Here is a 144,179-nt window from a genome sequence, read left to right on the forward strand (position 1 = left end):
CGCTGCCCTTGTGAGAATCAGGGTTTGCGCTCTGAACCACAGTCCTGGCTCTTGACCGTGAGAGGTACAGCAGAGGCTCCCCAGAACAGTTTTCTCAGGACCAAGTTTCTTCTCAGGGTGAGGGAAATGGCTCTCTGCTTACTCAGTTAACTTCCTGGATGCTCTGAATGCGTGGGCAAGTCTGTTTACTAAACCCAAGTAGGAGTTTATTGTATGATTAAGCTGTTCTACCGGAGCTGAGAAAACACAATTGGTCAAATCGTCCTTAAAACTGACCTGCTGTTTCAAACCCTCCCCTTTTATTAATTTTCTTTCCATTTTAATTTTTTTTTTTTTTTACATTTTATTCTTGTTTGTCTTTCCCTCCTGTTTATTCCATTGTAGCCTTTCCTTTTCTGCTTAGTTCCCCAATCACTTATCGGCTTCGTTTTTTTTTTATTTTTTATTTTTTTCTTATTTTTATTTTTTCTTTCCCACTGGGTCTTCAGATGTCTTATTCTTTCTTGAGTGATGCTGTTTAGTTAGCACCAGCGTCTGACGGATAGGTGGGAGGCAGCTGTCCTTGCCATTTCATTTAAATTTGCCAGGAGTGGGTGGGTAACCTTCATTCCTCTTGCACTGCGCTCGGAATTCTGTTAAGCGTTAGAGCCAGATCAGAGATTTCCAAGTCTTCAAAGCACAGCTGGGAAAGGAAATGATATGAGAGGCTGGGGACACAGAAGTAAAGGAATAAAAACCAACTTTGTTGGCAACGTCAATAAATCCGGTAACTGAAGGTTAGAGAGAGAGAGAGAGAGAGAGAGAGAGAGAGAGAGAGAGAGAGAGAGAGATTGTAAGGGTTGGGTCTAGTCCGGAAGAAACACTAGGCTCCTTCCCATCCCCGAGTCTGGCTCTGGCTCTGGCTCGGAAAGCGCGCCACTGGCATCCTGCCACCAGAGTGCCCCTAGACAGCCACACGCCCACTGGTGCACGTGAACAAAGCTTTTGCCCAGAGAGTCACCGCCTGCGGCTTCTCAGCGCAATCTAGCTTCTACCCGGAGTATAGGGCGAACACAGGGTTAAGCTAGTTCCCTCCTCGGTGGGAGGGAAAAGGAGGGGGAGGGGATAGAAGGCTTTCTGTCTTGCCGGTACCTTGCTGTTAGTTGTACAGTTGAAAGCGGTCGCCATCACTTGTGAGTTTGGCGTCATCCATTGTCACCACCGAGGAATGCGCTTTGGGAGATAACACCAAGCGCAGGGCTTCGCAAACGCGCAGAGCTCTCTGCCTGTTTCCAGGTGCGCTCCTATCTGGTCCTCGGTCCCGGGTTCCCAGCAGCTGGGGGGAGCAACCAGGAACCAGTTACCGCGTCTGAACCTCAGGACCAGAGCGGCAGTTCTCAACGATGGGCAGGTGGGACCTCGGCGGCGACCCCTAAAACAATACCATGCTCGGGGAGTCCCTCTGCTGCCGCATCAGCTTCTTCCCTTTCCACCTCCCTGACCCTGTCGGATTCGGATGAGCTAAAGAGACAAGGCCGCCAGGTAAAGGGATTGCAAGGCCAGGTGAACTTTCTAGCTTTTCTTAGTGGGCACCGCGTTATTTGGGCTCCCCCCTCCCTTTCGAAACAAGTGGTGGGTGGTCGCCTGATGTATGTTCTAGGTTTTATCTTTTTATCCCCAAAGAAGATAGGCTTCTTTTTTTCCCCCTCTACCCCGATTTGGGGGACTTCTGTATTCAAATCTAATCCAAATCCTCTAGGGAGTTTTGTGAGTAAGATGTGTGTAAAAAAAAAAAAAAGAAAAAGAAAAAGAAAAAAAAACCGCTCATTTGCTACCTGCCAGAAACATCCATGCTAAATGGAGTTTTCCAAATCTTCTACGCTTTTAGAACTCCAGCCTTTCATTTCCCTAGAATGCTTCTCCTACGTCCGGTAAGTAGCAACCTCTCCTACCCATCCGTGCCGAATGCCAGAAGTGTTATCACCGGGTGTCTGTACCTCAAAGCTGTCGCCCGCCCTATGCCCGAAATCCGGGATCAATTAGCCACCAAACTGAGGCTACCAGCTCGCTTTCTTTCCACTCGAGTGTGAGTTGTTTTTTTTTTTTTTTTTCCCAAGCCAAGGACCCTTCCTGCCCTGCTGTTATACTTAGGACTGGCAGTGCTAGAGCCGGTGTGGCTGCGCTTTCCTGCCTCACCGGCGGGGGATAGAAAAGTCCGCCGGAGCCCCACTGCTGAGCTATCATCTCTTCCCCTGTACCGCGGTGCTGGAGGTGCAGAGACAGGTCCTTCTACGCCCTCAGGCGCTGAAAGCAGATGTCCAGTGCAGGAAGGGAAAGGACCTGTCCAGTCGCTTTCCAGTCCCGACCAGGCTTGGGGCCTTCTCGAAAGATTTCTCCTCTAAGTTGACCAGCCCGGGGGTCCCGTTGAAGCTTTCAGCGCCGGCGCGGTCACTTCTTTCTCTGTAATCCCCTCCGCGATCGAGACGCCCAGCTAGCTAAGGTCTCCAAACTAAGCAGAGAAAGGAAGCTTTCAGCAAAGAGCCTGTCTGTCTTGGAAGGGCAGTTCCCACACTTGCTGGTTGAATAAATCGTGTGGCCTGCCAGGGGGCTTGCGCAGGGACAGTGGCTGCCGAAGGCTACCACCATCGCCGCTGTCATCTTGGCGCTTCCATCCAGAAGCTCCCAAGATGACTCTCGCTATCTTCTCAGGGTAGAGTCTCCACGGGTGCCCCCTGGACGTTTGTCTCTCCTGGACGTTTGTCAGTAGCACTCTGAGTTTGGAGAGAAGACAGGCTGTGCTTAAGTGTTTTCTAGTCCCAGTGCTTTGTATTTAGAAAGCACTGGGCAGAGAGGCAAGCTCTCTCGAACCCCAGTGGTGTGTGCCAATGTGTGTGAATGCGAGTGTGGCGGTGCGTTTGGGTGGATCCTTGGGTAGCTTGGGAGACAAACCCGCGTTTCTCCAAGTCGTCTCACCAGGATTTAAGCGCCTCAGATCCATGGAGGTAGCAGACACAACAGCGATGCAAGGAAATAAAAACAATTGGGGAAGTGGTGCCAAGTGACTCAGACTTTGAACTGAGGACAAGGAGTGCGGTCGCGCCTGGAGTTCGTCCGGAAATCATCTCCAGCGGGTTACTGGCAACGCCCTTGCCAAAGTCCTCAGCCCAGAGAGCTGAGAAGATCCCCAGGGAGTTGGTCCAGGCGAGCTTTCAACTTGCAAATTGCTTTTCCCAGGGCCCTACCCACAGTGTGCCTCTTTGTAGCCTAACGCTCGGTGCGGGCTTGTTCTCCCTCCTCTGTTAGTATTCCGCCGTCTCCAGACTAGTTAAAACACGACCACAACTTGCTGGAGACAGAGAGACACCAATGAATGGAGGCGCAAACCAGGCCACCACCCCCTCGCCAAAAAGAGAGGAAAAAAAAAATAAAATAAAATGAAAGAATCACGTCTTCGATTTCTTAGATTACTCTTTAACCTTTGCAAAGAGAATCCCAGGTGAGAAAGCTGTACCGCCCGGACGTCTTAACTCTGCAGCCTGTTTTCTTAGTCTTTGAAGCAGACGTTGTCGGCTGTCCATTGTAATTTATGGGGACACCTCATCTACTGAACATCACTCTTTCCAGGAGCAGCCAGGGTGACAGGGGAAATTGGATGTGTTTAAAATATGATGCCAAACTCTAATTCCTCCAATTAAAGTTTATGGACGAAAGCTTGATGAGCGGACCTGTGATGGGCTGGGGGTGCGGCTGGGTCTCCAGTGTTGTCGGCAAGTGAAATAACGCCATTTTGTTGGAAAGACTTGCTATATTTTTATCCTCTAATGTTACGATTTGGTGATTTCTGGGTCTAAGTAACAGTTCCTCCGGTGTGGACTTGGATCGGGCGGACTACAGGGAAGGGGTCTTTCCCCTCTCGGAGCAGCTGTGTGTGGCTAGGGAGGACGCTTGAGGCTTAAAGAGAAGGAGGGACGCGGCGCTGGGTCAAGTTGGCATTCTCGGGTTAGCGGGGTGCGCTTAACTCTCTCCAGGGAGGACAGGGTTAAAAGCCCCATCTGACTTTGGCTCTTGGAAAGCTTAGGGTTGCTGCGGCTCCTCCCAAGCATTCTTTAAACCAGAGAAGTGGGAGGGACTCCACAAGGGTGGGAGGAGAGGAGGGAGGCAGAGAAAGGGGGCTCCTGGAGGGGAGCGCGCCAGAGCACGAGGGAGCGAGGGAGAGGAGGGGCGCGCGCAGCAAAGCCTACCCGGCGACTTCATTACAGTAAACATCTCCCGGGGGTGTCAGGAGGGGTGGGGGTGGGGACCTCGCGCCTACATTAGCTGACCGGGTCCGGTCCGGGGCTGCAGTGTGGCTAGAGCAGCCTCCAGCCCCGCGCCCCACAGACGCTGCACTTGGAGTCAGCCCCGCGGCCGCCCCCGCGCAGCCCGAGCTGCACGCCCTGCTGCGCGTGGTCCGCACACTCTCTGCGACCGAGCGCCCGCCCCGCTCCTCCGCCGACTCGCGCGGTCCACCGACTCCTCAGCAGTCCCGGATTCTCCCGGACGCTCTCCACCGCCCTCCCAGATCGCCCTACTTTTTTTTTTTCGGGGTTCAAGGCGGAGAGGGGGGAGAAGGAAGAGCAGACCGGAGCTGCGGTGGCCCGAGCCTAGAGAAAGTGGCATGCCCGACCTCTGGAGGTGGAGGTTGCGGAGGACGGGGGAAGACGATGCCGCGGCTCCGTAGGGGACGTAGGCGACAGCAAGCGAGGCGAGCGGGGCGCTTGGGCGCCGGCAAGCTGCCGGGAGGCGCACACCGCTCTGTAGCTCCGGCCTTCGCCTCCCGGAGCTCCGACGCAGCGGGAGACAGAGCTGGGTTCCAGCAGTCGCCGCCGCCACCTGGAGGACCCAGCAAAAGTTTGGATCTGGGGGAGGGCGCTGCGCTGAGCGGAATTACCAGCAGGGCTGGAAGGAGACCTGGAAAACCTTAGCAGGTAAACGCGCACCCTTCAAGCTACCTCCGCGTCTGGACTTGCGATCCTTTGAGAGTCTTTAGTAGGGTTAGCTAGGTTTGACTCAGAGTAAGACAGAGGCCAAGTTCAAGGTCCCAGGGATGGTTCTTCAGCGCTGGCCATTCGACAGTCATTTTAGATGAATGTGGGAGTGGGAGTGTGTGGCGGCGCGCGCGGGGTTGGGGGTGGGGGGCTGAGGGGGGTGTCTTGGTGTTTTTTCTTGCCAGATAGGCAGCTGTGCTGGAGTCGACCCTTCCTCCCCCAGGAGTTCAGGAGAACCCTGGGCCCCAGCTGGTGTCTGATTTTGTACAGTTTGGAAATTTAGAATGTGTGTCCAAGGACTTCGAAGTGTGCCTGAATCCAGAGAAATGATTGATAGGTTTCATTCACCCCCACCCGCTCATTCTCTTAGTCCTGTTTCCTGTAAAAAGAAAGGAAGACCACTCTTACTCGCCTGCTTCCCTTAGCTCTCCCTGCTTTTTAGAGTTCTTGGATTTTGGAGAGGAGTATGAATACTGAAAGCAAAGCGGAAAACATATCCGCCCCCCACCCCGTGAGCCTCCCCAACATCCTCAGAGGTTTCCCTACTTTCATTCACCTTCTGGTGTCCTAAAGCGTGAAGTATAAAATTCACATTTTCATTGAAGGGAAATGTGAAACGTGTTAGCCATTGGCGGACTTTCTAAATTTGCTCTGTGTGTGTCTGGTAGGGGGAAAATGGGGGGAGGAGGGTTAGGAAATGGATGTCTGCTCCCCTGCCTGGGGTTAGGGATGTTGCAGAGAGCCTCCTTCCCCCTCTTTTTGGCCTGGTGCTCAGTGATGTGGGGGTAGTGAGAATGGCCTCATGTGTGCAGGGAGGCTACAGCATCGGAGGAAAGAAGCTCGCAATTCTGAGCAGCAGCCCTGCGCGCTTCAGCTAATAAAATAGCTACTGCTCACTCCCAGGACAAAAAAGGACTCAGCACCACCTTCACCCCTTAAGGCCCTATAGAGTTTTGAAGCAGCTCTCGGGGGCCCTGCCTCTCATCTTTATGATGATGATCACTATTAATTCTCCTGGAAACTCCTAGTACCTTCTCTGAGTGAAAATCGTCTCTCTGAGAGCTTATGATTAGTTCTAATAGAGGGAATCTCCTGCAAAGCTAACAGTAAATAATCAAGTAAGAGCTAGGCGCAAATCCCTGTAAATGCTCCTACAGGAGTGCATGGTGCGGGTCAGATTTCCTTGCATGCTGTGTCTGCTGTACAAACCCTCTTCTAAATGGGAGCCATTGCTCCCCATTCAGCTGGGAGTCTAGTTAATCACACAGGGTTCCAGTGAGCTTTAGAGCATGTCCACTAGCTTACAGGATTATTGCTAAATTTATTATGTCTAACTTCCCCCAGCCCAAAGCTCATATGAAGGATGGCTTCCCGATCAGAGCGGGATCCTCTATAGTCCTACCTGGTATGGCTTTATTTCAAGACGTATCCCCCAAACATTCTGAGGTAAATACATTGCAGGGTTGGCACTTCTCCAGCACCGTGTTTGATTGTTGCCGTATGGATATAAAATTTTAGGTCGGGATCTAAAATGTTAGGACTGGATTATGTCTTTTAAGTCACTAAAGATATTTACCAGATACATGTGGCTGGCTGGCCACCATATCAGGGGGGAATTAATGTTTGGGGAATATGCACACCAAGAAAACGTGCTCATTTTTATGCCCTGTGTACTGCCCTCGAATGTGTATAACTTTACTCCCCCTAGAATGGTCTTTCAGAAGCCTGAGAAGAAATCAAAACTGGATAGAATAAAACCCTTTAAGGATCTTTACTAATGACTGTTGACAGTGTAGCACCCCACTGTCATGTCATTTAAAGTTGTGAATATCTGGAGGAGGTTAAAAGATGTGCTTTCAAATATCATTCCATGTGTCTCACAGGAGGAACGTGGAATTGTTTAAAAAATTAAAAATAAATAAAAAAATAGGACCAGCTGTAATATAGCAGAACCTATTATGCGATTATAGACCTTGTACAGAAGGGACACTAGCTTTTTTTTTTTTTTTTTTTTTTTTTTTTTAAGGAGCCCATATCTTAACACACAGTTTTAAACATTTAAGGAAAATAAAATTAGGGTTCAAAAGGTGTTATGCTGGCCTACCCCGGAGTCCTTAGAGCAGTCAGTCATGTTTCTTCCTGTATGCAAGGTTTGAATGGATGTGATTCTTTGAACGGCTGGATCTCATTTGAGCCACCTCTGATGCCCTTTACATTTAAGCCTGCTGGATAGCTTGACTTAGGATTTACACCAACCTTCTGAGAGGGGTGACTGAGTTTCCCAGGGTAAAACTGTGGTTTCAAGTTATGTCCACAATCAGAAGTCTCATTCTGGAGAGGCTCAGCCGGAGCATCTAATTTAGTTTGACTCTTCAGCCCTGTACTTTTACAAGGAAGAGTGGCTCCTCCTGTGATCAGAAGGCCTTAGCTTCAAAATAAGTTGATAAAAGGAAACAGTGAGGGGCGCTCAGAGTTTGTATGCTTTTTTAGAATATCCAAGTAAGGTGAAGGTGAAGAATGCTATTTCTGTTTGGGTCATGCTTTTCTGGATAATCATCTTTTGATATCTTTAATTTTGATTCAAGTTCATCTTTTCCACTGGATTGCTTTAATAACTTTGTGGTTTCTGCCACACTGATTCAAATTCAGTCCATTAGTGACCTCTATCTGTGAGAAGTGAATACTCATTGTTTTTTCTTTCTTCTCATCAGCATCTGCAGACAGATGTGTCTGGGGACCTACCAGCTCCATAGATCTTTCTGAATATTTCATATTTTTTTCCTAATTTGATTTTTCTATTACAGAGTTCAGTATGAATGATGATATTTAATAACAGCAATAAAATGTTATTAGTGAACGGAGTCCTACTAAATGGTTATTCCATAAAGCATTGACAATATGATCAACATAAATAAAATAGCAACTATGTACACTGCCTGAAAGAATTGTACACTCAAGGCGACTGTTGTCTTGAGATAGCTGATGAATGTCTATGAAATTTTATTGCCCTTAAGTGCTTACATAATAAGGGAAACTTGAGATGGCCCAGAACATATATGTGATAACTAGGTTTCTTAGTAGCTGTATGCATGTATCTTTAAATGTAGCTTTTAGCTTCTACTGTGAACGTAGGTGTCAATGAGGAAGTAGGTGGACTGTAAGAAAGGTATTTGTAAACAGATGTTCCTTTTAAGGAGATTCCAGAAACCCCGACTCCTCCTAACCCGATTTTATCTTCTGGGGCTTTCCAAATAGAAACCCGAATTTTAGTTGGTTATTCAAAATGTTAATTGAAGCCAGAGTTTACTGTGTTTCTTCACTTGGGTGGGTATCATTATCTAATATTTTCCACATATTTTGACATGGAGTTTTTAGGACTTTTTCTTTCTTTTCCTTTGGGTAGGCTTTACATAAAAGACATTTTTAAAGACCAGTCATTGTTACTGAATTTAAACAACAGTTATGGCATCCCCATTGGTTTTCTTTCTTACTGTTCCTGCCCTCATTTATTTGCTTTTGTGAAATTGTATTTTATTTTATTTTTCTCTGCAACTACATGTTTAGGGTAGGAGCAGTATTATCAGTCTGTTGTGACTCTTTCTAATAAAAAGCAACCTCCAATTAAGTTTCTGATTATAATCAAGTACACACATGTACACACCTCAAGCTCTGTTTTCAGACAGAGATTCCTTTCAAGAGTCTAAATATGCTCTTTTTTGAAGGGCTATGACACAAATATTATAATAAAAATATCCTGTGTTCTGATGAATACAGAGCCTTATTTCAGTTGAACGAAACAGTAAAACACTGTATTAGCAAAATAATCAGTGGTATTTTGAGTACATGGTCAAAATCTGTTAGAAACTTCATGTTTCTTTCCTATTTTTTTCTACCCTTTGGCGAATTTCACATCTACTGGCCTTTTTGGTTTTCTTTGATTCCTTCTACTGTGGCTCTTTGAAGTGCTTCAAAATTAAACAGTAGCTACATTTTAGGGAAATTCATCATGTTATGTTCAGGATTCCAGGAGAGTTAATGACGCAGAAAAAGTCCTGTAAAACATCTTTCTAAAAGAAGTCCTTCTCTTGCAGGCTTCCTACTTACTGGCCTCCTGTACCATTTGCAGTGAATTGGAACTCCGTTATTTATTTATTTTTCAAATACCACCTCTAACTTAATTTAATGTGGGATGTGTTTCTGCAAAAGTGTGCAGTGCCTTGTATATCCCGAGTCCCTTCAACAAAGCAGTGTCGTTGTTACCAAATTGCAATAAGGAAAGGTAAAGGAAAATCCTCTGGTGTAATTGAGGAAGTCGGAAAGCCTCATTCACGATTCTCAAACACTGGTCAGGTACCCTGCTGATGTTTAATAAGGACATACATTTTTTTTTCTGGCAGCTTAGTGGTTAAAGAGTTCAGCCATTTTTTGGAAGCATTCCCAAAATAAAACTCTGGAGCTGCAAACCATTGCCCTTTCTTGATGCTTCTAAATTTCTTCTGATGTTGATTTTAGAGGACTGTGCAAGAAATTTGGAAGAAGCCTTGTGTTGACCTACGTTTGTAGGTTGTGTTGTTCATTTTAGTTCTTTTAATCTAAGCTTTCACACAAATAAAAGGATTCCCTCATATGAACTTTTCAAGAACCAGAAGAGTTTCGGAGTTAAGCCCACTCAAAAATGGCAGGCCCCAAAGCTGACAGATGCCAATGAACACTGAGACCAAATTTTCTGGGAAGTAGAAGAACACTGGCCTCTATGTAGGTTTGTTAATACACTGCTGACTGGAGTCTACACGGGTCACATGGCCAAGTGGAAAACATTAGATCCGTACTAGTCCAAAAATAGGTTCACATGTTGGTGTCAGTCTTAGCCCCAGATGGTTGTGGCTGTTACTCTTAAGAGAATCTAGTTTCGTGACAACCTTTGGGATAGTTTCCTCTCCTATTCTGTTCCCAAACTTGGACACAGGTGCTTTAGATGAAGGAGTTATGAAGGGGTTTCCATACTCAATTATACGTAGGACAAGGTGAAACTGAGGAGAACAGCTTAGATAGACATTGCCCCTCAGGACTCTATTATAAATTTTGTTTATTTTCTTCTTCCTCAATGGTCCAGCTTCTGATTAAATGACATCATGAAGCTAAGGACTACCTGGCTTTGCAAAAAGTTAACAATGGACATTCATTTTAAAACTTAATTAAGCAGATTAAGAATTCTCCAAATATACATCAAAAATTTCACTCTTTACAGATTTACCAAAAATGATAAGAGTTGGGTATTTTTATTAAAATACAAAAACTTCGTGGCATTCTTTGATATATTTACATTTAAAATAATAACATTTTCATACTTTTCCACTATTTTACAACATGTATGAGTTTTTATTTTCTGAGTAATTTTGTGGTGTAGGCATTTAACCCCTTCACCATGAGAGAGCATGAGAAATAACATTTTTTATAGAAAAAATGCAATGTGCAGTTTTTTTCTGTTCAAAATATTTTTACGTCCATTAAATTTTTTTTAATAACCAACATTTTTATTAAAGTAGTTACAGTTGTGGAAAGGAAGAGGGGAAAGGAAAAGGAGGGGAAGTAGGGGAGGGACTGAGAAGAGGGGAGGGAGGGGGCATCCTAAGAATGTAAAGTAAATAAACTAATATAGAATGTAAGAAATATAATCCTTGAAACCAAAATATACAATGTCCATTTTTATGTCCGTATGTTCTTTCTTATATTTGACCTTGTAGGAATTGCTTAATTTGCCAGAGACTTAATTTCCTCTTTGCAGAGTTCAACAGAGTTGTTGAGAGGTCTAATAAGATTAATGTGAACAGAATTCCTTGATAACAATACAGAGTTATATTCTCATAAACGGGCATTATTCAAGTTGATAACATTTATCACTGCATGACTGTCTTGAGCTAGGATAGGAAGGGGTTCTGGCTTATTAACAGGATACACAAGAGATTCCCTTGCCCTTCAGGAGCCTTGGTTCATGTGTGTGTGTGTGTGTGTGTGTGTGTGTGTGTGTGTGTGTGTGTCTGTGTGTCTGTGTGTCTGTGTGTCTGTGTGTGTGTTTTCACCTAACTTTTCAAGTAGTTTTTGGACCTATGTATCATTTATTTCTTTTCAGTTCATTTAGTGATTGGTTACCTTGTTGGTGAGCTTTTCCATTTTGATGAACTTCTTCTTTTCAAGCATGAAAGGAATTAGGGTGAGATGAGTTCAAGGGATAGACATTCTTTCCGTTGAACTACTGATTAGCTGATGAAGACTGAATTGATCATGAATGGATTCCATTGAGGATATTTATTGGAAGAAACCCCACATTTCCTTCAAGTAAAACTGCTTCTGTTTCTGACCAGGTTTAAACACTTAAGAATGGAAGTTACCTCTTATTAAATCAATAGCATTAAAAAAGTATGATGCGTTAAAAAATTGCCTTGTAAAATAAGACCATAGCTTTAGTTCTTTGGTTAGAAAGGGGAAAAAACTCTTTCATTATCAATGACTAAAAAGATTGGATTTGCCATGATGGAAACAGATATTACAAGACTTTATGTTGTTAGTGTCACTAACACCTGGTGACCCAGTTCTTTATGGCTTATTTCTTCAAATTTTGTTCTGTTGTATTTTCGCAACTGTTGTATCTTGAACAGTTGTTTTCACATTTATTACACTTTGCTAATTTGTTTATATGCAAGCCTTTGTGACAGTTAATTCTTAATGTTTGATATTTCTTGACTCAAAGCTTTACAAACATAAGCATTCATGAGGTGTGTAAAATTATCTTGGCATCGTGATTCTTGGTTAGAATGAAAATTTCAATCAATCATTCTAAGTTTTTTTTTTTTTTCTATTCCTAGTTGTTATTTTTCAAGTTCTGAAAGTTAGTCTTACTTTCTGTTTTATTTATTAATTTGTTATTAATTATTTTGAAGTATTTTTTTAGATTACTGAAATAGGCTCTTCCTTTGTAGCCCTGGCTATCTTACAACTCACTTTGTAGACCAGACTAGTCTTGAATTCAGAGATCTGCCTGCTTCTGCTTTCCAAGTCCTGGGGCTAAAGGCACACAAGTATCACTACTCTCATGTCTTCTTTAGGTTTGGTATTTTTATAGTACCTTGTAAAGTTCATGATCATAGATATATGTATTTAAGATGGAAAATTGCTTCCATAGTTCATCAAAATAGTAAGATTTTTGAAAGGTAGACATTTCCTAATGCTGAAAGTTTAAATAATCAAATGAAAAGAACCTGTATGTATCACATGGGGATGTTACTGAGTACTCCTGTAATGTATAAATACATTTTAAGTCTTGGAGACTGGAATGGAAGTACTGTGTACTCTAAGATTTAACTGAAATCCTTGAGATAATAAAATAATTAGGTCTCAACAATATTTTCCCCATTTTCCTTTCTTTGTTTGAGTTTACGACATAATTACGCTTCTTCCCTGTCATTTCCTCCCGCGGAACCACCCAAACACCACACTTTGCTCTCTTATAATTACATTTATGTGCACATGTATATACACATACATCTGTATTCTCCAACCTAACATGCTCAGTCTGTACAATGCCACTCACATGTATGCTCTCAGGACTGGCCATTTGACATTCCACATCCAGTCCTGTTCCCTGGAGAAGCCTACTTCTCCTGTTCTCAGCACTCCTCAGTTACGTATAGTTCTTTAATTGGAGAACTTCTTTTCCATGTAGGCTTGAAGGAAAGAGTATGTTAAATGGGACACCAGATGCCAACAGCATCTGTCCCTTGTTAAATAGATGATACCTTAGAAGGAGAAGGTATACTATAGATGATGAAGAAAGTTTGTCCATCCATTCAGAAGATGAACGTTAGCCCTTACTATTGCCCAGGCACACATTGCTTGCATAAACAACCAGTATGACCTGAGAGTCCAGATGTAGGTAGTGAAGGAGTCTTGTGCTGAGGCTCAAAGGTGGTGCAGCAAATGAGGGAGATGCAAGGCCTGATTGCATCACTGGTTTGTGCGTGACCGAAGACAGTGCTGTCCAACAGAGTAAGTGAGCCAGGAACATGCAGTGAAGGGACCTCTGCATTGGTATGTTGATAGCCTTAGGTCCTAATGTTGGCTCTTCTACTTGTTAATTTTGTGAAACATGCCAGCTTTTAAAATGCTTCTTATTCTTTGTCTCTTTATGTAGAAATGTGAGGGCTAGGTATGCATGTCTGTGGTAGAGAAACTTCCCGGCATATATAAGGTTCGGCTGTTCATTTATAGCATAGGAAGGACTGGGGAAACAGGAAGGAAAGGGAAGGGCAGAGGAAAGGGAAGACTGAGGAAAAGGTGAAAGCCAGGTTAGATTCACTAGCTATTCATGTGAAAATTAATTTAGTTATGTAAAATGTCTGGGCACAAATAAACACTGACTGTAGATCCTTAAGTCTTCAAAACGACACACTCACCTTCTATAAAAACCTTGGCCATTTCCTTGGGATCCCTAAGATTTTTTTTTTCTCCAGTCCATGACCAGATGAAACATCTTCCAAAAAGTCATTATTTTTCATGCATGCAGTGGAATCTACAGAGTACAAGAAGGAAACAAAAATTTACACAGTGACAAAAGGAGTCTGCAGGTAGTAGAGACTGATGTAAGAAGATGATTCTAGGCAGGGATGGAGAAAGAGAGAGAGAGAGATAGACTGGAGACATCTCCAGCTGGGAAATCAGAGAGTTTCACCGACCAATTTATTGAAAGCATGATTCTTTGATTATCAAGAGTTTTGCCAATTGTGTTCTTCCCTGTAGAAGCATATCCTTGCACCTTTGACTAGTTTTTACAAGAAATCCAGGTTCTCAACTAGGACACTGAGCACAGTGAGCTATGATGATCATGTCTTTGCCAAAGCACAGTGATTTTTATAGAAATGAATCCTTCCTTCCTTCCTTTCTTCCTTCTTTCCTTTCTTTCTTTCTTTCTTTCTTTCTTTCTTTCTTTCTTTCTTTCTTTCTTTCTTTCTTTCTTTCTTTCTTTCTTTCTTTTATTAATTACAGTTTTTCACTTTGCATCCCCCCATAAGACCCTCCCTCCTCCCCTCCCGGTCCTACCCTCCCTCCCCCTTCTTCGCGAATGCCCCTCTCCAAGTCCACTGATAAGGGAGGTCCTCCTCTCCTTCCTTAAACCTCTACATCTAAAGAAACTAATTAAGAGAGAGGACCCTGACTAAAACGCCCAGTCTCCATCCCCAAAGGCAAAGAGGATAGATATCAGAAGAAGAAGAAAACAGAGAACAACCTAGGAACCTGCCACAGAGGGCCTCTGAAAGGCTCTGCCCTGCAGACTATCAAAGCAGACACTGAGACTTATGGCCAACTGTTGGGCAAAGTGCAGGGAATCTTATGTAAGAAGTGGGAAATAGTAAGATCTGGAGAGGACAGGAACCCCACAAGGAGAGCAACAGGACCAGAAAATTTGAACACAGGGGTCTTCCCAGAGACTCATACTTCAACCAAGGACTATGGAGATAACCTAGAACCCCTGCACAGATGTAGTCCATGGCAGTGTAGTGTCCAAGTGGGTTACATAGTAATGGGAAGAGGGACTGCCTCTGATATAATCTGATAGGCCTGTTCTTTGATCACCTCCCACTGAGGGGAGTGCAGCCTTACCAGGCCACAGAAGATGACAATGTAGCCATTCCTGATATCGAAATAAATTTTAAGCACTTGTTTTGCACAGTTCACTTCACCCAGGACTCTTGGTAGAGTCAGGAAAACAATTTATTGTAGAAAATTAGCACTTAAATTATTGTTGTATTTCTTAGTACCTTTTCTGTCCTTGAGCAGTGATTGTACCTTCATTGTCATGGTTCGTTTCTGTTGTCAACTCAGTGCAGCCTAGAGTCACCTGGGAAGAGGAACCTTCAACTGAAGAATCACCTCATTCTCATTGGCCTGTGATCAAGTCTGCGAGAAATTGTGTTGGCTGATAATTTATGTGGGAGAGGCATCCTGCTGTGGGCTGTACCATCTTTTGGCAAGCAGGTCAGAATGGTATAGGAAAGTTAGCTGAACTTGAGCCAGTAAACAGTACTCCCCCAAGGTGTGTGCTTCAACTCCTGTCCTGACTTCCCTCAAGGCTGCAGTGTGACCTGGAAGTGTAAGCTGAAACGAAGCTTTTCCTTCCCTGTGTTGTTTTGGGACATGCTGTTTATCAGAAAATAAAAGGGAAATTAGAGCGTTATGTAACGCTGGAGATGGAATGGTGCCGTTGGGCTATCAGTTCAGTTCAGTACAGAGACGTTTCTTTCAAAAGCGGTTTCAATAAATTTAAAAAGGTGGCTTTGCGAAGCTTCTATAGCAGGCCTCTTAGTGAGTACAGTCCTCAGACGCGCTGTTCAAAATTAATTTTCATTTATCATTACTCTCACATATATATGCTGAAAATACTAGATATAGTTATACATGCACATCAAAATGCAGAAATTATATTACAGAGATTTGCTTATTTTTTAATTATGAGTATCTAAATGCATTGATTTAGAAAAGTTATATTTAACAGGATGGTAAGCAGGCCCAGGCCACCATGTAGGGAAACACAGTAGCTTTTCCTTTTAAGATCACATAATATATAATGTAACATAAATACATGTAATTAATAAAATTGGAACAGGGAGCAGCAGGCACCAGAGCACGCTTTGTAAGCTGTTATGATATTTTTAAGTAGCTTCTGAGCTAACATTCAACCCAACATAAAACAATAAGACCTTGTTTTGCTACTTGAGAAAATGTAAGAGAGATTAAAATTCTTTGGAAAATTATTTTTTTTTAAATATTTTTCTTTTTACCCAAATAGGTAAAGAACAAGTCCAGTAGTGCTGACAGCAATGGAATTTAATACTTCAGCCTAATAATCTTAGGCTCCAAGGAATGCCAGGCAGACAACCCTTGGAGTCAGGAGCTTTTAACTGAGGACTGGGCAAAGACTGAATCCTAACCATGTGCCATGCACCATGCTAAGTTTCTGCATTACATTTGGGATAAATGTTTAAACAAGACTCCATCCTTGAGCACAAAATGGTGATAGCTCAACCCGCAGTGGAATGAAGTGAAGACACTGGATAAAAATGCACATTTTTGGACCCTAGCATTGGAGATTACAACTGAGAAAATTTCAGTAGAACCTGGGATTGTGGGCTCTTAATACCTTCTTGATTATGATCAATGGTTAGATTCTATTTTACATGACCTTGATATTCAGTAGATATGCACACATCTAGTTGAGAGTCAAAGGAATCTCTCTCTCTTCTCTCTCTCTTTCTCTTTCTCTCTCTCTCTCTGTGTATTTGTTGCCACTTTTGAATACTGGTCCATTTACTTTTATTCTTCAGTTATCAAGTTTTGCTTTATTCTTGGAAACACCATTGTTCTGTGGTATGATGCTATGTTCTCACCATCAGTATTCTCCCAAACTCTTGTATTGTTTTTACTGTTCTCAGAATTAATGTGGTAAAACATCAAACAAGCCAAAAGATATAGTGGTATCATATACTTCATTCACCTCACTTGTGTATTGGATTCTCTGTCCTTCTGAAAAAAAAAAAAAATCCTTCCTGTCCAAATATGTCTTGGAAGATCCATAATATCCAGATCTCAAACCAGCTCTCAGTTGTTCTCAAGTACCCATTCCATATACTTCAGTAACTTAAGATAGATAGTGCTTATCTATTCTAAACAACTTTAACCAATTGCTCTTCTTTTAGGAAAATTTTCCAGTAAGTCACCTTGATATTAGCTTTCCTCCGGTCAGCATAAATCATGCCTTTCTCTGGATTTCTCCAAGCACCATTTAAAACTTCATTGTCTGCCAGTTCACATTGTATTACAATGTGTTTGTACACATGTCTGTGCCTCTCACTGTTCTCCATATCTTTGACTCAGTCATTGTTTCTTCCTAGTGTTAATGAAAATGCTGGTATGGCAAGTTCTGCATATTTGCTGTTAAATGTGTTCAGCATAAGCTGATTGTGAAGTACAGGATCTTCATACTGTAGCAGAGAAAGACTGGGTGTCAGAAGTACATTTCATTCCCACATATTGGTTGCCTATATTGAAAAGAAATATAGCCCCAATCTTTTAACTTGTTCTAAACAGGTTTTACAGGCAAACGCCTTGCTGGCTAACCAAACCCTGATCAGCATAAAATTTTCCAACCCACCCATGAGGTAATTCAGATGCCATATAGCATAGATATGTTTAAATAAATAATTTTGTTTCATGGTATGTATTTCGTGGTGCCAAATGAAACTGTTTGTTAAATACATGCTCATATAGATGTGTGTTTTCACATGGAATAAAAAGAATTGATTCACCCAATCATCTTTATGGACCTGTCTTGGCAGAACTAAAGAGAACAAAGAAAAGAACATGTGAGAGTTTGTGCATTTTCTCTCTTTTCATATTTTTTTGTTCTTTGATTTTATTTTATGTGTTTTATCTTGGGCATATTCTTTCTTGACAGTATTCTCTGAAAGGCAAGAGTTTTCCAGAGAGGGCAAAAGAAGACTAGAAATCACAACTTCTTTATCACTCTTTCTTCACAAGGAAGGGTTTGCATGTTGAGTGCAGCAAAAGGCACGTGTATGTTATGATAAGTTCTAAACATGTATGGCACACCTCTACTTAACAGTTAACTACGACAACCATAGCAGGTAAACTTAGGTCTCCTTTTATTGCCCAAAAGACAATTCTAATTGTGCCTTTCTGATTTCATGGTGGGTGATAAATTGGTCGACAGAAATGACCTGCTGGCAAGTGCTGTGTCTGTGGTTGTACCTGTTTTTTTTTTTTTTTTTTTTTTTTTCAGAAAGAAAAAAAAAAAACTGAGGTAGGAGAAAAATGGAAAAATGACTATTTTGATATGTACCTTTTAATGTTCCTTTAGCGTGTCATGTGTATATTGTCCATTCTTTCGAATCCTGAAATAGTTTTTCACAAAGTCAAGGCCTTTCAACCACAGACCAATGCCACTTCAGACTTTTAAAGCTAATCTGTGGGATGCTATGAAGCAGTGACCTTTCTTCCCAGTCTTGAGTTTCACAGAATTAGAGAGGCCACATTCTCATCCAGAGAATCAATAATAATAACAACACCAATAAAGGTTAGTAATAATGTTATCAGTCCTGCAGTTATTCTTTTAGAGTGCTGCTTATTTAATTCATGTATGATATATTGCATTGAGTTCTTTGCAAAGCCTGTGTGAAATGCGTTCTTCGGATTAATATTGTCCAGGTTCTGCTTTACACATGGTGCAACTGATAGCGTTGCTTAGTTTTCTTATCTTAGTTTATAGTTATTAATAGTTTCATTTATGCAATGGACCACATAGTGATGTAATCCTTGCTATTGTTTTGAATGAAGGAAATGATTCTTGGGTCATTCAATATAATTCAGTGAAATGAGAATAGGCAAAGTGGCATTCATTTGTAAATAAACCATGGCAACTTTTAGCAACTTTTTTTTTTTTTTGAGAAAGGGATATGAGATGCTAAAAGCTAGAGATAGAAGACTATCTACTTGTAGAGGAGGATCTCCATTATTTTCCCCTTGCCCTCTTACCAGCATTGCTAATAAATAGTTAAATGGATTGATTTGAGATTCACCTCTTTTCCCTGCGGAGGTGATAATGGGCAATGAAGTGACCAGAGAGCAGATAACAAAATAAAGTGTATGGCCTGAGAGAGCCTGGAATAATGGAGAATTGACTGTGTTATAAATAGGTCAGGTTTGCTCCTTTTCTCAGTCTATGTAATTGCTTGGGTGGTAGACTTTTATTGAGTGAAAAAAATGACCCAGAGATAGGCTGGGAAAGACGTGTTCCATGTTGATGACATGAAAATAAGCAAAGCATAAGCTTTCAAGTCTTCTGTCTGTGGAACCAGAGTTATGACCACGCTCCCTCATTTTGACTTTCCGCCGATGGATTTCACCTCCGCACATATAAAGTTCATATTTTTTTTAATTCCCAGAATTAAAATTAAGACCCTCCAGTTATGTGTTCATTAGATTTGCATTCAACTACTTTTAATAGTGTTGAAAATATGTAGTGTGCCTCTTAATCCTGCCTCTTCCCTCAAGGTTGCAGTTTCTCCTATTTCTGCACACAGTTGTCACCCTACCACGGTAGCTACTGTGAGTGACGAGTACACTGCAGATTATCTCTGACCTGGGTCAGTCTAGAAGAGCTCATTTATGGATTTTTTTCTGACAGAACGTAATAGCCAGATGTGGGAAATTTTAGAGAACATCAATCTTATGACTCCTTAGGAACATCAGCTCATTTTAGATCTCTGTATTTGTTTTAGTGTTTCTTATCTAGAACTCTGCATGAGACAGGACATAAACCTTCACTACCTTGATTTTATAAATGAAAATGATCAAGTCCATTTAAAAGATACCTGTAGTTGCCCAGCGTCAATCCCTCTGGGAACGGCTGCACAGCTTGCTTCTCTGCACCACAAGCAGTGGCAGATCTGTCTGGGGCATGGAGGCTCTCTTCCCACACTCATGGCTGCGTTTACTTGGACTTCTCTGGTTTCAGTGTCTGTGTGTATTAGGTTGAGCTGATCATTCCTGAGATGGTTCTATTCATGCTCATTTCACAGATATTTTGTGAACAAGAGATGTTCCCTATGTAAGACCACTACTTTGAGTCATCAGGTCTTCTTGTCTGTGTTTGTGACGCCAGCCCATCGCACTCTCTAGCTAAATTCGGCCTCAAACTCTTCAATCCTAATGTTTAGCCTCCAAAGTTCTGGGAGTACATGGGGGCTCTACAGTGGCTATTCAACTTTGAATCCCTCTTCTTCATCCACCTTCACCTCTCCCATCAGTATTTTCAAGCATTATGAGGAAATTCGTTCCTTAGTGTTTTTCATGGGGGTTACAATATTAGCAGTGAAGTGATTTCTGTCCTGACCTCCTTTTCATTTCTCCTTTACTGACCGCAAGGGCGGGTACATGAATCTTTCCCATTCTTCCTGATGGTCTCACTCTACACCAGTTGTGGGATGCAGGGTGGTTTCTAGGCCTGGGAACTGAAATTTTTCTTTCCAAAGTATTCCCTGGTCTTTCAAGGACACTTTTCTTCTCCTTTTAAAACTAAATTTAGGATAGGCTTTTACTTATGTTTCTACTAGTCCCAAAGTGGATATAAAGTGTCCTCAGGTCCCCTGCTTTGACTGTCTGAAGATGAGCTCACTCAGAGCAAAAGTCATTTGCAAAGATGAGGAGCTGAACTGAACTCAGGTGTCTGTGCCTCCACCTGTGAAACTTATGCGTTGTAACATGCTGAATCCATCTTTAGGGATACTTACTCCCACTGGGGTTTTAGTTGCTGAACATATTAATATTTACAGAGTTTGTACAAATAACGCTGATGTACGAAGGTTTTAAATGATCTAATAGAAGAAGCTTCCTTTGTTCTCTCTGTGGAATACTTTTCAAAGCAATGTGGCCTCTTTGAAAACAGGAAGGTAGAACATTCCAACTGCATCATGAGCCCTCTGTTTACATTTGCAAAACCTGTACTCTTTCCAGGCCTCTAGGCAAAAGCAAATAGGAATAATCAGAGACATTAGAACTTGATTATGTTGAATTGGATTCTTAAAACCGAAGCTTGATAACAAAATGAGTGGTGTGGCAGTTTATTCTGAAAGAGATGCTTGTGATATTGAAAAATCATAGACTTCCAGCTTGCTACAGTATTAGGAGACAGCTGGACATTTTGGAAACTACAATAGCCCCATGATTTTGATCATATTTTGATCACCTCCATAGTAAACAAGGAACTCTCCATAGGATGGAGGAGGAAGGACAGAGCTTAGATTTACATAGACTGAATTTGAATCCTGTTCAACCTCAGCTTGTTAGCATGCTTCTTTCTCTTTTTATCTGTTTTCTCAATGTTTATTTAGAGGATAAATAATACTCATAGGGCCATTTTGACTTATGTGGTACTAGCATATATCATGACTAGCAGGCATGAAGGTCTTCATCCTCTGCCCCTCCACTTAACAAAGTGAATTTCATAGCTTATAAGGCACAGCTTATAAAACATGTAAGGAAGCTTATATGCTTTCTTCTGCATAGATTAGAAAGTCCTGCAAGGCTGTTACCAGTTCTGCCAAAAGAACCTTCTGTCTGGCCACCATGAATTTCTCTATGATGATATTTATTTCTGATGTCCAGAGGAAGGTAAGATACTCTGAAAATAGTTACTGCTCTCTCTCTCTCAGTGATGACCTTTGCTAATAAAATTCTATTCTCTTTCTGAGAAGAAAGAAAAGTAAGAAATCTTTCCAAGAGCCTCATCTTTTCACAGACAGTGGTTAATAAGGACTGTTAGAAAGGAATTACCCAAATAAAGTGTTCTTCAGCATCGCTGCCTGTAGAGGATCGTTGCTGATCAACAGGAGAAAAGAGAGGGATTGCTACTAAATTTCGTCTTGTCACTATAAATGAGACTATACAGCCTTCCTGATGTATTCTATCGGGACAATGCTGTGAGAGTTTTCACTAGATGCAATTCTCTGGTAAGAGTGTCTGAGAACGAACATGTACTCAGAGAACCCCAGGGAGGGACTGTTAGGAGACAGACAGATGAACAAATGAGGGAAAGCCTTTGTAAAATGAAAGGCAAAAATAACAATAAATAATAAACAGGCAAATCATGTGAATAAATTCTAGACCACATTGTGATACGAGGCACATGTCATTTTACTCAGTGTGAAGGACCGGTGTGATTATAGTTAATGAGTATTTTTGCTTTTCTGCATGACATTAATGAAAACTACACGATATTTTTGTGTCCAAGTTCCTTAGTAATGCAAAAGTAATTTTATAATTTTAGGTTTTTGTTTGTTTTTTTTGCTTGTTGGGAAAAATGGTCTGCATGACTTCGTTGTTTTTTTTTAAATATATTTTAAAATTTTTATGGCCATGTGTGTCTACCTGCACGTATGTTTACCTGCATGTATGTATGGACATCACATATGTATATTTTCTGCAGATGACAAAAGAGTGCATTGGATCCCTAGGAATTAGAGTTATGCGTAAGAATGAGTTCTGGCATAGGTATCAGATCATAAGCTGGATCCTTTTTAATAGTAACAAGTGGTTAACCATTGAGCTGTCTTTGTATCCCAGTGCCCTTCTATTTTATTTATTTATTTATTTGTTTGTTTGTTTTTACCTAAATTTAAAGGTTGAACCCACAATCTGGAAACTTAGTGTCATAACATAGCTGAAAGGAATTATGGAACATATTTTGTGACCCAAAGCAGAGGAATGTTGTATTATTCCTTGTGTGGGAGAACTGGTCTCTTAGAGCAGTTTGGAGATCTAGAAGTGGTTTACCCCGGGAATAGTGTGGCATTTTCCATACAGTTGTGTGAAGATAAGCACTCACCTAAGTGACTTAGAATCAATTTGGTATTCTTATGACAAGTGTGCAAACAACTTGTCCATGATCGTCCTCCCCAGCACCATATTTTAAAAAGTGCCAAATCATTAATGGAATTTGTCTAAATACAGCATATAAATCCCTTAAATAAATTGTTGATCAAACATTCTTGTGTCCAGGAGAGACTTTTAAATAATTAAATGTAGTGACAAGTCTCTAGTTTAACTACAACTCTGACGACAACTTCATATCACAACTCCTAACAGGAAGATGAAGGGAATCCAGTCTTCAAATCCCATTTCTTTTTCTCTTTGAAATTAAGAACTCTGTGCTGGAAAAAAAAGAACTCTGTGTGCTGTATGGGAAAGACTGTGATGAATGGGAGCACTTTATCATAGTTGAAGTAATAGGAGAAGTAGGACTGACCAGAAAGATTTGAAAATGGGGAGGGGGTATGATAGGAGTGTAATTGAGAAGTGTCCAGGTATGTTATATATACAAAAAAAAAAAGCCTTCAATGTGTCCTTTTTGCATAGTAGGCCATATATTTCTCAAAAGGGGCATTACTTATTAACTTTCATTTTTTCTTTCTATCTATCCATCTGTCTGTCTGTCTATCTACCTACGTACGTACGTACTTACTTTATACCCTGATCTCAGCCCAGTCTCCTCCAAGTTCCCCTTCATACCCCATTCCCTTGCTTTCATCTGGTTAAAACTTGTAAGCTCATGTGATAAAATAGAGACTCCATTGTCACTTCTCTGTGTCTTGTTTAACGTGAAGGGACTGACGAGGCAGCAAGCTTTCTCTCTTGACACATGCAAAGATGAGTATACACTGATGGAATTTTAAGCACCACATCAATTCTGGTGTTTTCAGGTCTCAAAGCTTGAGGATATTGTGAGGTTTATTTAAGCCATTCCTGCAAAGTGCTTTATGAAATTCACAGAAGAGTTAAGTGAAATAGGCTGAGAGCAGTATTCTGCACTGGAAAATGATATATTGTTGATGGTATCATACGTGCATGGGGGTTGACTACTATTTTCTAGTTGTTTAATGTTTTATCTGATGAAGACATACATGTGATGAGTGAATGCATCTTTAGAAGGATGTGACCCTCAAAGTCTGTGAAGGTTTATTTCATTTAAGATTGCAAGCAACCCAAAGGGATAACTGATGATTCAATTCAGTTATTACAAAAAAGAAAGTATATCTATATAACCATTTGATGAGAACTTGGAGGGGGAGACTATTTCTAATCTTTTGGTTTGGTAACTTACACTCCTTTGATTAGTTTCTGTTGTGCTTGTAACGTTTTACTTTCTCCTGTACGTGGGTTCACAGACAGGGAAATGCTGACGGTGCCAATAGGCATTTTTGTCAACATGGATGCTATGAATTGAGCCTTACATGTTATGTGGGATGGTCAACAGATCAATATTTTAATGGACAGTACCACATTCTAATTTTTTATGCTGCTTCAAAAAGAGTCTTCGTGTTACGTGAAATTCCTTAACCTTGGGCTTCAGTTCCTTTATCGTCCAAAGTCTAATTCTGATTTTCATAGTCTAGATTCCTAATAGTGTCAGATAAAGTGTTGGGCCAGACTTAGGGTGCTTGGATTTATAACTTCCTTCCTTGTTTCACTTTTGTATTGACAAGATGATCTACATATAAGCCTCATTTTTTATATATATACAGTGTGGGAAGCATTGATTCCAAAAATCTTAATGATTTGCCTGGAAGATTAAATGAAGGAGTCAATAGGAATCCTTTCACAGAGTACCTGGTACAGGTAAGAGAAGAAAAAATACCACTAAATTTTCCAACATGACTTCTTTAAAAAACAGATAGGTGTTTCTGATTTTTCTAGAAATATTTTTTATTAATATATGCTTGTGTTATTTACTCAACAGCCCAGATCATGCTCAATAAAACACGCCAAAGACTGGGGTAGCATGACTCTTCCTGGAATGTCTCCAGGCCTCCTCAAAGTTAAAATTACTCTTTCTAGGCACTGAGGAATTGAGAATGATAGTGTTGATGATTTTTTGAGACAAATAAAGTAAGGAGATCTTTGGTAGGTTAGTTATGTCTAAAATCCTCAGACACCTAAACTGCTAACCCAGTGACACTTGACAGTCACCTGTCTGATGTGTCTCCCACTTTGTTAAGTCTCTGAAAATTTACAAATGTGATTCCTGAATGTAGTTCTGAAGACTGTAGGAGCAATGATCTTTTTTCATGCAGTGACTGACATGTGAATCTCAATGATGGGAATTTTGTGATTAAAGATATCCAGGCAAGGCAGATAAAGTGGATCAGATAGTGCTGTGAAGAACAGCTCCTTTTTACATATTGGCTCCTATCATTTTGATTCAGGTCAGATAGTATGAGTATCAGTATTAGTGATGGTTGTGCAATGTGCTCCTATCATTTGCAATATCCAGAAAGGCCGGAAGGATTCAGTGACTGGTGCAGTTACGGCGTTTGATTGGTCAAGAAGCATGAATGAGGACAAGATACGGCTAAGATGAACCCTCTTAGCATACAAACATTATTTACTAGTGCTTAACTTTAACTTCCTGCTCCGTGTTATCCCCACATTCTCTGGTTCTCTTGGAGCTGATGTCCCTCTTAACATTCAAGACAGTCTGTCCTTGGTGAAAGACTTGGGGACTATAGAAATCCATGTTTTTATCCTCAGATACTGATAGTAATTGCATATTCAGCAACTATTTGTGAAAGGCAGGAGTTGGGTAACGAAAAGCAGGTAGAGAAAGATTGCAGACCTAGGAGCAAGGAGAAAAGATTGAAGCTTACCTCCAACAAGCCATTGTAAATTGTTTTTATTTTTATTCTATACTTAAATTTTTGAGGATAGGGACTTTGTGAGGGCAATGAAAGAAATAGAATTAAGAGGTGATTTTCAGGGTGTAGTAAAATTCAACTCTGCCCAAAGAAACACAATAGATTCTATGTTCGTTGGCTTACAGGGTAGGGCAGATACTTCTCAAATGTGCTTTTGAGGGTTTAAATTGGAAAGAAAATCTTATCAGAAACACAAAGAAAGCCTCCCTTTTCATTCGCAGGGAGAAGAAAGGGAAAACTTCTTATTTTATTCTCTTTCAAGAGCTCAGCTTAGTAGAGGGTTTTAAGACACTCTGCAGGACACCATATATGTTTAAGCAAAAAAAGATTCTTGCTAAAGACAGCGATCATCAAGTATTTATTGAAGTTCCAAATGTCAGAAAGTTCTAAGGCTAGTACAGTGGTCTTCCTGAGAGAGTCAACAAACTCATCTAGTAAAAAAACAAACTAGATGAACATTAATCAGGGAGTTGTGATGGTTATGTTGTTTTTACTAACAATTATCATTAGTGGTGTAGTAGTGCATCTATGAAGCCTGGTCCAGAATCCACAGGGTTTTCATTTGTTTTTGAACAGCACCAATGGGTAACAGTTGACTCTCTGGTCTTATCATGCCAAAGGCTCATTTGTTTTGTTTTGTTTTAATTTGTCCTTTTATTGAAAATAGATTTTTTTTTCTACTCATATTTCCTGATTATACTTTCCCTGACCTCTACTCCTCCTGGTTTCTTCCTATCTTCCCTCCCATCCAGTTTTACCTACTTTCTGTCTCTCGTTAGAAAACAAGCATGCTTCTAATGGTTAATAATAAAATAAAATGAAATAAAAATTTTCCATAAGAACCTTACAATGAATCCAACTGATCAAATAAGAAAGAGGTTGCTTCCTCTTTGTAAGTTGTGTGGTTTCTAGCTGACCCTGTACACAATCCAGTTCACTGACCTGAACAATTAACATTATGAATATTAGTATAGCCTTTAACCTACTCCAAAAAATGTTTCCCTCTCTTTAGTAATTCTTTTCTGAATGTAAACTCAAACGGAAGTGCTCTTGCTCTCAATTGTAATTAACTACATTCGGTGAAGCCTTTTTGAAGCATCATTGGAGGATGAGGGCCACCTGAAGGCCACCCTCTGACTGTAAAGTTTCGTTTTCCTATGGCTGGAAGGGGTGGAGTGTTGCCCTGGGAGTGACCACATGCCTTCACTCCTGGGTCTGTGTCTCTCCCTGCAGAGTGCTGTGATGTATGAAAGTGAGGATATAGCATCATCTAATGATGTCTGTGTGCTGGAGACAGGCGTAACTTCTGTAACACAGTTTTGTTCCTTAGGGTTGTAGTGTGTAGTCAGAAACTGTATTTCACCCTTTGTGTAAAAGCTTTCCTCATACAGAGGGAGAAAGGAATTTCTAAGGTAGTAGAAACACAGTAAGGATGTTTTGTCTGTTATTTTTGTTTGCCACTGCTCGAGACCGAACCTGGGGCCTTGTACATTCTAGTACAACGTGCTGCCAAAGAACTATTAAAACTGATCTGGTGAGGACATAGGAAAACCAGAGAAAGGCAACTAAACATCTTGATAACACTTTTAAGGATGAGAGAAAGAAATAATTTAAATTGAAAAAAAACTAGCAACAACAACAAAACAACCAAAGCACACATGTACACATGATCTGGGCAGACTGCTCAGTGGGAAAAACACAAGCATGACTGGAGTTTCTATCCCAGGAGCCCCTGTAAGGAATCAGACACAGTAGCACATGGTTTGAATCCCAGACAAGGGACTATCTGGCGGCTCACAGACAAGTTAATTTGGTATAAACAGTGCTAAACAACAAGCCACCCAGACTCAAATTAGGTGGGGATTTGGGAGGAGGAGAGTACTGACACCTGAAATGGTCCTCTGTCCTGCACATGGATGCTGTGGCATTCATGTGTCCGTACTCACAAATGTGAGCTCTCACAAACATGAGCACTCACACACATGAGCACTGACACACAGAAAGACACATACCTTTATGATTTCTAACAATAAGATGTTGGTTCACCTTGAATAGAATTAGGGGATCTCCAGCAGATTGTCAAATCTCAGATTCTTTTCTAACATAAAAATCTTTTGTTTATTGTGTGTGTGTGTGTGTATGTGTGCATGTGCGCGCACGCGTGCGTGCGTACAATTATTACATGGTGTACATGTGGACATCAGAGGATCTCTTAGAGGAATTGATTATCTCCTTCCGCTATGGGGACATTGGGAGTCAAACTGAGGTTTGGTGTGAATTGTAATTGTACACTGAGCCATTTTCTCAACCCATAGAACTCATCATGTGCCTCCATTACATGCCTGCAGCCCTTGGGTATTTGTCACACTCTGAAGAATGTCCCGAGGTGGATTAAGAACCCATGGCATCATCTAAAAGTACCTGTTAATGGAAACAGGCATTGCTTTGACAATGCAGTTTTGTACTTACACAACGCTAGATGGAATATGCAGATGATTCTTTTAAAATAAAATTAAAGCATCAATAATAATTATTGCTGCCTGGATAGTTAAAATGAGCTGGCTTCATGTTCCAGAGACAACATATAGATTCTGTCTATAACACTCTCCAGACAGTAAGAATGCCTGCTTACTTTCCCTTGGAATGCCCTTGGGAGACAACCTGTAAAGGACGGTGTGTGTCACAATAATTTCAACAAGAGCCAGTTTTTTTCTTTTTTTAATCTTGGCTTTTCAAAGCTCCCACTTTCTCCCCAAATATCCCCTTTTCACTCTCTGAATTTCATATTCAAATAATGCTGTTAATTTAAATTAAAAATTATCAATAAAATTCTGTTGCTAAAATATGTTTGTTCGCAATGGAATGTAGTTTAGGTTTGGAACATAACATATTTTTGGAGGAAAAGTACATTCATTCTTAACATTAAATATACTCAGAAAGAATACTTAGTTTGCAGAAAATGTAAAGCAGGCAAGGAAACCAGACTCCCTAGTTTCCAGGGCTGTCTCGTACATGAACTCTATCACTTTGCACAAGCTTCTCATCTCCGAATATCGTAAGGTTCTGCTGGAACATGGAACATTAACAGGATGACTATCTCATGCCGTCTTTGATAAGATTGCATCAGTTAACATATACATGAGTTCAGAACATGTTTTGTGCACAGTAACGGTTAGCTTTAACTGTTAGTTATAAATGATGCTTTCTTGGCGCTGTTTCTATACCACTTGTAGCTTGCCTGTTAAATGATGTTCCAAATACTGATGTAAAGCGCACATGCTCCCACTGTGGCAGAAGCTTGAAACAATCACCAATTTCCAGGGTTCTTTCTTAAAGACATTTGTTAATGACATAGATGGTTTGCAAGTTTCAAAATATTATGAAATCAAGAATGATACCTCATGGGTCTCATGCTACCTCAGCAGCACCCTTCTGAGCAATGAAATGTTGACCATAACTTCCTTTAATGTTCCCTTTCCTATCATCATATTATGAATGCGTGCTGTTAGTGGTGATGTCCTGGCACAGGCCTAGATACTATATGCATTAAAATCTGAAAGGATTCTCAGAACTGTTTCCCCCCCCCCACTTGTTCATATTTAAAGTAAAACACTGACCATTCAAATGTTCTGCCCGGGAGCATTTTCGGAAAATAAAGCACAGGATGGACTTACACAGACAGCATCTCTCAGGACATTCTAGGGACAGATTGTTATGATAACGAACCCTCTGGGTATTCCCTGTTGCCCTTGGAATATGTGTTTCTATGTGAAGCATTTGTGTCCATGATTCCAGGAGGTTTGGTTGACATTTATTTTCTGAGCAGAATGAGAGATGGAAATGCTCTTTCTAACCCACAAATAAATCTTATTGAAGTTTTTCCAAAAGATTCCCTTTTCACTGTACTTTGAAAGATTTATTCTTGCTTCTAAACTTAATTTGAAAAAAATAAGTAAGTAAGAAACGAAAAAGATGACTCCGACAGCTGGGAGAGGAAAGAATCGGAATTTTGGGGATGGGCATGTGATTTGCTGATTGGAAGTGAGAGGTAAATCTAGGACCAATATTCCTGGATAAATGTCAATATGTATTATTAAATGAAACAGCAGTAATACAGAGTGTCAGAAACATACTTTTTTTTTCTTATAGAGACAAAGGGAGAATTGAAATATGGTTTCAAAGGAGAAATTTCTCACAGTGTTTCTTCAATCATTTTCTCCATGAAGCTTTAATTACAGTACTTCTTGCTGCCTAGTGCTTTCATTTTAAAATTACATCACACACACACACACACACACACACACACACACACACACACACAAAGTATGACTGCTCTTCTGCAGAATGCCTTCTCAGCATTGAAGTGTTCATTCATTAGGGAGTTCCTTTCTAGATCAACATTTTGTTTTGGGGAATGCATTTGTGTCACTCATATCTGACATAGTATTTCTCTGCAGTGATTGCTATGACAGTGTCGTTACCAGCCCAGATAACAACCTCTGGGAAATTATGTGTTCTGAAATAAACGAGCTCATTATTTGCATAGGATTTTCTAGGTAGGATAATGTGTGCAAAGTGGCTGGTGGATTCCCAGGGATCTAGCATCTTAATCATGAGAACTTGAACTTAAAATGTGTTTATGTAGATAGAAATACACAGAGTGGCCCATGTGCCCATGAACACATGCAAATACATGTGTAAGCACACGTAGAATTTTATGTATGCTTAATGCAAGGAATGGTGGTCCAGAGGACTCAGCCTCTGTTCTCAGGTTGCTCACTGTCTGTGGTGGAAAATGATGGGAGCACAGATCATATTCTGATGGTTGAGGACATAGACACATAGGCGAGGTCTGTTTTCTTAGGGACCTTTGGTGGTCTCCAGGAGGGAGTGGCCTCTGGGTTGATTCTTGATGAAGGAAGAGCAATTAGACAGGCACATAAACACTAGGAAGCTATCCCAGGTGAGGTAGAAATTCACCTTTAAGTTTACCCATGATCAAGTAAAGTAGTCTTTCATTTTCAAGTAATTTTGATGCCGTCTTCTCGCAAGGCAGGGGAATGGTTTATTCCATGGTGCCTTGAGTGAAGGCTATGCCTACTGTTCAGTGTGTAAAATCTATTTAATACATCTGTGCTTATATTTACAAACATGTGTAGCATGTGTGCATATATATATAATGTGTGTATATATTGTCTATAAACTGTATACACTCTACTTCTGCTCCTCCTGCTCTCCTACACTTTCTGTTTCTTCCTTTTTTTTTTCCTACCTTATTACTAGCAGATCAGATTAATGGCCCATTGTCTCTCAGTAAGTGACAAGGAGGAATGGAGATGGTGTCACTTTTGCGAGTTCACAGGTATCTTACCTTCCAGTAAAGTTTTGGGAGTCATTTCCCCTGGCAAGAACTTCAGGTTGAATTGCAGGATGTAGATGACATTTCTGATCTTGGTCCCTTGGCCATTGTCAACCTCTAGTTAGTGACTTTCCCGGGAGTTTCTGGCTTATTCTCCAATCAGACTCTTTCAGACATCCTACCAAGCCCAAGTGTTTACTTTCTGTCAGCTCTGCCAAGTCCCCAGGAATTTTAAGTAAATCTCTTGATGCCATTTTGAGGATGTTTCCACACCTTGAATAGTTTCTGCCAGACATGCTTTGCCTGAACCACCTCTGAATGTTTACTAAAATCCCCATTCTTTTCGTACATGTGGCTATATATAATCTAGGGAAAAGTCTTCCTCCTTCCCTCTATTTTGTACTTGAGGTGGTATAGTCACTTGGCTAACTGAAATGAATTTGTCCAGAATCAGAGAACATATCTTTATTTAACAGAGTAAGGCACGGCGCCACACAAGCGAAGCCTGGTTCTTCACACAACCAACACATGTGGATCCATGGTATATAACCAGAGGTCTATAACAGCTAAAAACTGAACTTTTTCACAGGAAACATAAATGGGAAGGGGCTGTGTATGTGCCCTTGGGGCTAGTTCTGGAGCTCTTATGACAGCTATAGGAAAATTTAAAATTAAAAATGTTTACAAATATTCGTTTTTTCTCTTCTCCTAAAATTAGACCCTTTGACTAAGTAAAACTTCAGACAGAGGAGCAGCTAACCAATTATGATAATTACTCTCCTAATTATAACAACAGCCTTGTCATATTATTGTAACTCTCCAAACAGAAATTGCAAGCTCCAGATCACACCAGTATTGGTTATTTTGCCTTGTGAATGGCTCACTGTCAAGACTTAAGATGTTAAAATTTTTCTCCATTACATTTCTCTTACACAGCACATACTTCTTCGCCTCGGCAAATGATAATATATTCAGCCTGATGTGTTTGTGTTTCCACTACCCTGTGATCTGAATATAGCTTTTTGAACATCTCCACACTTTCTGACGCTGTCTCCTGAACAGTGTGTAATTCTCGCTGGCTGCTTGATGGTAATGGGAACTGTACCTGTAACTGAGGAAAGTAAAACACAGCCGGGGGTGAAAAAAGCGCTATTTATCAAGGTATCTGGCAACCTTGGTTTACATTGTTATAAAACGTTGCCATGCATGCTTCCTGAGATTACATCCCCCAGATATTTGTCAGCAGTTGTCAACATACTGTAAGGGAAAAGAATGTGTATTCCAGTCAGCTTAATTTCAGTCTGCATTTCTTTGTCCTCATTTTCCAAGAGACTATCAGGGACACTGTTTAACGGTGCCATCTGTTATATTACGAACTGTGCGGAATGAACTGAGGAAATAGACTGAACACTCCCTGGACCCTGGCAGGTGGATGACAAGGCACACTGATGCATGGCTCCTGCCAGTGTGGAAACTCTCCCTCCGTTATTATAGCAGATGACACTGTTGACAACAAACAAAGTTACAGAATGGCTGCCTCCAAAACAGTGATGATACGTGAATGCCATAAAAATAGAATCACTTTCGTCATGAGGTGAGAAATTGCCCTCATCTTAAGTAAATTATAATGCAGCCTTTAAAATTACTAGTCCCAATGCTGGAGAGATGGCTCAGTGCTTAAGAGCACTTATTAGTCTTTCAGAGGACATGGGTTCAGTTCCCAGCACTTAACGTGGTAGCTCACAAGTGCCTGCAACTCCAGTTCTGAGGGTTCTGGTGCCCTCTTCTGACCGCTGCAGGTACTGCATGCATGTGGCACATGACTTACATGCAGTCAATGGGTAAAATAATAAAAATTATTTTTAATCATCAGTTCTTCAGGCATCTGAGTTGGATAAATAATGCATTGTTTTCTGTCGTTCTATTTGTTTTGTTTTAACTTCTTGGCTGTGGTTGCTCCTAAAGTTCCACAGAGCCTCCTGCTTGCATCTTCATGCACTTTGAACACAGTTTCATGGGTGTCCTAATGCCTTCTGACAGCTGAAGCTCGTTTCAGTGAAGTGGAGGCTCGTTCTCATTACAGTGACTCTCATTGAAACCCATGTTGCCAGGGAGGCTTCCAAAGGTATTTACTTTTTAAAATGCAAGTCCTCACATTCCATTCCTGGTTTCTAATGGATGCTCTACCTGGAATCTACTAAGAACTGTTAAAGTTTCCAAAAATCGAGTCTCCATTGTACATTTCCTTTAGTGATAAGGACACATAAATTAATTCCAAGGGTTAGACGAGCTGGTTTTTTGCATCTCTTCACAAAGAATGCATAACTACGTAATGTCAGTTACATGTTGCTTGTTTCCAAAACTTTGGCTCTTGCTCATAACATGCATTTCTCTGATTTCTCAAGGACTCCGAGGCTCTTGAGCAAAGACCATTTTTCTGCTGTTTAGAACATTCATCAGGTTGCAACAGCTCACTCTCAGGAATCAACACCAGACACATGATTGCACTGATGCTCTTGGGAAAGGAATCTATTGATGGCACAACAGTGTAAACAGCAAAGAGCGTAATCTTTCCCCTGGTCCGATCCATACAGGGGAAATACCCGAATGAATTTAGGCAAATGGAATTTTATACTGTGAGCGAAAAATCAATGATTGTAGCAGAACCCTGTATGAAGAGAAGTTCTCTTATCACATCAAAACTGAGAGGTCCTGTGAGAGCATAGGCCAGGTCCTGGACCCATTTTTTTTCTACATTTCTATCACTTTCTATAATGCTTAATATAAAAACGAATAGTAGCAAAACATGTCTTCATGTCTTTTATTAAAATTCGAGCATAAAGGCTATAAGATTACTACTTAAAAATAACTGTTTTAGAAAATTAAGGTTTCGCGGGTGTTGCTACCTTATGCAGGTTACGGAGAAAAAGGTAGTATGAGTTATCACACGTATTTTCCCCAGATGGTATCCTCACAGTCACCCGATTGCCAGAGCTGCAGAGTCGAGAAGTGGGGATATTAGAACGAGACTCAGGGCAACTGATTCTATAGGTCATACTGCCTAACATCAAGGGGTCGAATCCTTGCTCTGTTTTTTTTTTTTTTTTAATCTTAGCTCAAATATTATGTGAATTTCAAACCCCAATAGTTTCCATGGTGCTGACAAATAAGCACAAATCAAGTAAGCCAAAAGGTAGCATGAAGCTTCTCCTGATTACAAAGCTTGCCTCCTAGGCAGAAACCATGGGGACGTCTCTTCCATTTATATAACTCTAGAGAGGATGGTTGATGTCAGCCCAGCGAAGACGCCAGAGATAAAAAGGTGATGGTTGATTTTTATTAAGGCCTACCATAAAGAAGTCGTAAAATGGTAGTTATGCATGTGATACTTGGTTGAGCATTCAAGGTGTTGGTCCTTGTCATGCATAAGGGCACATGCACTAGAGAAGGGCTGGGTTATGGGTACTTTCCCTTTTCACAGATTTTACTTGAAATTAGTATGGCAATTTTTTTTTCCCACTAGATGTCTACTCCTTACTATCTGTATAAGGATTTTACAGCCAAAAACTTTGCTTTGTGCCTAATGAACTTATTTGGCCAGCTACTATTCATAACTTGAATACTTCTTGGGTGGGTTGGTTTGAATTGTTTGTTAGTTTAGAAATTCTACTGCTCTTCAAACCCTGTGTCAAGTAGCAAATTAGAAATGGTAAAGTAAGCACTGGTTTATCTCATTTTGGTAAAAATGATTTTTTTAAAGGTGGAGTTTAATTTAAAAAAAATGATAGAAATAACCTTAAGACTACTATTTATGGGATTAAAAGCTTAAGTCGTCTATATCATTATTGTATCAATTAATACCATTACAAGTGTGTTTATCAAAGTCTCTTTGAAGATGTTTTGATGTCATCAAGAACGGCTGGTTTTCAAATATAGATAATGATCTGAAATAACATTAAAAGAAAACATTAGGGAGCAAGATTGTATTATGCCACTTTCTAGGTCTCTCCTAAATCTTGGTAACCTTGTTACGAGCGTACCACCATTCCTATCCTGACTGAAACAAGTAATGTGTAATTTAATATGGTAGTTCTTAAACTGAGTCGTTTCATCCTCTGGGGATCAGCTGCTTCTTCCTCTCCACAAGGCCAGTGATAGTACCCATCGCAAGGGCTTTTAGCAAAACTATCTAGAAGTGACTTTGAAGTTAAAGAACCCTGTTCACATGTAAATTCTGTGACTTATACTTACTGTGAGTCTCTGGGGCAGTTCAAACACTGAGTAGTTTCATGTGGCTTATCTTAGTTTCATATAGTAATAAAGATTTGATTTCCTTTTGTCTCACTAATTTCTCTTCAGTTACTGTATAGCTACAGATTAATTCTTAAGTTCAATCCTGGCTTCCTTGAGAAGCAAATAATTTCAGGACTTAGCCTGATCTTTGGGATTTTCAAATGTTACTTTTCAGTGTTAAAAGAGAATCCCCACTAGTGATTTGACAGGCTCACCGAATTTCTATGATATTATAAAAAAAAAAAAAAAAAAAGCTGTTGGCGTGTACTGGTGATTTCCTATTGTTGAGGAGAGAAGTCATTTACCGTGTGATTGCTAATTTTATCCTGGCTTCACTTACTGTCTGAGACAGCCAGGAAAAGCACCGAGTCTCTGAACTGTGCCAGTCTTGTGTACAGAGTCTAAGATGATTGTGGTAGAGTCAAAGCACAAATCCAAAGGAATCCCAGCATTCTCATTCAAGCTCCACTTTCCAGCTTCAGTTTTGTCACCACCCAATTTCCCTTTCAAGGATCTTAGGAACAGGAATGCAATGACTTAATGAAATAAACAAACAACAAAAAAGAAGCCTGGCTTCTGTTTTGTTTTGCTGTTATTTATTTTTCCCTCTATGAATGAAGATAATGGAAGTCTCTCTGACTCAACTGATGGGCAGGTAGGAGTGTGTGTATTTGTGTGTAATATACATATTATTTTCTTAGATTGATGTTAAAATCCTCGGTACATATATGGTAATAAAAATGACTTTTGTCATAACATCACTGGTGTGCTATTACTTTTCTCATAAGAAAGTTGTCACATTCATTTTAAGTTGAAATGCTGCTGTGAGACAAGCAGAGCCTGCAGGTTTTAGAAATAGTCTGTGGGTAGAAATCATGATCTGGCAGTAGCTGTTCAGGCTATTATATACTGACTAAAACCCGGACAATTTCTTAATCTTATTAGAATATTAGCATCTTTATTACATGCTAGATTAGTAGCTCTCTCTCTCTCTCTTCCTTTATTAACATTTGACAAGTATACAGACATTGCATGTGGGGGAGTTGTGGGAAGAGTGCTTGAACTCTGGTTACAGGTTTTAAAATACAGGTTGTTAAGTCTTAAAATAAATGCTGCTATTTTGGGATGTCTCGCTTGAAAGACATTTGGAAATAGCATGAAAGGATTCCTAGATTGAAAGCTGCTACATGCCACGAGGGAAAATGTGTTTGGTGTGACACTCATGTATTCGTGCAGGTTGAATCCATGGGGTCTTGGAATCTGTGATGGAGCTTATTGCTAAACAGCACCAGGCTCTGTGTTGCGGGAGAAAGGACGCTGCTTTGCTGGCATCCTAGGCAGGAAATGTTCTGTTTAAGGAGAGATTTGATAGAGCATGAATATGTGCCATGTACCAAATTTTATAGGATTCTCCTGACAGCTTTTAGGATATGAAAAGAAAAAAAAAAGTCATTGTGTTCTGCCAAATGCATACCATGCTAACAGATGAAAAGGTTTAGAAGAATGAAAAACTTAGGGATATTTATAAATGAATACTTTTCTCATGGTGCAGTCTGGAGAAACACACTCTGCATTGCAACTGGAGGACAGGGGAATCACTCCCGGGTAAAGGTTGGTATTTATGAGGGCATTGCCCATTCCTTTGCTGTGGGGCCTTTAAGAAGCTCTCGACCCAAACAGACAGTGCCATCTAGGTGTATTGGGGGGAAAGGACACGTTATTGTGACCTGAAGAAGTCTGATGAGCTCCATATGCATGGTCCAGGGAAGATAGCATCCACTAAACTGACTCTCGTGACGTGATGAGGGATGAATTTGACCGCAGAAATGCACAACAGGAGGTTTCACTGAGAAAAGCTGTTGTAGCCGTAAACATGGTTTTGTTTTGATTCCAGGTGTAGGATATGGGGCCGATTCAGGTTGTCCGCGGCATCGAAGAATTTGCCTCATGTGGGCTCTGAGAGAGGGTTCCTTTGCCAACTGCAAACAGTTTAAATCTGAGGACTCTGGAGAGAGAATAAATGCCAGAGCTCAGACATTGTTGAGGGGCTCCGGGAAAGTTGCTGGTGCTTCCTCCCTCCCTTGCTGCTCCTAGTTGCTGTTGATGCAACATGATGAGAGGAAAAGTCAGATGACTGGACGGGCCCCAAGGAACCCGACAACTCTAACCATCAGGAAGTAGCTAAGAAAAATAATACCCTATATCCCTGTTAACCTCCTTTCTCCCCTATCTGGTATTAGGGTGTTGGAAGGGATTGGGGTCAAAAAGGGAGGAAGAGGCATGAGAAACCACAATAAAATAGTGTGACAAGTAATGCTTACAAAAAAAGGCAAAAATAGCCTAGAACTCCTGCTCAGACATAGCCCATAGCAGCTCAGAATCCAAATGGGTAAGGGGAACAGGGACTGTCTCTGACATGAACTCAGTGGCCAGCTCTTTGACTCCAGCCCCCCAACCCCAGAGGGAGGAGCAGCCTTGCTAGGCCATAGAGGAGGACAATGCAGCCAGTCTTGGTGAGACCTGATAAACTAGGGTCAGATGGAAGGGGAGGAGGACCTCCCCTATCAGTGGATTAGAGAGGGGCAGAGAGGAGGTGAGGGAGGGAGAGGAGGTGAGGTGGGATTGGGAGGGAATGAGGGAGGGAGCTACAGCTGGGATACAAAGTAAATAACCTGTAATCAATATTAAAAATAAAATATTTAAAAACGGCAAAAATAACAAAATATCTTTTTTCATTTTTGACAAATTTTTCTCTAAAGGTAACAATCTTTGTTAAAAAGTGAAAAAAAGAAAAAGAAAAGGAAAAGCTAATCTTGATTTTTTAGTATACACTAAAACACAGGCAGAATGCTCAAGCCTGAGCATTCTGAGACATAAGTGAGACAAGCTGGCTTTATCTGTTTTATGGCTCTCTCTGTTTGTCTGTCTTTGTCTTTCTGTCTCCATCTGTCTGTTTCTCTCTTTGTGTGTGGTATGTGCGCATGAACAAGGCAGATATTTTGGCTGCTTTGGAGAAAGACTTCTAGAAAACTCAGTATTTAGTGTCGTTAACCATTTGATAGAAATGTTCATGGTAGAGTTTACTGGGTTTATCTTCCAAGCCTATTTTGCAGGAAGAGGAAGTATCATTCACTAACTGAAAAGCCATGTCAGTGTTTAGTTCTTTTAAATCTTTGACGTGAAAAAGGAGCTTATCACTTCTGTGTATTGGCTTTCTAGAAATGAAGCAAGCATAAATACTTTGTGGTATAGTCATTTGTGTATTAGTCATAATTAAAAAGCAGTCCATTTCTGCCAGAAGTAAGTATACTATGAAATTTCAAACACTGTTAATATTTGTATTGGGATTAAAAGGCAGTGAATCCTAGTTTAGTTATACAAAATTTCTCATCCTACAATGTCAATGAAAGTTGAGGGAAGGAAGTATCCGTTAACACTTGTTTAAATAAATAATACCCTGATGTCTGTGTTGAATTTTGATTTATGTGAAAGAGGGTAGAGTTGGGGAAATATGTATACATTATGTACACATATATAAAATATATAAGTTAAAAGCAGAATTGTAGATTTAAAATTTAAAACCATTAAAATTTAACTCTCTCTTTTTTTTTTTTCAATGCAGTTTATTCAGGAACCTTGAACAATCATCTGACCCTGGGGAAAGCCAGCCCACAGCTTAAATAGCCTCTGGGTAGCCAACCCAGGCGTGCCACGTGGGCAATGCAGATAGGTCCACATACACGGAAGCAAGCCAGATCCTCAGCCTTAGCCAAATGTGGAATTGTTCGTGACAGAGAGCACTCACCATTGGAAAGGTGGAAGGCGGAAACCAGCTCCATCTTTAAGGCATAGCATTCCGCAGCTCTCTACAGTTCCCCCTTTTTATTTTAGACGCATCAGGCAAGAGTAGAGGTCTGATCTCTGATATTAGAAATAAATTGGGACTTTGTACTGATGTTCATTTAGGTGTCATCCACCCAAAGAGCATCATATTTGGCATGTTCTGGCTGAACCTTACATATAGTCTTGATCACCGATTTTTGTTTTTGTTTTTGTTTTTTCCCTCCATCCTGGCTCTGTTAGTTGTTCGTAGTATGTCTTAATCATCCTTCTGCATGTAAGATAGATATGAGAAAGAAACACAGGATGCTCTCTGTGTATATAGACTGTGTTGTGCTTTGCGTATCGTGTTGGTTAAAAGTGCCCAGTCACTTCCTTAAGAGTTAAGGCGGGTGTCTTCCATCTCCTAGCCTGTCTGCCTTTGCAAGGTGCAGGTAGGATCTCACTTACTCCACGTATAATGGTTCCTCAATTCAAAGTGGCTGGCTTTGGTTGGCTGGTCCTCTGAAACACCATGGTTTACCCTCTTCTTAGCCTGGAGATTCCAGTCAGCCTGTACGATGCCACTAGCAAGGAGTTCAGCACCTGACTTGTTAACTAGCCATCCCTTTTCGTGCCTTGCATTCCCTGAGAATCTTTTAACATTCCCTTTTCATAAGTGGGCAAATAAAGACTAAAGCTATTCTCATAAATCCCAGTTGACCTGTGTACAAGCAGGCAACAACAGCTCAGTGGAGAGTGGGAGGAGCTTTGAAGAATGGAACACTTGAACTTTAGGTAGAGTATTTCTCTCTTGCTTTTATATTAGAGAATCAGTGTGCAAATCTGTCATGAAATAATAAAACAAGTACACATCCTGAGAGATTTCTGAGAGAGATGGAGCACTAATAGAGAAACAGCAGTCATTGCTAGACAATCCGGTCTTCATCTTAAGTGAATCTTCCTTTTGTTGCACAAGGTTTACGGGGATTATCACGTAAAATATTTCATAGACATGACCCGGACTAGCTCTTGAGTAAACGTAAGACAATCTACCTACAGAAGTTCTCCTTTTCCTTTCTGAGGTTTCTTCAGGATGGCAGTTCTGATCCTGTGCCTTTTCCCATTCAATTAATTACTATGGAACCCCAACCCCAGTTGGGCTGTCCTCTGTTACCTTTCCATTGTCTGTTGTACCTTTATACTATAAGCCCCCCCCGCAAAAAAAAATAATTGCTGATAAGTGATATAACATTCAATCCACAAATAATTAAGAAAATTCCTTCCATGTATTCTATCTTTCCTTTAACCTAATCTCTGCTTAAATTTAGGAATGATAGTGAGGTTCTGAATGTTACATATGCTAACACACACATTCACATACCCTGCTTTTACTTTGCTACTGAGCCATGCCACCAGCACTCAGTTGCTTAACAGTTTGAATTCCAGTTCCGCTGCTGTGAAGTGGAAAAGCCAGTTAATGACTTTGGAAGTTAATAGAAGTGAGGTACAGGCCCGGCATTTTTGGGTACTATGAATTCATGTATTTAGCTGATTATGGATTAAAAAGAAATGCATCTAAATGTGCTGAACATGGGCAGTGCTCTTTTCACCCCCCAAATATGATGAATAACTATTGATATAGCACTTATGTTGTATTCAATATTACAGGTCATCAAGAGATGATTTAAATATAAGGGGGGATGGGTGTACATTTCGTGTACATAGTATCAACCTATAAGAGGGATTCAAGTGTGGGAGATTTTGGAGCTGAGATGTCTTGACATCAGTCACCCTCAAATGTTGGAACTCACGTGCATTTTATTTAGCACAATGTCTGGCTTGATTATACTACTCACTATCCCTGACTCTCATTTACCCCATTTTTGCTTCATTTTGATATTCTTTCTTTCTCATACTTTGGTCAATGGAGTTGTTATTTTAGAAAGAATATATGTTTGATCATTAAGTTCGGTCAAGATAGAACAGTTGAACTGTGATTTCCTAGCAACTGCAGCCTTTCATATAGGAAGGAAGACATGGTGGTGTCGGTTTAGGCTGGCATGTGGAACAGGCAGGCATGTGGCTCACCAGTGTGGGGCCCCGTGGGGAAGAAAAGGAGCAGCCACAGGTGCTCAGCATTTTGCTTCTGACCAGAATTCTTAGGTTTCTCCTGGGAAGAATGAAAGCCCATGTATCTCCCCTGAGCAGCTCTGCCATTCCCCCGCATCCTTGGCAGCTGAACAGCTATTATCAAGGCTACCACTGTCAATGCAGGTTTTCTTTTTCCAGCCTGACCTGGAGTGAAGGGGAAATTTGATCTCCTTTGGTTCCCTTGGCTGACCAGGAAATGGCACAAGAAAGAAAGAGGAGGGCCGTGGAAGCTTCTATCCTGGGACAGTGGGATCAGGGTAGGGCAAGGACAGCAGGGACAGGGGGTCATTTCATTCTGCATGAACGCATACTGGATGCTTTCCTTGTAGCAATGCAGATAAAAGTTTGCGACAACGGGCCATTCGGAGCCAGGACATTTGTAGGTGTGTGCTGGAGAGTCCCAAGCTAAGGCTGCAGACAGTCATAGTAAGGAGTGCTTTTGAGAATTCCAGGTGAGGTTAGGTTTATTTTGTCCCTGGGCGTTTGTAACCATGGGTTGTTAGGATTTTATTAGAGATTGTAAAAAGATACATTTATCTTGCTAACCAGTGATGAGACGATGACAGAATGCCAATCCTGGGATAATGTTATTGAGGCTTTATTCTTTTCCCCCAGTGCTTTTGGAAGGTTCTGTGCATTATTAATAAATAGGATCACCACCGGAGTTATGGTGACCAGCCTGTTTTCCTTTAAATATTTTGGTGAGATTGAATTTTGAAATCATGTTAATTGAATGTGACAGTGAGTCTCAGTGGTATTTATAAGATGTTGCTATGCTCATTTTGTTTACTCCAGCATTCTTTAAACAGTCTTCCTCCAAATGGGTGTATCATCTTTCAACCGCAGAGAAAATCAGGAGCTGAAAGTGACAAGCTTTCACACCAAATAAGACGGGGTTTCTACCATTCTCTCTGGCTTCGGGTACTGACGGCCATCACCCAGGAGCACAGAGTTGTCATTTCAACACAGGAGTAATATTGCTGCCCTTTCTAAGGTATTTTCTGGCTTCTGTGTCAAGTTCCTACTGAGCACTAAAGATGAAAGACCTTGGTTTTCATAGATGTCAAAATCTAACTTTAGATTAGAATCTATGAGAGGATATTTTAAATAACTTAGAATGCAAATGGAAACAGGAAGTATAATAATTTGGCTCCTTTTTTGTTTTGGACATTAGAATCCTGGGTTGTGCTTCTTATCTGAATATGAGTATAGTATTGTAGACAGCGAAGTAACTTCACATCTAGAGATTTATTGTTTATTTAAATGTTTCATTGGTATGCTTTAACTTGCTCAGTTAAATGAAGAAGCAAAGAATGAAGAGCATGGTAGACTATCGTTCTTATTGTTTGTTTTAAGTCTCGTTTAAGGTAGGACATCATGTACTCTGGACTGGCTTCCAACTTCCCATGTTGCTAAGGAAGGCCTCGAACTCCTGACCTTCCTTCTTCCACCTATCAAAGGCTGATTCACAATCCTGCGTCATCATGGTGCCAGTGTGCACAACTTGGAAGCATGCATTGTATTTTCCCTTCAGCTTCCATTATTTCTTGAAAACAGGGATATGTTATAAAAGAAACTCATTAGACTTTTCTCTGAAATCTGTGCTACACCAGCAGTTCAGACATTGAACTTATTGCTGCTTTTAACAACTGCCAAAACCCCTCTCTTTAGAAGATGCTTGTCTAAGGTTTAAGTGTTGTAAATTCATAACAGTGGATCTTTGGTCCTGGTCACATATTAATGATTTAGAGTCATGCTCCCATTTATGCATTTTGAGCAAAATTGAAGTGGTTTAAAGTGCAAAGCTTTACTTCTGCTCAGAGTGCGTGGGGTGTTTCTGTAGTTGAGTAAAGCAGGTAACATCACTTTAAGACTACCATGATGTTAACTTGGGGTCAGCTAGCTTGCTTATAGAACATAAATATTCTAGCATTTCTTATTATATTCTTACATATTTTAGAAATGATCAAATTCTAATAACCAAAAGTTGTAGAGTGGTGAGGGTATTAAATTATCAGGTGGCTGAGTACTGTGTGTTATGATACCTCCATTCCCTATACAAATTGACAGTGAATAAAATGGAACCCAATCCTGTTGCTAGAGCTTGGTAAAGGCATGGAAAACAATTGCTTACACAATCCCTGGGATCCTTCCTTCCATGCAATGGCATGTCCCAAGTCTATATCAACAATTAGTTTTCCCCAAAAATGTAGAATTAAATGTATGTGTTATTCATCTGGTGTTATTTTCATGATGCTATCACAGCGGTAGTGGGGGAAGAATTCTAGGAATTGGAATGGCTTGGGTTGACACGGGCAGGGCTGTAAAGGACAGTGTCTGTCTGACTTCTTGTGCATTTGATGTCTGAAGAACAACGTCAGCACCTTCTTTCCTTATCAAGTGTCTTATGATAAGCCCTGTCAAAGTGTCTACTGACTCCTGTTCCCCAGGGTGCTGATGTAAACCATGTGTCTAGAAACTCCTTTGCTTTGCATTCCATGAAACAAAAAACATGAGCATGTGTATATATTGTTGAGGGGATTCATTGGCTCTTTCTTGTAGTTTGAAAATGGACACTATTCTAATCTGGCTGTTATATAAAAGCAATATACCGGGAAGATAATAAACTGTTGGAAAGCCATAAGCAGCAGTGTCTCAGCACTGGCATTGGCTTTTGAAAATATGGACAACAGTGATAACGGGTCACAACGTCTCCCAGTCATCCTCTGGCTCTGTGTTTTCTCATTTCTGTGGTTTCGCTTGTGTCATAAGTAAAGGATTTCCTCTTCTCTACATATCTGAACTCTGCTTCTTTTTCAAAGCCTGTCTGCAGGAGCTTATCTTCCATGAAGAATTCCCAGACTCCTTTAAGTGAAGGTAGCGCCTTTCTCACTCTGACTGAGCTCATAAATTTTTTTAACCAGTTATAACAATTTTCACTAATGCTCAGTAGCTACTGTTTTTACTTTTATGCAGTCATTGTATAGTTGTTATTTCAGTCATTTCCATTAACTTTTCAAGCTATTACACATTATCTTCTCAAAAAAGTCTTAGACTTATTATTATTTTTGTACCATCTGCATACTAATATCCAAAGTCCATGGCGAGGGTTTATGTTAAGCATGGGTTGATTTCCTAAATTATATGGCAATGATGGGCAAGGCAAGCAGTGTATTTTGATGTTATTCTGTTGATACTTTGTCATGTTCATAGATAGGCACAAATTACATTCCTAGCTAGGCACAGAGTGAATTTGTGCTTGGAGTTTGGTAAATGCATGATGACTGAAAAATCCTTTGGGTGCACATCAAGATATTCTGATTCTTTCCATTCTTCTCACTAAGTGGCACATGTTATTCTGTGTGATGTATACTTAGTACAAATAGATTTATCATCTCTTCAGAGATGATCAGGAAGCTGAGAGGGTTCAGGTTTGAATACTCTGTGCATTACACAGTGAAGGGAGATCTTGAATTTGGTTTGAGTAACCACCAAGAGGAAATTTCTTTCACTCATTTTTTTTTTCTGTATATAGTTTTGATCCTATGGGTATCTACGCTTCAGATTTAGTTTTCCAGTCCTTGGCCATTCTTTTTTTTTTTTTTTTTCAATGCAGTTTATTCAGGAACCTTGAACAATCATCTGACCCTGGGTAAAGCCAGCTCACTTTAAATAGCATCTGGGTAGCCAACCTCAGCATGCCACGTGGGCAATACAGATAGGTCCACATACATGGAAGCAAGCCAGATCCTCAGCCTTAGCCAAATGTGGAGTTGTTTGTGACAGAGAGCACTCACCATCGGGAAGGTGGAAGGCGGAAACCAGCTCCATCTTTCAGGCGCGGCATTCCGCAGCTCTCTACAGTTCTCCCTTTTTGTTTTGGACGCATCAGGCAAGAGTAGAGGTCTGATCTCTGATATTAGAAATAAATTGGGACTTTGTACCGATGTTCATTTAGGTGTCATCCACCCAAAGAGCATCAGACCCGTCTGATACCTTTTTCTCAGAGGCAGGACCTGGGGCATCAACCCGCATGCAATCAGACATGCTCTTCACTGGGTCCAAAGCAGCTGACCCTGAGTGCAGTGCTTAGCCTCGCATCCTGAGCGTAACATTTTGGCTTTTTATGGTAGCCAACCATGCTTGGGGAGACTGTCCTGCTTCAATGGCTGTAAAGGCCTGAATGGTCATGGCTGCATTACGCTGTTGTGAGACTCTAATCTTGCATATATACCACAGGCAAACCAAGGTGACCAACACCAGAAGGCCTGCTAACAACATGAGAATTTTCCCTGTGCTGCAAATCTGTCTAAACAATCGTCTAGCTATATTTTAGGTAATTGGACTGGAGAATTCGATACTACGATGGAGCAGCTGAGAGTGGCCATTGTCACGGTAAATTCTACCAGAGTGGACGCAGGACTAGCCACAGGATTATCATCATGGATTGCTGCAGCCATGAATCATCTGAAAGAATGGGCGGACATGGGAGCGTTAGCAGGCCTTCTGGTGTTGGTCCTTGGCCATTCTTTGCCCTGGTTTGCAAGGAGTTTCCTTGAATATCTTTATCTGGTTGAGTCAGCATTTTAGAAGTTTGGAATCCCTAACAAAAACAGAATTGTCATTCATATCCTTTCATAGGGAAGTTTCTGTCAATTTTAAATGACCACATATAAAATGGGGTATGTTAAAAGCCTAGTATTTTAATAACAAAAAATAATAATCTGTAACTTTCATCTCTTCTCAAAGAAGCGTCTTTTTGCAGTAGAGGAGAACCATTACAGGAAGCCACAGCCGGTCCAAATGCAGGGCACAGCATTGGACCATGAGGTACCTAGAGTCAACTGATACATTTATAATTTAATCCCTACGCCCACAGTTTAGAGATTAAATCAGAAGGGAGGTTGTGAAATTGTGTCTTCTAGATATGACATGGAGGTTACACCCATGTAATCTCAACACTATGGGTGCCTAAGCAAGACCTGCTCAGTGATACCAGTTGACACGCCAAGACAGTTGAGAGAATTCTCATGGGACTCTACCCTTAGATGAAGAGCTACTGGAAACCAATTCATTTTGAGAGGGAGAGAATCAGTCTTCTCCAGAGATGAACAACTTAAATAGTTATCCAATATCCAAGTGGCATTGGATATCCAATGTTCAAATGGCCTTGAAAACATACACATACAAGCAACAGTAAGTGGGTTCAGAAAATTTTATTTATGTACGTATTCATAATATATGCACACACATGTAAAACAATAATCAGAGACAAAGAGACCATGAATTGGTCTCTTGATGCAGGGAATGGAAGACACTGGAGAAAGGAGAGGTAATGAGCTAATAATGTAATTCTATTTCAATTAGGAATAAAATAAATGTAAGAAGTTAATGACATTGTGGGGAAAAATGAAAAAAAATAAATAAATATTGGGGGAAGGAGAAAGATTTGAAGGAAAGCAAAGGGGTGATTCCCTTCTCTACCCTGCTACACCATAACACACCACCTACCACACTTGCACACATACGCCTCAGACATATTCACCTTCAAGAAAAAAAAAAAGATGTTTTATTTTTATTAAACTGCAAATATATTTTTCTGTATTCACTTTTAATGTCATATGCCCCTTTGCTATCAAAAGAAGAAACGGTTTACCTCTGTTCAGATAATTCCTGATTCAGATGCCGATTTGTTTATGCCATATTATGAGCTGACAGTCACACTGTGGGGAAGGAGTTAGTGCATTAGCTAAGCACAGAAAAATGTCTCCACTCCTTCTCTTGGGCGGGCCAGTTCTTTCAGCTGTTGAAGAAACAGGACGCAAGGGACGGGGGGGGGGGGGGGATTGTTCAGCAGTGACAGCATGGGGACGTTCTGGCATCAGGTGCTACGGCTTCTTTTCTGGAGCTTCCAGTTTGCTGCTTTAGGTGAGGACAACTTTCTCTGCAGTATCCTCATCTGGAAGCTAAAGAAGTAGACTGTGATTTTGTCTTGGCATAATCTCTTTGACCCTTCCCAGGGTGATGCTGTTGGAGGCATCAGGATTTCTAAACTGTCTAGAGGCCTGATGGGGCAATTTGAGCCATGGAGGTCTACGGTACATCGTTTCATCTTCATTTTTTCATGTTATTATCTTGGGTCACAACAGTTATTCCCAGGTGGGTGTGCACAGGGGCTATAAACGTAATGATTCTTGATTTGTAAGAAACCTGATCACAGGGAGAAGGCCCCAACAGTTTTGAAACATCTCCCTGGAAACCAGAAAGTGCTCTTCTAGATAAGGACCTTTGGCTTGTATCATTTCACCAAGAACATATCATTCAGTACTTGGCTCATGGCTGCTGGATTTTTCTGTTATTATAATATTAGTGTTAATAAACAAATTTCATTACTGTAGATTACATTGGAATTTCTAACAAACAGCGAGAGTGTTTTGTACATATATGCCTCAGGTAAAAACTACAGTTTGTTTAGTATGCCTGCCCTTTTCGAGACACCAAGTCAGGAAAAGTTTTATTCTTTCTCAAACGTTAATGCAGAGAGATTGCAGAGGATGGGTGTTGACAAGAGGTTGCAGCGGTATGGCTTCTGCCATGGGCCTGTCTGAAGATACCACTTTATAGAATCATTATAATAGAAATGTGGCTATGCTTTGTTTATCTTTGTTTATCCTTTGTTTCTGCCACTCTCTGGCAATTCAACATTCACTTCTGTCCTTAACAGGATCTGGAGATTGCCTTGCAGAGTGCAGAGGATCCTAGCCCTTCGCTTTTACTAGGTCATCACTTCCCATTGAAATGTGTTCCAGGGTTTCTCATTTGAGTGCCAATGAGAAAAATCCCTTCTCCGAAACCTCAGAGCCTAATTTTGATTGGAGGTTTATGAGGAATCCAGAATGTCTCCACTAACTACTTTGTTGTCTTCTCAAACAGTCATTATCCCAAACGGAGTATTTTTAACAATGGTTGAATGACACATTTTCAGTCTCTTTTTGAGAAGAAAAAAATATCCAGGACGATCCTAGGCAATACAGAAAACAAAGATTTTGGCTATCTTTCAACAGTAAACCAGGTCAATACCAACAATACCAGGATTCATTTTCACTCACATCTCTGGGTACCACCTATGTGTGTTACAAATACACCCAGCAGAAAAGTTCTGTGGCCTGGATAAGCAAATACTTTATCTACGACTTTTACTAAGTGATCACATGTGGTTTTATGTGCTTATTTATCATAGGCATACATGCCTGGTGCCTTTTACAGATTCTAATGCAGAACTTGCAATGCCTAGTTAGGATGTCCAGGGACACAGGTGAGCTGGCCAGACTCAAACTTACCGTAGTCTCTGTTTGTTTGCCTCTAATGCTTGTCCTCAGGCATTTATAATCTGAGACTGAGAAACTCAAAACCAGATGAACCTACACATCGCTCTTATTTCTAAAGCAAGAATTTTGTTATTTTGCATAAAACATGTTCATGTATTTGCTACGTCTGGATTTTTTAGGATGGAGTATGGATGTGGGCACAGTAGGGGAGTCTGTACCCACAAACCCCATGTCCTTTCTCCTAGACCAATAGTTTGATCATTCCTTATTGAATTTTATCTTCCAACTTCAATCCATCTATTTGATTCATTGTCACCTTAAAAGTAGTCTTTTTAAAAGACAAATTAAGGCATTTTTGTATCTACTACAAGTATTCCGGAATTTACCCTTTTAGTGACTTTAAGTGAGGTTGGAAGTAGGGAAAGAAAATATGTCTTTACTTGTAGGCTGGCATATAATCTCAGGCTTTGCAGACCTTTGTGGAGTAATGGGAGACGAATAGTTAGCATCTCTAAGGCCCCAAGCTATCATGTTTTACGGTCTGTGTAGAAAACCCTTTACTATATGCTACTATCCATGGCTCCAGTGTGCTAGTGAATAAAAGACATTCTTCATACTTTCAAAGCCCTGCTCAGGAACTTTGCAGTGAGAATGTTTAGAAGGGAGGGAAGGTAAAGGGCCTCATAGACACCGTTTTACTGAAGGACCACAGCCTGAGATAATTCTTCCCTTCTGAAAGTCAGATGTTTGTAACATGAAAAGTGGTGTCTTCACTGACTGTGCTGAGCTGTGGGAAGCATTACAGCTAGCATCAGCTCAGAGCGTAGCACATTCCCAGTCAGGAGGGCAGCTCTTAAGTAAAGCTTACTACATCCTTGCCATTAGGGAGATTACAGTCTATAATAGATGTTTGTTGTATGAACCTGTGGACCTATTGATTGCTGTACGGTGTTACTTATAATGATTGGTCTAATGAGGGACTCATGAGAAGATCATGAAAAAAGAATAATAGTCTGTGCTATGCTTGACAATCTGACTGACAGAAGGCTCCTCAGAAACTCATGACCAAGCCCTCAGTTATTCAATTTTGTTTGTAGTCAGTGTTCTTTTTAACTCCATATGTTTTCCTATTTTCTGTTCAGGACAAACATTATGTAATTTTATCATGACAGTTACCTTTCAATATCTCAAAGTGTCTGGCTCTTTCCTTCCATTTGAGCATAGAAGTAAAGCCATCCTGTTTTGTTAGAAAGTCTTTGCTGTCTCTAAATAGTACACAGAGTGACTTACACTTATAATGTGATAAAACACTGCTGTTGTTTGCTGTTTGTGGCTTGCAAACTTGGGATTTTACATGTTATTAAAAGCTTTCAACACTCTTTCTTCTTTGAAGAATAATCAGCATATTGCTTGCCTCTGGCTTTCTTTCAAGGAAAGCCAAAAAAGGTGTTTTTTTCTTTTTCTGAAAAGTCTAATTCTAAATGCAGAAGCAATACACACTGATTGTGTTGGCTAGGGCTAGGTTAACAAGCTATTTGTCCTTTTTATTTTTGTTTTCAAACTCATTTTCAGCTTTAAAGCTCTTCTTGGGTAAAACTAATTGCCTGCTAAATGGTGGAAATGTTTCAGTTCGTAGGGGAAAAGACATCATAGATAGAATTTAAAAGCATCCCTGACACACCTTCCAGAGCAGTTGCTACAGAGGTCAGAGTGGAACTGATAATTCTGCTGGAAGATGCACACCATTGACATGGATGTTTTCCTGTGTGTATTTGCTTTCTCTTTCTGTAGAAAAGAAAGGCAGTGTGTGCTGTCAGTGTGTGCTCCCGATCTTAAATATTATTATTATTCCTCTAAATATAGTGCAGGACATTTGTCAGTGAACTGTAAAGCTCTTGTTAAAAATAAAATGGAAACTCAAATCTCAAAATAAGTCAAGAGCAATCTGTAATGCCTAAGCACTTGCACTTTTCTGTATGAGCTGGTGGAGTCTTTGGCCCCTGGAATTCCATTGTGGGTCACTCCACTTAAGTATTTGTTCACAGGCTGTCAAATGCTTTAATTCTCAGGGCCCCTTTTGATGTTTCAGGAGAATACTATAAAACAAAATTGATTTTTTTTTAGACTGTATTTTCATATTCTGTCAATATATATAAAAATGCAGGAGGGGAAACAAAGTGAATCATTGCAAATGACGTATGAATTCATTTCCCTCTGCAAGGCTGTAACAAAACTCCTGTTGACATTGGAAAGGAGTGCATTTATAGATAGGATTCTAGTCACAAGCTCACTGCTGCTGCGACTAAAAGGAGATGCATGGATTCTTACTAATTCCCCACAGCCACACTTTTTATCCACATTCATGATGCAGGCAGCATACTGTCTCGCAGTGTGTTTATTAGTCTCTGGGGACCATGCCCAGCCTCTAGAATGTGTTTTACTTCCTTAGCTGTCGGTAGGACATACATGAGATAGTGAAGGACAGACTTGGGCCTTGACTCAGCAGATGGCCTTCAGCATCCTTAGAGAGTTTCTTAAAATGTGAGTTGAGAACGAACAGGCCAGCGGTTTTCAGTGTTGGGATCTGCATTTAGTGCTGGGATCTTGCCATCTCTACACGAAAGGACACTCGGTCTATTGTTTCAAAAGATGCTATGGACTTGTTTTCTTTTTCCCTCTCAGCTCTGCATGTAGCCATCCAGAAAGCTTGCTGAACACTGCACTGCGGTGGCTTTTGTGGCAGACTAGAAATTACATGCTGTATTAACTAGGCAGCAAGGAAGCATATTACAAACATTATTTTCCCACAGCTCATCTTTATAAGTCTATAATAATTCTGAATAATGATGCAGCCGTAACAATGATGATGGATGGGTGATGAAGTAAGAATGAATTCCTAAATGACTGTTTCAAAGAAGTCAGCTTGTAAAACATTGACAGACTGGAGGGAAGGAAGCATCAACCTGACTTCCAGGCAGACTCCAATCCTTGACAAACAGAGGAAACCAGATGCCCTGGTACTGTGGGGAGCCTGAAGGTTGGTAACACAAGAAATCTCCAGAAAAAAGTGCACTTGCCATATCATGAGTTTGTTTGTACTAGCTCAATCTAGGATGACTTTTTTTTCCTACTACACAAAAAGTATTTCTTGAAATTACAGAAGTGCACAAAAGAGATCAGCTCTGGGGGAAGCAGTACCCACTGCATTGTCATGGTAATGGTAAATTAAATCCAGTTGACATATGAATACCTTTTCCTGATCACCAAACTCAGCATGGCACATAGACACCTGGAACAGTCTTGGAAACCTAGACAATATCTGCACAGCCGGAACACATCCCTTCCAGATGGAAACTCTTCCTTTTTTAGCCCCAGATCCCTGATAGAAATCAGCATTGGGAAGATGCTTTGAAGACGGGATTTGATGACTGGCACTTGCAATGAATCTCTGTTTCTCCCTACCTCCCCTACAGATCAGGACCTCCTCCTACTGGTCCTTTTTTACTTCATTGTCCTTCTTTTCCCAAGAGCTTGTTTTGAAGTCAGTGGGTGTTGTTCAGTGGGTGGGAGAAGTGGATCATTGAAGAGGAAAATAAGAACCAGAAAAAATGCGTGTTGATCCATAGAATTAGAGCTTTCTCCTCTTCCTTCCTTTTTCCTTATTCATCTTTGTTTTGAAATGGGTGTCTTCACTTAAAGAAGAATCATCAGGATTTCAGTAGTCCTTGGGAATCTGCTTGCTTGTGCAGAGTGCATAGTGGGGTGTGATGAGACCCTGTATCCAAGGCCACTGGTGCCAGGATTTAGAAGTTGGGCAGACACTTGAGAATGGGTGAAAAAAAATAGGGAAGTGTCACAAACCTCATAAAGGACCCTAAGGCCCTCTAGTACCAATTTTCTCATTTTTTTACTATATGAGTCAGATTACTTTTCTTCCCCCAAACCTCAATTTTCTTTATCTGCCAAATGAAAGCCACCTATTACCCCTTGAGTTATTTTGGAGAGTAAAGGATATAGTCTAATTAGGCACATTATATAATGTTTTCATTCTACTTGCTTAATAACAAATTGTCATAAGTGGGGTTGTGCTTATGGCAAGGCATTTTCTCTACTGGATATGAACAGAGGCTGAAATGACAAAATTTGATAGATTTCCACAGCAGTATCACAAGATTAGTGTGGCTACATTCTTGTGAATGAGTAAACAATAATGCAGATTGGACTTCGAAAGGGCAGTGATCCCATATATACAGTACCGGGCTTTCCTGGATCTGTGGCTGTCAGAAGAAAGTATCCCCATCTCTTGCAGATTTGCCCTTGAACATGTGCTAACCTGTTTTAAGTTGTCTCAGTTTTGTTACTCGGATTTGCATCTTTTCTTTCAGGTTTTAGTTGCTTTCCTTTCCCCCAAGATATTTGAGGCTGAGGTTCCTTTTGGCCTCTGAGCTGCTTTTTTTTTTTTTTTTTTTCCAACATAAGCTTTGGACAAGAATCAATAGAATGTCAAGATGCCAGGCACATTCAGCCTAATGGCAGATGGGTGTCTGCCGTCTGCCGGACAGGGTGACTGCTTTCCTGACAGTGGAAAATTTGGGCTAGAACTAATGATCCAGGAAAGGTGTTGTTGGTGTTGTAGGTCTCCCACCGACTTTTCAGAGGAAAGAAATGTGGGGTTTGCTCCTGATGAGTACAATTACACAAGAGATATCTGCTCAGTGTGCGCTTGCACTGCTGTCAGTGTGTACTTTGATCAGGCTTTTTACACACAACCTTAGTAGGGTATAATTTAAAGTCATAAGTACTAGCTAACGTTCAAGGGAGCAAAAACTGAGTGAATCACCGGAAGGTCTCAGTTGCTTTTGCCAGCCCAGTTCCTGTCACAGGATAGGAGTCTTAGAAAATGACCAATAAGAAAGCAGGTCTGACAGAATGAGAGTTAAGGAAATGGGTCTAGATGCAACTATGGTTCTGTTTGTACCTTGTTTCTGCTCTTACAATATTTTGAATGTCTCCATACTTTTAGACCCTTTTACATAATGAAGACAAAAAATGCAAACAAAGTACTGGAATACCTTATAGGCACCCCATGAATGCTGGCTTTCTAGCTGGTCCATGGAAATAGGACACTATTTCATGTTGACACCATTCAAGTTTCTTCCATGTTGACGTTTTTCACTGTCACACTGGTCTTTTTTTTTTTCCTTGCAACTGGCTTCCTCTTGCTTCAGCAATTAACTTCAAATATAAGCTGAGTTCATGTACACTCTTTCAGTTTTAGTGACCTCCCACATAGGGATGTTTCTAAACCATCATGATCTAGATTTGGACAGATGGTGAATAAGTGGAAGTGAAACTTACGCAAATTGGGTTCTCATTTGCTCAGTGATGGTCTGGAGGCAACAAAGAGGGCAAACAGTATTCCAAATTCCAGAAGAGAACAAACAGTGCTCTGAGTGAGACGTTTATGGTTTCAGTGGCTCACTGAAGCAAGCCACTCAGCCCCAAAAAGGCATGCTTTAGTGGTCAAGAAAGGAAAACAATAACTGCAAAAGTGTCATGGGGTTCTGGTTGAAACGGTTCAGGAAAATCTACCACATCTCAACTTCTTGGAAGCATGTTCTGGTTGTTGTGGTGCCTGCTTCCTTCCTCAAAGTTCATAATCCCAGAATTCTTAGGCATCCCTGCTTACCATCACAGTAATGGTTATCTATAAAGCTTTATTCCAGCACACAGATGTCCATTTTCTGTGGGAATGAGAGGTGAAATTCCCTCCATAAAATCCTGACATTACAAATATCCTTATAGGTTTGTTTTACTAAAATCTTCCATGTTTTAATTTTTAGGAACTAATTTTCAATGTTGAAATTATTTTTTTTTTGTTTAAGCAAATAGCGTGCATATTTACAAAGATTATGACAATGGTAAAACACTATTCCTTTCCCATATTTTACTTAAATAAAAATGTGATATAATTTTTAAAGGTTTTTTTTTATACTGTTGTTTTGTTTTTCATTTCATTCTGTTCACAGATTGGAAGTGTCATAGACAAAATTATGTGTCATTTCAATTCAATCAAGATTATGGCTTTTGAAAGTATGCAATTTGGCTATGATTGGTAGATGTACATGAAAACACAAATGTTGTCCAATATGAACATACTATGAGGGACATGTAATGGTAGCTCTAGTATCGAAAATTTTTTCCTCAGTGATGACTGTTAATCTATAGCCTGTGTGATATATGGACTAAAGTGTTTTTGCAGGTCCTGTATTAGATCAAGCAGGCAGTGGTGAGGGAGAATAAGTGGAATCTGGATGTAATTCTGTTCAGTAGTCATGTGAGCATTATTTTGGTACATAAAAAATATTAGGATTGATTGATGTGCATGGGTGTTTCCCTCTAAGGGAAATGTAGCTGTGGTTTATTTTGATTTAAGACTAAAGGAAATGGCCAGAAAGTTTGAAACGGGAGCTTGGGCAGGTTTTTGCTCAATAACTTCAGACATCCTTTTGAGTTCCACTCATTGATTTTCATTTGTACCTAGCATTTGTTTGAGGCATAGTTATACAGTTTTATGAAGTTTAGGACCCCGGCATTTTGAGTTAAAGTCCTGGCACTTAATTACAGTGGTACTAAGTAATTTGTCTTCCATGGTTCCCAGTTACTGACTCTGCATTGGAAATAACTGAAGAACCAACTTCATTTGGTTTCATGAGCTAAATGAAGGCACCTTAATTGTCATGCCTGGCAGATACAGTCAAGTTCCCTTAAATATTACTGGTATAATCACTGCTGTGAGTGTATCACTACTGTGAGTCCTGTCTTAAGTGGCCATTTAGGGGATGACATGAGATATTCATGTATAGACTCTTTCACCTCGAAGAGTAAATTCTTCCTTTTTATTACCAACTCAGTAGGAAACTTCCTCATTTTGAGAACTTGTTCAGTTGTTGCATACATAAACAACATAATAATAAAAACAATAGTAGTAGGAGTAAAATTTAAAACCGGAAGGAACCTAGGGAAAAATTCCCTCCTGGGAACGTAACACCTGATTGAGGGTTAGGACCCTAAGAACTATGTATAGAATCGCCAATGAAAGATAAGTTCTATGAAAAATGAACATTATTGGTAAGGTTCATCTTTAAGGCTCAGACTGTCTCTCCTAGTACTTGTCCAAATAATACTTAGAGAAATATATTTATCTGTATTTCTGCCTTACTTCTGTAAGATATTTCATAACATTTTCAGAAGCAAGGTAATTTTAACAGTATATACAAAAGGCTTTAATTTTTGTTCATACTTATAAACCTTCCCAGATTCTTGCTTCTGGGAAACTGAAACATTAAATTTTTCAGAGTAGTAGTTTTCAAAGGGTTAATCCATTGAGCAATGGACGGACGCTCAGTCATGAGCAGCATTCAAATGTGGGTTAGTACAATGAATTTTAGGAGTGTAGTTCTATTTTGGCAGCAGGACCTTAAAGGCACAAGTACTTCTAGAATCACACCCTGATGCCTCTGAGAGTTGCTCGTAGCATATCCAGGAACTTGTATAGGGTAAAGGCATAGTCACAACTCCTGGTCATTTAGAAGGGATTTAGAAGGGATGCCTCAAGATGTTAAAGGAGGAATCTTTGTTCACTTTAGAGCCAGAGAGTGCAGAAAGTTGACTGTCACCCTTTAGATACTAGAGAGCAAGGGCCTATTCGGGATCAGCTAGGAGAAAGCTAATCAGAATCTGACCGTGAGCATATGGATGGTGTAAGAACAACTGGTGATTGGCACTGGTTTCTTGCTATTGACTGGCCCCTGTGGTATGAATGCCCTTAGCATTACAGTTGGATTTATTTATATATCAGGGGATGTGGGCTCTCCTGCTTTCTTGCTAGTGAGCTTGAGGGTTCTGAAATGCCCTCCAATTAAATTGCTCTGTTGTCATAACCTCCCTCAATACTGCTGAACTAGAGCTGCTTAGCGTATTACCTCATAACATGAACGGGTGAGTTGATTAATGTTTGTATAAGACTTGAGATGCCTGTTCTGAGTGGAATGTGCATGTACCAGGTTTTAGAATATTGACTCAGGACATGATACTTATTTCCTTGTTTAAATAATTAGGAAAGATATTTTGTGACCAAACCATTGAAAAGGTATAGAAGAGAAAAATGTAGGGGCCAATGAAATCTTCACAAAGCTTTCTTCCTCTGTATGTTCCTTCTACATTATCGGGTACCTAGGCTGGGGAACACAGTGGGGCTGAGGGTCTTCCATTGACAGTGGTTGGCTGGCTTTCCTCTTCCTGTCTTTCAGCATGTGACAATACACCCTCCAGAGCCACAGAGGATGGACATTCTTCTCTGGCTCCCAGGCCCTTTGCTCTGCTCGCACGCAGGCCTGCCTGGGTCCAGCAGAGAATCGCCCACTGTGCTGTGTCTGGCTTCTGCTGCAGATGCACACTCACACAGGGAGCTAAGTGCTGCTGAAAGCTGCTTTATGAGCCTTGCAGAGTCGGTGTGCATGTCTGCAGCTGCGCTCATGGGAGAATGCTAGTAGGTTCAGGCGTTGCCGACCCCGCCTTTGGCAGGCCTTCTGTGTGGGAGCTAGGGGAGGGTTTTGTATCCTTGCTTACTTTTCAGTGAAAAGGGGAAACATCCAAAGTGTTCAGAGTGGACTAGCTGGGAGGATGGCAAAGGGATAAATAAAGACATAGATTATCCAGGGTAAGGCAAGAAGCAGCCTAGGTCCCTGTGACATAGTGAAAGGGTGCTTGACTTAGTTCCAGAATACATGCAGACATTTCAAAGTCCTCTTCTGACCCATTGAGTGGCTTTGAACTCTGATTTCCTTCTTCATAAACTGCTCTACTGATACCAACAAAGGGGGCTGGGATTAAGGGAAATAATGTCCTTTACGTTGTCTGTCATTTGCCCTCTGATCCCTGACCATTACAAGCTATTTCTGATGAGATTTTATGGAGTTGACTGTCTTCTTTATCAACCCCCCGGGTTAATAAAGAAAAGTTGTTTACTAAGACATTCTTTTCCCCCTACTAATCTCTTTCAGCATTGTGTGATCCCAGACTGTCATTCTTCAGAACAGTATTTACAGTGTACTAGACTTATCCCGCCTTTTCCTTTCAAAGGGGGAATTTGGTGGTTGGTTATGATGGTAACACTGAAACCATCCACATTTTAACATTAGAAACCTTCTTAATTTCAGGTGATAAGCAGAACTGCATTGCTGATGATTTTTTTTTTTGAAAATCCAAAGCTGAAGAGCAAACTAACCGTTGACTGTAAACAACACACAGAAGGCATCATCGTGTGTGTGTACCTAGGTGTGTACAAGCGTGTTTACTTTTAAGCCTACATGTCAGTGTGGATACAGAGCAGTCTAGCATGTATTCTCTCTTGTATTGCATAATTTAAGGTTCCGAGAACGAGAGTAGATTTTTTTCATGTTTATCTAGATCTAAACCATAAGACATTTGTTATGTGGAGAAAGAAAGCTGCAAAGGGCTCCTTGGATTTCCTCCTGGAGCTTTCTGTAAGGACTAGAGAAAGATGTCAAACCAGAGATGAGTGGTTCATGTGCCTTTCCCAATGTGGAGAATGAGCATCAACACTGCAGTTTTGCTGGCAATTACAATAAATATTTTGATATATTTTCCTCTTTGGCATCAGTTCTACATGCTTTTGATGAGTAAGTGAAAGAGTTTCATTAAATACTTTTCACTACTAAATATGATTAATGTAATCAATGTTTATATAATTTAAACATACATGTGTTTATATCTGCATTATATATTATTATAGTATTGATAAGACCTCGTGCATAATAGACAAGCAGATTGCCACTAAGCTATATTCATAACCCAGATGATTAATTTGTAAAACAGCGCTATGGTGGGTAATTGTTTCATTTCCATTTGTCAAATGAGGGAAATGAGGCACCCGTGCATGCACCTAATAACTTAACCCTAAGTCTCACACACACACTCAGTGTGAGGATATGGTTTGTGTTCTGTGGGTTGTACCGGGCAGTGCAAATTACCATGCTCAATCAGCAGTCAGAAAGTTACAGGTGAGAAGGAAAGAAAGAAAGAAAGAAAGAAAGAAAGAAAGAAAGGAAGGAAGGAAGGAAGAAAAAAAGGCTGTAGTAGCGTATGGTAAAGCATTGCCCTCTGGTTCAACTGCCGCATGAACAGTTAATAACGTGATAAGTGGGTAGGTAACATGTTAGATGTGATTCCATAGAATGGCAGAATTTCTAAAACAATTTCTGAATTTCTTTCTCCATGTAACAAATGCCTTATGGTTTAGATGTAGATGGTATTAAAATTGGTATTTAAAGCTCTTCTGTATGTACTAGTGTTTCTTTAGTAATTTATGTCATGGAATTTTTTTTTTTAATTATGGTGCTTTTGGAGCTGGAGAGAGTGCTCAGTGGTGAAGAGAACTTGTTCTTGCAGAGGACCCTGGATCTGATTCCCAGCACTAACACAGCAGCTCATAACCATCTGTGACCTATACACATAAAGTAAAACAGCCTTACACATAAATTTAAAAATAAAATTAATCTTGAAAATTTTGGTATATATTTGCATGTATAATACATAAAACATGAAAATACATGAACAATTTCCTTATACATAATATACATTTTCATGGGAATTGCTAACAGAGACTGCATTTGGAAATGAGCTTTGCATCGTGTCCAGTGTGATCTCAAAGTAATAAGAAAGAGATTCATATGGAAAATGTTGACACACAAGAAAGGCTTGTTCTGAGGGGCTTTGGTGGGACAAGGAGATTCCCAGAGAGCTTAAAAATGCTAGAAATGTTTTTGTATTTATTTTCATTGGTTTCCTTTCCAGACCAATAGTCTCTACTTTGACTGCAGCAAAATCTAGGCGGTTTTATATAACTAGCATCTAACTTGCTGTTTGCCAATTTACTGTATTTTACACAAATGCGCTGTTACCATCAAAGGAGGAAGCTCAGGTTAGCCTTGTTTCCAGAAGTGATGCTTGTATGCATGCACATTGACTCACACAAAAAGTCTTTCTGCATTTCAGGAAGTGGGCCCAAGCACAATTTTTTTGCATGGAAAGTGCTTTGTCATCTAGTTTGTAACTGCCCGAGGAATGAAAGAAAATTAAAAAGCAGAGGTCATCCTGGTCCCTCTAATTGACACTGACAGCAAACACCGATGTGCTAACAGTTGCAGTGAATTTCTGCTGAAGAGCTCCTTCTGCTGCCGGGATCCTCCTGACTTGTTTTTTTTTTTTTTTTTTTGTTCAGTGGCGTATAATCTTGTGGTTTCTGGCTCTGCTCACCTCTGAAAGGAAAGAGACATATTGGATTTTTTCTTTAGGTCATTTTAATAGGAACTTGCTTTCAAGTACCAACTGTTTCAACAAATTAAACGACCTGACCAAGGAGGAAACCCACCCTCCCCCTGTCCAAGTGAAGACATCCCTGTTATTCAGAACTCACCACAAGATCAGCAGACACTTGCACATTGACTCTTCAGATGTGGTCACAGTTGGCATTTCAAATAAACCATATCAGATCCCTAAAGACTAAATAAAAAATTTTAGCCTTGGCATAGGAACTGCTGTTTCGAAGATGATACAAATATAATTGTGATTTTTAACATCCTTTTTAGGTGTAAATTTCTCCTGCTTAAATGCTGGCCATAATTTTTCATTGCCTTTCCTCTTCAGCAAATACTCAGCAAATTGTTGCATGGTAAAGGATGAGGGACTGTTCTGGGTTGTTTAATTTAGTATCCTTTCTTATTGGTGGTGATGGGTTTAGATCAAGATCCTCCAAATGGTATCAAGTCTATATATATATATATTTTTTTCAATACTGAACTTTCTTAGTGGTATTTTAAATTTAGAACTAGCACTTTTGTTTTTTGTTTGTTTGTTTGTTTTGTTTTTGCCGAGTAAGATTTTCTTCTTTTTTTTTTTTTCCATGTTTTAAAGCCTTCTGGGTAACATTAATGCTAAATTTTCAGGAGCCTTTAAGTAATGGGATGACACAATTTGATTGAATAGTTTCTTGTCCTACCAACATGTAGCTTTCAAGGTAGAATCTGCTATTTTATTAGCAATATTATGTAGGTGGAAATACAAAGGCTTCCAGAAAATTAGTAGTCAGGTTCCTAGTCAAGTTCCTATCACCAGTTCAGTATTCCTTGGAGGTGACACTAGGGAACATTGACTTCTTTGTTTCAAAATGTTGTTCTGTGCTATGCATTGGAGGAGAGTTAGCCATCTCGGTCGTCTCTGCCCACTCAATACAAATCAAACTTCAGGTTGTGACTTTCAAAAGTGCCTCCATCCGGGCCAGGTCCTTTAGAGTGGAGGTGGAGAGGTGAAATTGTTAGTTATGTGGAGAGCCTGGGAATCTTCTAGAGCAGTTTCTCTCCTCTTAACTCATGCAGAGCATCCTCTCTGTGTTAATCTGTAGGTAGTGATATTTGCCAGCTTTTGACCCTTGTATCTTTGTGGATATGTTCAATTCATAGTTCAGAGTTTTGAATACGTGAAGGCCATAGCATCTTCACATTATCATACGAAAAGGCACATGTGGTGCATCATTTGATTATTCACATTGAGTGTGTACTTGGAAATTGCTGTAGTCATATGCTCACTGAGTCAGACATTTAATCACTGTCTTCTCAGAATACTGAGTGGCCTTGAGTAAGTCACTGGATTGCTTGTGCTTCCTTTTTTTGTTGTTGTTTTTTAAATTCCTCTTGTAGAGGAAGTGAGAGCCAGTCCTTTTCTGCTGTTCCTTTCACCTCTTACTTTGGTTAAGTGGTGAAAGGCTAATTGCAAGGTAGTTTGAAAGAAATTCTAAGCCAGTTATTTCACTGAAAAATAAATACCAGGCTTCAGAAAGAAAGCATCACTTGTTCGCTATAACTTTTGATATGAAATAGTCACCATTTTCTTTCTATAACTTATTTTTACTTACAAAATCCATGTATTCCCCCAGATGAAATTTTTTATTTTTGTTAATTACAGTTTTTTTCATTTTGTATAACAGCTGTAGCCCCCTCTCCCAACCCCTCCCAACCCCACCCTCTGTCCTCCTTCTTCTATTCGCCTCCACTAGTCCAATGATAGGGGAGGTCTCCTCCCCTTCCATCTGACCCCAGTCTATCAATTCTCATCAGGACTGGTTTCTTTGTCTTCCTCTGTGGAGTGGTAATGCTGCTTCCTCTTCAGGTAGAGATGATTAAAGAGCCAGCCCATGAGTTCATGTCAGAGACAGTCCCTGTTCCTATTATTGGGGAACCCTCTTGGACACTGAGCTGCCATGGGCTACATCTGAGCAGGGTTCTAAGTTATCTCTATACATGGGCCTTGTTTGGAGTATGAGTCTCAAAAGAGACCCCTGTGCCCAGATATTTTGGTTCTGTTGCTCTCCTTGTGGAGCTCCTACTCCCTCCAGGTCCTTCTATATCCCCTTTCTTTCAAAAGATTGTCTGCACTCTGCCCGAAGTTTGGCAATGAGTCTCAGCAAATGTTTAGATACCTTGCTGGATAGAGTCTTTTAGAGGCCCTCTGTGGTAGGCTTCCATTTTTAAAAAGTGGATAGTTAAGTCAGAAAGATTTTAAAGAGTTTCAAGCTACTGTTTGGCTTCTGTTTTCTCAGTGTAGACTCTTTCTTAGGACTTCCTTAAGGACTGGCCTCTAGACCTAGCTCAGGTGACACTTTCTGTGCGTTGTGGGCCTTTGCCCTCCTACTCCATTCCCAAACTCCAAGCCTAGCATCTGTGTGATATACCTATCTGCTGAGACTGTATGACTCTAGTCTAACACAACCATTTCAAATCTCTAGGCTTAGCCTGGGCCGCACATTCATGCACTTCCCCATCTTGTTGACTGCCTGGAAGCTTGCCTGCATATGCCGACTCCAACTTCCATGCCTAGCCTCTGTTACACAGCATTCACACTGTCCTAACCAGTGAATGCTGAGGGCCCAGGCCCACCCACATAATCCTCACACTGCAAGCATGACCTGGGCATCCGTGCTGGCACACACAGCCTGAGCATACCCAGCTGTTTGTCTCACTCCCATGCGTTTCTTAATTGGAATCCTCTCCTTTACTTGAATCCATATTCAACACGGTATATCTGAAAGATTCCCCACAAACATCTCCTACCTGAATTGAAATCAACCAAGCTTGGACAACAACAAAAAATACAGCCACTAGGGAAACCGAATGAAGGTGGTGACGCGATGTTACAGACGTACAATGATACTCACAGAAGTTAATGCGGCAGCGTGTGCTGTAGGTGCACCGGAAGTGCACTGCGCGGCAGTAAAGTCTTCTCCCGATTAGAAAGTGTGCGGGGTGGAGGGTTTTGGATTCGGAACATCTGAGGATGCACAGGCTGAGCATACACCACAGCCGGTCAGAACGGGTTGTTTATAATACATTTGAAACTTAGGTGACCATTTAGGGAGTGGAGAGACCCATTGCTTCAGTCCTACGAGATAACTATCAAGTCGCTCCTGCCAATGAATGCATAAAACTATCAGAGAACTCCCCCTGCACACATGTAGCAGATACACAGCTTGGTCCTCCTGCAGGCCCCGCAGCAAGTCGAGCCGGGCCCCTCTTTGATGCTGAGGCCTGTCTTTGGATCCCTGTCCCCTAACTGGGCTGCCCTGTCTGCCTTCAGTGGGAAAGGATGCGCCTGCTCTTGCAGCAACTTAATGTGCCAGGGGCTGGCTGGTACCCATGGGGATCCTCCCCTTTCTCTGAGGAGGAGGAGAGGGGAGAGTGGGTAAGGAGTGCGAAGGGGGCTTACTGGGAGGAAAGGAGGGAGGCCTGTGATCAGGATGCAAGGTGAAAAAAAAAAAAAAAACTACCTGAGAACAATACAAATCTTCATATATCCAGGGTAATAGGCGACTACATGTTTCTCCTTAATTACGTTTGATTTATTGAGTGACAGGTGAGCATGGTTCCTAATTTATAATTGAACCATAGCTTTAACTGATGAATGTACAGCACTTTTACTGTGTAATAAATATTTTGACAGGTAAACCTCGACGCTTACAGATGTGTAGGATAAAGGGACATTACCCTTGCGCAGAATGCTCTATGATCTTAGTGCACATTTATCTTGTTGTTTAAAACACAGGTAATGGTCAAGAAATGAATAACTTACCACACTAATTGAAAAATCACAAAGTAAATCACAACACGATTCAGGAAGTGTCAAACGAACAATTTCTTTACATCATGCTAGTAGATCTGGCCCTACTTGAAATTGGTCATTAAAATGGTTGTGACAAGATGACAATGCATTTTAAAGTGACTAATAAGTTTTATGTAACATAATACATTCAAATTCTCATCGTTGTAAGGTGACAGTTATTAATAAGATTATTTTACAGTTTTAAATTAATTTTATTTTTAAAAATTATAAAAATTGATATTTTTAACAATTTATAATCATTTCCACCTTCTGTTTGTTCCCTCCAAATTTACTCACATAAACCCTAATTGCTCTTTTTCAAATTCATGATCTTTTTAAATATTAAATGTTATAATATACATATGTGAATGTTTTTTTTTTCCTAAATACATGAGTAAAACCTCAGTCTGCATAATGTTTCACTGTATATATGTTTTCAGGCCTGAGGGATCATCACAGGAGACAGTAAAAAAATATTGTAAGATCCAGAAGAACAGAGATTTTCTGTAAGATTGTGTCTCCTAAGAATAGCAGAAGCTACACCCATGAAGTCTCACCAACATGGCTGCCTACTCACGAGCTAAACAAGGGCAACAATAGACTGGCTGATGTAGCTAGGGGTAAGCCTATGAGTCCTCAAGCATACCCAAAAAAGAACTACAGGCAACCAAGGAATGCTGAGAGTGGGAGAAATAGCCATCTCCGGAGAAGAACACATCAATTGATTATCCAGTGAAAACATTTTGTAAGACCATTTTAGGGGAAGGAAAGGAACTGGATTACCATGGTATTCTTATATCTTCGTAAGATATTCTTATACCTTATGTCTTAATATCAGCATATATTTTGAGAATAAATAAGGCATAAAAGTATGAAAATAAGTCCAGAGGAGGACAAACACTTGACTTTAATGCTTCTCATCTTATTGAACATATCCAGGTTTTTCTCCAATTCTAGTAGCAATCCATCTGCAAACAGTGAAGCATCTTATATATCTTATATGAAGTGTTCCATCTCTCCTCCTGTCATATAGTAAGTAATAGAACTTTCTGTAAGAACAAAAAGTCCCCAGAGTGTGGAAATATATGTTCCATCAAAAATTGCAACTCTGTAAATTCTGCCTTTGTTCATATAAGATAGTATATGGAGTTCTGGAGAATTCACATGTGGAAAGTAAGCTACCGTGTTAGTCCCATGGACTCAAATGTATGCTCAAATTACCTAATGTTTAATACATGATTTTTAGAACAGTGGATGGATGTGAAATAGAGAAAATATTCCTTCCTTTATTATATATTGTTTCATTTCTGATATAGGTATAAGCCATATTTACTTAATTTCTTAAATTGATGATGGACAGTGGGTAATATGTTTCTTTAAGAATGTTTGGTTAACTGCACAAGAAAAACTATAAAAGGTGTTTTAAAAGACATCTATGTAATGTTAATAGATTATTTACATTTTCCTTTAATGCAGATGACTTTTAAGGATTAGTTTTTCAATCTCAAAGTTTTAAATTTTCATTTGTATTGCATACATTCTCAGTTAATATGTATTCATGTGTTGCTTTTGACATTTCATGATGCTAACCACTTACCATCTCTTGCATCTAATGGTCAAGGTCTTTCATTTCACATCCTTTGGCTGCATAGCTATACAGTTAGTCTAAGTCTTATCACACTTTTTGTATGGTGCCTCTTTAAATTGAAACTTGGGTACTATAATGATATGGAAAATGTGTGTAGCAGAAATCAGCTGTGCTAGTAGGGCATTACATATGTCTTATGCTTTCTGAGGGTAAGTCCCATGCTATATGGTCCAGTATTTTTATTCCTTTTGAGATCCAGAGAAAAACATTTTGAAGTCTCCCAACAACTTTACATCATTATCAACTATTTCTTTTGATTTTTGGGCAATGTTTAAATGACTCAGTTGCCTATATGTTTCTTGAAATAATTTTTCATCTGACTCTGAACATTAAAGATAGTTAACACATGATTATTTTAAAAAAGTATACATTTTAAGCCACTAGTCGCCTTAGACTCTAGATCTTGTCAATTATCTACCTTTCTAAGAATATTCAGGTATGTATTAATAAATTATATTAAACTATTAAACTTACTATTGAATATAATGCTATACATACAGGTTTAAATAAGATTACGTACATAATCTTAAGAAAATCAGCTAATGAGATTTTGGCAGTAAGTAAGTAGCTTTACCCTAAGCTAAAATTGATATTTTTAACAATAATAGTTTAAGTCCACTCATGTTGTGGTATTTCAGGAAGCTGATTTCAGCTTCTGAATCAAGTTTCTACAAGGAATGCACATCAGGGTTGGGTTCATAGACACACCCAATTCACCAATAATGAGGAAGAGGACTGGCCTTGTCTTGACAGGACCAAAACATCTGTCTTTTTCTGATCGAGGACATGATATAGCTGGTGTGGGAGGAGAGCTCTGCCACCATGCTGTACTCAGAGGCACATGAGCCTGCTTAGCTGCTCCAAACCTTTGCCAAGGTATTTCTTACTCATCAGCAAGGTGATCTTCTTTGGGAATTCTCTGGGGGCTTTCCTGCACCTGAAAATAGGTTTAAAGTAATTCGTGAAGACTATAGGCATTCTTTAAAACACATGAGTCCTTAAACTTGGAAATGAGACTGGTGTAGTTGTCATTTTTGATCTCTCATGTGATGGTCTCAAGAATCACCTAGGATACGACCTGGCCATGCCTGTGAGGAATTGTCTAGATTAGATTGATTGATATGAGGATACCTGCCTAGAATATTGGACCCTTCAATGAGCAAGGGTCCTGGACTGAGTAAAATGAGAAGGTGAACTGAGTAGGCGTCTTTATCTCCCTGGAACCTTATATACAGAAGCAATAAAACCATCTATCACAAGCTCCTGCTTCTGTGACTTCTCAACCCCAAGAGGCTCCATTAGATCAGAGAGCCAGTAACTCCTTCCATAAGCTGCTTTGGCTGGGCACATTTTCACAGCACCAGGACAAGTAGCTAATGCAGCTATTCATATGGTACAAGAATATGACTGTACAACATGTCAGCAGAACAGAAAATTGAGATGCAAAAAAGCAGGTGAGTCAAGATAGGTCCACAAAGCAATAAGAGAAGAAATTGTACAGACACATAGACATGTCAAGACTCATTTCTTTATGGGGAGTTTAAAGCTTTTCAAAAGCAGAAGGTTGAGAAGGATAGGATCGGGTGACTGTCAGGGTAGAAGAGTCTTGCTTGGGTTCTGCCTGCTTTTCATGTTTGCTCTCAGTGAAGGAAGTCTGGTGTGTCTGAAGTCTAGAGCATACACACACATGAATTTTTGCCTGTGAGTCTGTGTGAGCTAGCACAGATTCCCACAGATGTCTTTTTCCTACGTCCCCTATAATTCTTATTTTAAACGTCACTGGTGAGGTTTAGCTTGACTATGGCTATATAAAATTGCTCTCACACAGCCCTTTACTACCTACCTTAAACTTCTCTAATCTAAGTTTGCGAAACTTATTTTAACCTAGAAAACACTTGGGAAATATCTTCTCGAACTCTGCAGGATGCAGAACCTCCAGGATTAACTGTCTTCTTCATTTGAAGTTGATTCAAATAATACAATTATGTTTTAAAACCTTTGAATCTCAGTCTTTTCATTGATATCCTTACAATTCTGTTAAGAATTAACATTTCTTTAACAGTTCTCTGCATATTCCTTTTAATCAGCTAATAGGAGATGAGGGTTATAAATTGTTATGACCCATGGTTTGGGGAGTCTCATAAGCGTAGGATCAAGTGCGGATTCTTAAAATAATTTCCATCATGTTGAGAGATTTTTAATTTTCCTTCATCTTAAAAGTCTTATAAATGTGTGAGTAATCAGGACCTCCAGGGATTATTCTGAAGATTATTAAGAAAATATTATGATGATAAAAATGCCTGACAAAGTGCCTGACATGCGTACTGCACACACATTTCAAGGACCCTCTTCGTGTTTGTTTATTTATTTAGGTGTACATACATGCATACAGCCATAAGAAATTATGGATTTCTTTCAATGGTCTAAAATAAAGAGCCTTTTGAAGTCTATGAGGAGCTCGAGTTAATGCTCTGCTTTTATCAAAGTTCTAAATGCCTGCCGTGTTCAAAGGGTACCGATAAGATTAATACGAAAAATTTCTTTGAAGTCCTAATACAGAAGAGCCTAGGAATAAAATCTATAGTTATTCCTATAAGAGAATATATAAAGAAACATAAACTGGGAAAACTCAGCTAATTTTAGCTAGTTATGTTTTCTTGACTTTACCTATGCATTTATCTGTTTTCCTGGTTCTGCGAAGAGTTGAGATGGTCACTTGATTGGCAGGTGATGTTCTTATTCTTTGGTGTGCTGCTAGGTGTCTATATGAATCCCTGGAGGGGGCGATTCTGCAGAGCTGAGAATTCTGAATTTGGCATTAGGCTTATTTGCATTCATATTAGGAAAGACCAGTGGATACATCACTCAGGAAATTATACTTCATTTTTCTTTTTGTTGTCCTTCCCTCCATTTCTCCCTCTCTTTTTTCTCTTCTCTCTCCTTCTCTCTCTATACCTCTCTCTCTCTCTCTGCTTTTCTCCCTCTCTCTCTCTCCATGGCCAGGAAGAGACTTTTAAAATACTGCTGCCACCCAAACAAACAGTGAACAAGAAGGGAAACAGTCCTCTGAACTGTTGTCCCTGTTTGTTTTCACTATTTATCGTCTCTTGTAGATCTTGAGACAGATATGGAAACTGTCCTCACAGGTTTGAATAGAGTCAGTACAATAACTGTCTGCTCTTACCTTCACGAAAATTTAAAATGCATCCTATATATCTGTAACAAAGTTGGACACACACTTTCTGTGTACTTCTGTTCTTTGTCTTTTTTTCTTTTTCTTTCTTTCTTTCTTTCTTTCTTTCTTTCTTTCTTTCTTTCTTTCTTTCTTTCAGCTAAAGCACATTTTTTGGCTATTTGCCATTTTTCTGATTTTTAGAATTGTGGACCAAACCAAAACTGATTTTGAAGTTATGTGTGAGTGTGTGCTTGTTCACAGACATTCCTCTGCTGAGTGCCCATACGTGTACGTTACGTGCATGGGTATGTGTGTTTGTTTATATGTAGGCCTGACTGATACCAGGTGTCATCCTCAAGTCAATCTCCACTTTAGTCGTTAAGATAGTGCCCCTCACTGAAGTACTGATGAATTCAGAATAAGACTGGCTAGTGAGGGAATCTACCTGTCTCTGTTTCTCAGTACTGGTGTTACAGGCTCTGCTGCAGTGCCTAGCTTTTTACACGGGTGTTTGGAAGAAGAGCTCAGGTCCTTGTGCTTGCTACCGCACCGTTTCTGCTAAATGATTCCTTCAGCCTGTGAAGTAATTTTTCATGTGAAAACAACTAGGGCAAATGTATGTTTTCCAGATTTGTCCAATGTGCAAAAGAATTTCAAGTTTAGAAATTTCAGTATGACTCTTCCCTTCATCTTTCCTGGGACTTGGTTATGCCTTGGAACAATTTCTCTGTTTAAGATCTTTCTGCCTGTCATCGTAGTCCCTGGGAGAATTCAGGTGTTTCCTTGCAACTCCGCAGATCCAGACATGCTAGCAGTGCTTTATTATATGATGTGGTGACTTTCAGTTGATTTTAAGCACGCTCTAAATGGTATGCTCACTTTAAATGAGAATGCTGAGCAGGGAGATAGCATGCGGCTTTAAATATCTGATTGTCAGAATGCAAGCAAATTTTTAAAAAGGAGAGTTTTGTGACAGTGAAAATTAAGGAGAAATCAGAGTTTTTGAATGACAGAAGTTATTTTCTTTTCTCCTATTTTTAGCTATGACTCATTCTGTTGTTATGAATCTATAATTAGGAAAACCAGAGCTAGCTATCCAAATTTAGATCAAATTAGATATGTTCAGATATGACATAAAATGCCACTACAATAACATTACTACTTCAGGATTTTTTAACTCAAAAAATCATTCAAATAAAATGTAATATGTAAATGTCAAGTAAAATGTAAGAGGGGAAATATACTGTAAGCATATTACACATATTAATCAATATGTCCTTTTATTAGAGAAATTTGTGGCCAAATAAGATGAAACTATGAAAATGTAATTTGACAGAACAAGAGACATCTTAGTCATAGTCACCGCCTTGTTTGACAAATGACCCTAGAACACATCCCAAGCCCTGTAGGACAAGCAAGGTCACTAAAGCAGTCACCCAAGAAATATGTACCATCCTCTGATGGCCAGGCTATTCTCTAAGTGATATTAGAACATGTAAATAGTGTGAAAGAAAGCCCAGGTAACTTTTTTACTAGCCATGATCTACATGTACCATATCAATCTAAGTTCCTTTATCTTGCCTTGGGCAGCTAAATTACCCCCATCTTGATGCTGGGTTCCATGCAAGATAAAGTTTAATCTTTATGTTTGTCATAAATTTTGGGATTCTGGAGTCATCTGCCTCTTTCTTAAGTCCCAAGCGAAGTCTAACAGTAAGAGCCTGGTTCTCTGACACCAGGACTAAATTTCTCTGAAATGCAATCATGTGGAGATTCTTTGTTGAATTATGAAAAGAAATACTGGATATGCATTCTACTAGAAGTTTAATTTTTGGATTTGTTTTCTAAATTGTGCTGGTGAATCGTCTCGATAAGATAATGAAAATTTCCAGTCTAATTTTAAAAATGAAAGTGTTTTCTCACTTGAAAGACAAATACTGGAAATATCAACATGCAGTTGTCTATAAGATATTTAATGGGCTTGAAGAAGCCAGAGAATTCCCAATATGTTCATAGAGACTTTAAATTTCTGTCCTTGGTGGATTCTATTTCTACAAATAAATATAATGTTATTCAGTTTTATTCAGTAGTATTTGATTTAAACCTATATAATACAAAATAATACAAGATGAATGGAACTTCAGAGAATATAGATTCAGATAGCATTGTTTTTATACAAGCAAAATTTCAGTATTTGTGGTCATAACACACTTTTCTGCTGTTGGAACTCAGCTGAGTTGATTGACCAGTGCCAAACCATCTCTGATGGCTTGTGTACATTTATCACTATTTGAATTAAGCTGCTGCAGTCGAAGCTGTTAAGCTGGTCACTTCACAGGGACACAGCCTATGTCTAATGAGGAAAATAATGATTATCTTATATTGAGCACTTACTCCATTTAGCCTCTTTCCTAAGTAAAAGCTTTGCACAAGTGGCCTCATTTAATCTTTGCAACTATGCTGCAAGGGGATGTTGCATTAGTGAAGTTAAACGACTTGTTAAATATTTGCCCACAGCTCCTAAATGGAAGAGCAGTGTTTGGATCTACAATCTGACTGACTGTGTTTCATTCATCCTGGTATTAAGCAGGCTTCTTCGCTGAGTAAACAGATTATTCTGGAATCCTAAACGCCTTTAGATTTTCAAGTTAATTCTTGGCCACAGTTTATAAGCAGTGCCAGACACTAGAAAGATGTTCAAGGAATTTTCTTTTCTATTATTTTCATGAAATAATATGACTACATGCCTAGTGGATTCACCGTACGCTTTGGCTTCTGATGGTGAAATTCGGGTACTCTGAGCCATCCTTAGGTCACAGGCCTTTTTCTTAATTGGACTTGATAGTGTCCATCCGTCGATGAGACTTGAGATCTCAGGCTGAATGAGACTTTACTGATGAGAACTCCCTCCTGTTACAGTTTCAAAATACTCAATTCCAGACAACCAAGATGTCTAGTAAATGACAGAATTGAGACAAGGATCTAAAGCTTGGATCCCAGTTCTCCTCTTCTTGCTATACACAACTGGTTGACTTAACAGTGTACAATCTGTTTGGTGTAGCTACGCACTGAGGTGCAATAAGAGGAATACAGTTATTCTTTATATTAAGGTGGAAAATGGAATTTAGGTGACCTTTTTGAGTCAATAGGCTAAACATATTGCTCAGGGTTAGAGATAACCATTTTGGTTGCTACCCTAGGTCATGTTTCTTAGACAAGTCTCAAGAATCGTTTTAATAGGGCTAGGGGAAAAGAGGCTATGACTAAGAGGGTTTCCTGCCCAAGCATGAAGAATGGCGCTAAAAACCCTAACATTTGTGTCAAAGGTTGGGCATGGCCCTGAGTATCTGTAACCCTAGTTGAAGGAGCAGAGATAGAAGGAACTCTTGAAACTTGCTGGTCACCAGCCCATTCCTTTCCAAGGTAATCCCCAGAAACCTTGTCTCAGAGAAATGGGGAGATTTCTAAACCAGGTTATCCTATGGTCTCCTCTGACCTCTGTACACACACATGGGCACGTGCTCTCCCACACATGCACTACACACACACACAAACACACAATTTTCTTTATAAAGACAGTGGAGTAGGTGGTGACCAAAGGGAAAACATGTTGCTATTCTCAGTTCCCAAAATAACTCTCAGAGTTAAGTATCATTCCCTTATATCGAGATTTTTTTTTTAAAGTGGAATGGTGTTCAGTGTCTTCTCAATATCACACACCTATTAAAATGTTTAGGAACTGCATAGCCCTTCTTTTACCTTTAAATGCGCTTACTTGCTTATGTAATACATTGGACTGGCTGGATAAATATTTACTTGATCTAATAGTGTCATGAAATGAAAATGTAAAGAAATTGGCAAATTATAACTTGGCCATTTATTTTCTTCCTTTCTTTTCCCCTCCTTTTTTTCTTCCCTGCATCCTGTCTTTATGGCTCCTCCACCTTCATTGCCCCTCCTCCTATCTCTTCCTCCTCTGTGGTATTCTCTCTCTCTCTTTCTCTCACATGTGTCCTCTTTAAGCTTATAATACATTCATGGTGCATTAATTTATATATGATAAAGTCAGAGCTTGAGAAATAAAGTGATTTATGCTTTCTCACATAGTTAATAAGTGCTTTATTCATGACAAAACAAAAGAAAATGCAAAGATAAGCAAACGCATGGAGATGTGAAGTGCTGTTTCTCATTATTTTCACAGTGATGGGCACATTGGTACCTTCATAATGTTGCATCTGTGGGTCCAGGTCATTCCATAGGAAAGACTAGAGAAAAGGAAGAAGGATATGGAACATTTTAACCCATTTCCAAATAGACTGTCAACATCAAAGAAGGCAAGGCATGGGAGAAACTCTCATCTCCCAATAGATTCATTTGGCTGGGATGCTAAAAAGTATGACATGAAGTAGTGATAGCTTTTCTTCTTTTGCTCTGGAGAGCTGAGAAAATGTCAATGACATGGCTCAACATGAGAAAGCTAGAGAAGAGCCAGAATGCTTGAAGTTCAAGGTAAATACATGGCTGTCCGTATTTCACTGGTTTGGTAGTATAGAGCTGAATTTCTGGTCAAATGCCATAACTGCCTCAAACATTATAAGGATTATGCTTTATTAATATTAAGTCTGTAGTATATTTGATTAGTGGCTGCAGTAGAGGTTTCTTTGAGGGTGATACTTTTGGGGGTTGGGAAGTAGACAGGTACATTTAGAAAGATTAAACATGGAGGTAGCTTTTAGGTGGGTGATGACAGGCAAAAGAGAGGTGGTCACTAATATGAGTCCATTGAAAAGGTAAAAATTTAACTTAAGTAGACCATGAGCCCTTAAGTGGTTCCATAGCTAATTCAGTTGGACTAAGCTACATTGTTTGTTTACTAGAGAATAAGAAATAAAGATATAATTTACATAAAAGCAAAGACAAGATTGGGTGCACAGTTGGTGAATTTCTCATGCTTGCATGAGATTTGGAACAGTGAAAACATGGCCATCTTTATCTTTCAGGTTGACTTAGCCTGAGGCTCCCTCTTTGGCTTATGCTTCATGATGTAGTACCTTGCCTGGTGTAAGTTCTTAGTGGATGTGTTTTCGGTGACAAATTTAGTCTTTTGTCAAGACAAAATGATACATATTCCTCACATTTTATATTCTTTATGCCTTATAGAGTTGTGAATCCAAATGCACAAGTGGTGGAAGGATCCTAGTATAGTTGGGGAGGTGGGAAATGATGTTGTATGACAGACACAGTTAAGCTCACAAGAAAGGAGCATAAAATGATAAAGGGCCAAAGGCATAGAAAGTTAAGGTTGATATGAAGACATAAGACAATACTGAAGGAGGTATAGGACGAGATTTAAGGGGAAGCACAATGTAAAAAATCCCCATGAAAAAATGTGTCTCTTGATGGTCAGTAAGTACCTTTCAGTACCAGCAGGACCAAGGTAAACTTGATGTAGCTCAGCTCAGGACAATGATGTTCCATTGTTGTCAGAATTGCTTTTATGTCACATTCAATCTTAAGTGAGGACAGAGCTTCATAAAAGGGTTCTTAAATATAGTGACAATTATATGCTTAAATTATGCCCAGTATCACCCATCACCTGTGAAAACTGGGACCTTTCATTAATGTGAGACATCAGGTGCATTTGTGGTTAGTGGCAAGGAACCATAGAAAAATGATCCAGAGAATAAACCCTGAAGATCTTGTCAACACAAAAGAAAGAACAGAACACTGTGGCTTGACTCCAAGATCTGCTGTCTGCTCCCTAGAATCAGCTTAAGCAAATCCTTGGTAGGGCTCTGTTTTGTCATTTAGAAAGGGAGAGCTATGATGACATTTGCTTCCAAGATTCTATGATGTATCCAATGAGGTATATCAGAATCTTGCTCAATGGATGATTTGTATACACATATATCTATACTAATCATCATTATTTTCTGTAAAGCTTCAGAGACAGGGATGACTTTGAAATAATACTAATATACCCTGTTCCAGGAACAAAATACTCATGAATGGGAATGTTTCTCTTTAATGGCATGGAAGATTTTTAAGGTACCAAGATCTACCATGGTCCTTGGACATTAGAGGATGGGTTCATTGTCTCAAGTAACAATACTTCTTAGTCATTATAGATGCTTCCTTTTTAATCATATATAAATGTGAACAAAATTTATCAATATATATTATTATATATTATTAATATATAGTAGTATTGTGTCTATTAAGCTATATTGTAGTTATACATAATAAACACAGTAAATGCAAATGTAAATATGCATTTTTTCAGATACATTAATGATTTTCTGTGCTTTTTTTTCCTGACCAAAGAGTTTTTGTTAAATGTTCCAATTTCTCAATCACAAAGTTACTAATGTAACCTTAGGACAAGGTTACATTTTGCTGTAACTAGATTTCTCTGTGTGGAAGGAACCCCACTATACCACTGTTTCTTATTTCTGTCCTGATATTTTTGGAGTTTGTAGATGGCCCTTCTGATTTCATAGAAGCACCCTGTAGCTTACAGAACAACTTGAAGAAATCAGGCCTGATTACATTCTCTGCTTTCTTTATCTTCATCAGGGTTTGTTCAAAACTTTGGAGATTTCAAAGTGAGAGTCATTGAATGATGTCCTACACACAGGGCAGAAAAGTATAATTTGACTAAAAGTCTGATAATTTTTGATGAATGAACTGAAAAGGGGGTAGTTATACTTTAACAACTACATTCACATTAGTGGCTTCAGTCACATCAACTGTTATTAGTCTGGCAACTTATTGGAAAACAAGTTGCTTATAATGTCACACATGATACCGCATCTTTTCAAGCATGGGATTCTGTGTGGAGACCTTTAATGCTGTGCAGGATGAAACTAATAATCATATTGAAGGTACATTGCAAAGAAATCTGTCATGTCTCTGGACAAATGGCCATCCATGTTCTTGGGTTGTATTTTGGGACAGACGATAAATGCAGATAATTTTCTTGCAACTCCCTGAAGAGTATAAATGGGAAAACACAACTTCTTTTTCATGCAACTTTCTCTCCAGTCTCTCATCGAATAGTTTCACTTTTTTTTTTTTTTTTGAGCAGGACACAATTTTGTTGATACCTCTATTGATGAAGTTCTGCTATAGTAATTCATTAGTTCATTCTTGTCTTTGTCTCTCCTAAGTAATATGCAGGTGGAACATTGAAACATTTCCTCTTTGAGTTCCCTAAAGCTGCTTAATATACACTGTCCACTTAGGAGCTCACTTATTAACTAATGCAGTTTTTCTTCTGGAGTCAGTGGCAGAGGAAAAAAGATAGAGGTCTGTTTGTGCTCTAGGGAAGAGTCAAGCTGCAGTCCTGGATATTGATTTTTAACAGAGAGCAGGATAGACTGTGTGTGTGCTTTCTAGAGCAATTTACTGCATAACTGAGAACCGCATCAGAACGTTTCTGTAGTTTTTTCACTGCTGATGGAAGCTCTCTCAGGAGGAACAGAGAGATAAGAACAGATAAGAAATTTTAGATTCCCTTTTCAAATATATATTTCAATTATATGTATTTCAATATATATCAATATAGAATATATTTCACTATATGTATATACATTATATACATATATATATATAAAACTCACACATATGTGTGTGTGTTCTATATATACATGTATGTATTTTCTAAATGTGTGGGGAGGCTCGTGCGTGTGTGTCTGTGTGTGTGTTTCATTCTGGCAAAGATTTAAGTTCTAGCCCAAGAATGGAAAAAATATTCAACAATTAACATTTGTACAGTAACAAAGTATTTGTGTATGTGTTATAATTGGGACTGTTCTGATTGTATTAAGGTATATTTCTTTCATGAATGCTCACTTTTTTTTGCTTTCTACATTGCTTTGATGAGTTAAAATGTCTCAAGAAGCCATTTTATTTGTCTCATAGATTTAAAAATGTGTTGTTATGAAGTGTTGTATTGTTTGTTATAGATGGGTGTTGGAAAATTGTCACACAGTTTAAGGTTGGAAAGCAGATTACTTCACACTTATGAGTATCCAAGTCATGCCCATGAAAGCTGAGCAACACATTTGCATTTGTGTAACATTCAGAACTCAAAGTAGCTTTTAACTTTTCTCCAGATCTTAATTTATTTATTCTTTTTTTCCTGTGTTTTCTACATGTTTGAATCTTCTCTGTGGTGCCAAGTCTTTTTATCAAGCTTGGTTATATTTTCAAGGACTTTAAAAATATTTCAAAATTATTAAATTTGACATCTTTTGACTTTCTAGTACCTACCCACATATTGAACATTATCATTCTTGGTAGATCACACTTTAAACGGTGGATGATTACTATCTAGCTCATGACTTCCAGATTAAAATTCTTGGTAGGACTTCAAGGATGAATTATGACTGTGGGATGCATTTATTTTTACAAATTGAAATGAGGGAAGAAATTTAGAAATAATTAGACATTTTCACAGAGAAAATTTTAAACAGGAACATAGGAATTTGTTTGAAAAATATAATATTTTACTGTTTTCTTTCCACTGGACTAATTATAGAACAAATAAATGGGCACAGATAAATGAAGTTGCCCTCTACATATCTGTAATTCAGAGCTGTGCCAAGGAAGTGTTTTCAAAAAGGGCTTACAACAGAGTGAGGGTGGGAGATTGGTTTTCTCCTAGTGTGCGCATGTGCTAAGAACTGAGATGCAAAAATTAGAAAACAGCACAGAAAACTGGGAGACACTTTTCCAATGTGTTTGCTTGTCAGTGCTGTCACCGGGAGCACTCCTCTCTGCAGACTTCAGGGTTCTCACAGGTCATGGAGAAAGGGCTACGAACTAACCACACTACTTTTGGTGGTTACATCAATAAATTGAAGAACTACACATTAGAGGCTAGTTTTTATATAAACCATACATAGCTGGACATGAACTTGCCAGGCAGGAAGGCCCAGGTTTCACTCTGCACATGGAGTTACTGACTGAGGCAGCATTGCTTTCTCCAGTTTCAGACAAGTTCTAATATGTGGTTATCACATTCCTCCCCATTCTTCCGACCCTCTCTTTTTTTCCTTCTTCATTCTTCCTTCCATCCAACAGCAGAAGAATGAGGATATAGGGTCTGTTCTCAGTATTATGTTCTCTGCAATTCAGGAGGCACTAGGGAACCACATTAATATGAGAATGGTGTTAATTGGGGATCAAATGTCAAGCTGGAAGTCCCCACTCCCCTTATCTCTGGCATATTTCCCTCCTGAGATAGACACTTAGTTTTGGAAGCAATTCTTTTGGAGGGTCAGTAAAATATCAAAGTGCATCAGTGATTTCCAGGGTCTGAGAAAGCAATTAGAGTTAGCTGATGTCACTTATCTTAATGAACACTTAGCAGCAGTTTTCATTTTTGTTAATGGGTTGTCATTGAGGATACGAAGCCATAACTCACTGTCCTGGACAGCGGATTCTTAGAACTGCTAAGAACACAGCACCTGGGAAATGACGGTTTTCAGCTCCTGTGATAAGAAATACTTTGGGGGCGGGGGGAGGGGTGCCTAGCAACCAAAAGCAGATACAAAATGGGCATCAAGTAGAATAACCTGTCCTCAGGTCGAACATATGTATGTTTTGCAGATCTACCGTATGAATTGGATGCAAGTGAGTTTTTTCTTTCTCCTCATAGCACACAGGAGGAAGAATGTATCCATGGCCTTTTGCATGTTAGAACTCTGCCACTGAGCTATGGCCCTGGCTGTTTCTTAGTCATCCCCGGCAAAGATGAGCTGCACTTTCTTATATGCCATTTGTTTATGTACATGTTGCTGTATTATGAAGTTAAGTGCATCTCTGCATTAGCTACCCTGCCACTACAAAGCGCCACCCAGTAGGTGAAGTGATAGTGTATTTTTTCTCCTTCTGATGGGTGAAATTTCAGAATAGAGATATGGACAGGATTGTATTCTTCTGAGGTCCCTCTCCTTGGATTGCATAAAGCTGTACTTTCTTACCTGTGTGCCTTGAAGTGGTCTGTCTTCACTATGACTCTAAGTATGTTCTCCTAATTTTTTTAACTAAATATACCAGAGATATTCGCTTCTGTCTCTAAATATAACCTCATTTTAAAATATTAGAGGTTAAGATTTTAACAAATGAATTTGTATGCATGAATGGATAATGGAATTTTATTTAATTTCAGTATGCATTAGGAGTTAGAAATTCTAGCATCTAACTAGTATGACGTCTTTTAATGTTTTTGTGCTTTGCTCACCCCGCCAATATGTTTACGAAGCAAATTTCTTCAGTGATGCTTCTATTTATTCAAAAACTGTGCACAATTTCTCTTTATGTAAGGAGGTAAAGGGTCATCATATCTTATGAAGAGCTCCTACCATCAGAAAGAATATCTGAGGTATTTGAGAAGCCCTGGCAAAAGATACATAGAAATGCATGCTGTGGATGAAATTATTAAAAAGCTATAAACCTTAATAACCAGTTTTAAAATGTGTGTGTGTGTGTGTGTGTGTGTGTGTGTGTGGTTTTGTACATTGGCTGACTTAAGTCTCAGAACATCCTGGAAGGCCAGGCAGGTTACACATTAGAATCCTCAAAGTCCAGCATGTTTTGCCTAGAAAGCTGGCAGTGTTGAGGACTGGGTTTTTCTTCTTCCAACTCTCTGTGCACACGTTCCTGTCCCCAGCTGGCCACCTTCTTCCTGCTGTATGAACAAGCCTCGAAACATCATAACCTCATCCATCCCAACTCAAAAAGGTTTAGCACAGAATAGTACGGAATCTGTATACCTAGGATGTTGTCTAGGTAAGGCAATATAGGCCTAAGGTGATATAGCAACGTATGACACTTTATGCTACCCAGGCTCTGAAAACTGGGGTACCATTTTTCTAGCGGTGGTAATCTGGTCACTTTGAACATTTTCTGCAACTGTTACTAGCTTTGAGATTACTTCTATACTTTTAGTTTTCTGAAAAACAGTCAAGAAAGTATGGAGGAAAAAAAAATGAACACTTGGCAAACACCAGAAAACTTATTCTAGCCATTGGTAGTTAATAAACAGCTGATTCATTAAAAATTAATGATAATAATATTGTGCCCTGACCCTTTTGCCTTGTTTTTTTATTTATTTTTGGGTATAGTTTTTGTTTTTTGTTTTTTTGAGACAGGGTTTCTCTGTGTAGCTATGGCTGTCCCTGGACTCGCTTTGTAGACTAGGCTGGCCTCGAACTTGCTGAGATCCACGTGTCTTTGCCTCCTCCTCTGCTGAGATTATAGACGTACACCACCAAAACCAACTCCTCTCCTCTCTTTGTTATTTCTGCAGCCATGGTAGTCCCTGTATCCCCAGCATGGCTCCAAAATCAACTCATCACTAATGAGGAGACTGGGCTCTAGAAGCCCATAAGATTCCAAGAAGAGGTGTAGCATGGGTGGGCTCGAGCCCCAATTGAAAGAGACCCATGCTGACTCCTGGTGTTCTGCTCAGGAGAGGCAGCACAGCCTCTCACCCCTGTAGCCTTCAAGAAACCTGGCAAACTCTGGACTAATTACAGGGATCACTAAAGCTAATTTTCAAATGGTCCATGGTTGTTTTCCAGCCTGTGCATAGAGGCTAAGCAGAAAAAAAGGTGGCTAAAGATTTTCTTCACCACATCAAATAATCTATAGATAGTGAGCAATTTACTTGTTAGAGAACAGCAGGTGGTCTGTGCCTTTCTCTGTGGAAGGGACACTATACTAAGGTGGAAGGGAGACTTCCAGGCTTGTAAGAGAAGGAGGAAGACACTTCTAATTAATTAATTACTTGACTTCCTTCACCCAGCACCAGTATATTACTTTGTAGTCAAAGTCCTTATTCTCTCAAAGCTGTATTTTTCTTGTTTGTTTGTTTGTTTCTGTCTATATCTGTCTATTCATCTGTATCTTTATTTATTATGCTTCATCTATTTCTGAAGGGAATTTGAGATGGCTGGAAAAATGCATGAAGGGTTTGGGAGACACAGAAGTAGCCATTGAAATAATTCTGACATGGTTGGGAGATCCTTTTCTTCTTCAGCTTCTATTTTCTTGAAAACATTTCCCCATCTAGCTCTTTATGACTTCCTTTTTTTTTTTTTTTTCTTCTCAATGCAGTTTATTCAGGAACCTTGAACAATCTTCTGACCCTGGGGAAAGCCAGCCCACAGCTTAAATAGCCTCTGGGTAGCGAACCCCAGCGTGCCACATGGGCAATGCAGATAGGTCCACATACACAGAAGCAAGCCAGATCCTCAGCCTTAGCCAAATATGGAGTTGTTTGTGACAGAGAGCACTCACCATCGGGAAGGTGGAAGGCGGAAACCAGCTCCATCTTTAAGGCATAGCATTACTCAGCTCTCTACAGTTCCCCCTTTTTGTTTTAGATGCATCAGGCAAGAGTAGAGGTCTGATCTCTGATATTAGAAATAAATTGGGACTTTGTACCGATGTTCATTTAGGTGTCATCCACCCAAAGAGCATCAGACCCATCTGATACCTTTTTCTCAGAGGCAGGACCTGGGGCATCAACCCGCATGCAATCAGACATGCTCTTCTCTGGGTTGAAAGCGGCTGACCCTGAGTGCAGTGCTTAGCCTCGCATCCTGAGCATATCATTTTAGCTTTTTATGGTAGCCAACCATGCTTGGGGAGACTGTCCTGCTTCAATGGCTGTAAAGGCCTGAATGATCATGGCTGCATCACCCTGTTGTGAGACTCTAATCTTGCATATATACCACAGGCAAACAAGGAGACCAACACCAGAAGGCCTGCTAACGCTCCCATGCCCGCCCATTCCTTCAGATGATTCATGGATGCAGCAATCCATGATGATAATCCTGTGGCTAGTCCTGCGTCCACTCTGGTAGAATTTACTGTAACAATGGCCACCCTCAGCTGCTCCATCATAGTATCGAATTCTCCAGTCCAATTACCTAAAAATATAGCTAGACAATTGTTTAGACAGATTTGCAGCACAGGAAAAATTCTCATGTTGTATGGTAGTGACACAAAGTCTAGCATACTTCCATTGACAGCCGAGTTGAGCGATTTGTCATAGGGTATCAATTTGCTCCTGCACGAGGTCAATCCTCTGATTGAACACCATCAAGCCTCCTTTTAGTTGAGCATTAATTCCTTTTTGTACATCTAAAGCATGAGCTACATTGGCTAAAAGATTATTTAGGGTCTTTATGACTTTCTTTTGGTGCTTCACTGTACTCATCCACACAGTGTCCAAATCTTATGTTGTCTTGATATCAACTTCTTGCTCAATTGCATTCAGATGGAGCCTTCCCCCACTCCAAGAATATTATTTCAAGGCTCACCAAGGCCACACAGTTTGTACATCCTAACCTCACGGAACCACTGACTGACTTCTTTTTTCATTAGAAGCTAAAGTTCTTAGTTTCTTAAGGTAGTCAGAGTGTTTTACCCTATTAGCATTGTATCCAGCTTGGGACTGGACTATGTACTCACTCCATTCTCCGATAACTGCCCTTCCTCATCCTTAATCCTCATGTTTAACAGCTGTTCTCACATCTCAATTCTTCATGTCTGCTTTTTATGTCTGCTCTATGCTAATTCACTCCTGTGCATATTTTTGTTTATTCTGTATCACATTTTATTTTTATGACATTGCTGAAAATTATACCATTTCAAGTCTCCTTAGTTGCTTTTTTATTTTACTTTTTTTTTTCTCTGTAGCCATATGACTGTGCTGACTTGTAGGGAATTCATCTCTCTTGCCCATGCAGAAGCCACTAAACAATGGATGAGTGGGTAAGAAACACCAGCTTTAAACAGAGATTTAGGGTAAGGGACTTGATTCATGCAGGAAGGCACTGGCCTAACGGGTGTGTAGTTTGGGTCATCAAAATCTATATAAAAAAATCTCACATGTTGCCATGTTCCTATAATCCCTATGATGGCAAGATGGACCTTGGAGGCATTCACTGGCCAACTAGCCTAGCCTACTTGGCAAAGTTCCAGCACAATGAGACTTCCTGTCTCAAAGAAAAATGTGAAAGGCACCTGAAGATCATCCAAGGTCATAGTCTAAACTGACTGCATTTTAACTACAAAAATGTAAATACTGAGAGCTGACGTGAGCAGTGCTTAAGGAAGTGGAGGAAGTCCACTGAGAAATGACAATACTGGGTCATCTGCTCACAGATGCTTCTCCTGACGTGTATCTTTTTCCTTGACTTGTGCTTTGTCATCTTCCTTTGAGTAATGATCTGCCGTTGGATGCGGTTATCTACAAGTTCTTGGAGGAGTCCCTTTTTCTGAAATACGACCGGTGGTGGCCACATATCAACTCATTTTTCCATAGCTCTCTATCAAAACACTCCCTATAGGTGGGTGAAAGGGAGTAAAATTGAATCGATCCGCAGAAGCAGTTCCTTCACCTGAGGAACCTAGTGTTGGAGCTTCAACTGCTGTCGCTGTTCACAGCTAATGGTAAACAGGACCAACATGCTGAACATTTGTTTTCTGAATTGCAGGTGTTTGGGAACGATTGATAATTCCTGTACTTTACGTAAGCAATAAGGGGTGCACAATGGCGAAGTCATGTTTCCAAGTTAACCTACTTTATTTTGTGGACTACTTCCAATTCTTGTCAGAGCCAGGGACCCCTTTTCAGCCAAGCTAAAAGCATGAGGAGCCCAGTCTACTCATGCACACGTGTAACGATCTCCTCAAAACTATCTGTTTCAGGTCTACTTTATTACTGCTCACTTCCCACTGTTTTCTCACTTCATTTACATTTAACATAGAAGACTGCTGTTGTTCTGCCCAAGCATTAACTGGTTAAAACAGAACAAAGATTAAAAATGAATCTTAACTATCTTTTTGTATGAATTATGTATATGTGTCTGTCTATCTACTTCTTTGTTTTTCTCTGTCTGTCTGTCTGTCTGTCTCTGTGTGTGTGCACGTGCATGTGGGTGTATGTGTTTGTGTGTAATTTGAGTACCTATCACTGATATTACCTTTCTTATGGTAATTTTATGCCTGGGAGACATTTACCAAATCAAAATACACCCGAGTTTTAAGCAGAAAAGCTTTCTTTATTTACGGGGAGGGGTTGTGTATGGTCTCCTCTCCTCTTGCCTCTTTTCCTCCTCTCCAATTCCTTTCCTCTCCTGTTTTCCCCTCCCCTCCCCTCTCCTGTCCTTTCCTCTCCTCTCTTCCCCTCCTTTTCTCCTCATTTCCTTCCTTTCTCTCTTCTAAAATTAAATAACTGAAGCCAATTGGCAATATATACATTCGAACGCAGAGGGAATAATTCTTTAGCATTTGGAATAAAGTACAAGAGCAGTGATCTGATTGTGTACAACCTACACAAGGATCTGCTTATATGATTAGATGTCTACGTGACTTCTCAAACGAATCCCTGTATCTGTCTGCTTGCCTCTCTTCCTCTTTCTCACTCTGTATATGTATGGGGATTTCTGTAATCTGTTACGAGTTTTTAAAATATATTTTCAATTGAGTCATTTCTTCTGTGTGTTGCGTAGCCTCCATGGATATGACGCTGGTCACACTTCTCTGGGGTTTTATTTTGAGCTTTAGGAATGAATGATCTTAACCCACATCCTCTCATGTTCTGGAGAATAGGACATCCTTAAAAGAATGGGAGAGGGTCAAGGATTTAAAAAGTATTAGTATTTCTTCTCTTTCTCATTTTCCAAATCCAGAAATAGTCCCCAGAATGTAGCCTTGACAGCTCAACATGACAGGTGTCTAAGGATGAGAACATGCATTGTAAAAACTACTCATTCAGAAAGGACTCCTACACCATTTACACTCAGAGCCATGACTAGTATCAAAATGAACTTATGTGATGAATTTCTCATTCTTTCAATTCAAAACAAGATAACTCACCTGGAAACATACGTTAAGTGATTGCTTTTCATGTGTATAATTTGTATTGCCCACTGAAGTCTTCATTCTCCTTCTGAAGGACACAAACGATTTTCTGTTCTGATATGTATATTATGTGTGGTGAAATATTTTGGTGGAGAAGTAGGCCATGTTTATATTTTTGGATTCAGTATTTTCTTTTTTCCCTTTTTTTTTATAGCTCTCAAAGATACTGGCCTATTTTTTATTGATACTGAATATGTAGAATGATAAAATGCTAGGCAATTAAAGCTCACTTGAACAATGAGTTTCTATAAATATTTAGAAATTCAGTGAATTTCTGTAAGTATTTAGAAGATAATGACATTATGTGAGCAGAAATACATATGTTTTATAGTTCACCACAAAGGAATTTTCTGATTTTAGCTCACCGTCTTCATAGAACTGAAGCATTAATACACTGATGTGCATCTTTTGAAACCTAGTTTTCAGTAATGCTTCACACTGACACTATTTCTAGGTTAATAAGACCAAAGAATTTAGTGTTATTTTATAAATCGAACACAATGCTGCAGGAATTTGCAATTTTTTTTTTCTGGTTGCATTCCTATTCCTTTTTCTCTGATCATCTACTTTCTTAATGTTCAGGGACTATTCATCTATTTCTATATCATTCAGTATTTCTGTATAGCTTAAAACTCTTTTTTTTTTTTGTAAGAACTTTCATTTATGAATGGCCTACAATTGTTCACCCAGTTGGTAAACAGATTGTAGTTAACTGTTAAATCTACATATTTGACATTTACATTTACCCCATATTACAAAAAAAAATAGAGCAGAAATATCACAATTCATCTTCCAGTGTAGATTGCAAATGGTAGAAATTCTAAATTTGAGCACTTGTTTTTTTTTTCTGTATTTTGTGCTGAAATTAATAACCAAGTGACTATTTCTGCATACCTACAGGCTGTCTTCATAGAGGCCTTGTATCTTTGTGATTCCTTATGGAAATTCAGATTGAAGATGTTGAAGATGTTTGCAGATTGACAATTTGAATGGAACAGTATCTGAAGGTCATTCTTTGATTCATTCATCTATTTTATAAACAGTTCTTAAATCCTTGCCACATGCAGGTGTAGGTTCTGGGAAAATAGTCAAAGATGTTAAGGTCTAGAATATACTGAATGAAGGAACCCAGACTTAAGGAGCATGCAAGCAACAAAGGTCATTTATTCTGCAGAAGGCCAGCATGCTGGGCTTACCACCTTTACAACATGGCAGCAACCCCAGCTTGAGGGGAGCTAGAAGGCGCCTGTTAAAGCCAGAAAGGGAACTTCTGACTGTGACTAGGTAATCTCGTTGGGATTGTCTGGTGCCTATGGTGGCTGTGTGACTCTGGTCAGGACTTAGGTGCTTTTCAAACCAGTAGTTAAGCAACTTTGTCTTCCCCAGGCCAGATGACTTAGCTGTTTCTGATTGGTTACCCTTTTCCTGCGTGCATGTGTGTGTGTGTGTGTGTGTGTGTGTGTGTGTGTGTGTGTGGTGTGTTTTCCTGTAATTCTTAGAACTTTCTATCTAGCCAGAAAATGAAGCCTGTCATGGAGTTGGTTAGGCTTATTTAGCCAGGCTCCCTCAATATGAAAATCTGATCAACTTGCGTAGAGCCTGCATGGACAAACAAGGCCCTGCAGCTCATACGTGGACTCAGATCCTAGCCATGTCTCCTATTCACTGATCCTTTATATGGGTCCATATATTTGTAGTACTGGTGCTGGGAATACATATGTCAATAACAAACAACAAAAAGAACATCTATAATCAGTGAATGAAAGATGGAAAGTGAAATTGTCCAGGTTTGAGAGAAGTACCTCTGTCAAATAGAAAACAGATGCTGCCAGGCACAGGAAGTATTGTTGTCTAAACTAGTAGCAGGAGAGACCAACCTACTGCACATTGTTTTCTGTGTGCTGATGATAAGAGATGGTATCACTCTTTCCTACAACTTTACTGGGATTATTTGGGTCACAGAGGTGAAGCCAACTGCTCGAGTTCACACATGGAGGAGATAGAAATGCTGTCTGAGTTTATATGTCCTCTAAGCCCACCCCTTGCTAACAAGTTCACTCTCCCTCCCTTAAACCAGTGGGCATTTTGACTAATTGATGCTGTTCCCAGGTTATCCTTTTGACATTGAATCTTCCCAACTTTCCATAACCATAGCTGATAGTTACCTCTACAGAATAATGAAGAGTCTATCCATAGGGAAATGTGGCATCATCAGTCTGCTCTGAGTGACTGGATGACTTGAGATCAGAACCATTTTGGATTGACTCCAAACTCACTTATCTTTCAAAGTGCCAAGCCAACTCCTTCCTGGCTGTTGCAGAAGAGAGAATGACATAATGTTTAGATGCCATGGAAGGAATTCTTGAAGGCAGTATCTGGGTCGATACTCTCTAAAGTTGTTGAGTATTAGTCACCTAGGAAAAATCTATGCAATGTACATGCCTAACCACGTTAAAATAATAGACTAAAATATTTCTACTGTAAGGTCATCCTTGATGAACCATGCACTTTTGTGTTTCTATTTGTTCATTCTTTCTTAATCTTTCTCCATTTGAAATTGGCTTTACATGACTACTAATCAACAGCTCTGTCAGTGATGGTTTTCCGGACATCCATCAAGACACCTGGTCATTCTAACCACTGGCTCAAACTAACTTTCATGGTAGTTAATGTGGAAAGTGGTCAGTGTCAGGCAGCCCAGCATTACAGGAATCACAAGGAAATCACTTGAAACTTCCAGTGAAATGAGCCAGGCAGATAGCAGTGGTGGATGTATATTCAGATTTTATGTATCTGACTCTGTAATGGTGGCTGTTTGTTTGAAGTTTATTTCTGCCATTCGAGCTAATTGGAAACCACGTGAGAAAAACCTTTTAAATCCCATACAGTCTATGCTTGGCTAGAGTAGGTTTTATTTTTACTTTTAATGTTTTTAGCTCTAGACTTACTGGAGCCAGAAAATTGCCCACTGCTTAAACTATCTCCTTTACCCCTTCATCTTTCTCTTCTCCCTGATATCCTTTCATTTTTTTTTTTTCTTTCGGCTTCAGAAAAAAAAAAAAAAAAGAATATTCACCTGATGATGTATTTCAGGAGAAGAAAAAGTAATGTCAAGATGTGGGGGAGGCTATTGTTCTATCCTACCAAATTCCCTTTCTAATCCCACATCTTGGTCAGGTAACAAGATATCTCCATTGTTATATCACAGTATTTATAGCTTATGCTTAGGAATGAAGAGCTGTGCACAAGATCTCTAAAGTCCTTTGATGATTTCATATCGCAAGGAAGTCATTTATAGTCTGGTTACACCTGCAAGGGTCTGGTTTTAAGTTCAAATAGTTGCACTCCAGAAACTCTCGGAGTGGACCACAACCTTGGGAAGCTTTTCTTAGTGAGCCAATATTCAGATCAACACCCCCTCCACACACACACAAATATTTCATGCATCCTAGGTTGGCCTTGAACTCACTGTGTGTCCAGGGAAAACCTTGAACTTCTGGTCTAGTTATTAGAACTATAGGTGTGCACCGGCTTGCCAGTTAATGTGGTGATGGTATTGAACCCAGGTCTTTGTACATGGTACATGCTATGCAAGCACTCACCAACTAAACTACATCCCTAGACCTACCATTTCATTTGTATCACATCATACTCAGTGCTGTTCTGTGACAGTCCAGCCAGTAAGACTAGCTGTGGAACCATTAAGATTTTATAAGGTTTGTCCTGGTATCATTATTTGGTGCGATTGGCAGTGCTTATTGACAATTCTTATTTTCTCTTCTATGATTTTTATAGTCTGAGTTTATTGAGTGCTTCTGGAGTCCAGCCTTCTGGAATTAATTAAAAAAAGGCCCACTTCTCAGGCAGCTCTCCGGCAGAAATGCGTAGAAAGCTTTTGCATGATTTATATGCTTTGAGTCTTAGTTCCTGCGAAAAGAGTTAAATTAACTTGCAGTAGCCTGGAATAACTGCTGTTGTCGTTATAATCTTTATGATATTGGTGGGGCCATGTTTTCATTGTCTCCAAACAGTATTTATACACCTGCCTTTTGAGGCTGTGCTTCTACACTGAGTGCAACTTTCTGTTTGTACCCAAAAAATTCTGTAAAGCCATTCTCTGTGATCTGCGTTCCTGGGCTGGGGGAGGGTTATATTCCACAAAGTATTCATCTGAGTAAGGAAAAAATGTTTGCTCTCTATATTTTGAATTCATTCTATAAAACATTTTTATCACTGACTTTTAAACACTTGTAAATGGACTGACTGTAGAATGATTTTTGAAATGTTTATTATAGTCTAAAAGGACGATAAAGAGTTAGAGAAAGTGTTCTGCAGTAGACGTTTTAGTCCTCTGGGTTGAGCTGGGGTTTATGTCTTGATTCAAGCTTCAGGCAGTATGTCTTCATAACACAGATTTCCTAGATGGATTCTTCCTTTGAGCCTTCTGTCCTTCAGATCCAGTCCTACCACTAACATGGCTTTGTTTGTTCAGTTTTTGTTATTTGTTTGTTCAGTTTTTGTTATTTGTTTTTTTTTCTAGTATGCCCTGGATTAGGTTAGAAACCATCGAACAGTGCCAAATTTCTGAGTTTTTTAACCTCACAGTCCTTGGCATATTTTGCTAATTCCCTGCTTATGAATTCCTTTCTCTACTAAACTTTTAAACCCTACTAGGTCAAAAATCCCATGCCACTTTATGTGTGAATTCAGCATGTTAATAATTAACTGGTCAGCATCAGTGCATAGGTGTTGCTTTAAGGAAGTAAATAAATTACTTCCCCTTGGAGTTATTTATCCAACACTGAATCCATATTTGAATTTTCTCCTTCATGCTCCCTGCCTTTGTCTTCGGTCTGTCTGTCTGCTTATTGTATGAGTCTGAATCCGTGCCTGCCTGAAGGCTGTCCCTGTGTCTGTATTTGTGTCTCTCTCTCTCTCTGTGTGTGTATGTGTGTATTACATGACTGTGTATCTGTGTGTTTGTGTGTGTTCCAAATAAAGAACTTTGCTCTGTCTTTATCAAACAGCACAGAAAGCATCAAATGTGGAAGGAATGAGATGATTTTAAAAAAAATCTGTAAGTTTTGAGAGATGCAGTCATTGACTCCAACTGATCTCAATTGACCCAGACAACAACAGTACTCTAAATATCATTGTTCGTCAACCACTAACCATAAATATGGCATTCAACATTTATGGTAGATATTCATTTTAGGAGATTGCTTTCAAACTCTGTATTTGTTACTTTCAGCAAATGATATATATGCACTGTTCTGGGTTAACAGCATTGAAGAACACATGACTTCAGATTAAAGTTAGGCATTAGCTTAGATTGTAAAAGCTGATCATATGGGCAATTCAAGACCAGTAAGGCTGATTGTTGTTCTTTTAAAGGCAGGTTAAGCAAACAGGCTGAATACACAGTAGGACAACAGTCTCAAGTCTTAAATGACCTGAAGGTAGATTATTAACTCTGGCTGTGAGGTCCAGCCAAAGTCCCACTTCCTTATGATATAAGAAACATTTTATCATAACACACAGCTTGGTTCTCATTCTGGTTGATAAGTATTACTTGGATAATTGAACAAAACTTAACATTTGTGCTGGAAATATAGCTTAGTATGTAAGCTTGCAACCTAAGTGTGATAGCTTGGTTGTGAATCTACAGCACCCCTATAAATATCAGATGACCTTGACCACCCACCTGTAATTGCAGTGTACTGGAGGCTGAGTCAGGATATTCTCCAAGAAAGCTGGTGAGCTAGCCCAGCCAAATAGGAAGCTCTGGACTCAAGTGACTTTAAAATTGGGTCTGTACATGAATATGTATATGTCACATAAATCTACAGACATGTTTTGAACATGCATGCAAATATACATATTTGTACACACACCCTACAGACATGCAAACAATAACTCAGATAAAATATTTTCTAAATTTATATAGAAATTAATGTTTTTCATTTATAAAAGTGGGCTCCTCTGATCACAGATAAGCCTGTAAATTCCTACTGGACATTTGTACTAGTCACTGAGGTAAAGATTTTCTGTTGAATACAAGTGGTAATGTACACACTGGACATCCCCATAAGTAAGATACCATTTACAAGTAAAATAGGACCTGATGTTATTTCCCATAGATAGAGGTGTTTGGTATGTTTTCTGCTTTTCTCCTAAGAGAGACGTGGGGCATGCTTTTACATTTTTCTTATGTTTAATAAATTAAAATGTGAATGATTAATTAAGGTACTGTTGTTTAGGGGACTGTTTCTCAAATGTCAGTGCACTTCCCCGAGGCTTTTGCTTGCATGCACATTTCATTCCGTGAGATTCCGTGTTGCTACCAACAACCCACATCAGGCTCATGCTGCTGAGATAGCCACCACACAAGAGTAAAAGGTGTTAAGGAATCACTAAGACTGTTTGCAAGTTAAGCTAAGTATGGCACCGAGGCTGTGTGTGTATGTATATTCACATTGTATATATATTCTATACATATAATATAATATATATTCATTCTTTTCCTGTACTTTATTAGTATAATCTATAAGCATAAAGAAATTTCTTCTAGAATAAGTGGCCCACGTTCATTGATCCAATGCACACTAGTAACTGGTTATAATTGCTGAATTTTCATGTATATGTACTTATTTGTTTATGTGCACATTTGTGTGTTTGTCCGTGAGTGCATATTCTTTTGCATGTGCTAAACCTAAGTATGTACATAGACACCAAAAGTTGACATCCTGGGTCTTCTTCAAATACTCTCCTTATCTCTTAAGACAGGGAGTCTCACTGAACTTGAAATTCGGTGATTCATTGACAGTGACAGGCCAGCAAGCCCCACGATCCTCCAAATCTCTACTGCTGCCATGTTGGGATTAGAGCTGTGTAATGATGCGCCAGCTCTTTACATAGGGTTCTGGGGATCCAAATTCAGCAAAGGCTTTACCAAACTAGCCATCTCTACAACCTTAATCACTTGCTCTTTAATTAAGATTTGGCATTATATAAAAAAAGAGACCATACCAGTTCTCCAACCACCCTCCTTGCTTCAAAGTTTCCAAGAAGTTCTAAGGTTTAATAACTAATAACGTATGATAATGTTCTAATCATTTTGTATTTCAAGGCTCTTTTAATATTTTTTCCTTTAAATTACAGAACAAGTATATGCTGTCTTTGGCAGCTACACAACATATACAATACTCCCTTTTATTTCCAAATTGCAAATTCAGAGTCTAAAGATAGATGAGGAAAGAGTTTCAGACAGAACCTCTGCTGTGGATACAAGTTGTTCCAATCTCTCTGTTGGTGAGAATTGAGGGACTTGCAGCCAGCCATGTCCTGTCATGTTAGCTTATTTTTTAGGGAAATCAAATCTGGCACCTTTCAATTAACTCCTTTCCTCTCTATCTAAAAACAGACAGAGCACACTGTGGATCAAAGAAGGCATGAGTAGTATCTTTGGATTGCTTTTGACTGCCTTAATTGCAGTTTCTGTCCTTTCAATATTTGCTAAAAGTCATTCTGTAAAGGCAAAATAAAATAAAATAAAATAAAATAATAAAATCTCTCACACTGGAAGGTGGTAGCATTGAAACACTTTTATTCTCAGTTTCCAAGTTTGCAACACTTAGGATAATCACAGTGTTCTACCTCATTGATACCTAGAGGTCCTGAGGGAGGGGACAAGGGGAAATGTATCCTTGTACTGCTGTTTGCTCAATCTCCTGGGTAACAAGTTTAAGCCTTTCTACAAGAAGAAAAAGTGGGACAGAGGCAGAAAAGAGATTTCTTTGCCTTCATACTTGAATTATGTTTCATCCTGGAATCAGAGAAAAAAATATGTGTGGTATTTTTAATGATGCTGGTTGTAGTTATGATGTTAACTAACACCAAGAGAGATAATTATTCCACTTTTGGTGTGTGTGTGTGTGTGTGTGTGTGTGTGTGTGTGTGTGTGTGTATGTTCACAGCAAAAAAGTAAGTATTTGTCTCTGCATACCCTTATTCTCTTATTACCTTTCCTCTGTCCTTTATAGGGCATTCTCTAGAATTCCCCATTAAGGATGAACAAGATTTTATACCATAATTTGAAAATAAATTTTTCAGGAGATAGAAACTTACAGATTTTCAGTTTTCTTACCATTTGTAAAACACTAACATGGTAACTATGTTTAGAAAATCCATCCTGGAGAATTTCTTAATAAAGATGCACTTTCAAATGGCTTAGTTCCCATTTTGCATTTTCACAATTCTGTAGGACTTCATGTCATTTCTCTTACATTTCCCCACCTCCATCTTAAAATTATAGAGCTTTCAACTAATCTTCATTAACAGACACCATGAATCTGACAGTGTGTTAGTTGTACTTGCCTATCAGAATATGCAGATAATTAAGAGACAATAGTAACTGAGGTGTGAAATTTGCCTAAGATGTTTGCCAATAAGCTGTAATAGTCCCGTCTCCTTTTGAAGATTTCACATAGTATGATCACTTATTTCTTACGTGATTTCCTGATGCCAACCTGCCTTCCAGTCCTTAGCCCCAGTTACAGCTTTCCTACTCCACAACCTTGTTATTCCAATACTTCTTACTACATTTAACTGACTCTATGTCTTTTTTTTTTTCTACAACAGATTACAGACTCTGCTTGACCAAGAAATTCCTAGGCTGTTCTACACTGGCCTGACTTACTATAGAAGAAGCAAGATTTTCCTGCCTGGCTGGACTTCTCTTGACAGTACTTATCACTTGGCATCAAGCTTTGCTTGTGTGGAAAATTATTCCTGTTGAGTTGTTTTGCACATGGAGGACCACTGCACAAGGACAACATAGGCAGATCAGACTAAAGACGTCAGAAAGATTGTTTTACCATCTGCCCTCACGTCACTTTCTTTAACAGAAGTTCTAGGCTTTGACAAAACCTGATCCAGACATTTTGCTTTTGCTTTCTGGTTGTTTTTTTTGTTTGTTTGTTTGTTTGTTTGTTTGCTATTGTTTGTCGTTGCTTTTGTTTTTAAATCCCCCTTCCCCCCATCACATTGTATTTTATTTCTGTCCTTCAGAAATGGGCCTGCAGACTACAACGTGGCCCGGCCACAGGGCTTTTTCCCTAAAAATTTGGCTCATCATTTCCCTGGGGCTCTGCTCGCAAGTATCAGAACTCCTGGCTTGCCCTAGTGTGTGCCGCTGTGACAGGAACTTTGTCTACTGTAATGAGAGAAGCTTGACCTCAGTGCCTCTTGGAATCCCGGAGGGCGTAACCGTGCTCTACCTCCACAACAACCAAATTAATAATGCTGGATTTCCTGCAGAGCTGCACAGCGTGCAGTCCGTGCATACGGTCTACCTTTACGGCAACCAACTGGATGAATTCCCCATGAACCTTCCCAAGAATGTCAGAGTCCTCCATCTGCAGGAGAACAACATCCAGACCATCTCACGGGCTGCTCTTGCTCAGCTCCTGAAGCTGGAAGAACTACATCTGGATGACAACTCCATATCTACGGTGGGAGTGGAGGACGGAGCTTTCCGGGAGGCGATCAGCCTCAAGCTGTTGTTTTTATCAAAGAATCACCTGAGCAGCGTGCCTGTTGGGCTTCCTGTCGACTTGCAGGAGCTGAGAGTGGATGAAAACCGAATTGCAGTCATATCAGACATGGCGTTTCAGAACCTCACAAGCTTGGAGCGTCTGATTGTGGATGGGAATCTCCTAACGAACAAGGGCATTGCTGAGGGCACCTTCAGCCATCTCACCAAGCTCAAGGAATTTTCCATAGTCCGTAACTCGCTCTCCCACCCACCTCCTGACCTCCCAGGTACGCATCTGATCAGGCTCTACTTGCAGGACAACCAGATAAACCATATCCCATTGACAGCCTTTTCAAACCTCCGTAAGCTGGAACGGCTAGATATATCCAACAACCAACTACGAATGTTAACTCAAGGGGTCTTCGATCATCTCTCCAACCTCAAGCAACTCACTGCTCGGAATAATCCTTGGTTTTGTGACTGCAGTATTAAATGGGTCACAGAATGGCTCAAGTATATTCCCTCTTCTCTCAACGTGCGTGGTTTCATGTGCCAAGGTCCCGAGCAAGTCAGGGGGATGGCTGTCAGGGAGTTGAATATGAATCTTTTGTCTTGTCCCACCACAACTCCTGGCCTACCTGTCTTCACCCCAGCTCCAACTACAGTTTCTCCAACTCAATCTCCTACTCTCTCTGTTCCAAGCCCCAGCAGAGGCTCTGTGCCTCCAGCTCCTAGCCCATCGAAACTTCCCACCATCCCTGACTGGGATGGCAGAGAAAAAGTGACTCCACCTATTTCTGAAAGGATCCAACTTTCCATCCACTTTGTTAACGACACTTCGATTCAAGTCAGCTGGCTGTCTCTCTTTACTGTGATGGCATACAAACTGACATGGGTGAAAATGGGCCACAGTCTTGTAGGGGGCATTGTTCAGGAGCGAATTGTCAGTGGAGAGAAGCAACACCTGAGTTTGGTTAATTTAGAGCCCAGATCCACCTACCGCATTTGCTTGGTGCCACTGGATGCGTTCAACTACCGCACCGTGGAAGATACCATCTGTTCCGAGGCCACTACCCACGCCTCTTATTTGAACAATGGCAGCAACACTGCTTCTAGCCACGAGCAGACAACCTCCCACAGCATGGGCTCCCCTTTTCTGCTCGCGGGCTTGATTGGGGGTGCAGTGATTTTTGTGCTCGTGGTCTTGCTTAGTGTCTTTTGCTGGCACATGCACAAAAAGGGACGCTACACTTCCCAGAAGTGGAAGTACAACCGGGGCCGACGGAAAGACGACTATTGTGAGGCGGGTACCAAAAAAGACAACTCCATCCTGGAGATGACAGAAACCAGCTTTCAGATTGTCTCCTTAAATAACGATCAGCTCCTTAAAGGAGATTTCAGACTGCAGCCCATTTATACCCCAAACGGGGGCATTAATTACACAGACTGCCACATCCCCAACAACATGAGATACTGCAACAGCAGTGTGCCAGATCTGGAGCATTGCCATACGTAACAGCCTAGAGGTCCAGCACCAGAAAGATGGACAACCTGACTCTCAAGAACACACATGTGTGTGCACATAAAGACACGCAAATTACATTTGATAAATGTTAACCAGATGCATTTGTGCATTTGAATACTCTGTAATTTATACGGTGTACTATATAATGGGATTTAAAAAAAAGTGCTATCTTTTCTATTTCAAGTTAATTACAAACAGTTTTGTAACTCTTTGCTTTTTAAAATTAAAAAAAAAATAAATGTTGCTGAAGTACTGTACGGGGTTGTACAACGAGAACCCAACGCCAAGGCAGAAGAATGAGTGATTCATCCTTAAGATGCATATTAACCACTTTGCTGTTGAGGCTGTCAGAATAAATTCCTTTTCTAGAGCTGATAGTCATACAAAAGGATAGTTTGAGATGGGCTCATCAGGATAAGAGGGATAGTTTGAGTAGAGAATGGCCTAGTTATTTCTGTTTTCTATACCTCCTGGCCTGGAAGAAACACATTTTGAAAAATCCGTAATATGATAATAGAGTTAGTTACTCCAGTTTGACTGAATGCAAGAAACAGAGAGAACGCCTTGAAGAAGCCAGCTCCCATGAGATGAGTTAGGCCCTACTTGTCCAAATCAAGGAAACGGAGAGGTTTGAAACGTCCTTAAAGCCCCAGGGTCCGCTTCTGACTGTGAACTTCAAAATCACTCTTCATGCTTCCCTGGCCTTATGTGATAACAGAGTTGGAAACCTGAGTCTGATTCTAGTCATCTTCAGGGACCAATATGACCAGTTCTAGCAAGAAAAATTCCCCTTAAAACTGTCACTATTTAAATCACATGTCAGGAGAATCATATCCAACAGAGTTATATTCTAGAATAATTTTTTAGAAGAGGCTAATAAAAAAATGGGAAGAATTATATTGAATGGAATTATTTTTGATAATGAAAATTATTTGGGTATATTCACTTAGGCTATGTCAATATGATATTTATGCCAACAAAGGAGCAGTGTTTGGGATCTATTACAGTAATATGTTTATTTAAAAAGTGCTAATGACATTTAGAAAAAAATCAGTGGTTCTCTTACACTGCATCAACTGAACTTTGTTAGTATCATGTTGAAATAGCTTGAATTAATACCTATGTTCTCTCTCAAATTCTTGTCTTCCAATCATCTTGCACATATTTTTTTGTAATTAAGTTGTATATGCCACATTTGTTTTCTCCCCTCTGATATTTCAAAGAAAATTATGAATGCAAAGTTTGGTTGCACAAAATAATCATTGTCTATTTCTACATATTAAAGTCCATAATAACATTCATTGCCAATGATTTTGTGAAGACACCCAAACTGGCCAAAACAAAGCGTATTGTTAAAAGCAATACTATGTTTTTATTTTGAATTAACTTCGATCCTGTTCAACATGGAAATTCCATTTGTTCCTTTTAGATTGTGAACATTCCTCTAACTTGGTCATTATAGTGATAATCAATCTTATGCCAAAAGACTACTAGTGAAAATGAGGAAGTCAGAGATTGAAAGTTTTCACTAACCATGGCAGAGAAAGTCCAAAAGCAGAGGAAGAGAGGGATAGCCATGGTTTATGCTAGGTATTTTTGAAGCAAGTCCATTTTCAGAAAACATGCATAATTTACCCTAGTTCTTGCCATCACTTAGGTGTAGAAGGGCTATAGACCACATACATTGTCTAGAGAGGTTTACCCTTGGGGAATTTTTTTTTTCAAAGCCACTTTTAGGCATTTCATTCTGTGCTCCTTTAAACCATCCATCACTTTAGAGACTCATGAAGTAAATGTCATACTCTTCTTGCTTTCTCTTTCTCTTTAAGCAAAATAAAACTGTGATGTGTCTTCTTGTAAAGTTTAGGTATAAAATGCTATGCAAGCTTTTCTTTATAGTGAGAGCTTTATTTTCTTTAATAATATACCCCGACTTATATGTTTTAATCTCCCTCATCCCCCAGAATAAGCAGAAAATATAACTTCAGCAAAAATGTTGTAGACACAAGCATTGAAACTGTGCAGTCAGTGGAGCTGAACATAGTTATGAATTAATTTAATTAATTCTAAAATGACTCGGGTTTCCACTTTAGTCTATTAGCTAGAGGGTTTGGGCTGTTGGTTTCTGTAAAAGTAGGTTCACACAGTGAAGGGATAAGACCATCTGGAACGGTGATCAGTGCAGCGTTACATTATCTAAAATCAGGACAGTGACCACGGGGCTGGCAGTTTCCTTTTCACCGTCCTCTTGCATCTCATTGTGTAGGTAAAACTGTGCTGAAAAATACAATGGTACTTTGATTTTTGAGGATTTTTATTTTGTTATAAACAAGATAATTATTCTTGTCTTTTTGTATTGTATGTTTATCTCCCAGTGGGATTTGGGGCTGTAGAAATGCCCTATCTTTGTCCCCAAAGGAACAAGAGTGGAGAGGTTCTCATAGTATTTTATGGCACCCACAACACTATTGGGAATTTAAGTAGCACTGTGGAGTACCAGTCATGGGAAATGTTAGGGTACTCTCAAAATTACTCTGGTAGAAGGTATTTCTGGAAAGAGAATCTTTATTTTTGATCTCATGAGCAACATGGCAAACACATCTACCATGAAAATCAGACTCCTATTGATAGTAGTGTGCCCAAGAGACTCTCCTACATCAGAGTGGAAATCACATCATACTACATTAACTTTTTAAAAAGACAGATGAACAGCAATCCTTACTGGTTAACATTTTGGCTTCCATCTTTAATCAGGAGACTGTATTCTGCAGTTACATCTCCTCTGGGTTTTATTCTTCTTGGCCTCATTATTATTTATTTCGAGGTGATTAGTGAAGAATCCAAGTTGAGCTGTTCCTATATAATGTCCAGCCCTTGCCTGTACAGTAACTTTACCTGCACAGAGGTTATTGCGAAAGGAAAAGCAAAGCACGGTCACACAGATGTTATTGTTAGTTAAACAGAAGGTGGTCACCAATACCTCCTTGCTTGCAGAGATGCACTTGACCTTAGAGATCCTGGGTTTCACTTAAACACTGTCACATGCCTTGGGTGGGCAGTACAATACATGGGACAACCACAGACAGGCATGAGAAGAGTATTCCCTGCTTATTTATGATCTAAGTGGAAAAATCCTCCCTCGTGAGATGTAATGCTATTTGTAATTTTCCAGATGTTTATTGGTACATTAGACAATTTCAAGAGTAAAAAAAAAAACTATAATGTCATCTCTTTGATTAAAAAATATCAATGGCATAGCTAATATTATACTTTTGTTTCTTAATAGTGGAGGTCATAATGGTCTTAGTCATGCCATACAGCCATAACTTCCTTCTCCCCTGGAGAAAACTTAACTCTTCATGTGAGGGGAACATCCATTCCAAACAGAAGGCACCATTGTTTTCTGCAGAGGCTGGTGCCATCCTGGATCGGCAAACTTCAGCTGCAGCTTTGCCTGCAGCTTCTGACAGTGCAGCAGTTCATTTCCATTGATGTCTTTGTTCATAGCATTTATCTCTGACCTATCAAAAAAAGATGTTAGATGTTGCTTTATAACTTGAGGTTAACACATAACTGAATGGGAAAGCAAAACAGAAGGGTGCCCAATACGAAAATGATATACACACAAAACAACAACTCCCAATTCTTAGTCTTGGCAAACTTTGCTTCTTTTCTTTTTAAAATTAAAATAAAGGATGATAGGAGGCTGCATTTATACTCCTTTTCAGGCTCATCGGAGAGTTAAAGAAATTGTTGGCAATGGGGATGCTTTTCACTGATTGTGGCGAAAACGTTTTGTACACAGTATAATACTGTTTTAGCAAACCAGGTTGTTTTGTTATAGTATTTGCTTTTCTATCTGCACATCCACCAGAAGAGCACAAACCAAGGCATTGCAACAGGCATTTTTAAATTAATATGAAACATACGAATCCATCCATACACATACATGAGGGTGTTTGTAAAGACGTCTGTGGGATGTGAGATTTGTAACCAGTTATAGCATAATGAGGCCTCACCACTGTATGCCCTCATAATATAGTATTTACTGAACGTTAACTTTGATGATCTGTTACTGTTCGAATCATGCTGAGTTGATTCTGGTTTGTGTTTCGTGTGTTTCTCTGACAAGGGGCTGCAAGGGGTTGGAGATTCTGTGTCATGCATCCTCTGAGACCTACCATGTTGCACACTTTGTTAACTGCAAACTTCACTCTACACTATACAGTATCATGTTGATATATCCAGTAAAGGCTTATTTTAAAAGAAACCCTGTTGTGTTTACCTGAGTTCACGGGAGTATAACCAGTTCTTGTGCTGCAATGTAAATGAAGAAGTGAGAAACCCATTTTGTACAACAAAGATGGCAGAGATGAAGCAGTCACGGTGTGTTCATATAAAAGCAATCTCTAGATAGTGGTCCTTTTAGCATTAAGAGCTTCTTTTAGTATGAGAGATTGTGGTAGTCTAATGTTTCTTACTTTTCCCCCACTGAAATATTTTCAGAAAATGATCTTATACACATACCACTACAGAAAGCACAGGATTCTGTATTTGAGAAATATAAATAAACACATGGAACTAATATGTACATAATCACAGAAGACTTTCATCTCTCTTTCACAATATACACTATTATTTTTTTTCTTTTAATGTTAACTTTGGGAATTCTTGACCCTTTTATTGAACTATAGTTTCAGTGCTTACTCATCTATATGTTTTGATGGACACTCAAGGTAGGTTGTCTACTCCTACAACTCGGATTTGATTCTAATTAGTCATAAAGGACTTTACAGAAGCCCCTTCTTTAACACTTGACCATTTCACCACTGATGTATTTGCCAGGGGCTGAGTGACTCAAGAAACAAAATTATACCTTATCACTTAAGCAACATTAATAATCCAGGACATCAACTGGATAGCGAATGGTGAAAATGAGTTTTAGTTGGCAATTCATATTACTTTGTGAAGACTATACATAAAATACTGAAATTGACAATCTTGGTTATTCTTGACAAGAATTACAGACTTTACCATAAGTAGGCTCTTAGCCAATATGAACCATTCATTTAGTAGAATTTATTAAGGTCTTAATTCACTGTTCTGGGCTATTGGGTGACTTGAGAGACATTAGAAGACTACAATGAAAACTTGGATACATCAAGTTTATTTTTTAGCCCAATGGAAATCTGTGCACCCAACAAATCTACTTCCTGACCTACTGTTTACAGGGCTATGTTATGTTCTACTCTTTTAGACTCAGAGAATTCTCTTGGTATTAAGAAACTCAAAGATCATATCTTATATACTTTTTCTAGGACAATCTAGTGTATTCTATATCATTTCACTACAATAACAGTGTGCCCACAACAATAAAAGAGATATATCTACCTGTGAGGAAGGAAGATGATACATTAGTCATAAAGTCTCATAAATTGTTGCAAAGAGATAGCATATTGACAAATGGGGGTTCAGTTGGAATTAAGTTGTAAATTCACAGCAAGAGATTTAAATTGTATTTGCAAAGTACACATGCAACCTCTTAACTTTCTGTTAAGAACTGGAAAAGGAATCAAATTTAATAAGTATTCATGAAAACTGTGATGAACACATGGAAATAAGTTCTCCCTCTCTGTCTGTCTGTATCTTCTTTCTGTCTTCCCCATTGTGTCTTTAAGATATCCATGTAGGTTTATTCTCAGTAACTTTTCAAATTTTCGAACTGAACTTCAAGAGAAGCTCAGTGTTTAGTCCATAATCCCAATGTTGTAGATAGTGGGGTCAGAATTTAGTTTCTACAAGGACTACATAGACTCTTCAGTAAACTGAATAGCCTGAGGTTGACCTTAGGATAAAATATTAGTCTTAATAGTTTTTGATGACAGTTTTGCAGGCTTTCACTGGATGTCAATATTAATTCTTGTGTCTATACGGGCACATTGATATTTCCCTGGGAAAGGTGTTATACCTTATAACTTCAATGATTTATTAACTTCCATATTGGGGTAATCTCTCCCTATGTATACATAACAGTATTAGAGTCTGTTCAACTCCATGAATTAGCAGTTTAACAGCCATTGTTGCCTTTCTAATCATTGTTATATTAATTTTTCATGGAGTTGTTTCTTTCTTACACTTAGACACGTTTGAAGTCTTCCATGTATTCTACAAATTCTTTCAGCCTGTCCATTGCCTAGTAAAATTCCAGGCCCCTGGTAAGTACCGCCCACTTCAGCAGTCTTCTTTTCATTTCTTTTTAAATTCTTTTTTAATATAATTTATTCACTTTTAAATCCAATTGTAGGTTCTTCCCTCCTCTCCTTCTGTTTCTTAACCTCCCTCCCTCTTCCCCCTTTTTCACCCTCCCATAGTCCACAGAAAAGTGGAGCCCTCTTCTCCTACCATTTGACCCTAACCTATGAAGTCTCATTAGGACTGCCTGGATCCTCTTCCTCTGTGGTCTGACAAGGCTGCATCAAGAGGCAGAACCTATCAAAGAGCAGGCAACCATGTTGAGGTCAGAGATAAACCCTGCTTCCCTTATGAGGGAACCCACATGGTAACTGAGTTGCCTATGGGCTACATCTGAGCAAGGTGGGTATCTAGGTCCTCTCCATGAATGGTCCTTGTGGTGCATCAGTCTCTACAGGACCCTCTGGGCCCAGATTTGCTGGTTTTGATGGTCTCCTTGTGGCACTTGTCACCTCCAGGTCCTTCTATCTCCCAACTCTTCTAAAATACTCCCTCCTATGTTCATGGCAACTTTATTCGTAGTAGCCAGAATCTGGAAACAACCTAGATGTCCCTCAACCGAAGAATGGATAAAGAAAACTGTGGTACATTTACATAATGGAATACTACTCTGCTATTAAAAACAAGGAAATCATGAAATTTGCAGGCAAATGGATGGAACTAAAAACGATCATCCTGAGTGAGGTATCCCAGAACCAAAAAGACATGCATGGTATATACTTTCTTATTAGTAGATATTAGCCATATAATACTAGATAACCATACTATAATCCACAGACCTAAAGAAGCTAAATAACAAGGAGGACCCTAAGGAGGATGCGAATAGAATAGACAATGGAAATGGTTGAGGAGAGGGAACATGACAGTAGCCTATCACAGATATCCTCTGAAAGTCTCTACACTGCAGGGGATAGGAGTAGAAGCAGAGACTCACAGCAGCCTTAAGTTAAAAATGCTTCCTACAAGCCAGGCATGGCAGCCCATGCTTTCAATCCCAGAACTCTGGGATGCAGAGGCAGGTGGATCACTTCAAGGCCAGCCTTGTCTACAAAGCAAAGCCCTGTCTGAAAAAAATAGAAAATAAAAAATAAAAATGCCTCCTACAAATGGAAGCTTGAACCATGTGCATGACCCTGCTCAAACAGCTGAAAATGTGTTTTACATAAAGAAGTAAAACAGTTTCCCTAAAAAAAAAACCTTTTGATTACTCATTAATTATATTTTATAGAAAATTTTTGTGACCATATATTTGATTTACAAATTTTGTATAGAATCATGACATGCCCATATTGTGAATGGAGTGAACAAGTTACACAAATTGAAGGACTTCATTTTATGTTACAGGAAAATTCGAATTTCTTAGCCAGTTTGGAGAAGGAAGGCATATAAAGGAATATTTTTTAAAATTATGTTGTAATAAAGAGACACAGTCATGAAACGTCCACAGAGCCACAGTTCACATTAAGTCAAGCTTTCTGACAGTTGGGGAGATAAAAGTCAGTTTTCCACATTTGAAAGCCAGAAGTAAATGTTCCTTTCATTTTGTGCAGTAAAATCAGAACAAAGCATCATTATTCATTGTCATTACCCAGATGAAAACATAGAAATATCACCTATAAGTTCATATTGCATTATCTTACTTTCAGCTATGGAAAATGTATAATACTTTCTAGAAACAATTTCTCTCTACAGAGAGATACATTGATGGTAATTAAAAACTCAGACTTGAGATCAGTCTGATTAGTTTTAGAAAACTGACCCTGTTATTAGATAGCCAACTATCCTAACCAATAAGCTACTTATTTTACACTACTTATTTGCTCTTATATAAATGGTGGTAATGTTATACTATGCAAGTGTCAACCTGTAGGGTGGTTGTCAGTATTGATTTCAAGGCATCACCAAATGAATGACATTCAGCCCTATGTTTTGTTTATTCAATACTACATCCATTCTTCTATGATGAAATTAAACTTTAGAGGAATTGACAGAATTATACGTACAAATTACTATTTAAAGTAGCTGACTTCCAAATCCAACTTAACTGTGTGTAACTGTCAGCATCACAATCAGATGGTTTTCAACTGTCCTATTACTTTTATTTTTTTGTCATTGTTTTTGAAAGAACAGGGGGAAGTGAGTTGCCTCATAATAGTGTACAAAAAGCGCAGGCTGTTTGTGTCTTGATGGAGAGAGAACCTCTGAATGACTGCTGAGTGAAAAAGAACACACTGTTTCGTAAATGTAGCCTTTCCACCAGCGTGCAGAATGCAAGTCAGCTCAAGATATATCAGTATCATGCTTCCCTAAAATGGAGTATACAGAAGATACTAGAATATATAAAAAGACGTGATTTTCAATGCAATACATTTGCTATAAAATCGCTAAGTTTAGTTTGTATTTGCCATGCTCAGGGTCAAACTATTACCTTCATTAAGCTGTCCTCTGAATCCCACACAATTCTATTTTAAATGGCTTGATGTTAGTTGATTCCACCATGCCAGCACCATAACATGTAAATCCACCCTTGGATGGCAATGGCCTTGCAGGCAGCAACCGGAAGAAACACATGTCTATGGCCCTGGAACGCAGGTGCCATTCTTACCACTTGCCAGATACTTTTTGCAACCAATAAAAATCTTAACTTTTGTATTCTGGTAGCAATGTATACTTATGCATCCTTTTTCTGTTTTGTCATACCTTTAAAACATTTCATTATTTATTTGAGTGCTATTTTTGCCTTGGATATGTGTCTGTACACCACATACATGCATGTCTTGTGCCCATGGACCAGAAGAGGCATTTGAATTTCCTGGGAATGTAGTTATATAGAGTTAATTTATGCCACTTGGGTGCTAGGAATTGAATATTCATCCTCTGGAACCAATGAGCCATCTCTACAGCCCCTGTCATATTTTAATATTTTCTTTCTGTACATACTTTTTGTCAATGAAAGTAAAGAGCATCAATTCACCTTTCTCACTGTAGTTTGTCCCAGCATTCCTGTCCTCAATATTTTATTTTCTTCTTCTTCAAGAAATGGAGAAAGCCAGACATTTCATTCTTACATGGAAAATATTTTTGTTTTTCCATCCTTAATTTCATTATACAATTGTTTTCGAGAAAATTATTTGTCAAGTATCCAAGAAAACCATCATTGGATGATTCAATAGAACCAATTTCTATTCTCTTTGGGAAAGTGGTGATTGGCTGTCCCTCTTTATACTGTCTTACCTTCTTTCCTGGCCCTCACTAGTAAGAACTGTCAGTCTCACTAGTCTTTCTGAATAGGAGAAAGCTGGAGTGTATTTTTTTTTTCTGTAATGGAGTTCAAGCTCATGAGCGTGAAAGCACTCATCTACAGAACGTTAGACTAGTGCACAAAAGCTAATCTATTCAAAAGTGACAGATCTTTTTAATTCTGAGGTGAAAGCCGCGCAGTCATTTCAGTTCTCCGCCACAGGTTGCACTAAGGTGAATCAGGAGCACTTCTATACTTCAGTCTTCTCCTCTGGGTCGGGGAATTCAGTTATTCACTTTCACAACCCAGCACAGTGCCAGGCACATACTGGATGTACAATAACGTCAGCTGCTTTGGCAAACGTGGAATTGGCATCCTGAATTTATCATACATTCACCAGTTATCTGTTGGACCGTGGCTATGGCCACTTATATTACTCGCTGTCAAAAGCAGAAGAGTTCATTGTAGTTGCAGAAGTCCTGCTCGTGTTAAATTCTGCTTCATTCTTGTTAATTTCTGTGAAGTTTAGCTTCTGTTACTTTGTTTAATTTTTTTCTCTGCATCCTGGGGGGTGGGTTGGAGGAATGAGAAGTACCTGAAGAAGATGCATAGAGGATACATACAATAAATATCTGAGCAGTCAGTTCCACTGATTTTATTATAAATCCTGACATGTTAAACATTAACCTGGAGTGTTTGGCTGGATCTACACAATTAAGAGGATTTACTACTCTTAGCAAGAACCCAGGCTCATTTCCCAGCACCCACATCAGGAGGTTCACAACCATTTGGAAGTATAGCAGGGCAACAGTCTCCCCCTTAGGCTCTATGAGCATCTGCACACATGTGGTAACTGTAAACTCATTGAGGTATACACATATATAAAATTACAAAAAAAAAAAAGAACTTTAAACAAGTTAGAGAAATAGCATACATACTCATAAACAACAGGAGTGATAGAATCCCAAATAACTGTGACTTTGAATCCAAGCAAGATTCTTCAGTGCTCCGAAGGCTCTATTGCCTCATACATGAGACAAGATACTAATATTTCTGGAGGTTTCATAGAGTCATAGAGGTATGAAGATATCAGTGACAGTCATTACAGCTGAAAAGCTAAATGAATAGAGAAAAAACAATGGGAAACATTCTTATTAGTTCAAAGGAAAATTAAATAAATAAGATATATTTATAAAACAGATTGAGTGAAAACTTCATCTGAGTCCTTGAAATGCTGAATTTGTCTCCTATTTCTGCAAGTCTTTGATGTTTAAAGCTAGTAATTGTTTCATATTTAGAGAAAATAAATTATGAGAATAATACAAAGGATAATATTAAATCATAAGCCTGTAGTTTAGAATAAACAGGGCAGATTTTAACACCAACTCTCTCGCTTTGTCCTCTAAATCTGGAAATAATACTTTTTTTTTTAAATCAGAGGATGAGTTCTTAGAACAATTAGTTGATTCTTTTCCCAACATCTTCGCTATGTTTAAAAAACTACTGTTGAACAGATAACAAAGAGTTGCTAATTTCACAAAGTTTAGACTTAAAATAGTTGTCTATAAAGAGCGTTTTTTTTTATCATATCACACACCTGGAGCAATAATGAAGCATTGTTTTAGCAAAGATGTTTGTATAGTGTAGACTTCACAATAACTTATAATTGTGTAATGACAAAGATTTTTAAATTGATTTCTTTTGAATGTACAGTTGGAAATTGATTATTAGGACTGAAATTAAAGTATCATTACCAATTTTTATAAGATTCTATTTATATTTCTAATTTACTAGCTTTTCTTGTGAAACTTTAAAACTTGAATTCTTTAAGGAAATTTGACAAAAGATAGCCAAATTATTGAAATAATATTTTGAAAGGTTTATAAATATTATGCTTCTTAGTAGAACTAAATTATATTTTAAAAAATAAATTAACAAATAAAATTTAATAAAAGTATTTTTTTGCCTTAAGGTTTTTTTTTTTAATTATTGTTATAAATTTCCCCCCAGGAGATAGGTAGCTACCAGGGACAATAACTGTTATGAAACAAAGTTTACTTAAAAAAATGTTTCTAATATGTTTCTTCTTTTTTTAATTTAATTTTTTATTATTAGTTACATTTTATTAACTCTGTATTTCAGCTGTATCCCACTCCCTTATTCCTTCCCAATCCCACCCTCCCTCCCTCATCTCCTCCCTGCTCCTTTCCAAGTCTACTGATTGGGGAGAACCTCCTCCCCTTTTGTCTGGCCCTGTTTTATCAGGTATCTTCAGGACTGGCTGCAAAGTCCTTCTCTGTGGCCTAGCAGGACTGCTCCTCTCTTGGTGGGTGTGGAGGTCAGAGAGCCTGCCATTGAGTTCGTGTCAGAAATAGTCCCTGTTCCTCTTACTATGGGAAATCAATTGGTTACTGAGCTACCATGGGCTTCATCCGAGCAGAGGTTCTAGGTTATATCCATACATGGTCCTTGGTGGAGTGTCAGTCTCAGACAATACCCCTGTGCCCAGATATATTTGGTCCTATCCTCTCCACGTCATACTAACTCCCCTTCTGCCGAAGGTTTGGTTATGAGTCTTAGTATTTGTTTTGAAACATTGCTTTTTTTTTTTTACTTTTTAAAAATTTTTCATCAATTACACTTTATTCTTTATCGACACTTTCACTAAAAACACTGAAATTATAGTAGGGAGTTTAGCAGCATCAATACTGCTACCTAATGGCAGAAAATCAGACGTGGTACCATCAGGGTGAAAGATGTTACATTCTCATTAATATCATTAATTTGAGATTAATGAGAGAAAATAAAATTTTGATGAAATGTGTCTTTGCAATAATTTATTAAATATAGTTGCTATCTATGAACTCATTACAATAAAGTCCATTTTCAAGTGCAAGGCTTCCCCAAAAATAAGCATCAAGTTAATATAAAGAAGAAGTCTATTAAAAATAAAGTGTTCATTTGAAATTGGCCCCATTCCCACATTCAAAGGTAAAGAACAAAATGTGGGCAAATAAGTTGTGACACTATTTACCTTTAAGAAAAAGATCTAGTTCCTGTCCCCTCCAGGTCTTTCGGTCTTCCTCTTCTTCCATAAGGATTCCACCATTCTGTCCAAAGTTTGGCTATGAGTCTCAGTATCTCCTTCCATACCCTGGTGGGTAGAGTCTTCATATGTCCTCTGCAGAAGGCTCCTGTCCTATTCCCTGTCTTCTCCTACTTTCAATGTCTATCCTGTTTGACATTCTGAATGAGGATTAATCATCGTTCCCTAGAATCCTTCTTGTTGTTTAGCTTCTTTAGGCCTATAGATTTTAGTATGTTTGTCCTATATTATATGGCTAATATCCACTATTAAGTGAGTAAATATCATTTGAGTCTCTTTCTGCTTCTGGGATACTTCACTGAGGATGATCTTTTCTAGTTCCCACCATTTGCCTGCAAATTTCATGATTCATTTTTAATTGCTGAATAGTATTCCATTGTGTCAATGTACCACATTTTCTGTATCCATTCCTCTGTTGAGGAACATCTACGTTGTTTCCATGGGTGCTGCCTTGCCAAGCCACAGAGAAAGAAGATGCAGCCAACCTTGAAGAGACCTGATAGAATAGGGTCAAATAGATGTGGAAGGTATCCTCCCCTATCAGGAGACTAGGGAAAGGGCATAGAAGGAGAAGAGGGATAGTGGGTGGGACTGGAAGGAGACAAGGGAGAGGGCTGCAATGGGGATACAAAGTGAATAAATTGTAATAAATAAATATATAAATAAAATTAAAAAGAAAATAAAAAATAAATGTGGAGCGAATGTTAAAAAAGAAAAAAAGATCCATATATGTTGTGAATAATAAACTTTTATTAGCCATTTAATAAACATTTAATAATAAACATTTATTAATACTGTGATTTGGGTATAAGTAAAATGTTTCTAATTTAGAAACAATGGAAAATTATATTTAGACCTAGAAGTTATCAAATGCACTAAAATGCAGTACAAAGTAGTTAGCATCCAATACTGGGAAGCTGAGTACTATTATTAACATATGCCAGTCTCATGTCTTCCCTTCTGAGCAGCAATGACGTAGTCACGAGTATGGGTCCATCACTCATTTCCACCATACCTTGCATGATTATATAGCATTTGAATTGAGCTAAGCTTTGAATGATGATCGCTTCCTATTGTCCTTATATATTTATGCCTGTAGAAAGGCTCCTTGAGAGTTTTCACATTTAAATCTTACACCAGTATTACATAAAGGCCAACTATATGTACCCATATGACATGTCATTAAAAGAGTGCTTGTATTTCTGGTCTTATTATTTTTCTATAGCATCCTCCATTTGCCTTGACAACAAATTATAATCTTTATACTTTTGAATCCAGGCATCATCACCCAGATGTGTACACATAACTGGGTTTTTTCCCAGCCTTTCATATGGAACTTCCAACTGAATAATTTGACCCTTTGATGAGAGAAATTCATGGAATTAGTTCAAGGTGTTGGACAGGGATAGATTCTGAGATGTACAGGGTCCCACCAGCCAATCTATATCCAGCTTTTAGCAGAAACGAGGATGAAGTCAGCCCTCAGAGGTCATAGCTACTGAGAATCGTAGATACCAACCATGGCATCAGCCCATGGCACAGGGTTCCTGTCCTGGCAGCCTCATACCACTTCCCTGTTGATGCAATACATAGACTCACAATATGAAGATAAGCAATACATTACAGAGGGCGCTCTGACAGAAGAGGCTAAATGAGAAACTTAAGCTGGATCTGGGACTTTCACAAATGGCCATCTTAAGTTAAAGGTTCGATAAGTGACCTAAAACAACATCATCCTGCTCTACATTGCCTGGGAGCACAACCTGTGCGAGAAGACAGAAAAAGAATATTCTATTCGTGGACATTTTGGAGAAAGAGGCTCTGGTCATCTCGAATTATCTGGCCAGAATCCACTATAGCCCAGGCATCAAGAAACTGAAGCCAGAACTTAAAATAATTTCCTTCCTAGAATTCCTTGGAAAGCAGTTAAAATTAATAGTAGAAAAGATCACTCATCTGTGGATTACTTGCTTACAACATCCCTGACCTGCAATGTATATTTGAAAAAAGTATCTGGAAGCATTGTCTATAAACCTCTGTCTTTTATCGCTTACTTTGAGTAAGCTCTCAGCCTACATGGATGCCAACCAATCCTCACCAACACCTACATATACAAGACTGGCAACACGGGGCAATAGCTCCTTGGAAGAGCAGCAGATGGAGGAAATGAGCCAATGTTTGTATTGCATGTGTCTTTCAGGAAGGACTGAAGTAGCAACATTGACTGCCACCTTTTCCTCTTTCCGCTTCCTTTCCTACATACCCTAACTTGTCATGGGTCCTTTTTTCTCTCATCTAATCTTTGCCCATCCAGGCCAATTTGAAGCCTGAGATTCTAGTTTTCCCAGGAAAACTTACTTTCTAACATGACTGTGTTCTGCACTGACATTCACCTTACAGTCCTGCTGGTGAGTTGCTGTAGTGCTCTGAAGAGCCAATTTGGGATTCTTACCCAGAGCTCATCCTCACAGTGCAACCTCAGATGCTAGTATGTAACCGTCATTCCCGGTGTAGTTCTTGTCCTACCCCATCTGTCCTCCATAAAGCTGGAGCCACACTTGCACTGACTCTTGCACTCACCACATTCCGATGTCACCAAGAAGGATTCCCTGGAGACTCTGGCTCACATTTTGGTGGGATAAGCAGTGATTTGGGACCTCCTGAGCCCATGGATTTAAAAAAAAAAAAAAGAAAGAATTTTGGAGCCAGGACGCTTTTTTTCTTTTTCTATTATTATTATTATTGTTATTGTTAAAAATTTATTAGCTTTGTATCCCAGTTGTAGTCCCCTTCCTCATTTCCTTTCAGTCGCTCTCTCCTTCCCTCTTCCTCCTCTATCCATCTTCCCTAGTCTATTGATAAGGGAGGTCCTTCTCTGTTTTGGGTTGACCCTACCCTATCAGGCCCTATCAGGACTGCCTGGATCCTCTTCCTCTGTGGGCTGGTTAAGTTGCCCAGCAAGGGAGAAGTGATCAAGGAGCAGGCAACTGAACTCATGTCAGAGACAGTCTCTTCTTACCTTACTAGTGAACACACATGGAGACTGAGCTGTCTATGGGCTACATCTGGGAAGGGGATCTAGGTCTTATCTACGCATAGTCTTTGGTTGATGCATCAATCTCTGCAGTCCCTCTTTGGCTCAGGCTTTTTTTTTTCCATTTTGTTGGTTTCCTTGTGGGGATCCTGACCCCTCTGGGTCTTTTTATATCCTCCTTTTTCCATAAGACTCCCTGTGCTCTGTCCAAAGTTTGGCTCTGAGTCTCTGCATCTGCTTTGATCCCCTGCTGGATGGAGTCTTTTAGAGGAAATCTGTGGTAGGCTCTCATCTACTGCTTCCTGTGTCTATCCTGTTTTCCCTTTTGAATGAGAATTAAGCATCTTCCCTAGAGTCCTCCTTGTTGGTTGGCTTCTTTAGGTCTGTAAATTTCTGGATGTTTATCCTATATTAAATGGTTAATATCCACTTAAAACTGAATGTATACCATGTGTACCTTTCTGCTTCTGGCATACCTCACTCAGGATGATCTTCTCTTCCATCCATTTGCCAACCCTACATCTGACAGAGGGCTAGGATACAGAATATATAAAGAATTTAAGAAATTAAACACCAACAAACCAAGTAATCCAATTAAAAAATGGGGTACAGAGCTAAACAGAAAATTCGAACACAGGCGTCTTTCCAGAGACTCATACTCCAACCAAGTACCTGCATGGAGATAACCTAGAACCCCTGCACAGATGTAGCCCATGGCAATTCAGTGTCCAAGTGGGTTCCATAGTAATGGGAAGAGGGACTGTCTCTGACATGAACTGATTGTTCTGCTCTTTGATCACCTCCCCCTCAGGGGGGAGCAGCCTTATCAGGCCACAGAAGATGACAATGCAGCCACTCCTGATGAGATCTGATAGACTAAGATCAGAAGGAAGGAGAGGGGGACCTTCCCTATCAGTGGACTTGGAGAGGGGCATGGGTGAAGAAAGGGGAGGGAAGGTGGGATTAGGAGGGGAGGAGGGAGGGGCTTATGGGGGGAATACAAAGTGAATAAAGTGTAATTAATAAAAGTTAAAAAAAATTTCAACAGGGGAATATTGAATGGCAGAGAAACACTTATGGAAATGTTCAACATCCTTAGTCATCGGAGAAAGACAAATCAAAACGACTCTGAGATTCTACCTCACACTCATCAGAATGGCTAAGATCAAAAACTCAAGTGATAGCACATACTAGAGTTGCTGTGGAGAAAGGGGAACCCTCCTCTATTGCTGGTGGGAATGTAAACTTGCACAACCACTTTGGAAATAAATCTGGAGCTTTCTCAGAAAACTGAGAATAGTGCCACCTCAAGACTGAGGTATACCATTCCTGGGCATATATATGAAAGACGCTCAACCATACAAGAACATTTTCTCAACTGTGTTCATAGTAGTGTTGTTCATAATAGGCAGAATCTGGAAACAATCCAGATGACCCTCAACCAAAGAATGGACACAGAATTGTGGTGCATTTGCACAATGGAATACTACTCAGCTATTAAAAGACAGGACACTTCTCCCTTCTTTCATTCCTGTAAAGAAAACTTCTTCGTGCTTCTATTTAAAAACAACAACTATAGCAGCAGCAGAAGAAGAAGCAAAAGCAAAGACTTCATAATTAATTGGTATAGGACAGGATGAAGACAACTGAGGGTATATAAAGGAAAATGAAAGAAATTTGGGGATAAGTCACTTGAATGGACAGACGCCATGGAAGATTTCAGTTTAGGGCAGCAAGTAACGTAAGCTCTGCCTGTGGAGTAGTTTTCCTGTGAGTTTTACTCAATTACTCATACAAAATCTCCCGCTGTCACCTCCCTTTGATGTCACCCAAGCTGAAGAGAGATTTCCCAGAGGATAGATCCTCTTTACAGAAAGGTAGGGAAGGGGCACAGGGACGTCTTCGTCTGCATAGACTAACCCCAGCGTGCCACGCATTTCTGAACGGGATGCAGACTTATATCAGGCTTCTGCTTAAATATCATCATGAGGCGACTTCTTCCTCTAACCAGCTCTGTCTCTTTACAGTGCCTTTGACTGGTGTCTATCTCAAAAGACCAACCTAAGGTGACCTTGCCTGCTTGCATCTGTCTGAGTCTGCTTCCCTGCGAATGCAAACAGCCAAGCCCATTTCTTAGTTTTGCAAAAACTGTCCTAAATGTAATTAGAGATAGAACCATTAGCTGTCTGAAGTTGAAAGCCTGAGCTCAAAGGACTGCCTGTCTTATTGAGAAAAGTGGAATAAAATTGCACTTCATTTTATAACCTCTCATGGTTCTTCTGGTTCTGTGAATTTGAATGATACCTGTGAGCACTAGAGGCTTATGTTTTGCAGCAAATTTGTATGTAGTAAGCCTGTTTTGGATAGCCACTATTGCACCTTCTTCTGATGACTGTAATTTCAAGGATACAACCACATAATGCTATAAACAAACAGGTGAGCAAAGCAAATAAAACATACCTAGCAGTCATGCCTTTGAATGAAACAAAAAGAAGTTGTTTATCACTTTACATGAAATCTGTAGGCAAGTGGCAGTCAACTTTACTGGTGTGATAGCGCAAGTGTCTGCTGTGGCTAGATAAAAGAAAATAAACCGAATTCAAAAAGATTTTAGGAGCTGGCAGCCTATATTCTGCAGCCATTTTGGTCAATTATTTTAACAATACCTGCAAGATTGAGCGGATTGTCTTAACTGCTGGGATAGAAGCTGAAAAAGTGGAGACTCCCTGTTTTCCCTCTAGTTGACAATACCCCTTGACAAATTCAGTTAATCCGATTGGCCTGTTGTTTATAAGCAGACCTCCCCGTTAAGTTGACAGAGCCATGACAAGAGCAAAAGAGAACTGAATTCTCCCTCTGAAGTAGTTTATGGTTTTAAAATAAGCAGCTTTTCTTGAAAGTGGTTTATCTGTATGAGAAAAATGATGATGGACATGAAAGTCCATCAAATATTTAAGATCCAAATTTACTCACTTCCTTGCAAGCAAAACAAACAACAAAAGGTGCCTTGCTAGGAATCCAGTGACCTTTGTTTCTACCTCCTGATGGTTGGCTTTTCAAGAGCCTGAATGACTGACAGCTGCTGAGCTTTCTCTTTTGCACAGCCTCCTCCATAAAACACATCATCTGTATTAAACATGGAAAAAGTGTAGCTGGAGAGTGGTTCCATCTCTAAAATCTTTGTAAGTACAGGGATGTAAATTTGCTTCATAGCAATTATAAAGCAAAATAAGCAATAAACCACTGCCCCAGGTGTCCCTCACCTCCAAAAGACACATGCACAGGCACTTGTTCACATATGAACACTCACTCACACACACATATATACATTCTTGTAATCTCAGTACTATGAGGTAAAAGTTTTTGCAACTGGATTTAAGCCTCTTGACTATAACATAAAGAAGTGCATATTCTGACAAGCACATCTTTAAAAGGGATTCACTAACCCTTACTACCCACAACTTACCCTAATAGGTTTAAAAAAGCTTTTTCAATCTACAGCTTCCTGTAAGCCTTTATCCAGTATGGCTGTGTTGCTGTGTGTACATCTTGACTCACCTTTCTACTAACCATACAACTTTGGAGCCATTTGCTTACACTGCAGCAAAGCTTTAAAATGTACATAAATTCAGTACCGCATTTAGTACAGGTCTTTATAATGTAGGTGACAATTATTCTAATACCACATACAGAGTATTTTGCCTATGGCTTAAGTCTGATAAAGCCCACTGAAAGTGATACCTAACAACAGAGAAAGATTTTACACATATAACCTCCTCTGGGAAACACAGAAGAAAATATGATATTGAAGGATGAGGTGGCAAGTTGGGAGGATTATCTCTTTCAGCAAAACCCTGGATAGGATTGATGTTCATTATTCCCAATTATTTCTATTCACTTGAATTTCTGGAAAACACCAAGTACTCGCTAACTTGCTGTAATCCTCTCCTTTTGCAGTCTATAAATGAACTAAGCTTACCAAAATATATGAACATGTCTCAGATTTTAAGGCAGAGGTGGAGAGAAGTTATCTTCACAGTATTTGGGCTTAAATACTATGGCAATCAAGCGGAGAAGGCATAACAAATGCTCTTCTGTCAAGGGTCTAGTAGAATCAGGAGAGAACTGATTCCTTGAGAAGGACTGTTAGTGTGTCCTTGGATGCAACTGCCCAAGAGAGTTCCTGCAATCTTTCCCCACAAATGCAAGGCGTGTACTGCATATTTTCTTGTGGGAAGCATGTGGAATACTTTCTATTTCTTGCATTTTATTGATACTAATACCAAAGCAGATTTGTTTACTCAAGGATGTAATATAATATTCAGTCCCTATTCAGGCTAAATTTGAAAGAAGAGAGACTCTTTAAGTGAACAGTTAATCTGTGGCAAAATGCCTTGCAGTGAAAAAAAGAAAAGAATAAAACATCGTGTAATTATAATTATTACCTTAGGTCACAGGCAATACAAACCCTATTAAAGCCAAGGTTTTCATGGACTGTGTGATTGCTTCAGTAGAATTTCATGATGAGAATATAAATTCAGCAATTATGGAACAGGTTGTCTTTTTTACTGGACTAAATAGAACAGCAAATATTTTTAGATATTAGCTCAAGATAAATCTGTAAGACAAGCAGCATCCATGACTACTATCTCACCATCTTATAATTGAGTCCTATTGTTGACAAAAATACGGAGTGTCTGATCATGCTCACAGTTGAATTAAAATGAGGTTGATTCTCAACATACATAGCTTAGGTCTTCATCTTATAAAATGAGTACTTGCACCAGAGAAATTGGTGATTTTACCTAAAACTAGCTATAAAGCAGAGGTGTGTCTCCACAAATCATTAAAGGGAGTTTGAAATACAAAGTGAATAAATTGTAAATAATAATAAAATAAAATAAGAAACTGAGTTTTCAATATATTAATTATGTGGAAACAGAGTGATACCATAGCATATGAGAATATTAAAAATTGTTCCACAGGTCCATGATAGTCTTATACTAGAGGTTGTCTCTTATTCAATGTATTACATGATTAAGGATGAAGAGTTGAGAATGGAAGGAATTTTCATGTAAATTCAAATGTATTCAAGAAGGTAGGAAAAATGATCATGAAAACCTTAACACCTGCCACAAATTTCTGTTTTTTTTTTTTAATTGGGCTATATCAGAGTAATTTTTCTAAGTAAAAATATAACTTTTGTTGCATACTCCAATGTTTGTAATCAACTTATTTGTTTTGTAGATGTGCTATTTAGACAGTTGCATCTAATCTCTAGGACTGTGAATTTATAGCTCATTCAAAGAAGACACATTCTAGCATGTACAGGATGGGGTACAAGTTACTATCTTTGGTATCAGTTACTATGTTTTAGAAAACTTACTAGTGTTTGAAACAGATGGTCATACACTTTGGAAAATATTGCAGACCTAAAAAAAAATAATGGTTTATAATATTGAGGCTTTAAAATAAAACCATGCCTTGTTTAAATGATTAATATTGCCTTCATGCCCATATTCTGAATTTTGAATAGGTTTTGGAAGAAGCCAAAACCTTGGATATTGGACCCAAGGGACTGAGTCAATAGCTATCATTACTGTTATGTGCCACCAGCTGCATGAAGCAGCTAGCTATTTAAAACATGATAATGGACTATTGAAGACTAAGTTACAGCACCATTTCATTGAAAGTACCATTGGATATTGAGAGTGCTGCCATTAAGAATAAGATATGTGTCTACAGTAATGAGTGTTAAATGGGTACTCCCTCCACCCTTGTAGTAAGTGCCATGTGAAAACACTAATGGGAAAGAGACAAAGTACCTTCACACACTCCTCAGAGGAAACTGAATGTGAGCTGAGTAGACAGATGTAACTGAATCTGGAGCTGAGGAAACTTGTAGGTTCTAGCCTGTGGCTATGTCAGCTCTCCCTGCTGAAGGCATGGTTACGAGATAAGTAAATGAGAAATAAGAATGTTCCCTAAAATATAGAAGTTTTAACAGCCCACATAGTCTATTGAGAAAGCACACATGGCCAAGCTTTAAATTTTCAAGCAAATAGCATAGACTAGTACTTTCTTAGTTACTATATATATGCCTTCAATATGTTTGTAACAAACGGTTAGCTGATCTATAATTCTGAAATTTCTGAACATGTCACATACTATTTGTATATTTAGTTTATGAAGTATACTAGATGTCTAACGTATGCCAAGTATATTTACTATGGATAATACAAATCTCTTGATCTTTGAATGTACAATGTAAAACACATTTTTCTTATACTTAGGTTTCATAGTTAGTTAACTTATTTAACATTTTAGATATATTAAATGTTTAAATATACAGAAACTTACTAATTTTGACTTTTCCATTATAGAGTTTCTTCCTTAAATCCTCATTGCATTTATTCTGCATAACACGTTACCTGAGTGGAAATCGCTTGACCCAAATTCTAATGATTTAATAGCTTGTTGTAAGGGATTTCCTCAAGCACATTACAATGACTCCTATTTGCATCCATTGGATTTTTGGTTTATGAGATTTAATAATTTGAAAAACAAGAGAGTAATCAGGAACTAAGATGGATATGTGTGTCTTGAAGCAGAATTTAAAACAGTTCAAAATATTTTGTCAGATGAAATCTCAAAGCATATTTCTTCTCAGTAATGTACATGGATTATGGGAGATTAAATGTATTAATGATGGGTTAGAACAGTGCAACACTGAGTCTAACGAATAAACAATTTATAGTCAGAGTCAGTGAATTTATCATGCTACATGTAGGCAAGGGATGAGAAGATGAATGCTTCCAAAATAAAATTATGTATGCCATATTATTCATGCCTTCTGCTCATTAAAAGATTTAGTGTTCTCCATATTACTAGTACCTTAAGGTTAACTCTGATTTCTTCATTTATTTTGTCTGATTTGAGTCATTAACTTCAACAGAAAGTCAAAATTTTGTGCAAAGAATGTATTTCTATTTTCATAATTCATATGTGTTAGATATAATGCACATATTATGAAAAGAATACACTACTTCAGTTCTAGGTTAGTGTAAAGTTTTTTTCTCTATTATTTGGTAATTTCTTGCTTCTTTCCTAGGTGAAATATCTTAATAACAGTGAAATTAAGGAGAAAGAAAGGGAACATTTATTCATCTACTTGTCAAATACTTGTATTTGAATGAATAGTTTTGCAAATGTGCTTCAGAACTTCATTAATTAAAAAAATGGCAAATCTGCCTGATGCTCTTCTCCATTTCACTTACCACATAGTTTTTTTTATTCTCAAATATCTATATCTGTTTATATTAAAAAGTAATATACTATTATTTTATGTTTTAAATTCATTCTAAAGTTTCAAATGTCATGCTTTTGTCCTCAATATCATGTTTCTAAATGTTCCCATGTTGTTTTAAATAACTTCTTTTAATTACAGTGTAATATTAGTCATGTAAATGTATAATTTTTATGTCATAATCTCAGAACTCAGGAGGCAGTCACAGGAGGATTACTGTAACTACAATGCATTCTAATACTGCCTCATAGAAGTGAATTGATTCTAATTTTCCTATAGTATATGGGTATATATTTCAATTTTAGCATTGTAAAGAATCCTGTAGTAAGCAATATTTTAGCAGATTTTCTGTCATGTATGCAATTTCTCTGACGTGGATGTCTAACAATTAAATTGCAAGGTTGAATATTCTTGCAAAATATTGCCATTCCTAAAAATCTTCAAATTGTTGAACAAGTAATAAATGAAAATTCTCTTTTCCATGTGTTTGATATTTCCTTTTTAAAATATTTAAATGTAATGCTGCATTTCATTGATAGGTTTATTAGCCATTAGGATGACACATTAAATTATTGTATTTATGTCAATTTCTGTCAATTATGTCTTATATTTGATTCTATGACAATAAATGGATCAAATTTAGAATGCATTTTTGAAGTTACATCATTTTTAATTAAATCATAACTCACATTCTCAAAAAGATATTTTGATAGCCACAAATACCATAAAGTACCTTGGTGTGACCAGGTACTCTAACCAGGCAAGTAAAAGACCTTTTTACAAAGAACTTAAAGTCTCTGAAGAAAGAAACTGAAGAAGATATCAGAAGAAATCTTGCTTATAGATCAGTAAAATTAACATAGTACAAATAGCCATCCTGCCAAAAGCAAGCTACAGATTCAATGCAGTTCCCATCAAAATACCAGCAAAATTCTTTACAGACCTTGAAAGAACAATTTTCAACTTTATATGAAAAAACAAAAAAACCAAGAATTGCTAAAACAATCCTGTCCAGCAACAGATCATTTGGATGTATCTCCATCCTTTATCTCAATATGTACTATACAGAGCAATAGTAATAAAAACTGCATGGTACTTGCATAGAAACAGAATGATGGATCAATGAAATCAAATAGGAGACCCAGAAATAAACCCACACACCTAAGGATACTTGATTTTTGACAAAAAAGATAAACCAAACAATGGAAAAAATATATAGCATCTTCAACAAATGGTGCTAGTCTAACTGGATGTCTATATGCAGAAAAATGCAACTGAATCCTGATTTATCACTTTGCAAAAAACTAAAGTCCAAGTGGATCAAAGACCTCAATATAAAAACAAACACACTAAACCTGTTAGAAGAAAGAGTGGGGAAGAGGCTTGAACTCACTGACACAGGAACAACTTTCTGGACAGAACACCAACAGCACAAGCTCTAAGACCAACAATAAATAAATGAGACCCGTGAAACTGAAAAGCTTCTGTTAAGTAAAGAACACTGGCTTCAAAACAAAGCGACTGCCTACAGACTGGGAAAGGATCTTCACCAACCCTACATCTGACAGAGGGCTAACATCCAGAATATACAAAGAACTAAAGAATTTAAACACCAACAAACAAAATAATCCAATTAAAAAATAGGGTACAGAGCTAAACAGAGAATTCTCTATAGAGGAATATCCAATAACAGAGAAACACTTCAATAAATGCTCAATGTCCTTAGTTCAGGAAAATGCAAATCAAAACGACCCTGAGATTTCACCCATCAGAATGGCTAAGTTCAAGACCTCAAGTGACAATACATCCTGGAGAGGATGTGGAGTAAGGAGAACCCTCCTCCATTGCTGGTGTACAACCACTTTGGAAATCAATCTGGTGCTTTCTCAGACAATTAGGAATAGTGCTACCTCGTGATCCAGCTATATCACTCCTAAGCATGTCTCCAAAATATGCTTAAGTATACAACAAGGACATTTGCTCAAACATGTTTGTAGCAGCTTTATTCATAATAGCCAGAATCTGAAAACAACGCAGATGTCCCTCAGTTGAGGAACGGATACAGAAATTGTGAAACATTTACACAATGGAATACTACTCAGCAATTAAAAACAAGGAAATCATGAAATTTGCAGGCAAATGGTAGGAACTAGAAAAGATCATCCTGAGTGAGGTATTCCAGAAGCAGAAAGACACACATGGTATATAATCACTTATAAGTGAATATTAGACATATAATATAGGATAAACATACTAAAACCTGTACACCTAAAGAAGCTAATCAAGAAGGAGGACCCTGGGTAAGATGATCAATCTTCATTCAGAAAGACAAGTGGAATGGTCTTCAGAAGAGGGAGAAAATAAGAAATAGGACAGGAGCCTACCACAGAGGACCTCTGAAAAACTCTATCCTGCAGGGTATCAAAGAAGATCCTGAGACTCATAGCCAACTTTGGGCAGAGTGCAGGGAATCTTAAGAAAGAAGGGGGAAATAGAAAGACCTGGAGGGGACAGGTGCTTCACAAACAGAGCAACAGAACCAAAAAATCTGAGCCCAAGCATCATTTCTGAGACTTACACTCCAATCCAGGACCATACATGGAGATAACCTAGAACCACTGCACAGATGTAGCCCATGGCAACTCAGTCTCCAACTGGGTTCCCTAGTAAGCAAAACAGGGGCTGTCTTTGCCATGATTTCAGTGGCTGGTTCTTTGGTCACCTCCCCTTGAGGGGGGAGCAGCCTTACCAGGCCACAGAGGAAGACAATGCAGCAGTTCTGATGAGACCTGATAGGCTAGGGTCAGATGGAAGGGGAGGAGGGTCTCCTTTATCAGTGGACTTGGAGAGAGACATGGGAAGTGAAGAGGGAGGGAAGGTAGAATTGGGTGGACATGAGGGAGGGGGCTATACCTGGTATACAAAGTGAATAAATTGTGATAAAAAGATATTTTGATTTGTCAAACTTTTAATATTGTTGATGTATTTACATGTAACTTTATTGCTTTCCTTTCCTCTTTTGATAACATTTCTTAAAGTTTTTGAGATGATTTTCTAGTCTTTGTGATTACAACATAGTTATATCATTTTTCTATTCCCTTCTATCCAAACTCTCCCACGTTCATCTTGCTTTCTTCAAAATGAATAAAACTTTTTAAAACTGTTACATACATACATGCATGCATACATATGTGTGTACATGTGCATTTATAAATATGTAAGTGCAACCTACCCAGTCTTTATAAGATTACACTTATGCAAAAAAAATTACATGTATGCATATGTTTTCAGGATGACCATTTGGTATTAGACAATTGAAGACGAACCTATAGCTACCATTTTAACAAGCCAGCATTATTCTGTAAATACCTTCTCAAAATTTGGCCTTTTTATGTGTTTAAATTGTGTCTCTTCCAAGAATGCTTTTTTTTAGTGCTTTTAAAGACATATATTCTATTTCTTATACTGTTAATGGTTTTCTCAGACTCTCAGCATGCATATTTGACTTAAAGTTTACATTAATCATCACTTTCTCACTGTCTCATTCTTTTGAACAATAAAAGGCATCTCAGACCTAGTATTAATGGTCACCACCTGCCTTCTAACATATGCTTTCTCACCAGGGTTTTGAGCCAATGAATATTAGGTTTTAAAAACTTTTCTATATTATACATGGCACTAAAAATAAAACTAAGAGAATAATGTTTATCAGTTAGGTCACATTGGATCAACTTTATTTTTAAAAAGGAAAGTAGTGAGTGAATAACAAAAATATTTCTTAGGCAAGAGGCAATGCTAAATTTTTTTTAAATATTCTTTGTGAGTTTTACCTCATGCACCCCATCCCAGTTGTCTCCCGTTCCTTTTATCCTCCCATAGCCCTTGACCTCCTAACCAAAAGAAAACTAAATTAAAAAATAAACAGGACAAAACAAAGCATAGAAAACATTTGCCTTGGAAGCTGTAGGGTGTCACAGTGTGTCCCATACCTTTTGTCTACATACGTTTACTTGAAAGCGTTCATTGCAATGGGTCATTGGTCTGGTTCAAAGCATCTGTCTTCTGATATACCATCCATACTGGATCCTCACGAGGTCTCCTCTTGGTTATCCTGTGTCATTGTGGTGCTGCAGCTTTGGGTCAGCAGGATTTGCTCTTTCACATACTCCCACACTTCATAGATGAGGTAGAAGTGGGGTGTGCCAGCTCAAAGTCCTGGATCTGGGCCTGAGTGGTAGCTGAGTTGGTCAGCCTGCCAGCTCTCCCATATCCACACCATGAGGGTGAGTTTTCCAGCACTGTTCTGGCTAGCTTACTCATATTCACAGACTGCAGGAGTTAGCTATCTCATCAGCACTCATGCCACCAGAGCCAGCTCCTCTGAGCTGCCCAGTACTACAGCCAGTGAGGGGCTGGGCCAGCTCTCTCACTCTCTCACTCTCCGGGCTGGCTCACCCATGCCTTTGCAATCAGAGCCAGCTCCACTGTGTTGTAATGAGATCCAGCAACACAGATCCTCTTTGCTGCATGGGCATGGGCCCAGGCATGGCCTTTAGTGGCAGCATTTTTGATGGGATTTCATCATGGTTCAGGTGGCAGGGCTGGCTACTCACAACAGTCTCTTCCTCTCCATGCTCCTGTCTCCAGTTCCACCTCTCTTCAAAATGCTCAAACCTCTTTTCTTCTCCTTCTCTGCTATCTGTTCACCACACGCATGCGCACTGTAATGGCTTGTGGCAGGCAAGTCTTGGAGGTGGCATGGCAACAGGAAGGTCTCTGCATGTCTTCTACCTGACTACACTGCCAGGTGTGGTGGCAGGCAGACCTCTAGATACCTCCAAACCAAAATAATTTAACAGCATACTTGACACTGAGCAATCTTATATGAACATCCAAATTCCACTTGAATTTTAATGATTTTGTTGATTAAAGTGATGTTTTAAGTATTTGAAATGATACATTATTTGGAGAGCATGAAAATGTCACCCTTAGATGGTTTACATAGATTTTGATGTTTACGTGTGTGTGTGTGTGTGTGTGCACTTCTGTGCAGGTCCATATGTATGTATTTCTGCATGTGTATGGATGCCAGAGTTTAAATGTTCAAGTGTCATTCCTCAAGTGCCACCCATCTTATTTTTGAGAAGACAGAATCTTATTCGACTAGTGCTCATCATGTAGCCTAGGCTGGCTGGCGTGACAGGGATATTTATTCATTTGTTTCCACGTACCCAGTGACGGGATTAGAAGTGCACATCACCATGTCTGCATTATTTACTTATTGACTAGAGATAAAACACAGGTCATCATGGTTGTGTTACTGGGAAAATTCAGTTCTTTTTTGTGGGTTATTAATATGATTAATAAAAGAATAAGAACCTCAATGGCAATTTTACTATACAATTTTGAGACTAAAACAACAAGGTAGGGAAACTCTAAATTGCTGTTAGAAGAGGGATAAGGAGGAAGAGAAGGTGGAGTGTAAAGAGGAGGAGGAGAGGGAAAATGGGAAGGTAGTAGATGAGAAGGGGAGGAGATTTAAACGTTTTTCTTTTTCTGACAATAACTAAGTTCCTTAGAATAAACACAAAACAGGCATATATTTTTTCAGTGATTTTCTAGAATTTAGAAATTACTTATTTTTTGACAAAATATTATTTTGAAGAGTTTTTGCTTTGCTCATCTACTGCCTTTTTTATTTTTATCAAAGGAAATAACAGGTTGTTACAGCACTTTGGCCATTAATCAATATAATAGCATCCTAAAATCAGTGAACTTTGATTCTATTGATTATATACCCCATTGATTTGTTCTTCAAGGGCAAATATTATAGGTAGGCTATGAGCGGATTTTGCCCTTATTCTCAAATCCGTCATGTGATATACATTGATTGAAGTGAAGGTCATTTACTACAAATGAGGGAGGAGATGAGTTCTAGATATTTACCTGTACATCTGAATTTAGGCACATGTAATCTCCACTGATGTTCTGTTGAAGGCTCTAGCACACTGCTTATTTAAATAAAATGTTTCACAAAGTTGCAACACCCCCCCCCAAAAAAAAAGTAGACTTCCCAGGGAGCAGATACAACTTGGATAGGTGCCCGTGTGGTCATCTGGGATGACAAATCTTCTGGCAGCATTAGTAGAATGCCATTCAGCTAATTATGCCCGGGTGAAAAATATCTAGGGAATCACTGAGGGTGCGCCACTCAGTCACATATAACGAGCTTCCCAACAAATGATCTCTAGAATGACAATTTATATGCACAGGTTAGAGATTTAAGGGAAATGTCTGGGTGACATAAAGCTTCTTCCGCTATTAGCATTCTTCCCAGTGCTGTTCCAGCTTGCTGCATTTGCCTTAGAAGCACATGAAAGAAGCACAGATCCGAGTATATGGTGTTCCCTTCACCAAAGATGCCATGGAGAGATCCTGCCCTGAGCTGCAGACTTGTAGACTTTATTAAGTGCTCAGCCACGGGGCCACTTTGATTGAGTCGCTTAACCTCCGTGCTCTTTGTAGCTCCCTTCCTTGACTGTATTGAAGGGATGTTTTGAGGCTAAAGTTGACCTTTATGAACCTTAGTCTCTGTGTTATTAGACATGAGGACAGGGCTGAGTAACAAGTTTTCTAGGAGATGATGAGGGAAGCATAGAAAAAAAATGTTTATTTTATTTTCAATCAAAATATAAAGGAACTATGTCTTTAATTGTTGGACTAAAAGTATGTGTTTCCACAATTCAGTCTCAAGTACTAGGTCAAGTCAAGGTGACTTTGTAGTAATTGAGCTAATATCATCTATCATCTTCTTTTTCAATGTCATGTGATAAGAAATTTAACTTACTATAAAGAATGTCTTGGAAACAGTACCTTTATATTGATATGTTTTTCAGTCTTGTTCTGCTGAGTTCTTGATAAAATGAATACAGGGAGGAAGCGAGCAAGATAACTTAGTGGTTTAACACCTTTCTCTTCTGTCAAATGACCAGAATTTTGTTTTCAGCACCCGTATCAGAAGACTTACAAACACCTGCAACTGCAGCTACACAGAATCCAAGAGGATCTTCTGGCCTTCTGAAGCTTCCATCTGCATGTGTGACTATACACATCCAGAACCATATGCACATAAATATTTTAAAGTGACTATAGTGAGGAGAATTGTGTTTTTGTTTGTGGTCCTTCTATAAACAGAACAGGCTTATGGCCACTATTAAAAGATCATCTTGCAGCTGGCCAGAGAAGCAGGTAGGCTTACTGCAGATCCTTGCCTCTCCAATTCCTCTCCTCTCAATCCAATCAAGTCCAGTCGTACTGTAGTTCGCCTGCTGATGTCTCCCTTCTGTTTCTGCTCAGATCTGCAACAAATCAGAAGGATCTTCTCTACCAATCTTCTGGGAACTCATCTTTTTGTCTTATTCCCCTGCTTCAGTAGGTATTGTCTGGCAACCTGCTGGCCAATCCTACCAGAGAAGCAAGTCAGCCAGTGGAATAAATTGGTGCCTTGCTCAGCCATCATCAGAGAAGCTGCCTCCTGCAACAGATGGTAAGAAATACAGAGTCCTACAGTCAGACAATATACAGAGACTGAGAGACCTCATAACACTCGGCCCAAAAGGGGACTTCTCCACCAAATTCCTACCCTGGGAGAGGAAGGAATCCTGCACGAGAAGAGGCAGAAAGAGTGTAAGAGTCAAAGGAAATAGAAGACATCAACAAAAAAAGTCCTTCTACACAGTGCAGGATGGTCACATATATGAATTCACAGAGACGGAGGCAGCAGGCACAGGGTTTGCCCAGGTATTGTAGCTGAAAGGTGAAATGGATGCATGCCACCATCCCTAACACAGCAGTTATCTCCAATGGATAAACACTTGCAAAGGAAAAGGTAGTTTTCTCACTGGAGAAACAACCACTCTTTATGACCCATGTGCAGCAATAGATGGCCAAAGAAAACGAACTCAACGGCATCTTCGGAGGTTCCTTGTCTCATAACATCACATCAAGGCTTTCTGTTTAATTTAATTTAATTTTGATTTTAACATCCATTTTATTTTGTTAATATTATATCATCATCATCATCATCATCATTCTGCCCTACAGGCTTTGCATATATCTATCACGGCTTCTGCTTTGACATTTTTATGGGATTCCTGAGTGTGGAAATGAGTGGATATCTGCATTCATGTCTGTTTTTCATGCTTATTCCTTCTGTTTGTTTGGTCCTATTCCAATGCATTTGTTTGCTTAATCTTATTGTATTTTATTTAATTATTGTTCCTTAGATTCCTGTTTGTTTTCTAACAGGAGACAGAAAGGGGTTGGATCCAGATGGGAGGGAAGATGCAGAGGAGCTGGGAGGAGTTGGAGAAAAAGAAATCATGATCAGAATATATTGTATGAAAAAATATCTATTATCAATAAAAAGAAAAAAACCAAAATGTCATATTATTGTTACACATTACTTTCTCTATGTAATTGTGAAATATTCTTATGTTGAAAATATAAAAATAATTACCTGTGATGCACAAAGTAATGATTAGCCATGTTTTCTCTGGCTAGACCCAAGTATTAATATTTACATATATATATACGTAATATATACATATTTATATATATATGTGTGTGTGTGTGTATACCCTATTCAATCAATTTATTTATGGAATATGCATAATAGTTCAAATATGATACCCTACCATCTTGGCATTTCAATTAATCAATGGTTGAGTAAAGAACCTGTAAATGTCATATAGTGCTACATACAATTCAATATATATATAATATATCTTCACCTATTCATTTCAAGCAAATGGTAAAACTGGACAACTGAATGCCTATTTTAAGCCTGATTTTATATTTCAGAGTTTTGAGCATATTTTGTGGTAAATTACAGATAAAATGTAGTGGATGAAAAGCTGTGATCTTATCATACCTTGAACGACATACTATATTTAACAAGGCAGGATACGCTGTCGATCTCAGCTTGGTAAAATCATGGAACAGACTCCAACCAGATGTTGAAATAACATCTGGCTATTAACAACCCTTAAACAAATTGAAGAAGCATCTTTAAATTCAATCGTGAAAGCTCTTTCTCAATACTAAAGAAGCTTTAGGCAACAAAATAAAAAGAATGCATTCATTTGTACCCAGGGGTCCATATGCTGTCTACAAATCAGACCCATTAGCTTTGCTTACCTTATGGTTTGGTTGTGCATGGAAATCCTCTTGAATGTCAAGGAGAGATAAAGGTGTACATTAAAAATGCATTGCACCTTATCTCACGGAAGCAGCTGAGGAGACACTCTTTGTTTGGACAGAGGGGCTCTAACTTTTTGTTGCAAGTACTTAGTAGAGTCTCTGCCTCAGAGCCCCTGCCATGCAATCTGAACATGCTGTTAGGGAGCAGTGTCTGCCATCTGCTTAGGCTAAATGGCAGTGGCCCAGCCCTTGCTTCTTTTCTGCCCCTGAAACTTGACTATTAGATTTTAATTACACGGGTATATGATTAAATCAAAGAGATTAAAAGGCTAAAGCTAATGTTCCTAGAGGTGAAGCAGGCCCCAAGGCTTCTGAAACAGCTGGCATTTTGGGAGCCAAGCTCTCTCTTGGTATGCCAGTGAAAAAGAGGTAATGAACTCTAGGGTGAGGCTGCTTTAATTTTCTTAGACAAAGTTCTGACTGAAAAAGAAGTTTAGCTCTAAAGACTAGAAAAATAAACTTGAAATCATTTGTTTCTAATTTTTAAAAACAGTTTTGTTTGTTTGTTTCTAATTTGGGTGTTACGTTTTCTTTTGCTAGTTGAGTCATCTGAGAGTCATGAAAACGTGGATATGTTTTCTGAAAGTTAAGGAATTAAGGAGATAATGGGGAATTTGAGTCACGTTTTCAATAGATAGCTTGTCTCACTCTTATGTCCAAGAATTCTAAGATATTTTCAGACCTGGTGGAGAATATTTAGTAAACATTTCAGAATGTGCAGCATTAATCTGTGAACAAGAAGAAATATTAGTTGGAAAGAATCTCTTGGGCATTATAGTGTTATATATCACAGAAGGAGGCACATCTGACCTCTGGAGGCTGCAGATAGGACTAGGGACCTGGCTCTACCACAATTGCTTATCATTTATTTTTTCTTTCCTGTAAAATGAACTGTTAATAAAAATCTATCTCCCATGATAATTCATCAGGATTAACCTATATGTTTACAACCAGAGTTTTAAAGTACTGTTTTCATGAGCATGATCTCTAATGCAGTTTGACTAGATGAGGGAAACTTTCAATATTTTATGTGTTTTGTACAATAATTTTAATATATTTCTCTCCAAGAAATCTATAGATGACTACTATAACCTGTTTACAAGTTATTTTTTAAGTCCACAGAAGATGCTATGGGAATTTCAAAGGTCACAGGGAATGTTTTTAGTAACATATGACCTCTAGGCCACAATAAGATTATTTTCATCACTGCTGTAATTATATCTTTCTTAGGAAGAATGTGTTAGAAAAGGTGTACCAGAGTTCCTCCTATTTCGCAGTAGTGGGTCTCTTAGATAATTTTTGGTTGCTGTGATGAAAGACCATGGTCAAGCCAATTTATAAAAGAAAAAGTTATTTGGAAACATACAATCTCAGAAGATTAGACTGCATAGTCATTGTGTTAGGGAGCATGGCAGGGAGGCAGTTAGGCTTGGTTTTGGGGCAGTACCTGAGACCTTATATCATGGTCTGCACGTCTGATACAGAGAACTTGGAATGGAATGGGCTTTTGAAGCCTCAAAGCCAGGCCCTAGTGAATTATTCCCTCCAAAAGGCCGTGCTTCCTAATCCTTCCCCAAACAGTCCCACAAACTGGCAACAAAGTATTTGAATATTTGAGCTTATGGGTAGCCATGCTCATTCAAATTTCAACACAAAGAACATCCCTCATTCACCTCTGAGCTTCCCTTTTTTGGAATCTATCTCTGTGAGACAGTCTCAGAATTGTCACTTTGCTTTACAAAAATCTTATTCACCAAGGATAAGTCAATTTGCTGTTTGCAAGTAGGAGGCTGTAAATAAACTCTAGATAAAGACATAAATAGATTTTAAATATAGAATAGCATAATAACATCAGGTAAGAACAAGAATTTTGTTACTGTGAGTATGGCAGAGATAGCAAACATCAAAATCCATATACTTATTTATGCTATATGGATTGTCCTTTTGTTATCATGATTATGCCTTTGATTTCACAGCTAGAAAAAGGTGATGCCACTGTGTTGCAAATTCAAAGCCATCAATCCTGAAAAATCACATGCAAAAATGTGTAGAACAATTTCCTAAATATTCACACAGACCTCTTTCTGTGGGAAGGGCTTCTCAAAAAGTGTTTTCTACTCATATCAAGTTATAAGCACCATAGAATGCATGGAGTATTGGCTCTAATTTGCAAAGGAAGAGACTGAAGATGGAAGATTTAATGATGTTGGGTTCAGTTGTAGGCACCGTGAATCAAGCCTGTCTTCTAATTAAGAGTATCATGTTGGAATCTGTGAGGTAATTCCTCTGACAGTCCAGGATTTGGGAGAAAAACAAGTAATAGCCTCCATAAACTACTAAGAAATAATATAACTTCAGCGTCAGGAAACCCAAGTTGTAGACAACTCACAATGGACATGGATGAACAAATATAAACATTGTTCCAGATTGAGGCATGTTTGTTGTATGTATGTTTCTGCTCTGAATATTACTATTGAATTTATGGCTACAGACCATATCAAAGTATTTTTTCATTTTTATTTTTTATATTAATTACAGTTTATTTGCTTTGTATCCCAGCTGTAGCCCCCTCCCTCATTCCCTCCCCATCCCATCCTCCCTCCCTCTTCTCCTCTCATGCCCCTTTCCAAGTCCACTGATAGGGGAGGTTCTCCCCTTCCATCTGACCCTAGTTTATCAGGTATTCTTAAAAAATATTTAATTATTCACCTTACATCTCTATCGCAGCTCCCTCCCTTCTCTACTCCCAGTCCCACCTTTCCACCTTTTTCCCTCTCTCTCCCTTCCTCTTCTTCTCAAAAAAGGAGCCCCCACCACCACGAAACCACCCTGGCAAATCAAGTTGTGGTCTGACGAGTCAGCACAGCTAGGGAAAAATCATCCAAAAGCAGGCAACAGAGTTCGTGTCAGAGACAGGCCCTGCTCTAATGCTAGGAGACCCTCATGATGACTGAGATGTCCATCAGCTACATATGCATATGGGATCTAGGTCCAGTCCATGCATGCTCTTTGGTTGGTGGTTCAGTCTCTGTGAGGCCCCATGGTCTTTGGTTAGTTGATTGGGATGATTCTAGCTGAGAATTTTAGCAGCAGGGGATATGGAGACTCAAGTGGCCACCTCCTATAACTAGGCAGGACTTCCATTAGAGGGAGTGGGACATCAACTCACTCACAAAACCTTTAACCCCAAACTTTTCCTGCCTTCAAGGTGTGCAGGAATAAAAATGGAGCAAAGGCTGAGGAAAGGGTCATGCAATGACTGGCCCAACTTGAAACCTACATCATGGGAGAGAGCCAGCTTCTTATACTATTAATGATACTCTGCTATGCTTGCAGACAGGAGACTAGCATAGCTGTCCTCTCAGAGGCTCCACCCAGCAGCAGATCAAAACAGGGTCTTATTCTGAACTCAGCTCTCACAGATTCTGGTTCATCTAGCTATCCAGCTTACCACGACAAGCCCCTGTTTCTGTTTCAACAGTGTTGTTATTACAAGGAGTCACCATGACTGACCACCTTTCATGCAGAGCGGGTGGATCTGAACTTTAGTCCTCATACCATTAAGGAAGTGCTTTACTTGACTAAGTAATCTCCCTAGTGCCATTTCTCTGCTTTTAAACGCCATAATGTGACTCTTTTGGTCTTGTAGAGTTCTTGTCTCCTCAGTGTCCCTCTATCCTTACCTCAACTCTTCCACAAGACTCCCAGAGCTCTGCCTAATGTTTGTCTATGGGTCTCTGAATCTGTTTTGGCCCATATTTTATCCTGCCCACAAGATGGGTAGGGATAAAGATGTGGCAGAGTTTGAGGGAATGGCCAGCAATGACTTGAGACCCACCCCATGGGATCCCACCAACCCCTGACACTATTAATGATACTCTGCTATGCTTGCAGGCTTGAGCTAAGCTAACTGTCCTCTGAGAAGCTCTACCCAGCAGCAGATCAAAACAGATGCTGAGACCCACAGCCAAATATTAAACGGAGATATTCTAAAAGAGTTGGGGGGGGGAGGGTAAAAGAACCTGAAGGAGACAAGAACTCTACAAGAAGACCAACAGAGTCAACCAACCTAGGTCCATGGATGCTCACAGAGGCTGAACCACCAACTTAAGTGCATGCATGAACTGCACCTAAGCCCCCTACACTTATAGAGCTGATTGATGGCTTGGTCTTCATGTGGATCCTTTAGCAACTGGAGCAGGGGCTGTTTCTGAAATGGACATGGACACAGTAGCCTGTTATTAGATCACTTTCCCCTAGCTGGCCAGCTTTGTCTGGCCTCAGTGGAAGAGGATGTGCTTAGTCCTGATGAGACATAAAGTGGTCGAGCAGGATGGTAGGTAGGGGTGGGGTAGGAGCTCCCTTCTCTGAGAAGAAAGGGAGGGGGGAATGTGGGAAGTGGATGGGAGGACGAGACTGGAAGAAGAGGATGTGGTTGCGGTGTGTAAAGTGAATAAATAACTAAAGAGAAAAAATTTGTCTTGGCAGTAAAATGGTTATATGTCAAGAGCACCAACATTTCAGCTATACTTTGCCATGTTGATGACAGATTTTTAAAAGTCAGTGTATTTCTTTCAAGTTTTTACCCAAGTATATACTGTAAATTAAACTCATTACCCCTGCAACTTCCTACCATCTTTTTTCTCACCTCTTCCATTCGTATCCATTGTTAGTTTACAGCAGCACTTCTCTACCTGTGGGTCATGACCCCTTTAGGGGTCACTATCAGATATCTTGCATATTGGATATTTGCATTATGATTTATACCAGTAGCAAAATTACAGTTATGAAGTAACAAACAAAAATGATTTTATGGTTGGGGAGTTACCACAACATGAGAAGTTTTATTAGAGGGTCGCAGTCTTAGGAAGGTTGAGAACCACTGCTCTGAGAGAACTTCATTTCCACTCCGTGCTATGTATTGCTATAAAATACAGAAACCACACAGGATAGAAAGCATGCAATGTTTGGTTTTCTAATATTGGATTAATTCAGATAACATTGCTATGTCCAGTTATATCCATTTTCTTATAAATGGTGTAATTTCATTATTTATATAGCTGAAAAAATAAATTTTGTGTATAGGCCACAGGTTACTTCACACTGAGTAAAGAAACAACTCATCAATACTGCAATTCTAAACATTTAAACAGTGTATATGGGTGCACTCAATTTCACAAAGCAAATGCTGAAAGTGAAGTCATAGATTAGTCCAGCGTATTAACTGTAGGTGACCTTAGTACCCAACTTTCGCAAGTAGATGTCTCCTTCTGATACAACAGAAAGGCATTATGCTGAAACTTTGATGAAGGTCTATAAGACAAAGTGGTACATATGTGATTGTCCTAACAGGAAGTTTTCCACGTTCTGCTCAATTTATTTTTATAATTACAAACTTTACCAATCTCATTCCTAGTTGCAACCCACCTACTTTATCATCTTTATATCCTTCCTTCATCTTTGACTACAATAGAAATAGTCTGGGATAGCTGTTTAGAAATCTACTCATTCTTGTGGGGATGATGTGGGCATGGATGGCACTTTGGTTTTCCCGAGCCGGTCAATTCATAACATGCTTTTTGTTCAGGACAGGAAATGAATGTCAATGTCTAACATGATGGGTTTTTTTTTTTCTTTTTCTTTAATCTGAAAAACTTATCACTAGACTAATCCCATATCTACTTAAAGTTCTTGTTAAATCTTAATACATTTAATTTCTAGAGAGGTTTGAATACAGTTTAATGAGCATCTGTGTTGTAGATTTTGTAGTCTATGCCCTGTCATAATTAACTCTAATAAATTTTCTGCCTGCTTCTGTTTTCTCCTAGACCCTTCACTTAAACAAGCTGAGTGTGATTTTGTATTCTTTCTCTCTGTGTCTCTATTTTTCTTAACAGTGGGAGGGGTTGAGTATCCCGAACTTTGCTTCTGGCTTGTCATCTGTTGATCATATCACATGTCAGTTTTAAAAAACATAACTGCGCTAGAGGCTGTAGGTCATAGAAATGTCAAAGCTACTTAGAGTTTTCCCCTTCTGATAGTTCAGAAAAGCTTTCCAAAAATCCTGTGGATGCAACAAAAATGTGGGAGAGAAAGAAAAGAGAAAGTGAAAAAGTAATGGCTGTACTCATTTCCCCTAAACCAATGGAGCCATCAACTTTGCAATTACTGAGATCCATTTCACTGGACTTTATAACTGGGAATGAAATGAGTGAGAAATGAGAATCCCTAATGAAGGCTCAGGTCCCCACCCACCGTGTTATCATCACATCCCACCCACGCCAGCATTCACTCACCAGCTTTGTAATTTGCAGCTTAATTTCTCATAACTCGCCAAGCGGTTCACATTCATTTACATTATTGCCGTTTAACACACAGACCAAAAAGAAATATGGTTTAAGATCTGATGGGCTAGGCATTTTTTCCCCTTTCTTTCCTTTTTGTCTGGTTGCATTTGCTTTTGCTGCTGAAAACAAATGTCTCCGGAGCTTCGTTTAATTTAGTGTGTCAAACTGCTTCCTTTAAAGGCAATTTGGAAATGCTTTATATGTGTGATGGACAATAGAGGCAAAACCCCTAAGCAGAACAGGAAGTGATGCTTAAAGAAACAGCAAACACGTTAGCTGCATGCATGTTAGTTCCTGCGACATCGCTGTGTTGCTGATGGACCCCTGTATCGCTCCACTGAATCTTACTGGACAGGGTGCCAGTGGAAATTCTTAGACCACAGTCTAAGAGGGTGCTTCTTTGTAACTTTTATGACTTCCCTTCTTTTTTATTTTGTTTTTGTTTTTTACTGGCTTTAACTGTAACTGCAAAGTGGAGCTTGCTGCTTGTAGGAGCGCAAGCATCTTGTTCCTGAGGCCTTCTGATTTTGAGTGTGTACTCTGCATTCTTGATAATAAACTTTATGAGTCATGCATCCATTTTTTTCCCATTGTTTGTGTTATTTTATCAACATCAATTAACTCTCTTTGTTGAGTGACTTTAAAAGTATCAATGAAGCTCAGTCTTTCTCTTTCTAGCTCTTGCTCCTTCTCTCTCTCTTCCTTTTCCCCTGCTTCCCTTTCATCCTCCTCTTTACTTCTTTCTCCTCTCCTTTTCCTTTCTTCCTTTTCTTCCCTCATTTGTTTTCCTCCTCCTCTTCTTTGCTATTCCACTCTTTGCTTCCAGTGTATATTGTCCACAGAAAGCATGTCTGATCAGGACATTCAATAAATATTCTTTAAAAAAAATGCAATTCACATGCACTTCACCAAAAAAGGAATGTTGTTTTGTTTTGAGGTCATAAGAATAAAAATTGGCAATTTTTTTTTTGCTAACTCTGAAATGTAAGTAAATATTGTACTGGAATATACGAGTATTTTTACTAAAAGTGAACCCAATCTGAAATAATTATGAAGGTTCATAATCTTTATAAATTTATGCCATTAATGGGTATTTTTGTTTTGATATAGAAATACTAATATTTTATTAGTAGCAATACTATTGAATTAATTCAATCTACTAGTCAGAAGTTGTAACAAACACAACCTCACACACACATCCTTCACACATACATGCACATTCTCTTTCTCTTACACACACCCTCACACATTCACTCACACTCCCTCACATACCACACCCTCTCACACACACCCAACACATACATCCACACACATACCCTCCTCCCCACACTCACACACACTCACGCAGACACATCTTCACACACTCTCACACACACACTGTCACGCCCTCACACTCTCGCATACATCCTCCCACACAGCCTATACACACACATCCTCACACACATCCTTACATCCTCACACACATCCTCTCACATACTCACACATACATTCTCACACACACGGTATTACATTTTTCTTTGGCTATTCAGATGGAATCTTAACACACTCAACATTTGATCTGTTCCTGAGCAGCATCTTGGACTTTGGAATTAGGTTTATAACACCCAATCTATCCTGAAATGTGGGGACAAAAAGATTCTGAAAGGGCTTTAAAATTTGCAGTAGTTACTGATGAAAGAGTGATACCAAATGAATTTTTAAATGCCTTTCTTTTATATTGTCTCATTTAACATTAACTAGAAATTTTTGTTTGTGCTGGGTGTTAGTCCAATTTTTCAGTAAAAACATGGAGTCTCAAAAGTCAAGTGCCTTTCCAATGGTAATGAAGTAGCACAGCTGAGAGGACAGTCTCATGTCTCGGGATTGAATCTTAGTGAAGAGCTTGGCATCTATTTGAAAAGCACACAAGAGACAACTGGCCTCAGATTAGAACACAGGATCCAGAAGGTTTCTTTATAGAGGATTATATTGTACTCTTTTTCACTGTGGCTTAATTCTCTGCTCAGTTAATTCACAACCTGTAGGTTGACCATTACAGAAAACCACAACCTATCAAAAATGTTGGACCATGCATGGATATAACTTAGAACCCCTGCTCAGATGGAGCCCATGGCAGCTCAGTATCCAAGTGGGTTCCCTAGTAAGTGGAACAGGTACTGTCTCTGACATGAACTCAGCGGCTAGCCATTTGACCTTTCCACCCCGGAGGGAGGAGCAGCCTTGCTAGACCACAAAGGAGGACATTGCAGCCAGTCCTGAAGAGAGCTGATAAGCTAGGGTCAAATGGAAGGGAAGACCTCCCCTATCAGTGGACTTAGAGAGGGGCAGGGAGGAGATGAGGGAGGCAGTGTGGGATTGGGAGGGAATGAGGGAGGGGGCTACAGCTGGGATATAAAGTAAATAAACTATAATTAATATTAAAAAGTTTAAAAAATCCTCAAAAAAAAAATAAGACCCAATCTTTACTGATACATTTACAACACAAGTACTATACCTAAGGCTTAGGGATCATTGTGGAAGGGAGGAGAATGGAAATACCTTAAAGAACAGAAAGTGTGTTGTGAGACTGTGTCTCCTAGGAAGGTCAGACTCTATTCTCATGAAGTCTTTCCAGCATGGCTGCCTGAACACGACCTGAAAAAGGATGGCATCACTAGACATGCTGATGTGGAAGAGGAAAAGCTCTCTAGGTCTCAAGCCTGGACAAATAGCTACAAACAACTAAAGTATGCTAAAGGGGAAAGAAATAGTCTTCCCCATGGATGAACACACCAAATTGTTACCCAGCACCAGCGGTCAGCTCTGAAAACACACCTATAAGTAACAAAATAACATTATGAAGACTGGGTTGCTTGTATTTATGTATTTAGGAACACACACACACACACACACACACACACACGTGTAAAAATAATTAAAGAAAAAGAAGACATAAAATTGAAAGAGCGGCAAAAAGGGAGTTACATGCAAGGGTTGATAGGAAGGAGAGGGAAGGGAGAAATGATACAATTATACTATAATATCAAAAAATAAAAACACAAAATTTAAAACCTTTCTGTGCCAGAAAAATTAGGATTATAAATTCCAGGTAAAGTTGTTTTTTTTTTTTTTCATGAAATAAATTTGTAAAGCCAGACTGATGAGAGTCACCATAGCTTGTTAAGGTGGAGCTGACTAAATAATGTTAGTTATAGAGTGTCAAGGTAGTAATTCTAATAATGAAAACCAAGCTTTTTTCCTTCTGCATGCCTGAAGATTCTGTTATTTGTAGGCACTCCAGGGCTCTCAAAGTGGACACTTTTCTTCCTTTGGGCTGTTAATCCAGAACAGGAAACCTTTTATGACATGCAGAGTAGAAACCCAGAAATCCCTGGTGCTTCTACACCTCCTATTTTGCTTGGAGGAAATTATCTAACACAATCTTTAATATCAAATATCAGTGTAAAGGGAGGCTGAATGTCAGGACTGGGGAAGCTGAGTGATGGGGGATAAATGTGATTGCCCCAAGCAGGGCATGAAAAGATCTCATCTGGTTTTCAGGACAGACAAAGGGGACACAAATTGAAGAGGGATAGTGTGGCACTTATAAATCAAAACTTCCCCATGCCAGCCTAACTGGAATATTAAATGGCATTGGGGAACACTAGTATTTAAAGGATTGTGATGGTCCTGAAGTAACTTGAAAGTTCGCAGTGGGAGAGGACCGCTGAGCATTCCCGAAATCTCTATGGGAAGTATTCTCTATTGGAAGACTATCAGAAAGTTTTGAAGTTTAAACAAATGTATCTTGTTTTAGACGATGAGGGAATAAAAAGCAAATTTGTAGACACATACTGTCCTCATATCCAAATAAGAAATCTATACTGCCAAGAGCTCAGTGCCTGAAATATCTTATCTTAGGCCATCTACTTATAGACAACTTATCATAAACCCACTCTAGGTGACTTTCCTTATCAGTTTAGTTATCTCAGGCAATTGATTCCGAATTATTAATTTCATGCAAATTTATAGGTGAAATTATTTACTTACATGTCTACTCAAATGAGAAAGATGGCATCATATTTAAAAGTTGCTATCTGCTGAATAAATGACAGCATTTCTGTTTTGTGATAAAGCACCCTGACAAAATGATACTTAGCTTGTAATTACAGGTTACAGTCCATCCCAGGAGAGGATTCAAGGCTGCAAGAACTTGAAACAGTTAGTCAATGAATACCCAGTTAAGAATAGAGAGAAACGAATGCATTCAAGCTCAGGAGGTTGCTCTGCTCAGCTTAATTTCTCTACTGTTACAGGTCGGGACCCCCTATCTAGGGAATGATACTTCCCACAGAGGGCTCTGTCTTCCCACATCAATTACCTCAGTAAAGACAACCTCCCACAGACAGGCTTACAGGCCTGCCCAGTGTAGACAATCCATCACTGTAACTCTCTTCCCAGGACTCTATGTTGTTTCAACTTGACAATTAAAACCAGCAATCATACAACATGGTAGTATGTGTACTACAGAAACACGCGCATTTATTGAGGAATGTGTCCTCTGACTGCTAGGGGGATGGAGAGAGTCCAGTTCCTAGGGTACACTAGGTAGATTGCTGAGAAAGTAGAACTTTTTTTCTTTTTTGGACATATGTAATACTTACTCAATGAGTTTTTTCCCAGCTGAGGGAATACTGAACAAATGGCCTGTGCATACTGGATATCCTGATAGAGCATTTCACTTTATATATGCTTAGAAACACCTGCTGAAATGACATAAAATAGGACAAAATAATATCATATATTTCACCAATGAATACATATGAGGTAATTCCCATGTTATGAATCTTGGAGTATATAAATAACCCTAGGATCAGACTCCCATGTTGCGATTTATATTATTGTCCTGTGGAAGATCACATAAGATAACTCCTACTCATACAAAACCGTAATTACTTTACCTGGCATCTTTGCTCATCTACAATGTAACGGAGAGTCTGCAAAATAATAGTCCTGATCCATTGCAGCATTCTGAAGGGTTTCTTTAGTATTTGAAATGACGTCTCTTTTTTTGTGTGTGTATGTACATGAGTGGGTTTGCATGTCAGTGCACACATGCTAAGGCAAATCTGTGAAGGTCACAGGACAAGTTGAAGAAGTTGGTTCTTTCCATCCTATAGGTCTTATGGATTTGTGGAAGTCAACTACTCAGGCTTGGTGGAAAGTGCCTTTATACCTGCTGAGCCATCTCACTGACCCTAAGGTCTTTTTTCACATACTGGAGAGCATGCAAATTCTGCGGCTTTGGTCTTAGACCTGTAGAGTTTCGTACACACTTTCTATTGCCCTTTCCCTTAAAACAAAGGTTTGCACATTTTGTATACCTTCAGTACTCTTAAGCACTGAAAATTACATTTTCCTCCACTTGACTCTATAGCAGCACATTGTTCTCAGTAACTTCTCAAAGCTTCTTTGCTGAATTGTGTTTAATGCTATAAACCTCTGTTTAATTGGATACCCAGTTAAATCACATGAATTATTTCCTAAATTTGCTGCAATCTACTTTCATATAACTGTTGTGATCATTAGTTTTTATTAAACCTAGCAAAGTTTACAACCTTCATTTTAAAATAATTTGAGGTTGCAAACAATATGCAAAGAACTCCTTTATACCTATTTTTTCACCAGTTCAAAAGGTAAAATGTTTTTATAGTTACATTTATAATGGTCAACTCTAAGGAAGTAGCAAGTATATAATACGATTAAGTTATAAAGTGTTGTGCTACATTAACTAATTTTCAACTAATGTGTTGTCTTTCTGAATGGTTCAGAACAGTCTGTGATCCCTTTGTCTTCTGCAGTCTGGGAAGCCTCCTCATCTTTCATGACTTTATCCTTTTGAAGAGGACTGGGCATTCACTGTAAGGGTCATTTTATTTAGGGTTTGCTTGATGTGTCCTCATCTTTAAAATCACAATTGCATTTTGACAGGCATACCACCAAGGAGTTACATTCCTGTTCATGTACATCATTAGAAAGTATGTGGTGGGCTTTCTTGTGTTTATGCTCATTAAATTTGATCACCGTTAAGTCTGGCTTACAAACGAACATGTCTATGAATTGCTGTATTACAACCAGGCTGACTTCCGCTGCTAACTATATATTAAAAATTTAATTTGAGGAATGTTGCTTGTTGTGGTAATAGTGAAAATTCTAATTGAAAGAGGTGGGATTATAACTATCGTTTGTGGTCTGTTATTTAATCCTAAGAAACCAAGTTGCAGGTCTGAGCTTCTTCTAAAATTTCTAAGTTAAAGAAAGGGTTAGTTTCTCTTGTTGGTTTCCTTTTCTCTCTGATATGTTTGGACAAAAGTTTCCAAGCTAACAGGAATCAGCAAAACAATGTCTGTCCATCACCAGGAAAGGAACTGCTTTAGAATGTATTTCCAAAGGAAGTTCTAACATGCTTGTAATCCTTCCATTTTTGATTCCCCAAAAAGCTACTCAAATGCACCGCACTTCTGATTGAATAGTATGACCTATCATCCCTCTATTACATGAAAAACATTGAATTTAAATTTGGGTTAAGGGAACAGAGAAATTAATCACCTTGATTTTAATATTAGGAAAGCAAGAGAACTATATCTAAAAACTATAACAACAAATGCCATCAGGATACATTTCCAAGAAAGTTTAACTATGCCTGTATTCCTGTGAGAAACATAACAAAAAGGCTCACTTTCTTCCTCAAAATCAAGAGCTGAGAACGAGCACTGATTTAATGTCACAGCAATATCAAAGTAGAAGGCCTGGGAGAGAGTAAATTACATGATCACCCTACTATGGTCATTTAATCCATGTTGACAATAAACATAAAAAGTGTTGTATGTAAGGACCACATGTTGTTCTTTATTATTAAGTCAAAAGTATATATATATATATATATATATATATATATGTATGTATATATATATATTAATGTATGGGTTAATAAGATTAATAAGTGTTCACGACTGTTGAAATTGTGTACACAAATTTGCACAAATTTGCAGCTATTGGGGCAGTGGAGATAACTCAGTAAGCAAGTACTCACCATGCAAATTTGTATTAATCCCTAAAAATCTGTATTTAATCCCTAGAATCCATGTTTGAAAATAATGAGGAATAGTGGCAGGCATTTGTAATCACCAAACTATAGAGGCAACAGACAGGTGGGTTCCTGAAGCTCACTGATAAACCGTTCTAACTAAATGACCAAATTTCAGATCAATGAAAAGACTGTCTTGGAGGGAAAATGAATGAGAACTTAAGAATGATGCCACATGGTAACCTTTCACCTGTACACCCAGTCATGAACTCACACACACACACACACATACACAAATACATACTCAAAAAACAAAATAAATACTTGTAATTTCTCCTTTTGGAAGAGGATCTAGTGAAGAGGAAAAGAATGATTTCAAGTCCCTACAGGATTCAGATGATTAAGTATAGAATTTATATCTTAATATCACTAGCTATGAGAGAGCCATTCCAATGTGACCTAAAAATTTCAAGTATCTGAAGAAAGAATCAGAAGAAGATATGAGAAGATGGAAAGATCTCCCATGCTCATGGCTTGGCAGGATTAACATAGTAAAAATGGCCATCTTACCAAAAGCAATCTACAGATTTAATGCAATCCTCATCAAATTGCCAACACAATTCTTTACAGACCTGGAAAGAAAAATTCTCAACTTCGTATGGAATAACAATTAACCCAGAATTGCTAAAACAATACAATAAAAGATCTTCTGGAGGTATCTCCATCCCTGATCTTAAGCTGTACTATAGAGCAACAGTTACAAAAACTGCATGGTACTGGCATAGAAAAAGAATGGTGGATCAATGGAACCGAACAGAGGACCCAGAAATAAACCCACACACTTATGGACACCTGTTTTTGACAAAGATGCCAAAACCATACAATGGAAAAAAAGATAGCATCTTCAACAAATGGTTCTGGTCCACCTGGATGTCTACATGTAGAAAAATGAAAATAGATCCATACTTATCACCCTGCACAAAACTGAAGTCCAAGTGGATCAGTTTAGTATTTCTATGGGACTCTTGAGTGTGTGAACAAATGGGTCTCTGACTCTTGTTTCTTGGAGCTGTTTTCATCCTGTTGGTTTGCCTTGTCCAACTTTGATGTGATGGTTTTGTTTTATCTTATTGCATGTTATCTTCTTTCTTTTTTCTTTTTTTCTTTCTTTCTTTCTTTTTTTCTTTCTTCCTATCTTTTTTTTTTTGTTATTTCTTAGAAACCTGTTTTTTTTCTAATGATAAAAAGAAAGAGAGTGGATCCATAGGGGAGGGCAGGAACTGGAAGACTGGAGGGATAGGAAACTGGTCAGAATATATTATGAGAAAAGTAGTTTTAATACAAAGGAAAAAAACTAAATGAAAAAAGTGGGAAAACATGGAAAAAGACAGTCGCTTAAATCATGTAGGATCATGTAACATTTTAGGTAGAAAGAAAACCTCATCTGAAAATACATTTGGAAAAAAGATCTCACAGCAGGCTAAAGGACTGCTTCAGGTGCTTGAACATCAAAACTTTTTTGAGGAAGAAAAATATTTAATTTCAGGGGTCTCAGAAGTGGGTACAAATAAATATATTACACAAACATTTTTAAAATTATGATTAGAAGAATTACTGCTACACACAGCCATTTCCTAAGATCTTTGTGGCCATCTAAAAAAATTATGTTTTTTTTAGGTTTTTTATGTTTTTTTAAATATTTTTTTCACTTTATATTCCTATTGTAGCCCCCTCCCTCATCTCTTCTGGTCCCACCTTCCCTCCCTGTTCTCCCTATACTCCTCCCCTAATGCACTGAAAGAGGTCGTCCTCCCCTACTGTCTGACCCTAGTTTATCAGGTGTCATCAGGACTGCCAGGATCTTCTTTCTCTGTGGTCTGTCAAGGCTGCCCCACCAGGGGTAAGTTATGTGAATAGCAGGCAACTGAGATCACGTTAGAGAATGAGCCCAAATGGAGATGCAGCTGCCTGTCAGCTATATCTGAGCAGGGGATCTAGGTCTTCTTCATGCATGGTCCTTGGTTGGTGCATCAGTCTTTGAAGGACCCCTGGGCCCAGAATTTCGGCTTTGTTGGTCTATTTTGTAGAGCTCCTGTCCCCTCCAGATTCTTCTGTCTCCCCATCCCTTTTCTTAAGATTCCCTGTGCTCTGCCCAAAGTTTGGCTGTGAGTGTGTATCTGCAGCAATCCCCTGCAGGGTGGAGTCATTTAGATGACATCTGTGGTAGGATCCCATCCTGTTTCTTCTCTTCCACTGCTTCCAGTGTCTATCCTGTTTGCCCTTCTGAATGAAAATTAAGCATCCTTCCTATGGTTTGCCTTGATATTTAGCTTCTTTAGGTTTGTGGATTTTAGTTATCCTTTATTACATGGCTAATATCTGCAAATGAGTATATACCATACATATCTTTCTGGTTCTGGGTTACCTCACACAGAATGACCTTTTTTTAGTTCCATCCATTTGTCTGCAAATTTCATGATTTCCTTGTTTTTAATGGCTGAGTAGTATTCCATTGTGTAAATGTATCATAATTTCTGTATCCCTTCTTCGGTTGAGGGATATCTAGGTTGTTTCCAGATTCTGGCTGTTATGAATACAGCTGCTATGAATATAGTTGAGCACATGTCCCTGTTGTATGGGTGGAGAATCTTTTGGGTATATGCCCAGGAGTGGTATAGCTGGGTCTTGAGTTAGAGCTATTTCCAATTTTATGAGAAAGCACCAGTCTGATTTCCAAAGTGGTTGTTCAAGTGTGCAGTGCCACCAGCTCTGCCTGTTTCATTTTCATCTTCTTAAATAGTGTCAGCTACTGGGAACTAAAGACTTCTCTTTCAAATCACCTCTGCTTAAGTTTTTTAATAATATGAGGAACTAGAGAGGATTTCGAAATTGACTCTTAAACTGGCAGCGAGAGACTGTAGCTCCGTCCTGTCTGATACGAAGCCCATGCTTTTTTCCACCACTGCTGGGCCACCTCTCGTACTTTCACAATAAGAACTACAGAATCCCAGTTCAATGAATGTAACTGAGAGGGATTTGCTAATTTAAAACTGAGAACCCCTGAGGTAAGGTGTTAGGCATGACTACCAAGCTCAGTCTGCCCTACAGTTTCAAAAGTGAGAGCGCCAATTTCACAATGCAGCAGCAGAGTCCATACTCCCACACCCTGACTGTTCCTTGACTTCAGGGGCATCTTCATCTATTTACCTCATTATCGTTTGTGTTGT

General features: G+C 39.1%; 1 protein-coding gene across 6 annotated transcripts; it reads left to right on the plus strand.

The window, feature by feature from the left end:
- Positions 1–1,149: 1,149 nt before the first annotated feature.
- On the plus strand, positions 1,150–99,609 carry Flrt2 (fibronectin leucine rich transmembrane protein 2). Of its 6 annotated transcripts, XR_009593043.1 has the most exons (5): positions 1,314–1,521; positions 1,868–1,910; positions 2,097–4,946; positions 14,883–15,035; positions 15,847–17,796. XR_009593043.1 is itself a non-coding variant. In XM_021661720.2 (2 exons), the coding sequence occupies exon 2, from the start codon at positions 93,351–93,353 to the stop codon at positions 95,328–95,330; it is 1,980 nt and encodes a 659-aa protein (XP_021517395.1). In that variant the 5' UTR covers positions 1,150–1,275; positions 92,920–93,350; the 3' UTR covers positions 95,331–99,609. The 6 variants fall into 6 exon arrangements, 4 of the variants coding, with proteins under 4 accessions (XP_021517395.1, XP_021517392.1, XP_021517393.1 ...); XR_009593044.1 differs by lacking the exon at positions 14,883–15,035; XM_021661720.2 differs by lacking the exons at positions 1,314–1,521; positions 1,868–1,910; positions 2,097–4,946; positions 14,883–15,035; positions 15,847–17,796 and adding exons at positions 1,150–1,275; positions 92,920–99,609.
- Positions 99,610–144,179: the final 44,570 nt, after the last annotated feature.

Source organism: Meriones unguiculatus, chromosome 7 (assembly GCF_030254825.1).
Source record: "Meriones unguiculatus strain TT.TT164.6M chromosome 7, Bangor_MerUng_6.1, whole genome shotgun sequence".
NCBI lineage: Eukaryota > Metazoa > Chordata > Mammalia > Rodentia > Muridae > Meriones > Meriones unguiculatus.

Bases quoted from the DNA above. Each gene is read 5' to 3' on its own strand.
- Flrt2 (XM_021661720.2), top strand. From the start codon at position 93,351: ATGGGCCTGCAGACTACAACGTGGCCCGGCCACAGGGCTTTTTCCCTA.